Source organism: Lucilia cuprina, chromosome 5 (genome assembly GCF_022045245.1).
Source record: "Lucilia cuprina isolate Lc7/37 chromosome 5, ASM2204524v1, whole genome shotgun sequence".
Classification (NCBI taxonomy): Eukaryota; Metazoa; Arthropoda; class Insecta; order Diptera; family Calliphoridae; genus Lucilia; species Lucilia cuprina.
In genome coordinates this window covers 69,593,114-69,737,292 of record NC_060953.1, presented here as the reverse complement: position 1 = coordinate 69,737,292, position 144,179 = coordinate 69,593,114, and the positions used below count along the sequence as shown (strand labels likewise).

At 28.8% G+C, this 144,179-nt stretch overlaps 14 protein-coding genes across 36 annotated transcripts in view; 6 read left to right on the top strand and 8 right to left on the bottom strand.

Moving 5' to 3' along the window:
* The window catches only part of LOC111684613 (probable chitinase 2), a 5,355-nt gene extending 5,340 nt beyond the window's left edge, over positions 1-15 (top strand). For all 3 annotated transcript variants that reach the window (XM_023446824.2, XM_046952005.1, XM_046952004.1), the window contains exon 5: positions 1-15. This exon is cut by the window's left edge and continues 1,742 nt beyond it. The gene's annotated coding sequence lies outside the window, so the exon portion shown is untranslated.
* A 1,033-nt stretch (positions 16-1,048) lies between these two features.
* On the bottom strand, positions 1,049-6,948 carry LOC111684616. 4 transcript variants are annotated; one of them, XM_046952101.1, is made up of 7 exons: positions 5,344-6,948; positions 5,070-5,281; positions 4,169-4,341; positions 4,032-4,094; positions 3,779-3,962; positions 3,568-3,712; positions 1,049-3,502 (listed from the first exon to the last, which is right to left on the bottom strand). In XM_046952101.1, the coding sequence occupies exons 1-7, from the start codon at positions 6,240-6,242 to the stop codon at positions 1,585-1,587; spliced, it is 3,594 nt and encodes a 1,197-aa protein (XP_046808057.1). In that variant the 5' UTR covers positions 6,243-6,948; the 3' UTR covers positions 1,049-1,584. The 4 variants fall into 4 exon arrangements, with proteins under 4 accessions (XP_046808057.1, XP_046808056.1, XP_046808059.1 ...); XM_046952100.1 differs by having other exon boundaries at positions 1,051-3,502; positions 3,568-3,715; XM_046952103.1 differs by lacking the exons at positions 5,070-5,281; positions 5,344-6,948 and adding an exon at positions 4,425-5,002 and having other exon boundaries at positions 1,051-3,502.
* Positions 6,949-11,537: 4,589 nt separating this feature from the next.
* Positions 11,538-33,902, bottom strand: LOC111684611 (sporulation-specific protein 15). Of its 7 annotated transcripts, none has more exons than XM_046951583.1 (9): positions 33,775-33,902; positions 16,606-18,757; positions 16,346-16,529; positions 14,875-15,316; positions 14,519-14,795; positions 14,251-14,448; positions 14,016-14,187; positions 11,997-12,230; positions 11,538-11,903 (listed from the first exon to the last, which is right to left on the bottom strand). In XM_046951583.1, the coding sequence occupies exons 2-9, from the start codon at positions 18,702-18,704 to the stop codon at positions 11,658-11,660; spliced, it is 3,852 nt and encodes a 1,283-aa protein (XP_046807539.1). In that variant the 5' UTR covers positions 18,705-18,757; positions 33,775-33,902; the 3' UTR covers positions 11,538-11,657. The 7 variants fall into 7 exon arrangements, with proteins under 7 accessions (XP_046807539.1, XP_046807538.1, XP_023302590.2 ...); XM_046951582.1 differs by having other exon boundaries at positions 33,436-33,896; XM_023446822.2 differs by having other exon boundaries at positions 33,465-33,896.
* A 6,573-nt stretch (positions 33,903-40,475) lies between these two features.
* Positions 40,476-44,676, bottom strand: LOC111684609 (E3 ubiquitin-protein ligase Bre1). Its single transcript, XM_023446821.2, has 4 exons — positions 44,544-44,676; positions 43,185-44,298; positions 42,154-43,055; positions 40,476-42,079 (listed from the first exon to the last, which is right to left on the bottom strand). Exons 2-4 carry the CDS (start codon positions 44,292-44,294, stop codon positions 40,993-40,995), a joined length of 3,099 nt encoding a protein of 1,032 aa, XP_023302589.2. The 5' UTR covers positions 44,295-44,298; positions 44,544-44,676; the 3' UTR covers positions 40,476-40,992.
* A 509-nt stretch (positions 44,677-45,185) lies between these two features.
* Positions 45,186-47,231, bottom strand: LOC111684617 (tektin-1). Its single transcript, XM_023446828.2, has 3 exons — positions 46,905-47,231; positions 46,336-46,842; positions 45,186-45,970 (listed from the first exon to the last, which is right to left on the bottom strand). Exons 1-3 carry the CDS (start codon positions 47,075-47,077, stop codon positions 45,391-45,393), a joined length of 1,260 nt encoding a protein of 419 aa, XP_023302596.1. The 5' UTR covers positions 47,078-47,231; the 3' UTR covers positions 45,186-45,390.
* Positions 47,232-52,308: 5,077 nt separating this feature from the next.
* On the bottom strand, positions 52,309-71,994 carry LOC111684608 (ribosomal protein S6 kinase beta-2). The gene is made up of 9 exons (XM_023446820.2): positions 71,199-71,994; positions 66,747-66,787; positions 63,791-63,917; positions 63,446-63,711; positions 63,180-63,371; positions 63,025-63,115; positions 62,712-62,960; positions 62,535-62,642; positions 52,309-53,054 (listed from the first exon to the last, which is right to left on the bottom strand). Exons 1-9 carry the CDS (start codon positions 71,295-71,297, stop codon positions 52,818-52,820), a joined length of 1,410 nt encoding a protein of 469 aa, XP_023302588.1. The 5' UTR covers positions 71,298-71,994; the 3' UTR covers positions 52,309-52,817.
* Positions 53,934-61,345, top strand: LOC111684607. 2 transcript variants are annotated; one of them, XM_046952215.1, is made up of 6 exons: positions 53,934-54,933; positions 54,967-55,425; positions 59,245-59,430; positions 59,764-60,776; positions 60,840-60,978; positions 61,041-61,345. In XM_046952215.1, the coding sequence occupies exons 2-6, from the start codon at positions 55,020-55,022 to the stop codon at positions 61,211-61,213; spliced, it is 1,917 nt and encodes a 638-aa protein (XP_046808171.1). In that variant the 5' UTR covers positions 53,934-54,933; positions 54,967-55,019; the 3' UTR covers positions 61,214-61,345. The 2 variants fall into 2 exon arrangements, with proteins under 2 accessions (XP_046808171.1, XP_023302587.2); XM_023446819.2 differs by lacking the exon at positions 53,934-54,933 and having other exon boundaries at positions 55,289-55,421.
* A 246-nt stretch (positions 71,995-72,240) lies between the features above and the next one.
* Positions 72,241-73,999, top strand: LOC111684615 (CRAL-TRIO domain-containing protein C3H8.02). 2 transcript variants are annotated; one of them, XM_046952216.1, is made up of 3 exons: positions 72,241-72,394; positions 72,453-72,765; positions 72,829-73,999. In XM_046952216.1, the coding sequence occupies exons 2-3, from the start codon at positions 72,607-72,609 to the stop codon at positions 73,342-73,344; spliced, it is 675 nt and encodes a 224-aa protein (XP_046808172.1). In that variant the 5' UTR covers positions 72,241-72,394; positions 72,453-72,606; the 3' UTR covers positions 73,345-73,999. The 2 variants fall into 2 exon arrangements, with proteins under 2 accessions (XP_046808172.1, XP_023302594.1); XM_023446826.2 differs by lacking the exon at positions 72,241-72,394 and having other exon boundaries at positions 72,401-72,765.
* A 351-nt stretch (positions 74,000-74,350) lies between these two features.
* Positions 74,351-82,905, bottom strand: LOC111684620 (TBC1 domain family member 8B). Of its 3 annotated transcripts, none has more exons than XM_023446830.2 (11): positions 81,894-82,132; positions 80,731-80,897; positions 79,075-79,333; positions 78,735-78,996; positions 78,514-78,685; positions 78,182-78,458; positions 77,419-78,010; positions 76,570-77,355; positions 75,626-76,499; positions 75,406-75,497; positions 74,351-75,105 (listed from the first exon to the last, which is right to left on the bottom strand). In XM_023446830.2, the coding sequence occupies exons 1-11, from the start codon at positions 81,935-81,937 to the stop codon at positions 74,773-74,775; spliced, it is 3,858 nt and encodes a 1,285-aa protein (XP_023302598.1). In that variant the 5' UTR covers positions 81,938-82,132; the 3' UTR covers positions 74,351-74,772. The 3 variants fall into 3 exon arrangements, with proteins under 3 accessions (XP_023302598.1, XP_046808169.1, XP_046808168.1); XM_046952213.1 differs by lacking the exon at positions 81,894-82,132 and adding an exon at positions 82,780-82,905 and having other exon boundaries at positions 74,352-75,105; XM_046952212.1 differs by lacking the exon at positions 81,894-82,132 and adding an exon at positions 82,763-82,899 and having other exon boundaries at positions 74,352-75,105.
* A 731-nt stretch (positions 82,906-83,636) lies between these two features.
* LOC111687908 lies at positions 83,637-112,997 on the top strand. 3 transcript variants are annotated; one of them, XM_046950997.1, is made up of 5 exons: positions 83,637-84,258; positions 104,193-104,448; positions 104,546-104,666; positions 104,766-109,102; positions 109,190-109,357. In XM_046950997.1, exons 1-4 carry the CDS (start codon positions 83,719-83,721, stop codon positions 109,075-109,077), a joined length of 5,229 nt encoding a protein of 1,742 aa, XP_046806953.1. In that variant the 5' UTR covers positions 83,637-83,718; the 3' UTR covers positions 109,078-109,102; positions 109,190-109,357. The 3 variants fall into 3 exon arrangements, with proteins under 3 accessions (XP_046806953.1, XP_046806952.1, XP_046806951.1); XM_046950996.1 differs by lacking the exon at positions 109,190-109,357 and adding an exon at positions 112,868-112,997 and having other exon boundaries at positions 83,638-84,258; XM_046950995.1 differs by having other exon boundaries at positions 83,638-84,258; positions 104,766-109,214.
* Positions 84,672-91,145, bottom strand: LOC111684614. 5 transcript variants are annotated; one of them, XM_046951005.1, is made up of 3 exons: positions 90,284-91,145; positions 89,788-89,848; positions 84,672-85,985 (listed from the first exon to the last, which is right to left on the bottom strand). In XM_046951005.1, the coding sequence occupies exons 1-3, from the start codon at positions 90,292-90,294 to the stop codon at positions 84,861-84,863; spliced, it is 1,197 nt and encodes a 398-aa protein (XP_046806961.1). In that variant the 5' UTR covers positions 90,295-91,145; the 3' UTR covers positions 84,672-84,860. The 5 variants fall into 5 exon arrangements, with proteins under 5 accessions (XP_046806961.1, XP_046806962.1, XP_046806959.1 ...); XM_046951006.1 differs by having other exon boundaries at positions 84,672-85,987; positions 89,789-89,848; positions 90,300-91,145; XM_046951003.1 differs by having other exon boundaries at positions 84,673-85,985; positions 89,788-89,977; positions 90,284-91,141.
* LOC111687858 (cell wall transcription factor ACE2) lies at positions 109,318-110,879 on the bottom strand. The gene is made up of 2 exons (XM_023450337.2): positions 110,777-110,879; positions 109,318-110,359 (listed from the first exon to the last, which is right to left on the bottom strand). The coding sequence occupies exons 1-2, from the start codon at positions 110,777-110,779 to the stop codon at positions 109,391-109,393; spliced, it is 972 nt and encodes a 323-aa protein (XP_023306105.2). The 5' UTR covers positions 110,780-110,879; the 3' UTR covers positions 109,318-109,390.
* On the top strand, positions 112,732-116,221 carry LOC111687916. 2 transcript variants are annotated; one of them, XM_046951000.1, is made up of 4 exons: positions 112,732-113,105; positions 113,203-113,402; positions 113,488-115,951; positions 116,020-116,221. In XM_046951000.1, exons 1-3 carry the CDS (start codon positions 112,901-112,903, stop codon positions 114,970-114,972), a joined length of 1,890 nt encoding a protein of 629 aa, XP_046806956.1. In that variant the 5' UTR covers positions 112,732-112,900; the 3' UTR covers positions 114,973-115,951; positions 116,020-116,221. The 2 variants fall into 2 exon arrangements, with proteins under 2 accessions (XP_046806956.1, XP_046806958.1); XM_046951002.1 differs by having other exon boundaries at positions 112,974-113,105; positions 113,190-113,402.
* Positions 116,222-141,739: 25,518 nt separating this feature from the next.
* LOC124419925 (putative transmembrane ascorbate-dependent reductase CYB561 homolog) lies at positions 141,740-143,182 on the top strand. Its single transcript, XM_046951007.1, has 4 exons — positions 141,740-142,126; positions 142,219-142,418; positions 142,557-142,802; positions 142,867-143,182. Exons 1-4 carry the CDS (start codon positions 141,871-141,873, stop codon positions 142,879-142,881), a joined length of 717 nt encoding a protein of 238 aa, XP_046806963.1. The 5' UTR covers positions 141,740-141,870; the 3' UTR covers positions 142,882-143,182.
* The last annotated feature ends 997 nt before the right edge of the window (positions 143,183-144,179 follow it).

The following is a 144,179-nucleotide window of genomic DNA, read 5'->3' as shown; positions in this document are numbered from 1 at the left end:
TGTATGAAAAATTGATTAAAAATGTTTCTTCTAACGAAATTTAGTTCAAGAATTGTTTTTGACAGCCACTTTAAAAGTGTTAAACAGAAGTTTCAATGATCTTGCACTAAATGAGCGATATGTGTGATATATTTACTATTTATTTTATAATACATAAAGGGTCTTATTCATAGACTTTTATCAAAGGTTTAAAAATCAAATTTTCATACAAAATTTGTTCTATAAACCATTGATAAATGTTTATGAATAAAGCAGTAATAATACTCTATTGTTATTATTTCTGTGGTCACAAGCAATAACAACCAAAGTCGAAAATTATAGATTTACATATAACATATGCAGAATTCATTATATTCATATTGAATTATTTCAGAAATTATTTTTGAAAATAATGAGAATTTTTAGCTTTTTTAAATCAACTTAGAGCGAGTTTTTGAGCTGGCAATCAAATGCCAATTAATAATCAGATTAGTTAATCTAAACATAATTTGATTCTGATGTTAACAACAGAAAACGTCACTGTTTGTTATCAAAATAATGCAAATGTAATATGAAAATTAATGAAAACTTTAATTTAAAACAAAAATATATATTGTGAAGTCTCCATAATTAATACTAATCGATAAATCAAACATTTTAATGTTTATTTAAAAAAAAATTGTAATTATTTTTTTTTGCATCAGTTGTTTACATTTTTGCATTTCTTGCTCAAGTTTGAACTACCACAATTGGCACTTAAACTAGCAAACAAAATTAGCTGATTGAGAATTCAAAAAAAAAACATTCGAAGATTAATTTTAATTTAATCCCTAATCCTTCACTTAAAGATTGGCCCTTAGTGGTTATCGATTATGATCACAGATATATTGTATAGATTGTTTAACTACATTACAGTTAAATACAAATGCTATACATTAATTATTGAATATATGTAATAAGTAAATATTTTAATTTATATGTATGTATCTATGTAGATGTAACATTTATATAACTAAATGAATAAATAAAAGAAAATATAAGTATGTATGTAAATATATAAATTTATGAATACAAATATACATATGTATATATATAATAAAAACTATATAAATAGGATAAGTGCATTTTAATTTTTTTTTTGTATCATTTTGGACTTTTCTTTCACATGCAAATATTTAATTGTTGTGAGTTCATAAAATAAACGTAATTTTTTTTTAATACTTTAATAATACATACATACGTATGTAATTAAATATTTAATATAAAAATGATTTCGAATGGCAGTAAAGTTGAAGTTAAGTTAGCTACGCTAGATAACAAAAATACAAAGTAAATTATAACGTAATAATTAAATAGTAAATAAACGTAAAATATCGTTATTAATTATAAAATTTTTAACAAAAAATGTACATTTGACCTAAACAAAAACATTTTTTTCTTAAATTCAACTAAATATGAAATGTAACCAAAAGAATTTCTCCAAGTTTACCACAAATACGTTATCCAACGTTTACCAGTGATACGTTATCTAACATAGCTCCATCTAATTTTCATTTAAAGTGATTGAATTAAAAGCTACAAATAATTTTAAACGAAAACCTCATTTCATAACTTATGACGTTCTCCGTTGCTATTATCTGATGACCATTCCCTGTCGCTATTGTCTTTGCGTTCTCTGGCCGCGTGCTTAATGTTGGACTTGGGTTTGTTGGTTGTGCGACCAATGTTGCGGCCAACTTGATGTCCAGTTTGTTGGTCATCTATCACCTCATAGTGAGCTTCTGTTAGATTTTTGGTTGATCGGCGGTGGGCTTCTAAACTTTGCGATTCTGACGAAAATGGATACGAGGCAACAAAATTCGTTGGAGTAGTGGCACCCTGAGAGCTGGCTTCAACAAAATCTTGTAGTTGGCTGATCTTATTGCTGCATGGCGTTAATGGTGAGAGATCAGTAAATTCAGTCTTGGCCTCTGAATCCACAGAACACATACTTTGTCGCGATGTATCCTTGGGAATTTGAGCATGATTCAGTTGCTGATTATCCTTATTAGCAGTAGTTGTTAACATTTTCAGATTTTCTACGAAACCGTCATTAACGACATTGGGATTTTGTGGGAATGGAAGACGACTACGTATAGAATTTTCACGCTGACCAAAGCGTTGGGCCAAATAGTCTTCATTATTGCTGCTGCTACAGTTATTGAGCTGATGTTGAGCATTGACGGCGTGTGTATGATGATGATGATGGGTGTGTGAGTGTCCATGAACGTGATGTTGTTGATTTGGTGGTATCAAAGTTCTTTGCGATGCTCTGGTGTCCTCATAGTAGTGATCATTTTTTACCGACATGTTGCAGCAACTACTTACATCCGCAAAATAAACTTCAGATTCAGCGGGATCACTGGAAGAATGTATTTGTTGATCTGCATTCTGTGCCGCATTCGTTGATTCACAACTATTTTGGAAGCCATTATTCTCAACTCCACACTTATTACGTTGAACAGATGTTAAAGAGTCTTCTCCTAAACTTTGTGGTTCATGATATTCCTGTTCGTCTTCCCCCTGATCAACATTTGCAAAAACTTGTTGAACATTAATACGCTGAGAACTCTGTGAATTGGGTCCAATACTTTTGTTTCCAGGTTCTAAACGTTTCTTTATTTTGCGTGTGGGCAAAGTATTTGAAAATCGGTCCCTCTCTCTTACATTTGCACCACAATCGCTGTCAGATGGAGTATTTTCATATTCTCCTTTAGACTTAAAATTACCTACACTACCCATCACAGAATTAGTAGATCGCGGCATTGAAGATTGTTGGCAACAGTTTGATGCTGCTGGTTGTTCCATAAACTGACCATGAGCTAGGTCAGTGGTATTTGAGTTAATTATATTATTTACATTTGGTGGACCAGTGGCAGTGTTCAAATGATGAGTCGGTTGAATATATTGGTAGTAACCACGTCTAGCTGGACTATTGGGATCACTGTAGGGTGGTGGAGGACCCCATACACCGTACGGTAAATTGTTTGGAATAATATTAAATTGACCTGGATTGGCATTTACCACTTCCTCTGTTATGTTATTTACTGGCATGTTGGTGCTATTAGAGAACCCATATTGTGAGTCGGGACTTGAGGGAGTCTGTCGAAAGCGTGAATTGGGATCTGGTGAGTTTCGTTGCCACCAACGATTCCAACTCCAACCAGTCCCCCTACTGCGAGAAGTGGAAAGTTCATGACTACGACAATTGGTTGCCATAGCTGTCAGATCGTCCCCTCCTGGATTAGGAGAATAAAAGTTACCCGGAGGTTGAGTAGACCAAAATCGTGGTTCTGTACTCTCATCCCAGGGATAAGCAGATGTCTGCAAAGGAGCCTGTCGGTGAGCGTGGCATTGTTCACAGCATCTACAGCCATGAGGAGCTGCAACAGCAGCCATGTTTTGTGGCGGCATTTGTGGACGAGTATACAATGATCGACAACGCAGTTCCAACTGTTCCCAATACATTTTTTTGCGTTCATGGCTACAATACAAATTATGTCTGAATTAAAAAAATACTTTTGACTATGTAGAGCATCCTAAACATACCTTAACAATTGATAGACCAGCATACAACTGAAAACCGCCACTAATACACCCGCTACAGACAAACCAAATATTGCTCTGAGACAGGAGTACAATGAGCCATGTACCACTCCACAGTCCGATAAAGAGTCGAAAACCAAACGAACTCCTTCTGAAAAATATATAAACAGTGAGAGACGTTTAAATTAAATACATACAAAACTTAAGTTCTCACCTTTATCCACTCGATCCACTTGCGACTCTATTAAATCCGAGTAACATGTACACGTACGAGTCTTTTGAGCATATTCGCATTCTCGTAGAGCCTGCAAGCGGCTCATGTGTAATACTGTCGTTGTAACCGTCACCAAAGCACATGTTAAAGCCGAAATTAATCCACAAGCACCAGACAATTTTATCTAAATATAAAGATTAAATAAAGTTCATTATATTCTGCCTAGGTAACGTTATCGGTTTTAACTACTAACCAAATAACTATAACGATTACGCCTTCTTGCCAAACTCATGACGCATAACCCAGTAAGAATAAGCTAAACACAATTTAAATGAATATTAAAAAATATTGATCTATCAATGGAGACTTTTTTTAACGATAGAAACTTACCAAGGTGGCGGGAACAAATGTCGGAACGGTCTCAAAATTACCCACAGTAATGGTATAGGAATGCAGTAGAAAATATACTCCTAAAAATAAAAGTCCCAAAATGCAGGAAAATCCTCCACATACCAAGCACCAGATTACATATTTTTTTATAACCATTCCAGGACGGGCTCGTGCTGTAGATCATATATAAACAAGAAAATAAGTTGAATTACAAAATGTTACGAGATAAATGAATAAATAATATGTTGATGCTAACTTAGTGGATAACCACCATGTCCCTCTCGTACTAGTCCCCTGTGAGGATTTTGTTGTGGCATCCAGTTGCAAGTTGATGGTGGCATACTGTATTGCATAAATTGCATTACAGGATAACCGTGCATTTTGAATTATATTTTTTATCAACTTCAATATGTTTATTTGGCACTTAGATTTCACTAAAATCCATAGATGTTTTCTTTAAATTTTGTATATTCTAAGAATTGCAATTCCGTGTTTCTCTTCTAATTTTTCATCTTTGTAATTCGCTATTGACTTTGTATCTATCCCCATACGCTTTTGTTTCAAAAATTCCTTTACAATTATTTGCAAATCTCTATCTCTTGACTTCAAAAGCTTTTTGATATCCTTATTCAACTACCCACATCTTTAGGAAAAGCTTTTTAAAAATTTATTTTGTGTACATAAAACAAAGTTTCCCTTTATAGCTAATATTATGGCTAATTAAAGGAAGCTTTCGAAAGGACACATCTGTTTCAACTAAAATGCTTAGTGCGCATGTTTTGTGTTTTTCAAAACGGATTATCATTATTCAAAGTAAATATTAAAATTAGTTTTATTTTAATAATAATATTACTTTTTTTAAGGGTATAAAAATTTTCAGTATGAGTTATGCATATCTTACCATTTAAAGAGCCCGCTACCGTTTTTGGTCTAGGCGGCGGTCTCGGTGGTAAAGGAGGTCTTAGATCCGAAGAACCTCCATTAGGTATTCCGTTTGTCTCTTTTAGACATGCCTCCGTTATGGCTTCCGCATCACCATCACTATAGATATCAATGTTATTAGCATTGTGGTAGTTTAATTCATCAGTGTTGGAATTTTTCCCAGGTGATTTTCTACAGAGAAAGCAAGGAGTAACTATCGAAACAAATTAATAAAATCCCAATGTAAGACTTACGATTTATTACTTTGATTACGTTCACAACGTTTTACCGTCGTACTATTGTTATCTGATTCACTAACTGTGATTTCATCTGCGGTCAACATGGCTTCCGATAAAACAAATTGTTGCTTGTGCGACAGATGTGTGTTGTGGTGGTGATTGTCTCTACGTTTATTGCGTTTATTGGGTCCGTTCTCTTCTGTCCCCTCCCCCAGCTTCTCGTCATCAACATCGTCATTGTCATTTTCAACACACGTACATTCTAAATCACAATCGCAACTAGAGGTTCTTTTTAACTTTTTTTTTCCGCCCGAAGCACAATCAAATATATTTTCGGTTAGGGATTCGGACATCTTTAAGGCCTGATAGGAATGATTTAGTAAAGAAGTTTCCGATTGTGATTTTTTTGGTAAATCTGGATTGTGAGTCAGAGCTTGTGAAGTGATAGAGGAAGAATTAGTTTTGGTGTTCGTAGAGGTATTTTCATTGCTACTACTGCTATTGCTGCCACTAGCCTGTCGATGTACAATAACATTAACCATTTGCGAATCCACACTACTCTGATGAGAATGATGTGCAGCATGATGTTTCTGCTGCTGTTGTTGTTGCTGCTGTTGTTGCAGCTGTAATTGTTGGGCTTGGTTACCACAGGAACAGCTGCATTGGCATGATGTTGTTGCGGACATAAGAGCGGCAGAAGGATTTACATACTGATGTTGTTGTTGCAACTGAAATTGTTGCTGTTGCTGTGGAGGCAACTGTTGATAATACTGTATATAATGATACTGATGTGACGGTGGGTAAATAACATTGTCTATAGAACTGGTTAGGGAAGGATTCATTGAAGTTCTTTTTATAGAATTTGGCACATTAATAGGTTTCCTCTCCGCCACACTAACATTATCCAATTCCATTTTGTGTAAATTTTTATTATTTATTTGTTATTCAGCTGTTCTTTCCACTTCGTATTCGATCTCAAAAAAAATAGTTATTCCTGATTCTTTAAATTGATCTAAAGAATTACAGTTCAACACGCACCTCCACGCATAATAAATGCTCATACATAAATTAAATATGTATGTTGTATGTATGTGCATAAATATTCATTTATTCCATATATTTTCTTAAATAATAATACATTTCCTGGAGTTTAATGTTAATACATATGGCTTGTTAGTTAATAAATTAAATATTAGATGAGTGAGTATGAGAACTCTTTTTTCCTTCTTTCGATCTTTCTTTGGTACATAAAGGGGCACTAAAATATCTATAGTATAAACCAATTTACACGAGTATCTCAACCTTAACAAGATGTGTGTATTTAAGTGAAGCAGTTATTGCTTGTAGTAGAGTAGATTGAGTTTGGAGTTACTCGTATTATTATAGAGTTTGGGTTCTTTTAAATTTTATGTTTTTCTTTTTTCAATTTTATGTCCAAGAGGCTGTTAAACCGGTTTCTCCTTTTTTATACGACTTGTTGTTTATAAATCCATACATTTTTTGGTCGGTTTTTGTTTTACTTCTTAAAAATACAAGTTATTACTTTTTGTTTTAAAATTCTTTCAATAAATCAAATTTGTATATTTCTTTTACTTAAATTATATTTTATTGCAAATTTTTATTTTTTAGTAATTATCTTTATTTATGTAAACTTTTTAATTTAATTTTGTATCCGTGAAATACTTGCAGAATACCAACAACAACAAATAACATTACAAAACAAAACTTCAGCATAAAAATATAGTATTTAAATATGAATTAATGATACAAGTATTTCCGCTTATTCCACAATGTCAACTTATGCACAACTCTTAAACAACTAATTTCCACACGAACAGATACAAAGATCCCTCAAAACAACTCAGATATCCCGAGTTAAATTTCTTAAATTGAAAACTCTCTTCAGTATCTTTTAGATATTATTCTTGAAACGCTCATTCTCATTTAGATGTACATTCTTCAAACTCTCACAAGATCAAAAATCAATGTCAATTTGGCGTTTTTTATTAATAAATTGCAAAAGGAAAACTCTCGAAATTTTTCTGCCTTCTTCGATATTGAATCTGCAATAGAGGCATTTTCGCTGTTTTTAGAAAGCGGCATACTTTGTGCTTCAAAATATTTTGTAACAATATGCTTAATTTAAAATAACTTCCAGTACTTTTAGCGTTTTTTAAAACATCAAGTTGTTAACACCTAATTTTTCCTCTCTCTCTCTCTAGTTTTATAAATATGTATATGTAAACTCACCTTTATTACCTTCAGGTCGATCGGGTGACTCTTTCAGTTTTGTTTTCAGCAATAAAAATAATTTAATTTGTGTTTCGAGTTTCTTTCATTTCAAACTCCAGTCTCATTCATAGTCACCAACATCAAACAGTTTTCTCACAATGTGGCGGTTTTTCTCTGTACATCTTTTGGATATCTTTGATACTACAATTATTTGTGTTTAAGTAATTTTGTTTTTAAAGGAAACCTTTTAAAATTCAATCTTTTGTTTTGATTTTACACGTAACAGCTCTTTAGTTTTAGTACAGGTGCCAGGTACTAATTTTATTTAAGGAATTAAAGGTTGGTCTCTTGGTTGTAAAACAACCTGTGTATTTTTGTAAAACATACGTACATACATACCTATGTATGTATACAACTTTAGGCTCATCCTCCTTCAGATTCCACGAACGTGAATGCATTAGGATTTTTGTTTACTTACCTGCACAAATTTTACATTTTTTATTTGGCCATATTTTAAAATATTTTAAAAAGTCTGACTTTTTAAAATCAAAAATAATTCAGTAAATTTGTACTATATAACATCATACACATGTACATATGTACTTGGTATATGTATGCATGTAAATACAAATAAAACGTTTAGTTAATTTTAATTAAGTTCCAGTTTTAATAAGTTAAATTTAAAATGTATGGTACGTACATTAGGATGGCACCGTTTGTAAGGAGTTAAAAATTAGGTACTTATGTTGCCAACGAAAATAACAGTTTTGTTGATTTTAAAATAAAGCTTCTTTGTTTGTCGTGGAGACAATATTTGCTAAGATGGGCCAAAGGATTAAATGGTTATTATACATATAGTGTTTTATTATACATTTATCAGTATAATTATAAAAAATTATCAGTATAATTTTAAAAATTATAAAATTACGCATATACTGAGATATAGGTGCCCCGTGTGGTCTTAAGGTCACTTTTCAGATTATATAATTTATAATATAATTTTGCATGATTTAATTGAATAGTATATTTAAGGCATATTTCGAGTTTATAAAGAATATTATTTGTTTTTAGTGCTTATTTTTAATTTTTTAAAAATATATTTTTAGAGACTGTTTCCCAGTTTTCTTCTCCAAACAATGAAACATTATATTGTTTATTTGAGAATATAATTTTACGTATAATTAAATATTATAAATAATATTGAGAACTAAATTTACAACATTTTCGTTCTCCATATTGGGGCCACCCTAATGTATGTAGGTGGTATACATACATATGTACATTTATTATTCATATCAGTTGATTTACATAGATCCTTTTTAGTAGACCTATAATGTTTTGTACGGGTTTTAATTATATTTTGGTGGGGAATATTTATTAGTGCATTCAAAGTTTAGTTTTAAGGTGTTAAATGTACAGTGTCGGACAAAACTAAAGCACGAACTTTTGCTTATTAGAAAAAAGCTTAAACTTTGTAATCAAAGTTATTAATTAAGAAAGAATATAGTCTATAGTAAGAAGTTATAATCGGGCGAGGCCGACCATATAATACCCTACACCTGTATACGAATAAAATGTGATTTAGTTTTCATAATAAAGCTTTTAAGTTGAATTGTACCTTGCCTCAGATATACTAAAGCCATTTACTGTTTAATAAAACTGTTGATATTTAAGTAAAATTTTGATGAGGGCTTTATAGAGGGTCTAGGGTCAAATGAGGCCCTATAATTATAAAGTTCATCAGGGTCAACAAGACTAGTATAGAACTTGGTTTTGCAGCTTTTTGTCGAGAAACGAGTATATTAAACATAATTATGAACTTAAAAGTCCTATTTGGCGGGTTCAGTTCTACGGGGCCTAGGTGAGAGTACCATAGAGATCAGGTGCCAAATTTCATTGAATTATCTCCAAAATTTCGGCCTGTAGTTTGATTATAATGTTTACAAGCCCTATTCGGGGGTACAGTTGTATGAGGCCTAGGTGAAATAATGGACCGATCTTAACCATTTTCGTTCGTTCCTGGGACAATAGAAGATCATGTACCAAATTTCATTCAAGTATCTTCAAAATTGCGGCCTATAGTTTGATTACAAGGTTTACATGAAGGGACAGGCGGAAGGACATAGCTAAATCGACTCAGAAAATGATTCTTAGTCGATTGGTATACTTTAAGGTGGGTATAGGACCAATATTATTGTGCGTTACAAACATCAGCACAAACACAATATACCCTCCCCACTAAAGTGGAGTAGGGTATAATAATGTTGTTTAAAACTAAAAAAATTATCGGTATACTGTAGTAAAAAAAACACGGAGGGGGTAATATTGTGTTCTTGGGATGTTTTCCCTGTAATGTAATCGCAGAATATTATGAATATAAAGTAAATAAATGGAATAAAGTATCGCTTTATGTATGAAAATTGCTTGTACAATATAAAGCTGTGGAGATAATCCCTCTAAAATCGAGAAATCAACAGGAAATCGTTTTTCTCAGCGGTTTATAATTTGCAAAATTCGATATATTTTTTTTTAAGAAATTTTGTTACTCTTATTTACAAAGTATTTTCATTCTAAACAACTTTATATTTCATTGTTTTTATAATTTTTAGACTATATTCTATATAAACTAATAAAATTATTAGTTGCAAAATAATCGATTTTAATAATTTTATTAAGTTTTTTTCTAACAAGTAAAAGTTCGTGCTTTAGTTTTGTCCGCCACTGTATGTATTTAATGCAACCAAATGTTCAGATTTGTTATCTTTAGCTATACAGGTGATATAATTTTATTACTTCCCTTAGTTCAACACAAAATAAAATATTCTTACTTTAACAGTTCGATCGATTTTGTTCGATCGAAAAGTTGTAAAAATGTTTTCTTTTGCGACAAAATTTAACGAATCCTTGACCAAAATGTGGTTCCGAGTATATGTTTAAAACTATGATTATTATAGTTGGTTATTATAGTTCCTTAAAATAAAACTCATTTTAAATTAATCAATCATAAAAATACATTATATTTATTATTTATTTAAACAACAAAATTCATTATTCTTTTTCATTATTTTATTTAACTACATAATTTATGTTTTTGGTTTTTTTTTCAATAAAATTAAACGGCTACAATTCAAAATCGGCTAAATAAAAGCTTTGATTCTTTTTTTATTTCGCATTTTGTCAAAATGAATAACTTTAATAGTATAAACAGAGTTTTTTGGAACGCTTTATTGACATTTAAGTATATTTTTGTTTCCAAATAAAAAGATAAAATTGAGTTGTTAATAAACTTGTTGAAATTTTAATTAATACATAAAATATTGTTATTGAGCTTTTTGCTTTAAATTATAACTATAGCTCTAGTTTTAGTAGATTCAATCTAATTTTTACGTGCTGACAATTTAATAAATTTGCAATAGTTTAAGATAAGTTTAGTTATTGAAAAATACATTTTTACACAAAAAAATATTGAAATTTTGTAAAACAATTTCTACATGATTTTTGTTATTTTCTGCTTCTTAACTATCTGTTGTTAGGGTCAAAATTCTGAATTCTATTTTTGAATTGTTGTTGAAAGTTGTTTTAATAATATCCAAATTATTTGAATTTCTAAAAGTGTTAGAATATTTCAAAGTTGTATATTTATTTGATACAATTTTTTAAAATTTTTCAGTTACTTAAAACTTAAATTTTAACATAATGTTTAATTTGTTTCACAAGAAGAATTTGTGTTAATACGTAGATGTAATGAATGGTTAAGAATATTTGATTTCAATATTTCAAAGAGCTTTCATGTTTTCTTTAATAACTTTTTTTTGGCATTTTTTAAAAATTCTGGCAAAATATTTTAATATAAAATTAAACTTTATTTTTTGTTTTAGTTTAATACTTAGCTAAATATCATTTTGTGTGTTTTATTTTTAATAAAATAATTGAATATAATTTATAATTAAATTTTAAAAGCTAAAAATACTGTAAATTTTGAATAATTGTTAGGTAATTTTTGTTTTGTTTTTTTTTTCAGTTTCATAAATTCTTGGACGTAAATTTTGTAAATAAATTTGGATTTTTTGTTTGTTTTTTATAATAAAAATGTTCATTTAATTGGCATTTATATCTTCATTACAATTATGAGGCGTCTCGGTCTCGTTTAACAGTTGTGACCAATTTGCATTAAGCTTAACAATTTCTAAGTCCTTGTGTAACTGTTGTAAAGCTGGATTTTCAATAATTAACTGCGGACTAGCGGTATTTAATACCGTTAATATGTTTTCCAATTGATTGGCATAGATGCGTAAACGTTCATTTAAGGGATGTATTACATTGTTGTGATTTTTATGGGAGGACTGAAATTAAAATATAAAAAATATAAATAAATACGTACATTAAAAGAGTTTTTGGTTAAGTTTATAGGTTTAAAGATAAGTTCAGTTACATACATTTAATTCTAAAATGTTTGCCATACATTGTTGTATTCTATTGTCTTTTAGTTGTCCATCTGCTTGCCACATTTTGAGCAAATTTATAATGCCACCAATCTCATCCTGATTATCAACAATTTCCGTTTGTAACGATAAATTTAAATTGGGGAATTGGGGCAATTCAGTGCTGGGTGATAGTTTGCGATAGTTACTACACAACGTGCTCAAATTACAGATGTCCTCGGTTAAACGCTAATGTGTATGAAGGTATGTGTTTATTTTATTTAAATATTAACTTTTTTATGTTCTTTTAATTAACGAAATAGGGATTTCTTCTGTGTGTTTATAGTTTTAATGAATTATTTAATACATACGATTACGACAATTTATAGAATTATTATTTATTGATTTGTTTTCATTAATGATGGTGAGACAGACATTGGTGACACACACGATGATTGGTGATAAGTTGTTGATGATTATGAATTTTGTTTATGATTTATACATACATACATATTCATAATGGAATGATTGAATGATTGCATTACAAAGATTTTTAAGATTTATTGAATGATTGGTTTAATGGTTTATTGTACAGAAAAAAGAGGTTGCATTCATTTTAATTTCAGTAACAAGTTATTAATGAAGCAGATTTTTAGGTGGTAAGTAAGTATGTAATACTACTACTACTACTACTGCGTTATAAAGTTTTTAAGTAATTTCAGCTAAAACATTAATAATAAAACACATACTACAACATTTTACAATATTATTTTATTTTATTACTAGTTAATATGTAATTATTTAAATGAAAATATTTTTAACAAAGTAAGAAAAACCAAAAAATAAATTATACAAAAGTAATAAATATTAACAAAAGCCTAAAATCTTAATAGGTGTCTGTAATTTAGTTTAAAATGAAATTAAGTGTCGTATAATAAATTTCATTATCGCTCTTATTTTTGAATACTTAGAAATGATAAAATCTCAACTCTTTTTTGGAAAAATACTTACATGTTCACAATGCAATTTTTTTCAGGACTTAACAATTTTCTGTTTAATTTACAATTCTTTTATGTTCAAAATGGAGGAAAATCTCAAAATTATTGCAAATATTATAACTTTTCCTCTAATTAAGGTGTATTTTTATGAAAAAATGAACAAAATGTAGAAACAATTTGAACCTAGTTTAAAACCATAGTGCATGTAAGGGTTGTTTATAGAGTAGTATCAATTCTTAAAATTGAATGTTTTTATAAATTTTAATATAATTATGTATTTTAATTTATTGCCAAATAAAACTTAAATTCTTGTTTAATAAACGGGAATAAAAATTAAGTTTTCTTTTGTATTTTATTCGTAAAATTCTAACAAAAATAAAATATTTAGACCCGGTAATTTTTATAGCAACTCATAAAATTCTACATTCTAAAAAAGTAACAAAAATAAAAACAATAAGACAAAGTTTGTAATAAAAAGAAATTTGTATTTTGTTTTTATTAAAAATCAAAAATAATGATTAAAATATGGTATATAAGTGCATAGAGTATAAAAAAATGTACAATAAAAATTTTAAATTACAATGGAAAAATACAATAGTTTTAAATAACAAAATTTTAATTATAAAAAATTAAATAATAAATAATCGTATAAAACAAAGTTATTAGAGATAATTAAGAAGTGAATAAAAATATGAGACCAAATAGTTGAAATCAAATAAACGAGGATACAAAAATATGCAAAAAATATTTTATTTGTAAATATATAATTTTAAATACATTTTCAAGAACATATAGTTAACGGCAATAATAATGATAATAAAAATTTTTATAGCGTAAAAATCGTATTAACGAAAGGAACAAAGGTATGGTGTGTGAGTGCATTTAACTTAAGATTAAATATATGTATGTATGTCTATGTTTTTTATATTATGCATTTATATGTTTGGATATGGATAAAGTATTATTTGTTTTATTCAATAATTGCAAAGAAGTCTAATACTACTTGTAATTTCTAATAAAATGTTTAAAATCTTACATCAATTTCATTACGATGACGTTGGATTTCTGCTTTGGTATTCGATAAATCGTTATTCTTTAACATTAACTCTTGGGTGGCATCCATTAGCTCATCTTGTAGTTTAACATTAACGTCTTGTAAGTCTTTAATTTTTTCCAACATGTCTTCTTTGTTTTGTTGTAATTTATTTCTAAAAAAATAATTGAGCTCTTAGCCGGATGACTTACACACATTTTATAATTTATCAACTTACTTATCCATGATTAACTGTTGAATACAGTTGTCATTGTCTAATTGTATGAGACGCAAAACCTTTAATAATTTAGTTACTAAACTGTCCACCTCTATGACCTGGTCAACTACAGCTTGAGTAGCCGAATATTCAACTAAGGAGGGCATTTCAGCCACCGAATCATGGCAACTCATTTCTTCTGTACAACTTGGTTGATCACTATTATTCAAAAGGAAATAAGAAAAATATTCTCAATTCTGAAATCTATTGAGATGGATCCACTACTTACTTCAACTGAAAATTCATTTTGTGCACACCTAATACATTTACTTGTGATTCCATATTCTGTCGATTGACAATGGCTTGGGAAAGGTTTTGCAAAGATTCATCAGCTGTTGTTACATTAAGAATTTCCGAGGGTATTTCTATTTGTGATATCATGCCCGTACATGATGATACCATGTTATGGGAGTGTGAATCTGGCATGGGCACATCCTCTAATACGTTGTCCATCATTAGACAAGGTTCGGTTTCAGAGTCCAACATTTCTGTAGAATCTGAATCGTCTGTTGATTGAAGAAAAATAGTTATCGGTAAACGGGGTAATTGTTATTAATGTATTGTTTTGTTTACGTCGTTACTCACCTCCATTATTCTCATTAATATTTTGTTGGTGATTATTATTGTGACTATTCATATTTAATTGATTATGCTGATGCGGTTGATGATGATGATGTAGACCACCGTTGCCTCCACCAGCACTATGTCGTTTATTATGTCTTACTAGCAGTCGTTTGCCCGAGTGAGTTGTGGCGTTTCGTATGGCACTAATAACAGCCGCTATAAATGATTGATTTCTTTGTGGTGACAAAGAACCATCACTGGCCGAATTTAATTGGAACTGTGTGTGATGATGATGATGGTTATGATTTTGAGCCTGTGCAAAATTAAGTGTTTGTGGATGTTGCTGCGTTTGAGTAACTTCATGACCATTGAGGGTTAATTTCACAGATGATGTTTCACAATCCAATGAATTTTCACCACTGGCACTGACATTTGTTTGTGTATCATTTTGAAAACCGATGTCCTAAAAAAACAAGGATTACATATTAATAAACGATATTTTGTAAGATATTTGTTCACAAGTAATTTATAAAAGTAACAAGCCAAAAATTTTAGTTTTTTGTTTTCTGTTAATAATCTTTTTTGCTTAACAAACTACACCAATTGATTGTCTGAATTGATTATTAAATATATTTATACATATTTTATGGGAATAATATTATGAAGATATTAAGTATATTGCCTTCTACGCTTATTCATGAATAAATGCATGCTTTTTGATTTGAATACTTTTTGGTTTTACTTTATTAATTTTTGTTGTTTTCTAATTTCAAGCTTAAAAGTCCTTTAAAGAAAATGATCAAATTGTTAAAAGCCAACCCACCCTACTTAATTTTAAGAGACAGTGTCAGTGTAAGACTTGTTCATCTTCACTGCTGCTTTGCTGTGGAAAATGTAATGGAACAAACAGAGATTTCATTATTTTAAACACAATTAATTTCAAGACTTTAATAATTTTTATCACTACTACAATGAAAGCATTATGTATATGAATCGGATGATCTGATTTATAATATGATAGACTCTGTTATATAGAAAAATGTATCTAGCTTCCTGTTTAATCATATTTAAATTAATAATATTGGGCAAGATATCACAGATGATGTATGTCTGTTGCTTATAACTTTTAAGTTGTTTTGTAAATCAATAATAATTTATTCTTATTTTATTAGAAATTAATATAATGAAAAAGCTTTAGACATACATAATTATTATAACTATTAGCTTTTCGGAACAATTAATAAAATGTTTAAAAACTTTTACAAAAAAAATATTTTAATATTTTTAAATGATTGATCAATGAATAGTAAACAAAATTAACTCCTAAAAAATTTCTCTGTTATATGGAAATACCGTATATACCGTAATGAATTCATACAAAATAAACGGTATTCTACCAATAATTGAGAGATTTAAATGTTTATCGAAACATTTTTTAATTTTACCTTAGAAAAATAATTTAGAGCATAAATATTTTAGATTTCCAACATACCTCCAAATCTTGTTCGGATATATTGTATGAGAACACTAACTGTTCTACCAAATTATCCAAACGTGCATGTAAACCAGATAAAGCAGCTGTAGCTCCTGAAACTGAGGCATTTTGTTGCATAATCAGTTCCTTTGATTTTGATTCCAAGGCAGCATATTTAGTTTGTAACAATCGATTCTCTTGTCTAAAGAAGAAGTAAAATACGATTAAATTAATTATACTGTAGATAATTAAAAAAATTTTATGCGTAATACACTCACCTTCTCTGTTCATTTAACCGCACCAAATGTCTGCATTCGTCTCTTAACACCTTTACTTCCTCATCTTTGCTGGATAGTTGCTGTTGACATTGTTGATATTCCGTTTCCAGATCCTTGAGAGCATCACACATGGCAGCTTTTTCGTGTTGCAAGAAATCTTGCAACTCACTAGATTCTTGTTCAATAGCAGCCTTTTCCTGCATTAAGCATTCTTGTTGCATGAGTGATCTCTCCATTTCCGCCTGAAGAGATCGACATAATTTTCTCAGCTGACCAACTTCCTGCTGTCGTTCAATTAGCTCATGACCTGACATTTGAATCTGTGATTCTAACATAAGAAGACTATCTTGATTTGATTCTCCCTCATCGGAAGTGGGAGTTCCGGCGTCCAACATTTTGCCATTGCCGGCTATACGTGCTAGGTTCAAAAGACCCATAACCTTTTCGGTATTCATGTGTAATTCCCTTTGCATAGCTAATTTTTCTTCTCGCTCCCTCTTGAGTTTTACCGTAAGATCTTGTTCACGCTGGGCTAAGTGTCGCACTTCATCTCGTAAACGTTCCATTTCTTGATCTCTTATCTCAGCATGGGTTTCTTGATCCTTCTGTTCCACCGATTCTACAGAGCGGGCCGAGAGTGCTACACCAGCAAAAGCTTTTTCAATGTCGTTGTTAGTTAATGCAGTTTGAGAGCCCGTTTCATGATAGATTCTAGTTTTGCAAGAAGGCGTTTGAGGCTTTCTTAAGGAAGATGTTTTGGATAAGCTTAATGATGAGGTTATGGTTTTATGTTGTGTAGGTGTGTTATTGGAACTGGTGGCATAGGAAGTAGCCAAACTTTTGCGTGAAGTCATGATGACCGATGAAGTCATTCGCGATTCTCTAGTAATGGAACTACTTCTTGAACTTCGTCCTGTAAGATCTTCCACTGATTTTTGTTTACGTCTGCGGGGTAAAGTACCATACGGACTGGATGATGATGACTTAATTTCCATGCTTGCCATCATGCTAGAACGCATTTTCGCAGAAGACAAATCCGGAGTTACAGATAAACCTCTTCTAGCCGTCGTAGATCTAGAGTTAGTAACTCCGGGCCACCGTCCATCATCGGGAGTTGATGGTGTACGAGCCCTGCTTAAGGAAGGTGTACGCTGTATTAAGCGTTGCATACTCATCGAAGTCGTACGACTCAATTGGCTAGGTAAAGTTTCAGGTTTTTGGGGTTTTCCTTGTGGAGTACGAGGTTGGCTACTGCGATAAGGAGTCAAGCAATTGTTGTTGATCTTCGAATTATTGTGCATTTTATCACTTAAACGTTCTCGTACCTGTTGAGCTGTACCCTGAGTGGGTCGAGGCAAAGAAACAGCTCGTTTTAAGCCACTTAAACGTGGCCTGTTCTGTTGTTGGGCTGGAATTGAAACAACCGTTACATCCTTCGATGAACTCTTACTCTTCATAATGAGACTTTCGTGCATTGACGGTTCAAACATTGCCACTTTTTTCTTAACATTATTGTGATTATTAACTCTACGCACGGCCATGGTAGTATGCCCAGCTATGGAACTACTTTCACTACCATTCTCACTGCAACATTCATAATTGTTCGAAGAACGACAACCATTTATATTGGTACCCGCCAAACTGTGAGGTTGTTTCAAATCATATACATCCGAACTGCAGCTAATCATGCTCGAATTACAAGATAAATTTATACCCTGGGTGGTGTCATCCATGCCACCTTGTGTACTGCTCGCATAACCACCACTCTGGTTACTTAATGCCCGCTGTAATGTAACATTGACGTTGTTTGTAATTTCAACGCCACTATCGCTGCCATCACAATAGTTTTGACCATTGCTAACATTGAGGGTGGGTTCTACTTCATCTTCGGCATCTGCATGGATTTTTAGACCATTCATTTTTGAGTCTAAAATATCCTCGTAAATAGCGGAGCAGGGTCGATCCAGTTTTTGTTTCTTTTGGGATTCATTATCGTGATAAGTAGAAGACAAGTTGTTGTCTATGGAAGTGTTCGAATCGTTGTGTGTTGATGATGTTGAGTTTAAATCCTGCTCCGAATTAAATAGAATAGCAGACATATTTAAGATGTTTTCCTTTTTTCTCCACAATTAATTCAAATCATTTTTTAGATCTACAAAAAATTAAAATTTAAAAATATTATGAAAAGGAAATGGTTTAATTTTATTCTTAAACATAAGAAAATACGAAATTAACATTTGGTGAAATAATATAATTCTGGAATTGTTGTTGTAGGTCAGTTTTTTATACAAATGTAATTATTTATTCTGCGTCAAATACTTGCAAAACTTGCCGATTGTATACTAAGTACATTGTCTGTGTGTGTAATATTTAAAATAAAAATGAGAAAAATTCAAAATAAACAAAAATTGTCTGTTTTTATAACAGTAAGAATGAAAACAAAAAAAACTCACGCACTTTCTACTTAAGTCAAACATATTCAGATGTGTTTTTTTATAGATTTTTATTCATAGAAATTATTTTTTCGCAATCTTCTAAATCTCCGTCAACATATAGACGTGATCAACAAAAATGTAAACTAGGAAGACCTCAAAAATTTTGGCAGGAATATGAATTTGTTTGTCTCTGTTTTTCATTTTGATCGTGTTAATGCATTTATGCAGAACAAATATGTAAGTTTTGGTTTTACGGTCAAGTTACATACATATGTAGATGATTGAGCCAATATTGTTTAACACATTTTGTATCTATTAGAAAAACTATTACAAACAGCAACAATCGCAAAACAGGGCCTTAAGTACACAAATGCAAAAAAACATTAACAACAACTAATGAACTACATTCACTTTAACACCCTATCACAATTATGTAGCAGCAGTAGCAATGGTCATTTTTTAATAGATTTACATATAAAATTCTAGTAATTAAATAAGAGAATGCAAAGTATCAGTCTGTTCAATAACAATAATGTTATTTACTGACTAGTCCTTAGTTATACTGAAATCAATTTTTAAACATTTACCCATATATTCATAAATGCTTTATAATCTTAGCATATTATATTGCTATAGAGTGTTAAAAGGTCGATATTGTTTAATACAAATGGACACTTTGATGTCTGTAGTTTTTCATCATTTAATTGTTGTTTGTTGTTGTATATGTATTCGAATGACATGAGGTATAAATTCATACATGTTAAACTTAAAACATTTGTAGGTTATTTTATATAGGTATATCGTACCATGTATGTATGTTTGTAGTTTTTTAAATTATTTTATTTTTTGGTGTGACTATTGCCATTTTACTGGCGTGATTTTTTAGTTTTTTTATAACAATTATGTACATAAATACATACATATGTATGACTACAAAAAATGAAAACGTGAAAAGAAACAAAAACAAATTAAATCAGGTTGTTTAATGAATTGAGTTCATGAAAAGCTTATTATTTATTTTGTCTTTTTATGCGATCTGAACAAAGACATTAAATGCATACAATAGAATTGGATTTTTAAAATATTAATGTTTTTATTTATACGTACAAGTGTTATTTGTCAATAATATGAAGTTAAAATTAACGGGGACACTTGTTACAATTATAATTTGTTATATCAAATCAATACTACGGAATTGGGTACCTTGGCCACCGTGGCGGAAAATGCGTCAAGTGTACAGTATTCCATTGGCAAAAACATAGGGGTGAAGGAGAAAGATGTACTCGGAAAGAGCTCTAAGCTACCTCAGCCTTTAAATATAGGATTTTGTCTTTACATCTTCAGATGGTAATATCAACACTACCTATTACTAAGAAAAGACTTTCTGGAGCACAGAGGAGAGAGTTGAAAAATCAATTAATTAGTCAATCAAGTCAGAGACTTCAAAGGAAAAATCGGATTCCCTCACAAGATCTGAGGCAACGTGGATCAGGTCTCCCGAGGAGTTGACAACTGAGAATAAACCTAAGAAAAAAAAAAGAATTCACAACTGAGAATAAACCTAAGAAGAAAAAGGGATCACCGTTTTCTAATACATAGTCGATGTCATGATATACTTCACTTGAAGGAACCTCAAGTCAGAATCCTCCGAATAAGTGTAAAAATGCCAAGCCAGATATTCCGAAGAAGGCCATGTCGGCGAAATCAACCTCGAAGATAATTGTATCACAAAGAAAGCCCCGAAAACCGAGAAAGGCCCTGGGAAATGGGACTTTTTTAAAAGAAAGTACAACATGAGGGAACTTTATATGTAATAGGTATCGACCAGAACTCTATGGCTATTCTTGCCAAGAACAAGCTGTCATATTCTAAGGCGCCAATTGGAAGGACTGTTACAAGAAGCCTCGAAAAATACAGTAAAATACATAAGAACACAGCATCAGTAGCCACTACTGATAATATTGAGCAGTTAAATTCTAAAATCGAGGAGGCAAGGTCGTGGTACCATATACCTTGCATCTGTTTATCTGCCTTTCGATTCTCCGAAACTACCACCAACGTCGATTCAGATGAAATTGGTTGAAGAGGCACAAAGTAGTGCCTCTGAAACACCACCAATCGTAAAGGACTAGTTCTCATGGATTTCCTTTCAACGTGCGCATTACGGGGGAAAGGAAATGTCACAAATCAGGAATGACCTGATTTGTGACATTAAAATTCTGTTCTAAACGGATAAAGTTTGGCTAAAGACATACATTTAATGTATGAATACCTCTCAATCGATGAGTATTAATGTACTAATATGAGAGAACCCTTTTCAAAATTTTTTTTTTTATTATTTTGTTATTAATACACATTGATTAAAAGGTATTCCTACAAAAAGTGGTACATGGGGCATCCTAATGAACAATATTTCAAACGAAGTTTAAACTTCATATTGCGTTATAACAAATAACAAAATATAGTTATAGTTTATTTAAATAAAAATCAATTGTTTAATTTTTTTTAACAAATTCTCACGACCATATGCCATAACATCTTTTTTAAATTCTCATTATAACAATATTAAAAAAAAAACAAATATTTTTTTTTAAGTCAACAAAATAAAGTATTACAAAAACAAAAATAAAAAAACTTCAATTTGTATAAAACAATTTTTAAGAGGACTTTCAAAATAGTTTTCGTATTTAAGAACTAAAGCAACTTGTTGCATGTGTTGCACAAACTACCCACATAATAAACATACGTACATGTATACAAAGATTAAACTAAATAAATTGTAATTAAATTGAAAAATCTACGACTGCAATATCAACTACATACATATATACATTGATACTAGCTACATATATGTACATACATATTTTTTATATCGTCACCTGAAATACAAACGTTCATAAAAAACAAACGTTCCTAAAATCAAAATCGTCTTTCATTTATTTTGATGTATTTAGTGTTTTAAAAAGCCGACTTTTGTAGAAAACGGTTTGTCGGTTAACTGAAAATTAGCCATTCCTAGAAATTCGGTTTGTCTTAAATGGCCCAAACCAAACCCCAAACTATATTTTTTAGATATTGTTCTGTATAACCTAAAAATTTTGACAACTATTTCGAGAAAAACGAAAATACAATGCCTCTCCAAACCATAAAAATTTTAAAATAATCTGTTTATAAACACGAAAGAAAAAAATATTTAAAATTTTCTATCTAAAATTTTTAAAAATGTGATTTTTTATAAAAAAAAAACATTCATTTTTGTACTAAAAATTAAAATTTTTTGAAACTGAATAACAGTTTTAACCGAAACCGGTTAATCGGGTAACTGGTTTATAAACACTAGATGTATCGCATTAAAATTAATTTCCAAAAAATTTATTCTGCCTATCTACAACGTACAACCATATAAACAACTGATAGATTTTCGTTAAACAATTTATCTTTTGAAGACGAAGTAATCGAACTGAAGGAGTGGCGTGTCATAATGTCCAGTTATGACATGCCACTGAAAATACAAATGTTTCTGTATACTAGTTAGTGCCATTTGCCTTTTAGGTGACGATATGCGCATATTAAAGTAAAAACAAGTAATAAAACAACATGGAATGAAATAAAACGAAATAATCAACCAAACTATATGTATGCAACACGCCTATTATTAAAAGCGGCCTCTCTAAAAATTTAAACAAATAACAAGATTTCCAACATAAAAAGAATCAAGGGGAAAATGCCAAAGTGCAACATTTAAATGGCAAATCGACTACAAAAACAAAAAAGTAGAAAAAAAGAAGTTGTTTTTAATGTTTGCTGTTCCCCAAATTGAGGCAAATTTCTGTATGTGCAGAAAATTAAACAGCATAAAAACAATATAAAAACATATACTCGTACTACACATTTCGTAAAGCACTTTGTAAATCTAATGATTTTCCGCCCAACCGCCAAAATTTATAGAGATTTATTTATACTACTTAGAACTATGAATATTAGGGTAGTTCTCAAACCATTTTTAGTTTTCATTGGTAATAAAAGTAAATGTTTACTTTATTTACTTCTAGGTTTTTAATATTTATAAATATGTATCTTCAAATAATAATAATAATACATATGTACATACATACATATGTTTGCATATAGACAAGCATAAAACAAAAGTGGGATTTTTAGTAAAATATCTTTAACGTCACTTTTCTAAAAAATATAAATAAAATTAAACAACCATATTCTAACAAAATTATAAAATTTTTTACTTGTGACTACATAATTTTCATAAAAAATCTAAATTTATGAGGAGTACGATTCAAATTGTAAAATACGTACATTTTACAATTTGAATCGTACTCCTCATATTTTATTTTATGAATCCAATAAACTGACATCCATGAATTTTGTTTTTTTTTTCGTATGTATGAATTTAGAACTGAAGTTGTACGTATTTCCGCCTTGTGGTTGTTGATGTATGAGAACAAATACTACAATATAATAATACTACAGACACACATTGTAATTTATACATTCCGTCTAGTACATTTGTGCTATGTAATATACATATGTAGTATGTTGGACTTTTACGCCCTTTTGCCACACATTTACCCCATCTTGGCGGTTTAAACCTCCAGTTGTGTGTAGGTCTTTGCGTTGTTTTTGTTATTTCTATTATTACTTTTGCGGTTATTTATTATTTCAATTTCTGCACACAAAATTTAATAAATAAAAAAGCCTGATAAATACAAACTAAACATATAAAGCTATAAACTCGAAAAGGCTTAACCATAAAAAATACATACATACATACATACATACATACATACATACATACATACATACATACATACATACATACATACATACATACATACATACATACATACATACATACATACATACATACATACATACAAAATTAATTTAAAATTAATAATTTTAGTTTTAAAACTGCATTCTAGAAACTAAAAACTTTTTTAATTTAATAAATACATATGTATCAAACGAAAGCGAACAATTTTGGGCATAAATGTGAATTCATATACATAAGTAAGTATAATAAATCACAAAATCAATTTCGGCCACATGTTGAATTTAAGACTTAAATTTTAAGTCGTTAAACAAAAGAAAGAATAACTTCAAAATGAAACATTTTCAAAGTAGTCTCCCATTGCACCCATATGTTTAATAAATATTTGGTGCAATACTTGTAACTATGCAGACTAATTGGTGCATGTGTGACTAACTGACTGACTGACTGACTACGACATCAGTAATAATTACAACTACAACATAAATTGTTAATTTTAAAGAATAAACCCAGACTTTTCCACTTCAGAGTTTTTGAGAGGTAAAGAAGCAAATTAATGAATTTCCATTTATTTTCATGAATGAAAACTAACCAAATGTGTTTGTTATATCTTATGGCTATTTTTGTTATTTGTGATCAGTCAAAATGCTAAAAACTAATACAATTTCAGATAATACAGATATTTCCCCAAAACTAATCGATTAAAGCTTTAAGTTTCTATTATTAATTACAAGCTCTAAGTTTTTGCATATCTTTAAATACATTTTTCAAAAACGACAAAAGCGGAGTTCGCCGCATTTGCCTCTCATACCTTTTATTTCAGATAAAAAAACTTGCATGCGTATAAAGCACTTACTCACAAATAAGTTAAAAAGTTGTCGTGAATATGCTATGAACGTCAGTCGTATTGTTTGTGACAATAACTGGGCTTAAGATTTAAAACAATTGTTGTTTTCTTTATGTATAAATATGTATATTTACGTATATGTATATATGTAGTTTGTATGCTATTTCATGCATGGCAATTACTTTATTTATGTTTAAGATTTACTTAAAGTAACATTCGTGGCTGCATATACATACACACATACATATGTATGTATATGTACATGCTAGCTAGATAGACATGAAATGATCGGACATATGAACGGACTTACATACTGGCATAGAATTCAAAGTGGGTCGGTTGTTTTGGTACCGGCTTTATTTTACTTGTATCTAAATATTTACATACTGTTGCCATTGTAAATTAACCGAAATTTATGAAACAGCAACAAAAATAACAAAAAAACAAAATATCATACTGTTTGTGATGCAGAAAAACAAGTCTCCAGCAATGACTTTCAAGTTCATGAATACAACGTTTCTTTATGAAAAGAAAAACTTTTCACAAAAAAGAGAGAGTGTAGGTCTAAATACACTGTTGCCAAATTTGACGATTTATCGTCATTTTGACTATTTTTATTGTCAAAGATAGCCTTTTGACGATTTTACTCCTAAATTTAACGATTTTTTAAAAATTATCGTATTTTTTATAAGAAATCAATATAATCAATTGAAAACTCACTAAAGAACAGAAATATCATCAATTTATTATCTATAACAATAACAAATAGTTTTGACAATTTAATGGCGATTTTCAAAAATCAATTTTTTTCGAAATTTGACGATTTTTCACCAAAATTATCTAGCAACTATGTTTGAAAAAATATAGTCGGGCGAGGCCGACCACATAATAAATCATTTAAATTGAATTGCACCTTGCCTCAGATATTCTTAAGATATTTTTTGTTGAATAAAATTGTGGACATTCAAGTCAAATTTTGAAGGCGTCTTTTTATAGCGGTTAGGGTCAAATGAGACCCCATAATTATAAAGTTGTGAAGGATATAAATAAACGTACATATGCATGTTTTTACATACTTATTTTAAAGTGAACAAAGCAGACTTAATAAAAAATAATTTGTTATTTAATAAAAAAGTTTAAGTTCTTTGTCTACGCCATTGAATGGAGTTACTTACATATATGGAAAGGATGTTAAATTATCTAAATGTTAATGAAACAAACATGGGTTGATTCAAATATGTATATATACATATGTATGTATTAAAGTGTAAGGTGTCAATTTTATTTCCCACGTCACTTGTGTAGATATGTGTGGGATAATTTTTTGTCTAAATGTTTAAAACATAAAGAGTGAGAATAATTTGGTCTTCAAATTTATTTATATAAGTTTTACCAACAAAATAACAATATTAATATTCGCTGAATATACGTTTAAAATATTTAAAATAAATTAGTTTTAAAAAATATTCGTCCTATATCCACCTTAAAGTATACCAATCGGCTTGAAATCGTTTTCTGAGTCACCTAGCCCCCATAGAACAGAACCCCTCGAAATGGGCTTCTGAGCTCATAATTATGTACATCGATAAAATGCGGCACAACTAAGTTTTATAGAAGTCTTGATGACCTTGCCAAATTTCATAAAGATCGGGCTCCAATTCACCCTAGCTCCCATACAAAGTCACCTTCAGAAAATTTCTTGAATGTCCAAAATAACTTATAAACACAAATATCGCGATGAAATTCAGCACAATGAAATATTATGTAAATATAAATATATTCACAAAATTTTATCGGGCATAGTCCAATATAAAGCTCCTTTCAAAAAATTAGTCTTTCATCCATAAATTGCTTAAATGTATCGGAACAATTTAATATTAAAGATAAATGCTTTGTTATGAATAATAAATCACATTTAATATTCATAACTAGTGTAGGGTATCATATAGTCGGCCACGCCCGACTATACTTTCTTAATTGTTTTAAAATAAAAAAAGTCTTAAATTATATAAATAAATCAAAGAGTTGCAACCCATATTCATTGCATTAAACAATTTATTTAAAAAATGTAATAATTTTAAACAAACAATAAAAGAAGCGATACATAACTATTAATGTATATATGTATATACATTGTATGTAGGTAGGTATAGGTACAAGTATTTTTACCATTTTATGGTCTATTAGTTTTCATTGATTACCTTTTTACCAATTTTCGGTTTAATTTTACAAACAATAACGTTTTTCTTTAATTGTTAATGATTTAATATATGAATATTGGATTTTTTAATTTCCTGCTTTACATTTAGTGGACAAATGTCAAAATGCCATTTAAAATAAATTTAAAACATAATTTAGTTCTGTTTTTAACAATTTCAACAATTTTTGTTAATAACTAGTCCCGCTAAAGCTAAAGAACTTAACGCTTCATTACCAGCCAACACTGGTATTTGAAACGAACAAAATATAAACAATCAAAAGAAAAGGTATGATCAGTGATTACCAACCGACAATCAACAGACAGTTGTATTTCGAAGTTATGAAAAAACACATACAAAGTCCATAATATAATTAACGAAATTGTTGTTTTAATACGTATTCATCACAATGGGACGAGCTAGCAGTAGTAATAATAAAATTAACTTAAAAAAAACTACTTGCTCAAATATTTTCAGCATATTTTGTGATTTTTTTATTTTCGTAATGTAACTAACAAGTTAACGAAGTAAAAATAGGTAAATAAATTTATTCCAACAATTTAATAAAATAAAATAATATATTAGAAACCTAAAACCCGCGCCACATGCAACTACACACTCGAACATGAATTGTGTTGTGAAAGCCAATATTTAACGTTAAATGATGATGATGACGAGTAAAACAAAAAAAAAACAACAAATCAACTTCTTTTGTGTGGTTTCCTTTAAGTTCTTTTTAACGTATGCCCGCCCTCACCTCATTTTTATAAACACCTTAAAAAAGATAGAAGATATATTGATTTTGGCATTCCTTTTGTAACACACTGAAATATTGATTATTATGGGTCCTTTATTAATTCAAAAACGATATTGCAATATCTGTCCGTCAGTCTGTCGGTTGATGGCACGAATCCGGAACGACAAGAGCTAAAGGATTGAAATTTTAAATATATATTCCCTATAGGTATGGTTTGTTCAAGGTCTTATCTAAAAAATTACCTTTACCCTCATTACTGGCTTAAAAATACGAGTTTAGTGCTGCAATTCGATATAAGTGTTTCTTACAAGTAAAAATCCATTTATGAGGATCGGTCCATAATTAACCCCTTCAGAAAAATTAAATTAATGTACATTAAAGGATTAAAAATTCGAGTATAGCTATGAAATTCGATATACAAAAGTAAGTTTCTTACAAACTTCAAACATAAATTCTAATTTTTGAAACATTGATACATATGTATGTAATTAAAATAGAAAATACATACATACATACATACATACATACATACATACATACATACATACATACATACATACATACATACATAAATACATACATGTACATTACAAAATTGTCACTTAATTGTTCATACGAAAATTGGTAAAAAAAATTGATATAATTGGTTACCCTGCTAATAATTTAAGTGTTTTTATTTTTACCATTTCATGCTCCAAAGAATTGTGGTGTATCGCTAGATATTTATTCCTTTAAAAAGTTTTAGGTAACTGACTATTAACGTAAACATCTCGATATATTTTGCGCTTTTTGTGTAAATGGATTTTTATTTTTTGTTCATTTGAAACACTTTGTTTTTGTTGCTGTCTCTTTAACTTTTTCTCTGTGTATTTATGCTAAGAAAATATACATATTTTTTATGGACTTGGTTGGAGAACAGCGACCAAATACAAATTTAAATTAGACTTGTCTTTAATTAAAAACTGAACACATACATACGTACTTACACAATAAAATACACAACAACAACATTAAAAAACAATAATAATAATAATAAAAAAATATAATGCTGACAGAGCTTCTTCTTTGGACAATCTCAAATTCATTGTCATTTTGATATTGTTGTGTTTTAGTTTATTGTTTAAATTTATTATGTTGGTAAAGAAGACACACATATACACATAGATACACACGTATACACACAAATCTAAATAAGTATGTAAATACAAATTCAAATATCGTACTTAAATGTTGACACTTCTTATAGATAGATATATGTATTTAGACGTACATACGTCTAAATTTCCAAGGCAATTTAAGAGAAAATTAATACAACAATATTTATTTTTTAAATTTAGCTACAAACTTTTTTGTATAAAAGTTTAAAAGTGTTTATTCAATATATAAAAAAAGTTTACCTTAAATTTTAATAAAATCTTTTAAAAACATCTTTTAAATTAACAAAGTGCAGTCTGCAGAATTCGTTGAAAATGTGTGTTGGGTAGACAAACTTCCGGATGACAGGAAAAATTAAGTTCATTTGGCTCTTAAAAAGCAAAGTGTTAGATTTGAATTGTACGTGCTTATTTTAGATATTTTTGTCTTCCATTTTGTGGTTCATTGATATTTGACAACTTCAGTTTGTCTAGCCAATTTTATAAAATTAATAATCCAATAATAAATATTTTATTTAAACATGTGTTAAATTTTAAGTTGACGTTATAATCTATTGGAATTTCTAAAGAATTTTTTTAAACTATAATTTAGTTCATTTGTAGTAAATATTAGTTTAACTTTTAGATATGTATTATTTTAAATTTGGTTAAACAGAAAATTTTGATTGCAAAAGCTCAGCAATTATATTAGGTTTTTGAAAAGAATTAGGTTCATTAAATTTTCCTTAAAACATAAAATTTTTCAAATACGCATAAGCATCAAATTTTCATGACAATTGAATATTTGTCAATTTATAGTATTTTTTTTTTGGGAAACCTAATAGTTCAATTTGTTTTAATCTTTTTTTATTGTTATCAGTTGTTTGACTTCAGTTATTAGGGTTATGATAATTTTTTTTAAATTGCAATCCTAAATTAATACAAACCCGATAAAAATGTTATTACCCTAATGTACTATAACAACATACATGTTCATTTTTTAATTTTTTTCTAACCAACATTTCAAATAACATGGTATATTTCAAACCATAACAACATATTTTCTTTCATATATTAAGTATTTCATACTTACGTACAAATAAAAAAAGTTTGTGTTAATCTTTAATAACTGTTAAATAATAGAAATTCAATCCTTAAACAACTGTACGAGTAACATGATCACGCAAACCTTTGACGTTAATAGTCATACTGACGTTTTCAATTGTATATTTTTTTTTTTATTTCTTTAAATATGTAAGTTATAGACAATAGACAACACGACGCGACGTCTTAATATAAGCAAAGAAAAATAAATTTTATCAGTGTTAACTTAATGTAAAGTTTTAAAACAAATTGCTTTCTGATTAAAATAATTTTAGTGAAAGCAATTAGACAAAGTCCATAAGTCCCTAAAAATTTCCTAATATGGCAAAATTATGATTATCTATGGAATTTTTAAAACTTTCAATTTTGTAAAATCCAAAAATTAACGACTTTTTAGCTTAGTTCTAATATTGTTTTCTTGAATAGTCAGATCCCATTATACATATATAAACAGTTCAAAATTTACCAGAGTCTGCTACCAAATAACTAACATCTTTATCTACTCAAGATCTAATTTTTGCATGGTTTGACTTTAGTAGCATATTTCTATTTTTAGAGCATATTTTACTCTTTTAGGATATAATTTAATATTCTATGCTTATTTGTTAATCTTCATATAACATTGTAAAATGTTTTTATTTTTGGTTTTATGTAAATGCAAAATTAGTTTTTTTTTGGTAAAATTTGTAGATGTGTTTATGTGATATGCTTAAGATGGCGTATAGAGCAAACGCCATTTATTTTACAGTTAAAAAATATACTGATGTTGATTATATCGGGGTATAAAAAATTTCCTCAAAATCTTCATTTCAAAACAAATAATATATGGTAAAAAAATCACAAAATATTATCGAGCATGTTTTGAGAAAAATTATGTTAAACTTCAACAACGACTCGAAATGCATGTTTGGCGTATAGAGCATTTAAATCCCAGGGCGACGATGTGTCTAATTTTGTTGTTTAAAATTTTGTTTAATAAATTTTAATTAAAACTTTTTTTGTATAATATATATTTATCTATTTTTTTTTAATTTAAAAAATAGACCTTTTTACACAATTGCAAAGTTATTGATCTAAATTTATTATTTGTTATTAACCACTTACATTCTCATTTACATGGTAAACATGACATCTATTCATCAAGTTTTTAGATTATTTTTAATATTTTTGTGGTAAGAAACCATTGACAGAGTGCTGTGAGGAAGACTACTAAATTTTTATTTTAGATTAGATTAGATTTTACATGTTTCCTCCTAATTTAACTAATATAGTATTTTTTACGTAGAAAATCTTTAAAGAAAATTCCGATTACATACAGATCGAGGATTTATTCTCATTTAACAATTTAAGAGAAACAAATCCCTAAATTTATTTATTAGTTGTATATGAATAATTTAAGTTTTATAACAAAAAAAGTAAATATGTATATATACAAACGTTGATTAATATTTTGTCTAATAAATAAATAAATTGTATTGATCTATGTAAATATATGGTTATGTGTTCAAATACGGACATATTAAGATACACATCAAACGTGTTTTAATTTTTTGCAATTTAGTAAACTTTTTGATTAGCAGTTATTTCGGTTTTTATTGTGTGTTTTATTTATATTTTCGCGTTAAACTCAGACAAAAGATAAGCGAAAAGTATATTGGTGTTTATTTTTTATTTAAGCAAATATGTATACATACATATATACATATGAACCTATCAAAAATATAAAAATGGGGTAAAAAACCATGCCAGTTTTATCACTGTTATTGTATATAATTTTAAAATGACTCGGAATTGCAATCAAAACCTAACTACTCTTACGTTTTAGGTGATTGATATGTATGAAAAATTACTTTTAAAGAGAAAATGAATGAGCTGTTTGCCATTACTTATAAGTAGACAATATGACATCTATTGATAAGATATATGCATGTACTACATAGCTAAGCTATCAAATAAAATCTAAACAAAATGTTGAGGGATAAATAAAAAAAAAAAAAACAAGTAAGAGTTCTATATTCAACTGTGCCGAATCTTATATACACTTCACCATGATGTGTTAAATAGAATAGCCAGTAAAAAAAAATTATTACAAAAAAAGTAACAGAAAGTTCCTTTTTATAGATTTTCGATTAATCAGGTTGTTGCGTATGTGCATAAAAACCAAAGAGTGTACCATTCATAAAACAAAAATGTTAAAATGTATAAATGTACTAACTTAAAAGTACCAAAAAGTCCCTTATTACACTATAAATACTTAATATCATGTTCAATATTATAGAAAATTCAAAAAGTACTTCTTTTAGAACGAAAAAAATTTTCCCTTTTATGTGTTCTCACCTAATAAGGGCTCTACATACATAATTTCATGTTCCTAGGTACAACTTAGAAAAGTACCTTTTGAAAAACGAAAAAGTACCCAAAAATACCCTTTTACGGGTTCTAATTTAATACAGTTTAATACAAATACATTCTTGGATTGAAAGTTGGTGTCCTTATTTTTTCAACTTATGGATCTTACATTACTTCAAAAATTAAATTTATTAATATAAAATGGCACAAGTAAAACAAGTTTTTTTAATTTGATTTAAAAAAGGTAAAAATTGAAATTCTATGCAGATATATTTTTAAGAACATATTTTTTTACTTCCAACAACGAGAATATAAATACATACCTCTATGGCGTCACAAAAGTGCCAGTTTGGCTTTGCAAAAACAAATGTACAAAAGGGATTTTTTTGTTGTGAACAAGTTGCTTAGAATTGTTTTAATAATTTTGCAACTAAAAATGTTGATAGGTGAACTACTGTATTTTATCACAAATGCACTTTTTCCAAAAAAATGTTAATCGATTTTTCTTTCTGTATATTTTATTTCTACATCAACTAGATATAATTATAATTCCAATTAATTGCAACTCACCCTAAATATTGGGATAAAATTCTTACTTTTTGCGAGTTTTTATTCCGTATTTCTACTTGCTCTGTGACACGTTTGTTATTAAATGTATTCCCCTAAGGACTAAAAATCTTTGATGCTGAATATTGCATGAGGGTCGTCCGATGTTTAAAACGAAAATGTGCGAACATTTTTAACAATAGAGAAGAACCGCTATTTAAAAAGTAAACAACTATAAAATACATACACAATACAATAAATAATCAGTACATACATATACATATGTATTAAACAATTAAAACACATACACACAGTCACTGTTACTTAAAACAAAACAAGAACAAAAAAGAAAACGAGAGAGAGAGGAAAGAAGGAAGAAAGGAAAAATGACAGCTGGCGTAAAATATGTATGTATGTAGTATGTATTAATAAAAGGACCTAAAACTGAAAGACTGTTGCTGATCCTGAACTTGATCCTGTTTTTGTTAATCTAACACAAATTCGCATAAAACACATACAAAAACACTCTTTTAAAATAGCTACTCACACATTGGAAAGGAATAAACAGATACACAATCATATGTACGTACAAAGATAAATAGTCAATAATTTTTTAGTTACACACATTCGTAAATATGTACATTAATATGTAGTAAATACATATGTACATACATGCATTAATTTTATGGCGAATATCTTACATCTTCTCTTTTGTATTATTAATTTGTTTGTTATTCCTTTTATTGATGTTGTTGTTTCGCTTTCTTCCAAAGCTTGAAAATGCTTCTTAACTTTTATGTTGTTGTACTTATAAAAAAAATTTGATGGGAAAAATCAATTTTATTTGCCTTTGGACAAAATTTAACTTTAAATCTATTCACTTGTTCTCTTGCTTTTTTTTTTTTGCAAAATTTAACATTTACATTTAATTAATTTTTTCGCTTGGTTAAAGCATAAATGCACACTAAAACACATTGATGATTATAAATAAAATATTTAGTTAAACAACACCTTTATGCACTTCCGCAAAACTAAGAAAATATTTATACATAAAAATAATTAAGACAATTATATACTGTTATTGCCTTTCCGTCGTTTATGTATTTTCACATGTCTAACGCAACGGCCAACTTAAAACTGAAAATTACTAAAAAAAGAAGTAACAGAAAGAAGAAAACAGAAGTTGAAATCTATCTCATCCACTTTGCAATACAAAATAAATGTGGTGAATTTACATACAAACATCCTAAAGATTTTTTTATAATATTTATTAAAAAAATTTATAACAATTACCATCCAAAGATAAATATTATCACAACTAATAAACAAAACACTCTATAAACAGATTATATATTGTTTTCTAGTTAGTTAATTTTAATAAAATCTTGTATATTTTAAAACAACTAATAAAAGTATTGTACTAAGTGTGGTGAACTAGTTGTTAAAAATTCAACACTTTGAACATGTTGCCAGAAAGGTAATTTATATTTCATTAATTTATTTGTTTGAAACTTATCAATGATGAAGATTCATTTATATATGTATATATTAAAAATAGTTGTAATTCAAAAAAAGTTTTCGGTAATAAATTCTCTAACCACGAAATACATGGTACAAAACAACTTTTACCTACTTTTTAAAAAGTGTACACAGTCTGGCAATGTTACTAAATTCACCACTTTTGGTGAAGTACAGGAGATACACACCACAATTTACTTTTAGTTTTGCGTATAAACCCAACAGATACAAGATACTTTATATTTTCGAATGTTGAGTATGTGTAGGTTATATTAATAGTTACGTTAATAGTATCTCGACTGGAAGGTTGGCATCTTCTGTAATCACGCTTCTGTGAGGTCGGAATGTGGAATGGTCTGAGGCTGGGGGTTCTGTGTGGTGGAATTCCTCATGTTGACGGAACGTCCGCACTAAGCTTGCCGTCAATATGGGTACCATGGAGGAGTCCAAGGTATTCAGGTTGGCTAAGGAGGGGTGTACCGGGCCAGGGGTGAAAACCAGCAGCCAAGAGTCCCCGCGGTAAGCAGTAGTGGGATAGCGTACCGGAGTGTGGAGCCATCGCCAGCCCAGCCAATATGATTGGACGACATTCTTTTTAAAAAAAATAATTATTAATTCATAATATATGTGATATTTACCGGTTCGATTCCCAGCCAGATAATACTAAACAACTACAAATTTCAACAGACTGCAAATACAAGTAATTTTTAAAAATGTGTGATTTTTTTTAAATTAATGCTGAAATATTGTAAAACTGTTTTTGTTAACTTGTGATGGCTTCGCGCTGTTATAACTTCTCCAAAATTATCAAAAACAGATTTTAAGGTAATTTTGTAGCCAGATTCGGTTTGGCGCAGTTCATTCCTTTATATAAGTATATCTCTAGGTTAAAAATTTGTTGACCTATGTTATAGATATTTTTGAAATATCTGAATAAAATGCACAACCATACATACATATTTATTTATTTTTTAAACAACATTTTTATTTAACAACAATTTGTTTATCACATTTAATAACACGATTTATCAGGATCACACGGAGCTTCTGTCACTGTGGGCTGACACGAGAAAATATAGTTTAAAGGACATTTTGGCGCTGGTGTTTGTTCATCACTACTTTCTCCAAATGAACGTCCACGGAAACCACCAAAAGATTGTGGACCACCAAAACCATGATGTGAATGATGATGATGGGGCGAAGAGAATGGATGCTTAAAACCGCCGAAACCAAATGAAGGGAGGCCGCCACTAAATGCGGTATTTTGATTAATAGTCACCTGTTGCACCACTGCTGATTGTTGCTGACGGGTCGGTCGTTTGACGTCAACCTGATGTGGTTGTTGCTGAGTAACTGATAACGGTCGTATAAAGTGATGTATTCCATTTGAATATAAAGCGGCTGGTATTAAGTGGAAAGTAGGCTGTGGGCTTCGTCCACATCTTGTTACTTGTAATGTCGCTAGTGGATTTGCAGGTATTGTTGGAACAGAGGAATAGCAGCTGCAGTACACTTGGATGTCAATTAAAGAAATTAAAAAAATACTGACTAATATTGAAAGCCAAATAAATGACATTTTTCTTTAACTTATTTTTAGTTTGCTAAATGAAACTCAAGAAATTACTAAATTGCAAGCACTAAAACCCGTTCTTTATTAAGTTTTTGGTTAAAGTGCTTCGTAATGAAATTCAATAAAAAGAAACCTTCAGTTAAAAATTGTTGTAATGAAAACAGTCAAAATAGACAAAATTAAAGTTATACTTTTACATCCGCATTGACCCAATTTTGCGGCATCAAGTTCAATTCGGTTTTGTTTATCATTATAATCGTCAATTGCACAAATCAACATACATTATGTAATTCAAAAATAAATACTGCTTGCATTTGCAAAAGTCATACATACACATATGTATGTATGTACAGACTGTCGATAGGTTTAACGTGAGCACCTGCCGTGTCGGCCTAATCTCACGGTGGTCTTTTTCATCCACTGGGTAGACTTGAGAACGGTCTACCATCGCCCCTTTGTCTTCAATGAAGACGCAGGTGGCAATTTTTGCACATTGGCTATGACCGGTACCATGCGCAAGTACTTTGCTGGAGTACTCGAGCTATCTAATCTCTTGCCAAAGTAGTCACGTTGTAAAACAACCACACTACGATAGCTCTGTTGAGTCGGCAACAGCACCTAGAGACGTAACCGGTGGACCGAAGCACGATCCGTCAATAAGCCGTAGACATCGTTCTTACTCACAGTGACACGCTGTGGCAAGTCGTATATGAACAGAGTAAACTCTGAACATATGTGGACAAGGAAGGAAAATTAATCGGTATCTCTTGTATATGATATCTTTCATTCATATTCATTCAACCCAGCACACATCTCATTCATTCGACACATTCATAGAGAAAAACATACGACACACTCATTTAGGTATACGGGTGGGGTAAGGCCCGTATACCTCTACATTCATTCTTTATCATATACAATTGACACCAACTCATTTCCAACGCTTAGTCCCACAGTCACTCCTCTGTGGGGTATCTGTTGATTTTCGGCAACAGCACCGAACCTTATCCCGAAATATTGACCAGTATCATGCATCAGTCTTTTAACCGCCACATATTCTCTTCCCGCGAATTTGGGTGCAACCAACAGCCACTACGTGGATCCCGAAGGAACCTCAACCAACTGACCAGCCAGGACATAGTCCTGCGGGCAACTGGCCACCCGTAGTACCAGATTCTGCGGTGCTCTGGTCGGACCTCTGGCAATCTATGCAAGGCCTAAGCCAAGCGGTAGACTGAAACTCCAATTTTTCAATCCCGGTCAGATTGGAGGTATTGGGCCCTCATTTACCCCGGGATTGCAATAACACCAAGGCGGAGGTCTTCGCCAAGGTAACATGCCCCCGGGGGGAATGTATGTATGTACAATGTACATTAGAGAAACCCCAAAAAATAGATTTTGTTTCGATCGGTATTATTTTCTTCAATACTGTCTAAATAACGAAATCCCATGCCGAAAATCGATTGTGTTATATGCAGAAGTGATGTAAACAGAAACATACACAAAAAACGAGGAAAATATAAATTTAGTTTTTATTTGGCGCTCGAAATTTAATATTTTATACCATGTAAGAAATACTATTTTCTCTGAAGATATAGATTTGAAGAATAAGATTTGAACGAAGTGTTAAGAAAGTAGAAGTTTAATGGCACAATTTTTGAAGAAATTTAAAAAAATCTTTTTATTTAACTAATATTACACTTTTTAATCGATATCCTGCACGGGTTCCAGTTATCAGAATTCGATAAAATGTTACATCAGTAAGCTTTATTTATTTTTTTATAATTAAAATTAGCAGCCTATATACATACATAAAACTAAAATATAATGTTTTCAATATTATAAAATAATGTTCGCATATGAAAGCTATGTACATATATGCTTTGCTTGGTCAGGATTTGAACCTAGACATATGAAGTATTGTTTATTGTTAAACAATACATTAAATATGCATACATAGTACATATCTCTTTATAAAAAATTTTAACAAATTTATAAAAATACTAAAAAAGATTGTCGTCCAATCATATTAGCTGGGCTGGCGATGGCTCCACACTCCGGTACGCTATCCCACTACTGCTTACCGCGGGGACTCTTGGCTGCTGGTTTTCACCCCTGGCCCGGTACACCCCTCCTTAGCCAACCTGAATACCTTGGACTCCTCCATGGTACCCATATTGACGGCAAGCTTAGTGCGGACGTTCCGTCAACATGAGGAAATCCACCACACAGAACTCCCAGCCTCAGACCATTCCACAATCCGACTTCACAGAAGCGTGATTACAGAAGATGCCAACCTTCCAGTCGAAAAACCATCATTCAAAGTTTAATATTAAAAAGATAAATTTAATACTACATTCACACATATATGTTTCTAACGTGTTTTTTGTTTAATAAAGACGTTGAATGAAATACTTTTTAATAACAAAAATTATTTAAAAAACTAATATTCGAGGTGGTTTTTTTTATTAAGCGTTGGGATTCGTAAAATGCAGTACAGTTATTGAAAATAAATGAATTACTATACGCGCTTAAATATTATATATGTATATGTACATACAAACATTAATTTACATGCATACAAATGTATTTTACAAGTACTTTTTACCATACTCCTAACATACCTTAAATACAATCTTATGTTTGTTTTTTATATACATCACTTCGACTGGAAGGTTGGCATCTTCTGTAATCACGCTTCTGTGAGGTCGGAATGTGGAATGGTCTGAGGCTGGGGGTTCTGAGTGGTGGAATTCCTCATGTTGACGGAACGTCCGCACTAAGCTTGCCGTCAATATGGGTACCATGGAGGAGTCCAAGGTATTCAGGTTGGCTAAGGAGGGGTGTACCGGGCCAGGGGTGAAAACCAGCAGCCAAGAGTCCCCGCGGTAAGCAGTAGTGGGATAGCGTACCGGAGTGTAGAGCCATCGCCAGCCCAGCCAACATGATTGGACTTCATTCTTTTGCACAAAAATATTTTTATTTGCATATGTATGTGTAATGTTTTAAAAAGTATGTAAGAGTGAATGTTTTATCCCGGGTTCGATTCCCAATTGATACTTAGTTTGTACATAATGTATGTACATATGTAACACACATATTATGTATATTTACATTTTTTTTTAATAATATACTTGTTTTAATTTATATGATACTTATATAAATATAGTTTGGGAAAACAACATACATACATAGTATATATGGACGTAGATGCGTACAGGTTAATACGAACATACATACTATGTATGTATACACCTTACACTGTTGTATTAAATGTAAGCTTTTTTTAACAAAAATTAAAATTATTTTTATACAAAAAGAATGTCGTCCAATCATATTAGCTGGGCTGGCGATGGCTCCACACTCCGGTACGCTATCCCACTACTGCTTACCGCGGGGACTCTTGGCTGCTGGTTTTCACCCCTGGCCCGGTACACCCCTCCTTAGCCAACCTGAATACCTTGGACTCCTCCATGGTACCCATATTGACGGCAAGCTTAGTGCGGACGTTCCGTCAACATGAGGAATTCCACCACACAGAACCCCCAGCCTCAGACCATTCCACATTCCGACCTCACAGAAGCGTGATTACAGAAGATGCCAACCTTCCAGTGGAAGTGACGCTTACAAAAAACAAACATAAGATTGTATTTAAGGTATGTTAGGAGTATGTTAAAAAGTACATACTTGTAAAATACATTTGTATGCATGTAAATTAATGTATATATGTATATTTAATATTTAAGCGCGTTTAGTAATTCGTTTATTTTCAATAACTGTACTGCATTTTACGAATCCCTACGCTTAATAAAAAAACACCTCGAATATTAGTTTTTTAAATATTTTTTTTTTTATTAAAAAGTATTTCATTCGACGTCTTTATTAAACAAAAAACACGTTAGAAACATAAATGTGTGAATGAAGTATTAAATTTATCTTTTTAATATTAAACTTTGAATGATAGTTTTTCCACTGGAAGGTTGGCATCTTCTGTAATCACGCCTCTGTGAAGTCGGATTGTGGAATGGTCTGAGGCTGGGGGTTCTGTGTGGTGGAATTCCTCATGTTGACGGAACGTCCGCACTAAGCTTGCCGTCAATATGGGTACCATGGAGGAGTCCAAGGTATTCAGGTTGGCTAAGGAGGGGTGTACTGGGCCAGGGGTGAAAACCAGCAGCCAAGAGTCCCCGCGGTAAGCAGTAGTGGGATAGCGTACCGGAGTGTGGAGCCATCGCCAGCCCAGCTAATATGATTGGACTTCAATCTATTTTATGAATTTGTTTTTTTTTTGTACACCTAATAAATTTCAAAACGTAAAATAAAATTTCACTTTTTACTGTTTCCAGGTTCGATTCCCACTCGGACCAAAAATGTTTTATTCTTCTTTTGTTTTAAAATTTATTTTTTATTTACAAAATTATTTAATATCATAGGTAGACAATACGTAACTAAATCTTTTGAGCTTCCAACAAAATATGCATCGTTCATAAGTTGGTTATAAAGTTTTATTTTTAAAAAAACGTTTGAATATTTGAGTTGATTTTTTTATTAAAACGATGCGTAAGCAAAATTCGGAATTATTCCTAAAATTTTAACCATTCCCTTAAGAAATAAAAATGCCCGATTTAAAACTAAATATTTTTATATATTTATTATTTCGCTTTTTGCTTCATGTCCACCTAAAGCATTAATATTATATTAAATTTAAAAATAAAATCCTTTAGGATCGTATGTATATTTTGTTTCATTTAAAATTAAAAGAACATAATGTTAAATAAACACAATATGTAAACAAAAATGGAAGTGTATGAATGTTTAAAAGTGAGTATGTTTTTGTTTTGTGTGTAGGTGCATAGAGCAAGGCAACGAGGAAAAACCAAGAAATAGAATGTCAAATATCACACTTATTGAGGTTATTCCAAAACAGAAGGTCCATGAAACGATCAGTACAGAAAAATGATCAACTTTGTACGATTTGCAGTTTAACATCATTTTTACCATATTTACAGACAAACCTCGTAGACTCGTAGGATTTGCCAGAATAGGTTTCTCTCTACGCCTTGTTCTATGGGTATGGGTGTTTTATGGGTGTATATATTAAATATTCTTCTAAGCGTTAACTGAAATTTAACTATACTAACTTAAGTTAAATACAAACGATGATAATCATTGGCACCAAAGGCACAATTACACTTGGGACATTTACGCTGCCTTGTCTCGTAACGCGTACGCAAACAGTCATAACAAAATACATGGAAACATTTGGATAGAACGGCATCTTTGCGCTTAACTTTGCAGGAGGGGCATGTGAGAGTCTCCTTATATTCACGGATCTCTTCCAGCATAACTTCATCAATGGTCGTACCAGCCATCTCGATTTTCTTCATTCGTTCTGCCTTGCGTTTGAATTGCGCCAACTCTTCTTGCAACCGTTTGGTTTTATAAGCTTCGGCTTCCAAGGAACTGGTCTTCTCTGCAACCACCTGTTGAGCCTCTTTCATTTGGGCGTGATATTTTTCCAAATGTAATTTAAGATCGGCTGCAGATTGAGCAGATTCAATTGCTTTGCGCTTATGCATTTCCATTGCTTGTTGCCGCAGCGCAAGTTCTTTTTCTATAGCTGCCACCGTGGCCTGTAAACTCCTCTCCTTCTCTTCGAGTTTACGCAAAACAATATGCATTGCTTCAATTTGCGTATCACGAGTAGCCATTTGATCTTCTAAGATTTGTTTCTCCTCTCTTAGTAGTTTGTGCATTTGATTAGCTTTGATACGTTCAGACATCAACTTGAAATTGGCGTCGTCTTTTTCGCGCAACTGTTGTATAAGCCTTGAATTTTGCTCCTGCATGTCTTCGAATGCTTGACCTGTAACTTCCATTTCATTAAGCAAGGCCTCTTCCTCATGAGAACCTACAAAAGGTCGTGCATAATTCGGGCCACCAGGTCCCCAGTTATCAGGTGGCTTTTGGGTAGCTACTTGCTTTTGTAATTCATATTTTTGTTCTTCCAATTGTTTAATTTTACGAAGGGCTTCTTCGTCGGCAAGTTTTTTACGCTCTTCTCTTTTACTTTCTTGAAGTTTCTTCAACTGTTGACGAAGTTCTTCGATTTCTGATCGTAATTTCTTTTCTGTGGCCATCAACTGGACCTTGTCCCTTTGGTCTTTGGATACACCTTTATACATGTCCAACAGCAGTTTCATTTCTTTTTGATCATTGAGTGCTTTCCTATAATGTAATATTAAGTTTATGTTATTTTAAGAAGTTACGAAATACTTTACATATTTTTTTGAATTACTTACTTTAATTGTGCTTTCAAGTCGCGAACTATTTCAGACTCTTGAACTTTAACATCCTTTGATTTCTGGGCATCTTTAGCGTCTTTTTCTTGTTTAACTGTCGTTGTAGTTGTGGAAGCTGCACCAGTTGGTGTAGAACCAGCAGTATTACAACCAGATTGATTTTCTTTTTTATCAGGTCCTCCCGGCGACGTGTGTTCTTTTTTGATACCATCTTTTTGATCTTTATTAAAATCATCATCCATTGCCTCATCTTCTGATTTAATAGCCGCCCCTTCTTCTTTTATAACGGCACTTCCTTCTGTACCAGCACCACTTGCACTCGCAGAATTGCCCGAATTTCCTGGAAATTCTTCTTTAATGTTACCTCCACCTTCCTGCTTAATATCTTCACCATTTCCTCCCTGGCCTGGTATATTTTGTAATTTGGTACCCTCCAGTTTGGCTGTTGCTTCCTCTAATTCTCGGCGCAATTTAACGTTATCTGCTGAGGCATCTTTGTATTTACGCTTATAACGCTGTACCTCTCCCTTCAGTTGTCCGTTATGGTTTTGCAGAGAAGTTATCAAATGCCTCATTTCTCTATTTATGGGAGCCGTCTGCTCGTTTGCCGCCATATTTTGCTCAAACTCAATCCGTAAAGCCTCGTACTCTTTACGTATTTGAGCTAGCACATCCTCCATTTGAATCATTTCACTTCGCACCTTCTTCTGAGCAATCAATTCTTCACTTTCCATTACTTCGATTTGGCGCAAATGTTGATTCTTGCTGGTTTGCAATTGATTTCTTGTTTCGTCCAACATTGTTTTAATTTGCATTGATTCGTTATACAAAACTGAAAACTGCGATTGCAAACATTTATACTCAGTTGTTTCAACAATTACAGACTCTGGAAGTTGACGAATCTGCAAAAAAAGTACAAATATATATTAAAATTTCAGTAAAAATCTCTTATTGAATGAAACTTTTCTAAAGAAGAAATGTTATAACAATTATTTTTTAAAATATGTTTGTAATTTAAGGGTTCAACTTACGTCCATTTTAAGTTTTTCTACTTCTTTTAAGGTTTCTCTATGCGTTGCATGTAGTTTATCTAGTTCTTGTAAACGATTGTTGGCCAAATCTCGGTTTTCTTCAAGTTCTTTTTGCAGATCTTCCACCTGATGGCTACTTACATGAGCGTGTCCCGAGCCCTTGGAACTTGATGAACTTTTATTGGGGTCGCCATGCATTTGATGATATGCCTTTAATTTTTCTATTGCTTCAGCCAAATGATTTTCAAGTTTGTCATTTCGACAATGGATTTTTTCCAAGTCGTATTGCAGCTCATCAATTTGATTCTTAAGTTCAGCATTTTCTGTCTCTTTTGCAGTCAATGCATCCTGATATTCTTTCATTTTTAGTGACATTGTATGGAATTTTTCATGAAGCGATGTATTAAGATTTTGTAAATTACAATTTTCGGTCATAATTTCAATGTGAGTTTGTTTTAGGGTCTCTTCTATATTAGGAATATTATTAGCAGTAGTAGAATCTGTTTGCGATTCATCACCCGCTTCCGATGTAGATGAGGAAGTGCCCGTAGTTGCCGGTTCACCCTTCAAAGACATTGTAATTTTTTCATTTCTTTGCATTATTCTGTCAATAACTTGTACAATTTTGGCTACTGCCCTCTTAGATACTTGTACTCGGTTAGCTAGTTTATCGTCTAATTCTTCTTTGTCCCATGTGGACAATTGTGTTAGAAAAGAGGTCGTTACTTCATTCTCGTTACGATTCTCTAATTCATCCGCAGTCTCTGCATCGAACCTTTGCAGAAGCACACGTATATCTTCATTTAATTGGTTCCAGTATCGATTAACCACATTCAGAACTGCATCGTCTTGAGTTTGACGTTTCTCCAATTGTTCTATACGATGCCTCAACTCGGCCTCTGTGCGCATTCTCTGCTCAATGCGTTGAGCTAATTTTTTATTTTGAAATTCTAATACTTTGATGTCCATTTCTTCCAAAGTAGAGACGGGTCCAATTAGATGAGGCTCAAAGTGAACTTTTTTAATGGGTGGTTGCCCAAGATTAGTGTTGGCAGTGGTGCTACCCGAACTGCCAACACCGCTGTTGTCGTCAGCAGCACGTTTCGACATTCTTCTGAAATTTAATTAAAAAAAGCAATCGCGATTTATTCATTTCAAATGTAACAAGTGTGTACAGCCTAAAAATCGAATATGTATATTCAAGTTCCGAATAAAAATTCTAATCTGGTAGCAAAATTTGTCAAGTTGGAAAAGGCATTGCTGGGAAATTATGTTTTTTTCCGATATCGAATCAAATATATAATATTTTTATGAAAAATATATTATGTTTGTAATATGTTACCAAACAATGATACTTACATCCTATTTTGTAATTATTTTCCTTAAAAATATATTAAAAAGACTTCACAAAAATATTCTCCACGAATATCAGAAAAAATGCCGTAAAAAATATGTATGTGTGCGTTGTTTTGACAACTACCAGTAGTGCTAACTTTACCTAAAAATACTAGCTAAATGTGAGGCAATAAATAAGTGTCATCTTTCCAGCGATTAATCGATAATTTGAAAATGTGTAAATTTGTGTGTGATAAACTTACTAGCAATGCCTTGTATTACATAGATCATGTTTACATGACCAGTTTAATAATTCAATGCGGCCTCTGAATTACAATAGCCAGTTAACCTGATTCTTCAAAACATTCGTATTGGCCATCTCAAGAAACAAAACTTTTTAAATAACGTACAATTTTTCAATTTTGCGAACAAAAATAATTAAAATATTCTGTGTTACCCTGTTGTTCATATTCGTTGTTTAATTTACAAAATGTCAACTGTTACTTCCGCAAAAATCGCTAGATTTTCGTCTCTTTTATACTTATTTATCAAAGGTTTACAGAACAAGTTTTGTATGAAAATTTCAATAACCGTGGCTTTTTGGCAACGGTTGGTTTTTTGAAATTTAATATAAATCCGCTAACATCATGAAGAAAACAATGCTTGTATTGTAAGTGATTACCAAATCTTGAAGTTTATTTTAAAATTGAAAAAGTTTCTACATATACATAAACATTTTGCAAAATTCCAAAATAATTAAAATGGTAGTAGTATAATATATGTGGTGATAAAACCTTTTAATATGCTGTTTCTTTGAAGTGCAGTGATTGAAAAATTTGTGATGTTGATGAGTAAATTTCGACTATTCTGTTTAAAATGATGAATATTTCAATGCTTGACGTATAGTCATGCAATCGACCTCATCAATTTTTATGGAATTCGATTTGATATTTATTTCCTCTTCTTGCATTACTTGGACGTGTAACAAATAACGCAAAGAAGCCTTATTCTCTTGTATCTTCTGATTTAATTTACACATCGAAGCTTTCAAAGCGTTAAGTTCGTGATAAAGAGCGTCTTGAACTTCATCACATGTTAATTCTAGTCCAGGACGTGTTGCACGGTTGCTTAAACGTGTCAAGCACAGTTGTTGAGCTCGTTGTTTATCAGCCAAACCTTTTTCCAAAGCATTTATGTTAGATTGTACCTCGTTGATATGATTCATAGTGTCACTGTGTTTATTTTCCAAACATTTTTTAACATGTCGCAATTCGGAAATTCGATGTTTGAAAGCTTCATTCGTGCGATCTGTTTGGTTCTCCATATCTTCGCATACTTGTTTTAGTAATAGATCAATATAGGCTCTAAGTTGAGCGGCGGAGTTTAATTCCTTTGCATTACACTCTATATTTTTGTAAGTTGTATGTTGCCATTCACCTAATGAATATTGGCTAAAAAGAAAAATATGTAGATATGTATGCATGCATGTTTATATTGTCATATGAAATACAAAAGGCCCTAAGTTACAAAAAATCAAAATCGATTTTTTTTAATAATTATGATGTACGATATCAAAATACATGTTCTTGCTTAATTTTAAACACCTACTATTAAAATCAACGTCTTTATCAATAAAATTCCTACCCTTTATTCATAAACAGCACTTTATTTTATAAAAGGTTTATAAAACAAAATTTCCATATAAAACTTGATTTATAAATCGTTTATAAAATTAAAATTTTTTTATGAATATGGGCTAAAGTTTAAGCAAACGTCATAATAGCAAGATAAAAAACTAATCTAAAAATATCCTTACCAATGATGGTGAGCTAAATCGCCTCCCCGTAAATTTTGTGATTCTCTTAGAGTCAAGTTCTTTTCGTCGATCAGGAGAGATTTATCTTTTTGTGCCAAATCTTTATCTAACAAATACATTGTTGCACGTAATTTACGCAACTGTTCATTTGTTTCCTTCAAAGCTTTATCCATTAGGCATTGACATCCTTTGATAACTTTTAGTTCACGTCGTAAATTGCGATCTACTTCATCTTCACATAGATCTACTCCTAATCGACTCTCTCGCATAACTAAACAACGTTGGCAAATTGCTAAGGATTTTTCTTTTAGGAATCCAATGGCATTGATGACACGACAACGATATGTGTTGAGAGCTTCATCCTCCAACAATGCAGTTTTCTTCTGTTTATTTAGTTCATCGCAGAGAAAACGTATTTCGCTGGCTCTCTCACGTAAATGATGTTCAACTTCACGTTGCCAATTGCGAGTTGTGTCGTTAACATCGTCCACTACACGGCGAGATTCCCTTTAAATTAAATTTGAATTATTTGACAATATGCATAATTTTGAAATTCTTGATAAGTTTACTCAACAATACGTTCGGCCATCCTTTCTTGATCACAGGTTATTCGAAATTTCATTTTATTATTATAATCCCAATCTTCATCAGAATATTTTGGTGGTAATCTGGACATTGGACCCATGTTTTTTCCACACAGATGTAGGCCAGTAATACGCTTACTTCTCATATTGGATAACATAATTGTCAAATATAAATTTCTCCTTTAATTAAGTAAAATTTTCGATTATATATTGCGTTCTTTTTTTTTAACGTCTTGCTGTCTGTATTGAAAATTCATAACTTAATATTTTATTACTGTTACAATTTTTATTTATTTTTTTAATATGTATTACCATAACTACAGTAGAAGTCGTAGGTGTTTAGCACCATACATAAATATTGTAATTTACATACAATATTTAACCTCTTACTTGAGGAACACAAAACTTCTTCTTGTTAATTATAATTTTTGTATCTATGGCACATTTCCTGTTTTAATGTAAACAGATAAAATTGCGTAAATTTTCTTTTTATGATATTTATTATACATACATTCATAAAAAGGCCTGCACAAGACAGCAATAATGCGACAATTTGCTAAAAAATGTCGTGTATTAGGATGGCGAACACGATAATTTTTTAACAAATTGTAGCATTATCGTTGTCTTGTACAGGCCTTTAATACATAAGTATGTTAAAGTTATGTATGTCAAATGTATTGTTTTTGTCTGCAATGGGTTATTGTATCGATCATACATACATATGTATGTAATAATAAGACATTCGTTGCCTAGATGGATTATTCGTTTTTTATATGTACCAAACCTTGGAAAGAATGAATTCTCTTTGGAATTAATTTCCTTTAATTTTGAATTCGCCTTAAAATATTTAAATGCATCATTCAAATTTTAAATTTGGCTTAACAATTTCGAATATACTATTCATTAAAACATACATACATATATACATACCTAGGTATATATATGAAATCAATATAAAATTATTTTCTGTCTTTTATATATGTATTAAAGAGTGCTGCATTTTGCCCTTCCCATCTCTAGAATTGAACTCTGGATTGTAAAACTATTAAAAAAAATTATGCTGGGTTAAGAGGTGCGGCAACGGCTCTAAAGTTTCCAAGTGCATTTAAAAAGGAAACAATAGTTTTTTTTCAGTTTTTGCTCAAATTTGAACATTTAGTAATTAATTTTGAACTTTATTGAAAAAGAATCGCAATATGCACAGAGGCATTTCAGAAAGATATAAAACACAAAAATTGCTTGAAAACTTTAAAAGTTATTGCAAATTCCTCAGGTCATTGACGTGTCTCACAGCACATGAATTTGAAATGTGACAAAACAAATTTACTATATTCTAAAAAACATTTTCTTAATTTAAAGATATTAATTATCACTCGAATAATAGTTTTTGTCCGTATATGATAACGTGAACTTGTTGTCAGCTATGGTTAAAAAAGTTTGATATATTGCGTTAATACCGATTAATAACAACTTTGAGTCCATTCTTTTGTTCTTCAACTCCATTTAGACAGTTAATTAATATTTTGAACAAAAAATAAGAAAATGGTATATTATGAAAATCAACTGTGGTAAAAGCTATTATTTTAGTATTTTTGTTTTACAATGAAAATTCAATTAATTATTGTTAATTAAAAGTCATATCGATTTCCATAGCATACCCAAATAATTTTTTCAATTTTAGTGATTTCAACATGGTGTATATCTTGTTATTATTATTAAATATCGTTATATTAAATTAAACTTACAATTATACTGAAACTTACAAACCTTAATTAAATATTTGTTAAATTTTACATACATACATATTTTTTCTTCTTTTAATAATTTTTAAACAAAGAAATATATTGTGATGTAGCATTATAAAAGCCACATGTTATCGTTAAGTTTTGTTTAATCAAAGTCTCAGACAAATACCAGGATCTAAATTAATATGGATTATAATTCGTTTTGAGAGTGGTCATACATACATACATATGTATTTACTAATATAAAACAATAATGCATTTATATTTCATATATATAAATATTATTTCAGTTGTGGACATAACGCATTAAGTTGATAATTGTATTTTGATAATAAAAATTGGGGGATTTATGGTGGTATCCATTTTAAATTTGACCCATAACACACATTAAACATTATTGGTTAATACATTAATTAATTAATGAATATTTCTTTTTTAAATTTGATAGAAAAATTAAGTTATACTTGTTATAATAATTATTATTATCTATATATTTTATTTGCGAAATACAATATTTATGTAATTTTTATTTTTTAATGTGGAAGAATTTAATTTTGTGATTTTTGAGTGTGTTGAACATTTTATGTATTTATTTATTTTTTTTTTTCTTTTAAATAATAACAGTTTTTTTAGTTTGTTGATTTGCTATGCGTTTTGTTCGCTTGTAATTAATTCATTATCTAAACTTTTTGGTTTTTATAAATTGGTGTTTCTAGAATAGAGTTTATGTTTTGCTTTTGTAGTTATTTTTCCATTTTCATATACATATATTATCAGGCAGTGTAAATTATATTTTCAATTTCTATTTCAGTTGTTTTAATATGTTTGTTAAGTTTTATTATTATTATTATCAGTTTTATGTTACTTTGTCAGTTCCTTTTTATATGATTTTCAAAAATTATATGTAGATTGAAACTTAAGTTTAGCATACAAGAAAATAAAAATATATTTATTTTATTTTTTATTAAAATAATAAATTTAAAAATAAAAATAATGTTTATATTTTTCATTTTATTCTAAATTCAGCTATTTACTTTTTATTTTTATCTGAGGTAATTTTTTTATATTTTTTTAGTTATGGTTCGTTTCCTTAAGGTTTTTGTTTTCAAGTCCCGGGCTTTATTTATTTCTTATTTTATTTTGAGTTTTAATAGGTTTTAAACTTTTATAAAAATAAACTTAGTTTTCAGTCGTTTGAAACATAAATACATATATTTATTTTAAGTAATGTGGTATTTTTATTTGCTGAAAAAATAATAAAAAAAAATAAATTTATATATTTTTTTACAAAAGCTTCCTTTATAAGAACTTTCGAAAGAAGTTTACCCAGAAAATACATTATGGAAGCATACAAACCAAAATTCGTAACTGTTCAAAAATAGCATAACATTCTTATATGATTTTGCCATTCAGTTTGTAATTTACACAATATAATATTTTGACCCTACAACATATAAGTACAAATATACTCTGGATCTTTAGAGTAAACTATTTATTTCTGTTGAAATCAATTTTATGAAGATGTCGTAGGTATGCAAACCTTCAATAATTCTCCAAGTCATACTTTGATAAGTTTTCTATTCCATAAATAATGGAGATATGAGCAAAAATCCGAGACAACCCCTGAAAAAATCGTCAAAACACAATTTATGTACAAAAGTTTATGTATAACCAAAAATTTTACGACTTAGTTTGCTGTTTTTTTGTTTTTTCAGGGACATAAGCAATTAATGAATAAATAAAATAATGTTAATTTTTTAAATATTTGTTTAATTTTTTTCTGGTAAATTTTCGATACAGCCGATTATAGGACTCTTGATTATTTTTATCATTGATTTTATTTTGTGGCGAATGGCTAATTATTTATTTATCTCCTTTTTTTATTTACACTCTTTTTAAATTTTGTTAAACATTCCTTGCATATGTATGTATAAATTTTGAAAGATTGTGTGTCTTACCCCCATTTACAACAATGTCTAGTTATTTTATAACTTTAAGATATATTGAAAGTTATCATACAAAAATTGTATTAACTGGAAGAATAACTACTATAACGTTAACTGGAGGTGGTGGAAATGGGGGTTATTGTATCTTAAGTTTATAAATTAAATTTTAATACATTTGTTCGATTAATCTTTGATAAATATTTATGAATAACTTTCTTGTTAAACATACATTCTTATAAATAAGTTTGTAAAGGAATATATAGGAAATATTATTTAATTCAGTTATGGCAACATTTAGCAGAACACGTTTAAACAATAAAATAATTTCAAGAACTTTGATCTCAGGTGGATATATGTGAATAAACAAATTAAAGCCCGAAATTCACTTTCCTTGCTTGTTTAGGAATGTGATAATTTTACGACAGCAAATTCTACAACGATAAAAGTTATAAAATGATCTTTCCAAATTAACTAATTGACTAATAGAAGGCATACAACATCGCAACACATAACTGACAGATTTGCAGCTGTATTGCAATGTACTATAAGCATTATTAGATTATATTATAAGATCATAAATGGGAAGATGAATATAAAATCACCCATGTGTAAGATGCCTGAGTCCTTATTCCGTTTATAGATTCGGAAATAATTTTGAATTTTTATGTTAAATAAATGGAATATTGAAAATCCTTGTCTTTCAAATTGAAATACGGATAAAGCCCACACTGATTTCATAATTTTCAAATAAAAAGTCAATTCTCAATTTTTTCTGTTTTTAATAATAACAAACAATAATAAGTAAAGTAATTATATTTTTCATAAAAAAATAAACTAAATGTAAATTAAGAAAAGAAAAAAGAAAATCTTGAAACAATTTTCGATTTTTAACATTTTAGAACACAGGTTTCATTAATTTTGAACAATAATTTTGTTTAATAATATTATCTTATATTTTTTTTCTTTTTATGTTTTATGACTTAAGATTTAATTGAAAATGTAAAAATAATAATAAACAAAATATTTGAATTGTTTTATTATTTTGTTTTTTTTTTTGTTTTTTTTTTTGCTATAAATATTCACTTAACATACATTGATGAAATATTACGGCTGTTCTTTACTTTCTTTAGAATATTATAAGTTTAATTTGTTTTGTTTCTTGTGGTTTTAAGTTATGAAATTTTACTATAGGTTTTTATTATTTGTTATATTATATGTAGGATATATGTATGTATATGCAGTTTATAATGAATTTATTTTATTATACAAATGTGGTATTTATTTATTTACTTGATTTTTTATATATTTTTTTAAACAGCAGTTTAGGAGCTTTAAATATTTCTTCTATAATATAAAATGTCATAGGTGTTTTATGGGAATTTTCAATTAAATTTATTTTTTTCTATGCTATTATTTTTTATTTCGTATAAATAATTTTATGTATGTTTACTTAAAAGGCGCAAGCACCTTTTTAATTTATTTTTAAACTTGGTCTATTTCTTTTTATTTTAATTACACCATTTTCCATTTCAAGAATACAAACGACAGACAAACATATTCTCGAAAATTCTACTTGAAATTCAGCACAAGGTAACAATTTTATTTCCAAATTTTCTACTAAAAATGTGAAATGATTTCATTTTGTAGGTATTAAAAACTGTACATTTATGATCTTTTATATTAAAGTTTGTTGTAATGTTTTTAACAAAATCAAATAGATTTTTCTTTGGCATTGTAAAAATTAGCATAAATTGAATTGATGTCCAATTTGAATATATTTTTTTTGCAATAGAAAATGGTGTAAGTTCAATTTTTTATTTTTGTATTTCTTTATCAACACACCGCCGCATTACATTTACCATAACCAATTTCGGTTTACATATTTTATTTTTTAATTTCTACTTCATTAAAAAACAAAAATAACATTAACATTAGTTTTTGTATTATTAAATGTAATCAATCAATCATCAATTATCATTATCTTATAAGTTTTTAATATGTTTTTCTTCATTTTTTCCTTTTGTTTCATTCTGTTTTTATTTTATAATCATCCGATTTAATGTTGTTTGTTTGTTTGTTTAATATATGTGTAGTTAACATTACTTTTAGTATTTATATAGTCAGCATTTCAAACGCCTTTAACCGTTGCCTTTGATAACATTTTGATGGCTTTTGGAGGTGCAGTTACAGCTGCTTTTATGTACGCACTACGACATAGGTAAACCTTGCACGTCCATCATTTCGTCCTGGGGCGAGGGACGTGGTGGGAAAGCTTGCAAATGTGGCGGCGTGGCTCGTGCGTAAATGCCTCTCGGAGCTAAGGGATATTGTAATCGATAGGAACCATCGTGTGCTTGTCTTGGTGTACGTCTAGGTGAACGGGCTGGCATACGGTTAGCTCTTTGCATTTCTTCTAAAATTGATGGCGCTACATATGTGAAACCCTGAAAGTAAATCATATTAAGCATGTTTTAAACTTTCTCTTAACTCTTCAAAATTTTCTCTTGAAATTGTTAATATATTCTCTTCAAATGAGTACACTCTCTAACTTTTCTCATCGACGAGCATGCCCACTTTTTCACCTTGAAGACTTTAAACTCAATTTGTTTTTTTACATTAATAATACAAGGTTTAACGCATGAATAAAATAGTATGATGGTGTGTAAAAGCTATTAACAAAATTTAATGAACTTCGGATTATAGGAAAATAATAAAACCAATTTTGTTATAATTATAAAAGAACACTTCAACAATTTAACACTATGTATCTGTCAAAGCAGTAGTTTGCTTCTTCAGAAAAAGGTAAAACTTTAATAAAGTAATTTACTAAAAATAATTCTGTTCTCGATTGAAATTTTATTAGAATTATTTTATAACCCTTTTTGAAAAAGGAAATATGTCAAAGATTTATAAATATTAAGGTGTTTGTATTTATGTATGCATATTTTCGTAATATAGATACATTTAAAACACAATGTTATTGGTTGTAAACTACTGCAACATCTTCTATAAAAATAAAAACATTACAGAGTTTAAGGTAAAAAGAAAAACAAAATAAAGAATCTTTTAGTTGCTCATGTAAAGAGAAAATGAATATTGAACTCAAAATTAATACCTATATACATTCATAGTATTATATATTTGTTTTTATCTGTTTATTTTAAGCTACACAATTTTATCAAATAGATAGCACGAGTTAAAAGAAAACTACGAAAAATCTCTTTCTTTAATATTTTTTTAACTTAAAGACAAGGTAATGTAGTTGGTTTGTCGGTTCATGGTTAATAAGGCTGATCCAAAAGTTTAGTCAGGCGTATGTATTCAAGGTGGTCGGCACGCAAGCGCACAAAATTTACAAATAACTGATTAATTTATTAACACAAACAGAAAAGAGCAAAGAAAGTCAAAAAAAGTTTATGACAAGTGTAAAAACTCGATTAAAAATTATTTTGTATTTTGTTATGTGCGGTATGCAAACGAATACATACTGGAAAGGCCTATAATAAATAGAAAATATAGTTAACGAAGCATGCGCTTTGAAATAAAAGAGTAATAATTCTAAAGAGAAGAGAGTTTAGTTAAAAAGTTCCTACGGTTATTTCTTATAAGAAAGTACTAACGCTTTATGCTAGATTGAAAACGAAGCGAAAACAAAGCAACACTGAATTGTATTTTTTTTAAATATACATATATATATAAAAAGAGGTCGCGCCGTCTTAAACGTGAGTTTAAGAACACGTTATAATTAACAAAGAAATAATACAAAGCTATCGATGTAACTTTCCAAAAAATGGAACGCGTTTTTTAGAATTTTAACAACATAAAAATGCAACATACAACTACTGCACGACGAACAAACGTGTTGGGATGAAAGTGCAATTTCTTGAAAACATATTAAAAATAAATAATAAAAGAAAAAAGAAAAAGATAATCAAATTAACACATGAAATATAAACGGGCTTTACCACTTTGCAAGACTCGCGCGGCGACTGATATCAAATTGAATTAAACCACTTAAACTAAATTAATGAATGAGTGACTTTCGTAAATTGAAAATAAACAAAAGCTTCGCGACATAACGAAATTTCTTGGCTAAAGTAAACATTATTAAACTATATACATACAGTGAATGAATAACAACATTATTACAGTGTTATGTAATAGAAGCAATACGAGTTATAACAATAAAAACCTAAACTGATCACAATCTTCTTCATAAAAAGCAGCAAGAAAATTGTAAAATAGAAACTAATAAACAATCCATTAAAAACACACATACACGTGAAAAAAACCCTCTAGAAGTAGTAGTTTGTATTGGTCAATTAAACGTATTTTATATGTTTACCGTTGTTAACGTAAACTAAATGTAATACATACATCTGCCTCAAATACAATCATTATTTACTAGGATGTCAAATAAAACTATAAAAAAATATAATAATAAATTTCAACTGCAGCACTTTCTAGTACTTTCATATGAACAGCAAAAGCAACACAAAAAACAATCTCCTCCTAAATATCGTTACAATCATGGAATAAATGGTAAAAGTAGAGGCAGTAATAGCTGTGGCATTTGTTGGATTTTATGCAGTGTACTTGTTCAATTACTTTATGCCACTGAAAGTGTGGCTCAAAATGTTGCTGCTGTTGCACCACTAGCAAACCACATTCCATCTGCAGATTTAGTTGTAACATCTTCAATAGATGCCACTGAAGTTGTTGCTACTGTTACTGCTAAAACCTTTACTGAAAATAATTCAAGAGTTAATAAACGTAGCCACCATTCAACATTCTCAGACTTGGACAAAGAAGTAGGTATGACTGGTATCTAACTTATTTATTGTACACTTATATCAGTCGACGACTACTACTTACTATATTCTATATTTTTTTTTTAAAGAAAAACGTTCCCCTTTACGCCAGTGACTGACTGACTAATAATAACACACAGCAGCTACTCACACTACCACAAATATAACCATCACCTTATGAAAAAAAACAACAAACAACAAGTAACCAAATGTTAATACCAAGACATACTAGTCGTTGTCTGTGTGAAAGTGAAATTTGTAGTATTTTTTATATGTAAACAATTTTTATTATTTCGGGTTTTTAATATACGATTTAGTAGGTATACATATGTGTATGTGTTCATAAGTGCATACATATATTAAATATGTTATAGTTTTAAGCCTAAAAGATTGTAAAAAACTATTTAATATGGTTTGTCCTTAATTTTTATGACAAATAAGGACAAACCATATTGATTTCTAACAAGCGACACTTATCCAATAAATACAAAACTTAATTAAACAAGCTGTACAAATCGAAGTATTTGATTTACCTTTTTACCTTTTTTTAAATTAAATAAATGAGAAGCCTGTGTTAAAATCATAATTTTTTCAGTACTTCCATGGAGTAAATTCTACTTCTATTTCGCCTCTTTGGAAGTTCTTTTTTTGCTGAGAATAAGAAATGTTTTAATCCATATAGCGCTAGCTTTATTTATCTATTATCTAAATTAAAAAATATGTAAATTGCAGTCCTAATAACAAAAACATTTTTTAGACAAATTGGTGAAAAAAAACATTCTAAAAAGTTTTCTTTCGTTATTTATACTAAAATTATCATCTCAAATATACAATGTTATCGCGATTTATTGAAAATTTCTAACATTTTGTTATACTTGTTTTGTGAAGATGCTTTAATCTAGACTAAATTTTAAAAAGCAGAGAAAACCATTGAGTATTATTATACATACATATTTCAATTTCTAAACATTATATTGAATAAATCGATGTTAAAATATAAAACATCTGAAAAATTTTTTTAATTATACATTTTTTATGATATCAAAATTTCATATTTCTTTCAAAGGAAAGATATGAAAACTTTTTTATCCCTTATATAGTTTACCAAATATTGACCTCAGGACAAAAATGTTGATAAATTTATCTTTGTTCTCCCTTGGCAATGAAAGCAAAACAGAAATCTCAAAGGATTTTTGTTGAAATTTTTTTCAATAATAAAGTCTGATTAGGTGTTTCAAGTAATCCCACATTTCCATATGATTTGACGATGATTTTGTATGGCCGTTAATTATACTGCCGATTTGTATAAATAATATTACCTGATTTGTACCTGACCCCTATACCCCAAACTAACTTATAAACACTAGTTGAAATTAAGCACAAGTAAGTTTTATATAAACGCTAATGCTACCAAATTTCATTAGGATCGATCTGTATTTTATCTTAGTTTCCATATTACAGCACTTTTTTATTTTTATCAATAATTTTGCTAAATTACATCTTTTGCATTTGCTTATTTTCAAAGGAACGACATAAATATCATGAAAAACTTGTGCTGTTCAAACATAATTAAATAAAATGTTTGTGTAAATTATAATCTTTTTAAATAGACGTCAGTTAATAACATTGTAAAATTTGTCTGAAATACGACCTAAGGTTTCGCTCGACGTTTGAATTGTTGACGAAAAACAAAAAGGAATAATAAAATGAAATCTAACATATTATTTCATACTCGTAATTTCGAGTTATGACGGTCATCTATAAAGTCCACGAAATATAAATTTAAATCTTATTTTCAAACATATATTTTTTTAATTTGGGTTTTTTCATTTATGTAAAGTAATAGTTATGCAAAACATAAAAAATACAGGTTTTTAGCAAAGCTACCACTTCATTTTGGTATAATAAAGCTTTTCATTCACAATTTTAGCTTGAATAAATAATGTAACTTTACGAAATTAAATATTTACTGACTCAACACTTGTTTCATAAGTATTAAAATAAACATTAAGAAACATTTTTTTATTTTGAAGAAGAAACAAATAGATTGTTAATGGTCACCCAATTATTATCTACACAATATAAAACAAATTAAAATTATATTGTTCCAATTTCATGTAAAATCATACATATCTTATGTCAAACCCATCATCAATTTATGCGTGGAATACTTAATGCAATTGAGTTCAAAGCGAAGTAAACGACGTTTATATTAATTATATGTGAATACAATTTTAATGAAATAAATATGTCTGTAACTCCCTAAAATGTATATTCACTGATTGTAGATAAATAGCTAACTCCATAATTCATTAACAGAATTTAGACGAAAAACTTGTTGAATTTGGAAACTAACAGAAACAAGACTAGGACTAATAATTATTATACATATATATGTATGGATGTAAGTAAATAACGGTGCGTTGTGGTTCCAAATCAAAATCTAGGTGGACAAAATTATTTGATGCGCCTTTTTATCTGAATCCTAGGAACAAGCTTAAAAAAATCTATATAAGCTAATTTTGATGTCATAGATATAAAAAATTATGTTGTATATAATTAAAAACAATTAACAAATTTTCTATCGAATCTATCTGGTTTTGGTATCTCTGAATCGTTTGTTCCTGTGACAATACGTACGTTTATTATTGTACCAATTTAATTTAGAAAACTATCATACACAAATATATTCTTGGTCTCCAAAGACCGCAGTTAAGTAGGCTGATATCGATAATCACTGACCACTGTAAATTTGGGAACCATGCTAGACGCATTGGTCTCCCGTTCAACGATTACTGTAGAAGTTGTCAAAACAAGGATGAAGAAGAGACTATTACTCATCTTCTCTGCGATTGTCCTGCTTTAGCGGAGGCCCATTTTCGGACGCTTGGATCGACCTATCCGAATTGTCAAACGTTCAATTGGAACGTCTTCTAGAGTTCATTTGTCCTATTACTCACACTATTCATCCACGGCATCTGCCCTGGCTTTCTCTTTCTCATCATCTCCTTCTCTTTACAACTGTCTCTGCTCCTCCACTCTTCCCTATCTCTCCTTCTCTTTTTCTTACAGGTATTTGTACAAAGGGATCAATATGAACCGAAAAGTAAAGCCGAAATTGGCTACCTGTGAAAACCTAACCTATCATACACAAATATATTTTACGTAAAATTTCTTAAATAAGAAATGCAGCACTTTTTCCCGGTGCCATCCAACTTGGAATCTCTTTAATATCTTACAGTTTAGTGTGGTAGGAATTTATAAATATACAACTAGTTTAAAAAAAAAACAAGTTCCTATTTTGAAGTATTTAAGAACTACAATAATATTTCGAAGAACGGGATACACTAAAAAGTTGAAATCTGTTGTTTAAGAATCTGAAGTGGTTCCGTTTGCACTCGTTCTAAAACCAGTCATTTTTAGAACAAGTTCTAAACGTTATTAACAAAACGAACCGAATACATTGCATTAATACAACATTTACAGCAAAATAAATTATCACAACATGCCACAATTATTCCAATTATTGATTCTCAAGTTCAGTTTTTTTAAAGAGTTTAATTTTATCTTTAAGATTGAATTTGAATCTAACAAATAAAATTAAGTTAAGAAAATAGCAGGCAATTGGATAATATATAAGAGAAGTCAATAATATTATTCAAATACGTGGTAACATAAAGAATTTTGTAAAAAGTCCTAATAACTGATAAAATTTAGTAATTTTCGCTAGTATTCGGTGAAATTTTTTTAGAAAATTAAAAAAAAAAAACTCTATAATAATAATTCCCACACTAAATATCATTTATGCATTTAATATTTTCAGTGGAACGTTTAATCAAACAATGGGCCCCCGTCGTATGGTTGGCTCCAGAAGAGAAATTCATGCCCCTTGGTGTGGAAGAATTTTTAGCACATGTCCATCCTGAAAGTAAAGACAATTCTTTCACGCCTGGAATGCCATTCGGAGATAATTCTGAAAAATCATTCTTAGTAACGAACACAGAAATAGGTAAGAGAGATACATAAAAACAGGGTGTAATAAATAATAAATAAATTCGAAACAAAAAACTAATATCAAAGATGTGATTGATTGTGATGAATTTAATGTTGATTCTCTTAACCAATTCTTTGCCACTATAAAAAATGTAATTTATATAAAAACTAATCAAAAAATAAATTATTTTATTTTTTATTATTTTTATATTTTAAATTATTACTATTTCCTTTTGATGACGTAGTTTCGCTAATAAATTATACCTTTGTTCAATTTTTATGTCGTATTGTTATAAATATTAATTCAAACGATAAAATATTCCATTATTTAATTAAAAATATTGTGTAGATAAACTGTTAGAGAATGAAACATCATTTATACACGGACGCAATCCTAATATAACTCCCGTGCCTATATACGCTGTAGTGACATTATGTAATCAAGATAAAATTCATCCTGCAAAACAGCAACAAATAGAAATTTTGCCGTCCGTACAGTCATTGCCGTCAATACCTTCATCTTTCCAAACTAATTATTCGCCACAATTATCAAAACCGGTATTGCAGCATGGTTTTATGCCAACATCATTAGAATTAACTAAACCGACTAGAGGACCTTATATTCCAGTTACTTTGGGACCCCAAAATGACGGTGAAAATACTATAAGGCGTTCTTCACGGTTATATCCCATGTTTCATAAAGCTAAAAGGAGTTTATCAAATACCCCCATTCCACCATCAGATTCTGTACCACCATATGAATTGGTAATGGGAGAATCTATGCAGAATATTCATATCGATCGAAGAATTTCAAACCCTACTTCGACTCCTATCAAATCAGATGTGGAAGAATCGGAAAAAATCAATAATTTTATAGCAAATTTAGCTGATAATGTTAAATTTAGTATACCGCTTAATGAACAGGAAAATGTACTGGAACATGAAAATGGTCAACAAATAAACGGATTGGGTAACACTCCAGGCACAATCGTTCCTTCATTTCATGTAACTTATTGGATGTTTTATCCATACAGTCAGGGTAAAAATATGTGTACCTTAAGCTTAGGCCCTTTTGGTCGTATACCATTTCCAGCCGTATATGGATATTGTTTAGGACGTAAGAAAGATATTGGTAGCCATATAGGAGATTGGGAACACATGACTTTATATTTCACTGGAGCTGCTGAGCCTGAAGCAATGTATGTTTCGGCCCATGATGCTGGAGCCTATTATGCCTACAATCGTTTGACAGGGTCATTTGAATTTAAAAGACAAGAGACGCGTAAGGGAATTTTACAAAGGCCTAATTTTCCAAAAACAGTAACTACATTTAACGATCACCCGGTGCTATTTGCAGCTAAAGTATGTATAATAATATTTGATATAATTAGTTTATTGTTTATTGTAATGATTTAATAATTTAAGGGTTCTCATGGCTTATGGACAGCACCAGGTAAACATCGTTTTGTTAAAGTTGCAAGATTGTATGATATTAACGGTTTCGGTACACCGTGGAATACATGGAAACATGTCGAAATAACATATGAAAACATAAAATCATACGGTAATGATTCTATAATAATATTTTTCAAACCATAAACCTTTCAATATTTTCTTTTATTTAAGGTCGCGCTTTGTCACCTTCTTGGCTTTCATTTAAGGGTAAATGGGGAAATCCCAAAAGTAAATGTCATCCTTTAAGACGAATTGGACTAAATTTTTGTGAATTTTCGGATGGCCCTACTGGTATTCCGCTTAAGGAGCCACATTTTCAATGTGGTTCTACATATAGACGTTGATAAAGAATAACAATTTTACATGATTTAGACAACACACATTATGCAGTATTCTATGTTTATTATTTTATGGTGGTAATACATACATATTTATTTTAGAAACATTTTGTTGAATAAATTGTTTTATATAAAATATATTTTTTTTTTTTTCAAAATATTTGGTTATAAGAAATAAAAAACCTTGGACTTTTAAATATATTAATTTATAAAATTTGCAAAAATCTTTATTTTATCAGTCGAATCGTAAAATCTGAACTGCGGAATAGGTCGAATTTTGGAAGACATTCATAATGAGATGCATTGGCACGTTATTAAAGAATTCATTTATATACATATGTCATGATTTAAAATATTACTTATGTATATCAATATAGTATCGAAATTGGAACATTACTTCAAATTTTCCTTTTTGATTGTGTGTCAATAAAAAATATATAATTATTGAAATTTTAAGTGGAGATGGGAACTCTTACACACTATAAGTTTGCAAAAATAACTCAGAAAATCGCCGATACACGTTAACTTTATTTTGGGTAGTAGAACCTACTCAGCAAAAAAACGAAGTAATTCCAAAAGAATTACATTTAATTAATTAAGTGATTTTTTTACCTTCTGTTTATTCTGATGTTTATTGGCTCCCAAAGAAGCGAAAATAATCCAAATGTTTTTAAAATCGAAGGTAGATCTTTTTGTACCGAAATTTTTTGAATTAAATCCATTTTATTTTAGAGTTAATTTATAATTGCGTGTAATTTATTTATGTTTATAATATTTGAGTGAAATTAGTTATTTTCTATAATACTACGATTTCAGTCCCTAATAACTTAAAAAAGAACATAAAAATTACTTCTTGAGAATGACTTCAGATGTAGTGAATTTGGAATGAAAATCCATCCATAAACAATTTCTTGTAAATTTTTTCTAATTTTGGAATTATTTTTGAATTTTCCAACATAATCATACAATATGTTTTTAATCTTTCAATATAACAACAATGAAACAAAATTTGTTTAAAATTCGTTTGCTTACTTTTTGTTTTTATAGAACCTATTATTTATTGCATTGTCAGAAAACTGGTTAAACATGACACTATCAGAATGAATAAAACAAAAATTCAAAAACATGTTGATAATAACGAATTTGCGCCACATAGTGGAGGTACTCATTGTTCATTTAGTGCATTAATAAATACAAATTTGTATCTACACCGAAATCTAGTTATAGATGATAACGTTTTAACGGTTTTTTTTCGAAACCGTTTAAATTTATTTTTATAAGAAGAGAATTATCTTTTATATTTAAAAGAAAAAAGTGTATTACTCACTTGGAAAATTAAATTGACACTTTCGCTGAGAGTTGTTTCATCTGGTGAATCTACAGGAATTTGTCTAGTAAATCTAGTATCAAATTGAGATACATCATCTTCACTGCGCTATAGAAATCGTTTCAAATCAAATAATTAGAATTTATAACAAAATTGAATGCGTGTAAAGTTATTTACCAATAGAGGTTTTATTGGTGGATCCAAACGTCTAGCAAGGACATCGTCCCAATTTACATGCTTAAAGAAGGGATGAGCCTGAACTGCTGCAGCATCTTCAGGGCCGCTACCTAAACGTTGGGATTCTTGGCGTTTCATTAAACGACGTACCAAATCTCTAGCTTCAGGTGTTAAATAAGCAGGCAAATTAAGTTTAGCTTTTAAAATAGTCTCTATTGTTTTTTTACGATCTTCTGCAGTAAAGGGTGGCTAGAATTTAAAAGAACAACTTATTATTTTCTTCAATACATTTTATACGTACAACATTACTTACCACACCAGTTAACATGTCAAACATTAAAGCACCCAACGACCACCAATCCACCGCTTTACCATGACCACGGCGTGTAAGAATTTCTGGAGCCCTAATAAAAATAAAAAATTGTGTTTTATTGATGTTGCACCACAGATTCAATAAGTTTGTCTTACATATATTCTATGGTGCCACAGAAAGTATGTGTAACTATGCCTTCCTGTATATGTTCTTTGCACAAACCAAAATCTGTTAGTTTTACATGACCTTGAGCATCTAACAAAATATTTTCTGGTTTTAAGTCACGATATATGATGCCCAGTTTATGTAAATGACCCAGAGCCATTATAATTTCACTTAGATAAAAGCTAAATTTATATCAAAAATAAATAAATTAATTAAATCAGTTATATTATTATCTTAAATTTTAAGTTGATCTTACCATGTTGTATCTTCTAGGAAAATACCTTCGCGTTCTAAATGCATAAATAATTCGCCTCCACTTAAATATTCTAAAATCAAATATAATTTACCGTCCGTTTGAAAGGCATAAACTAATTCTACAATGAATGGATGTTTAACAGCTTCTAATATATTACGTTCAGCACGAGTGTGTGCTGTATCTTTTTGATTTGTGACTATTGAGGCTTTTTTCAAAACTTTCATGGCAAAATATTTATTAGCATCACGACCAGAAGTTTTGCGCACCTTAAATAATAAAACAAATAAAAAAACATTTGTAATTAAATTCATATTTCTTATTACGTAAATTTGCAGCAACACATACCTGAAATACTTTGCCATAACCTCCTTTGCCCAAAACTTTCTTTAATTCAAAATCTTTTGGACCCAACTTTATTTTGCCAGGATTTACATTTTCTTCTGATAACTGTATAGTTTCTTGACCTTCCGCCCTAAAAGAAAGAAATTATTTTAAAATTGATGTTAAATTTACAATAAATTAGGACAGCAACAGGTTTCTACTCAAAGTTGGCGTTCCCACGACAATTGGATCTTCGCTCAAGAACGACCCAAGTCATACTCGGCCAAAGATTGTCAACCCAGCGACAGCTGTATCAACCGAAAGTTTTTTCCCCAGGAAAGAACTATCGGCCACAGTCGAGCTGTTACAACAACAACTCAAAGTTGGAAAATAATATATATTTTTTTTTACATCAAAAATATTTCATTTGCAAAAATTAAGATAAACATTTTTCTAGAATGATTAAGTTTTTCATTCCTACATTACATTATGTTTAGAAATCTTGGTAGATTTCACAATTTCGATAAAATGTTCTACATACTTTCATAATTTCTTTACTATGAGATGATTAAATACATATGTTCAATTTAAAGGCAGTTATTTGTTATATATATTTCAATATTTCGGGTCATAATGAAAATCAGGCTACTTGACCCTTTACAAGGATGAATTTATAAATACACCTACCTTAACGAGCTACAAATGTTAGAATCAATTAAAAATTTGTTTAAAGTCAATAAACCGCGTTAATTGTATTACATTAAAATTTAACGTATGTAGGTGTCTTTTTTTAAAAATATCGATTCTGACGATTACAACGATTTTGTTTATTATATTGAATCTATCTGTAGTTCTATATTTAAGTCGTCTAATTAAAAAACCTAATCTGTTCGCGTACTCGATAATTTTTAACAACTTGCAATAACTGTTAATGGATTCCGTTCACGTACTTTTGAAAACTTGTAACGAGAAAGTAAGAGAGCGATAAAAATGACAGTTCGTTGATAGAGAATTTTTTGATTTTACTGGATATACTTAAGCAATTTATAGTTTAATAAAACTGTGGATATTTAAGTAAAATTTTTATAGGGGCTTTTTATAGGAGCTAGGGTCAAATGAGGCCCTATAATTATAAAGTTAATGAGGGTCATCAAGGGTTGTACAGAACTTGGCTTTGTAGCTTTTTGTCGAGATACGAGTATATTAAACATGAACTTAAAAACCTTATTTGGCGGGTTCAGTTGTATGGGGCCTAGATGAAATAATGGATCAATAGGCTTCGTACCATAAAAGATTATGTGCCTCTAGTTTTTTTAAAAGAAATCATAAAAAATATTCTCAATCTAATGGCTTTAAAAATATTTAGTATGGGTTTCTTTTAGCGATTTCCTTTAAATTATTATTTGAATATTACATTTGTAACGTGAAGTTTAAAACAATAATATATGTATATGTAATGATATTACATGTTTTGTTAACTTTAAATATCCATTTATTTATAAGAAAAATACTATTTTCAATATTTTGTTTTAAAATGATTTGTTAGAGATTCAGATTTCAGCAAAAGGGCATTACTAATATTTGTTTATAAACAAATACTTGTATATTTTTGGCAAATTAGCGTTCTTGTACTTTTTAGAATATTTTTTTTTTTTTTTTGAGAACAAATTAAAAATTAAGATCTATCATAAAGTTACTGGATATATTTTACTGGAAAGACCTAATGACAATTATGAGTTTTATATATAGTATGCCCACCATCAAACCGTATGCCGTAAATGAAATGCTCCTCAATTAACATTAGGTTGATATTTGAAATAGGGCTTACATCAATTATAGACACATTCCTTTCGGCGCTAAACTAGTATTTTTAAGTCAGTAATAGCCGTTAAAGTAATTTTTTGAGGGGAGGATTTGACTCATATAATATCGAATTTCATCGCTATACTTGCATTTTTATGGGGGCTATGCAAAAACTTGAACCGATATTGTCCATTTTCAATACCAAACAAGCCCTTAGAAATATTTGAGGAACTTCAACTCTCTAGCTCTTTTCGTTCGGGCTCTATCGTGCTTTTAACTGAAAGAGAGACATGGCTAGATCGTCTTAAAATTTAATAAGGATCCAGAATATAAACATATACTTTTGTGGGTATATGATCAATATTTTGATGTGTTACAAACGGGATGACAAAATCAACATAACCCCATCATTTTCGATGGTAGGTATAAAAATGGAAAAAAATATTTGTAAGAAAAAATTAAATATTTAAAGCATTTTTCGGAAATGATTTAAACGAGAATGTAGGAAATTATCGGGGATAAATCGGATACGTAAGTTTATAAATATGGAATAAAATGTCAATAATTTTTTCGAAATTCATTTTTTAAAAAATAAACTTAAAAAAAAATTACGCAAAATCATGTAAGAATAGAAAGAGTTGGTAAAACGTGGGTTAGAAAAGCACTCAATTTAATATTCTTAATTTTTTTCTGAGTTTATTGTTAGGTTTACAATAATGTCCAAGCACCCAAAAACGGTACACATTTTCAAAAATATAATCAGCACTCCTGAAGGATGGTGCAAAATTAAAACTCCTGAATTAATTTTATGAAGATCAATCCGTAATTAACTTTACCAAAGTCTACATAAATTCCCCTTTTTTCTTTTGCATTTGTCAATAAATCATTTTCAAATACATACAATTTGACTAAATTAATTCTCTCAGCCTATTTAAAGTAATAAAAATGTGTACTTTTAATTTGAATTATAATTAGGGCAATTCTTAAAGATAATTTCATTAAAAAAAGGATTTTAGAACGCTACTAAAATAAAACATATTTTCAGCGATTGAAGCGAAACCTTACATCGTATTTCAATGAGACTAATTTTTAAATTGTTTAGTATTTTGCACTTGGTTTCGATTGTGGACATATAGAATTTTGCAATAACTGAAGAACAAAACGTTTTATTACTTACTCTTGCTGTAAATTTATGCTTAACTCTGGTTCCAAGTCAACCTAAAAAGACACAACAAAATATTTATTAGCAATTATATATCATTATAATGAAAATTAAATATGCAGAATTTTTAATTATCTTCTAATGTACCACAAAAAAATAGACTCTAAATAGCAACAAAACGCACTATGTATGTGCAAATACATTTAATTATTAAAAATAAAAAGTCCAATTTATCAATTTTTATACACATGAGAAGCTTTCTAAAACACGCTCAAGTTAAAACTAAGTAAAGGAAGTCGGTCAACAATTGGTCAGACCATAACCACGTGAACGTTACTAAACGAAGATATCGGTATAAAGTTTGTCATAATTGTGTTTGAAGTACATATAAATTAACGTTAGACATTTTTCGTCGCGGGAAGTTTTTTCGCCTAATTCTACAGTGGTATTTTGACGTCAAAAAAGTTATATCCCTAATGTACAGTTAGGTCAAGAAGGGTTATAAATCATATAAACGGTGCTTAAGAGCTCGAAAACCTTAAGGTCCACTGTGATTTTCTTCAAGGAGTGATTATACAATATTATAATACTACAATTAAAAACCAGAAAAACGAAGGTTAAAGGATAGATTTAATTATCAAGTCAGTACCCCAAAGAATAGATAAAAGAGAGATGATCTTTGCCCCCTATGAAACCAAGTAAACTGGGTGGGTCAAGTTTCCCCAGCCATTTCAACCTAAGATTATGAATCCGCGAACAGTTGCAAATTATATGCTCGATCGACTCCACTTTCTTCTCATCCTCGCATATCCGGTGTATTGCTGTCCCACTTACTGACAAAGGCCCTAACTGAGAAGTTAGCATCCCTATCAAAATTCTTAGACTGCGTCTATCCTGTCCTATAAGTATTTCGGAAGTTCCTATATTTAGTTTTGGCCATAGGGCCTTTGATACATTGCAATACAAGCTCTATGGCCTCAATCTTTTTGATATTTAAAGCTCTCAATATCCAAAACGCGGTAAAATTAAAGTCCCTACAACAGATTTACCTTTAAGGTAGGCATTAAAAATAATTTAATTGATTATTAATCTTAATCGAAATTTTACAGCTATGGTCGTGATCTCAAGGACATGTGTTACGCATAAAAACGATTTTTTTAAAAAGGTACGAATTATAGTAAACATTTGATGTTATAGGTAACATATATCAAGTGTGCAAACTTCACGGTCACAACCTTAAAACCTCAATATTTAAAATTTAGAAGTGTTGCAATGCCCTTTTGTATAGTAGGTGATGATAAAGAACAAATAACGGTTTTTTTTAATATATTCTATTTATAAACTTAAACCTAGACGTGTTTTTATTCATAACTTTATTTTGCTGGAATATTAGAGAGTAATTATAAACCGATAACAAATTTATATGTTTTACCTTTTGAAATAATTACTTTTTAATGATTTACAACAGGTATTATTTCGTAATATTGATAAATTAAGTAAAAAATAACTGAAATCTTGTTGGTTATATTGCATTACGAAATGTTCAGTATATTTAAATACATATACATATTTATGTGTAAATAATATACATATATGTATGTACATATGTATATAAAAAGATAAACAAAAACTTAATTAACATATTGATCATAATTTATAGCGTTCGTAATCCAAATACGATTACCCTACAAACTAATAACATCGACAATAGTCCCTATTAAAAAGGCCAACAATAATTTCAATGATGCAAATCAATATGATACATAAGTGGTACATATTAATAACATAACGTCGGTAGCATTTATAAATCTGCGTCCATATGAGTTCGCATATACCAAATTGATCAGAACTAACAACATGTTGAAAATATTAATATAAAAAACATCAACTTTGATAATATCTTAATGAAAAGTGTAATCATATATTAATAGAATACACTTGGAGCTACTAAAGCCAGTTCAAAACTACGTACATAGATTTTTTATATAATCTTTATTACAGACCATATGTTAATATTACGACGTGATTTATTGTCTTATTACAATATACATTCTAATTAATATCAATTATATATTGAAAGTTGTATAAAGTTTATATCAAATACACTTTATGCTGATATATTTATAATGTTATATATTATTAATAATTTAAATATTAATAATACTAACATACATATTTCTAATAAATTCTTTTTTAAATAATTACTTTTAATCGGACACATACTTTTTCCAGTTTTTTAAACCTTTTAAGATTTAGACTATCATATTCTTTTTCAATTTATAAGTTTTAAAACAAAAAACTGTATTCTTTATGTTTGTTGCAAATCACTCCAATTGTTGAGTTGAGTTTAGTCGTTGTAAAACCAATCAAACTATTTTTTGTGTTTTATTTAATACTACAGAAGCTGAAAAAAGTGAAAAGACAGAGAGTTTCAAAGTCGACCCACAAATGACCGGATTTTACAAGTTTCAAAAATAAAAAACCCAGTGTCTTGTATTAGGAAACATTAATTAAAATAGTTAAACATTATTCTTAATTGTTAAGAATATTTTTGCTTAACAATATTTAATATATCGAAGGACTGTATGTAAGCTTTCGGGAGAGCAAAACAAATATTATACGTAATGCATAAATTGCATTATTTGTAAAATAATTTAGTACATAGAAATATAAATGCAAATAAAGTTAAACTAATTTGTAATAAGTAAGCGATGTCTCGAATCCATAAAGGCGATTTTATATATTTGTGTTCAACAATCTTGTTTTGTATAAAAAATATCAAAAATTATATGTTAAACATTTTTAGAACAGATTTTCGTTAAAATTTGTTTATGGTAGGTAAATTTTAAAATGCTGTAGACTTTTTTAAATTAATTTTAATGAAAATACATATACGTAGTTATTATTAAGAGATACAGCATGATAAATATCAATACCTTTAAAAAGTATGTAGAAAAAGTATTTATGTTTATAATTAAAATTCATGAAGGTTGTTATGAAAATGACTTACTAAACAATAAAATATTTCACAATGGAAAGAGAAGAGTATAAATAATTTTAAAAAAATATTCTTATCATTTGCTTAACAAAATTTAGACATGTTTGTATATGTATTTGATAAGATTTTTAGTTGTACTTACTATATTGGTTTATGTTAAAAACAAAATAAACTGAAATTTCATTCTAATTCTGGGTAAATTGTAAATTAAACAAAAAAAGTAATAGAAGCATAGTAAAAAAAACAGTCTATGTTTTTTAATAAAAATTGAATGCATTAATACTATAATCGTAATAAGTCTGACGGGTTTATAACGTATCGGTGGGAACTGATGACAGCGAATGCTTTTGGTATTGGTAGTTGAAACAAAAACTAACACATTAATCAAATTTAATTTTTTATTTTTATTCTAACATACCTATAACTCTTCTATTGATAGAATAACAATACTAAAATGTTTTTGCTGATAGCCAATCGTCTTATCAACTAAAAGGATTCAAACGAATGTTAAAACGTGTATTTACAAATGTTTTTATGGAAAATTTCTATGTCAGCAGATAAATAGTTCGTGGGAAAATAAAGTTTAATTATAAATAATTAGTAGGCATATTTCTATATACGTCAAAATCAGATAATAAGAATTATTTGGAGGAATAATCTTAAGTTGTATAAAAAGATGAAGTCTTCTATTTTTGAAAGATTTTAGTTTATGAAAAAAGGATAGTTTGAAAATATATAAACCGATAAATGTGTCAAAAACTATTGTTGCACTAAATACGAAAATAACAATTATAAGTGAGAAGCTAGTATTGTACGGGCATACAATACTTTATGCCCGGTCCGGACAAACCCATTTGAAACAATACCCCATATTAGATATTTTGTTTTAAAACAAAAATAAAAAAATATAGTTACAAAATAGATATTAATATATCTTTTTAAATATTTATAGTATCAAATTTACAAACTTTCATTTAACTTTTGTTCTATAAACACTTTATAAAACAAATTGTTTATAGAACACAAAAATGATTATGGATAAGACCGAAGACTAATATGGGTAAATTGGTTAAGAAATTTTTGGTTCAAACAAATTTTAAATTAAAAAAATATACGTATCTTCTATGTGTACGATATGTGTATGTATTTTGAAATATTTGTTATAGTAATAGAAAAAAGTGCATGGCATTCAGAATTTGATCAAGTTTTGTTTCTCCTTCTTTTTGTCATTTTATTTGTATTTCCGTCTGTCAATTAATTTACTCATGATTCTCGATGCTTTCTTTTGTCTGCTGCTGCTCTTGTTCTGTTCAAATGTATATGTGTATTAATACGCAATAAAACGACAGCAACAGCATGTTTTTAATGTCTTATTTTGGTTTTCCTTAAGGAAAATTTTTACTAAGAATATTTTGTTTATTTTCTTTGGAAAAATCTTTATTTAAATTTCTTTAGTATTTAATACTTACATCGTCCAATTCGATTTTGTCATCATCTGAATCACGAGGATTTTCATCCTCATGTAACTCAAGAACAAAGAGTTCATTGGGGTCACTCACGTCAGCCATTTGTTGCAGCAGATAAAGAGAATAATGTGGAGTGAAGGGGATAACAGACGGTGAAGCAATCACCTCAACAAAGAAGTCGCTGTGACAATTTTCTGTTTCTTCGTTTGCTTTTGTTTTTTTTTTATTTTTCTGGTTTTGCTTCTTGTCTCCGTTTATAGCAGCAGCGGAGATCCAAAAACAAATTAAATCACTTTTTTTATATTTCTAAATGCGTGCGCAGCTAAAAAGCTGCTTCTGTCTGCGCCTTTAAAGACCTTGAAGTATCTCTTCGGAAATACTATTTGACAAGACAAAGCTCTAAATAGATTAGTTGTTTGATTGCCCCAGCCAGCAAAGTCAGTCACAAAGTCTGATCGACAATGAAATCAATCAATGAGACAGACTGACTGATAGACAGAAGAATTGAGATGTCCAGAGCAAGCAAATCAAAGCAAGCTCGTGGCAGCACACCACACACAATACACACAAAAAATGTTAGACAAAAAGCACACCAACCAAACTCCCGTCCGTATGCAGAACTTTGCACAATTAATTTCCGTATGCAATGTTTAATATGTTTGTTACAATTATCAATAGAGTAGAACAAATATTTTTCTTTATCGAGACAATGCGTTTATTTTTCACTTAAATATTTTTTCTTCTGTTGTTATAAATAAAAATTTCACACCACACTGATGATGACGAACGAGCGAACGAAACACGAGGAAATTTGGTATTACCAGACATGAAATTTATTGAAAGTGTTGCCATTAAAACTTGTCACTATAGAGTTGCCGCTTTCCATGGAATTAAACTATTAAAACAAGTGAATTGAACTATGGAAAATGTTCACATAAAAAAAAACAAGTATGTATACATTTTCATTATAGCAAAATTATTAACATTAATGAAAGTTTCATACTACTTTTGTATGTTTTTAGCTGTAGAATAATCAATGAATTAAAGAAAAATATTATATTGTGAAATTGTGTTTGTTGGGTAAGAAATATAGTGCTGCCGTACTAGATTTTTGCTTCTATAACTTGGCATCACTATTTAGTTAACGAAAAACTGTGTATATGACAAAGAATACAGTAAAAGTCAAACAAAACGAAGACGTAAGGAAAAGAAGAAAATAGAACGAAAATATCAATTATTAATTATTATTTTCCACAGAAAAGGAAGTTTGACATTCATTACTAAATAAAACATCTTTTATATGTTTTTTGTTGCTTTTATGCGATAACATACAGATAAGAGAACAATATTATTTGAAACTACGTAAAAAATAATCGTATATTAACAAATCTACCAGGTTAATCAAATCAATATGTCACAGGAAGAGGCTACACCTGTTAATCCCAATGATTTGAAAGATTTAAAGGAGCGTATGAAACTTATAGTGGATGCCGATCCCAAGCAATACCATAATGAATATTCATTAAAGCGCTATTTAAGAGCGTTTAAAACAACTGATGAAGCTTTCCAAGTGGGTACATATTCTTTATTATCCTTTACAGATTATTGCATTTATCTTCCGTTTCCTTTTTAGGCTATACTTAAAACCAACAGATGGCGCGAACAATATGGAGTTGAGAATTTGGAAAATTTAACTGAATTACAAAAACACAGTAATAAAGCCCGAGTTTTAAGACATCGTGACTGCATTGGTCGGCCTGTTATTTATATTCCAGCCAAAAACCACAACTCTAGTGACCGCGACATTGATGAATTGACGAAATTCATTGTCAAATGTTTGGAAGAGGCATGTAAGAAATGTTTCGAAGAAGTCACCGACAATCTGTGCATTGTTTTCGATTTGGCGGAATTCAATACCTCCTGCTTAGATATGCAATTGGTAAAGAATATGATATGGCTATTGAGTAAACATTACCCAGAACGTTTGGGTGTTTGTTTAATAGTCAACTCTCCGGGGCTGTTTTCTACAGTCTGGCCACTAATTCGTCAATTAATTGATGATAATACAGCAAAGAAAGTTGTATTTGTAAATGACGAAATAGATTTGTGTAAATATTTAATACCTGATATTTTGCCTACAGATATGTAAACGAGGTCTTAAAAAATATTCTTATTAAGAACAGAGCTTTTAAAGATTAAAGAAATTGAACGTAATAGCTGACAAAAGCTAAAGTAAATATATATATATGATTCGGCATGGCTTGTTTTGATTTATCTAAATCAATTTTTTTAATCGGTAATATCATTTCTATTATTTTTCTTATTTATTTAAAAAATTGCATTCTTTACAAGTTCTAACTTACACGAAAGTACAATATGCTACAATATTGTTTTCTAACACAAGAAATTTGTACCTTAAATTAACATTATAAACCTACATTCCCATATTTGATATAGAGATTATGTATAAAATAAGCTAATAGGAAACTAAGTAACAGCAAAATATCCCGTCTAATAAATAAACCAAATAGAACTGATTCACTCAGTAAAAAACATGTCTGTAATCTAATCTATATACTGCATATGAATCTACATATTATATTATTGTACTTGTTTGTATGTATGTTTGTGGATATATTTATGTATAAATATAAAAAATATATGTATTTGTTATCTATATAAAGTATATAATGTAACAACTATTGATGTTTATTTGTGTAATATTGAGTTTGAAAATACTTGTCCAATAAATGCTTTTAATGAGTGCAATAATAATGTTTAAAAATAAATATAAAATGTTAAAATAAATTATTAAAATTTGAATTTTTACTTAAAAAAAGTAAACACTCTATGCTCGCTATCACATGCCCATTAAATAATTCTAGTTTAAAAATGAATTATGAAATTACGAATCGAAAATATAATCTTTTGCATTATATTTGTCAGATAATGCAGAATTATTACTGTTACTTTGTCTTTTTAGAAATTTTGCTACAGTTTTTATTATAGATTTGCAATCATTTTCTTTATGTTTACAAATTTGATAAATTGTGGTAAATTCACGTTAAATTTTATTAAATTGAAACCGATTCGATTTACAGAACACACATGATTGTTTCAATTTAAAAGATTTTAGATTTTGTTTATATTTCAACATTTATTGATTTATATGCATTATTAATAATAGTATATTTTATTTTGAATTATGTTACGTTATAATAAATATAATATTGTATGTAATTACTCATTTTAAAAAAAGAAATAAATTTTTTTCCCATTTTTGCTTTAACATCTAAATAGAAACATTGCAAATATTTTTTTTGTATTTTCAATAAATTACAATTTCATTGAATATTAAAAATACATTTAACAATTTTAATTTTTCAAATCAAAGAATAGTTTTTAATATTTTATAAAATGTTAAGCGAAAAACAATTTGAAAAAATTTAAGCTAAATTTTATTTACTTAAAACAAATGATCAAAAAATCTATTTAGCCTGCAGAGGAGCAATCTTTCTGTATTTATTTATTTATTTATTTCTATTTTTAGTATACACTATGTGTTTGTGTTCAATAGCTAATAATTCGATGAAATACATTTACGTCTATTCTTTTGCATTTTTTCGATATTTTCTTTAATGGGTGTACGGTTATAGAAACCTTTAACGATAGTTGTCACTGCTAAAACTGTGGCAATAAATTGATTGATGGATATTTCCCAATCATCAAACTCTAAAGAACTATTGCTGCAGCTACTTGTATTTTTACTGGATTTCTGATTATTTGATGTTAAAGTCCCATCTCCACCACCATTACAACGGGCTTGTTTTAATTCTTCTTCTAAGTCCACAAATAGTTTTGTAGTTGTTAGAGGTTCACATGGGGTAGTTGGATTTCCGTTCGAATCAGGCTGTGTATTATAAAATTGATAAACAAATTAATTTGTAATGGAAAATTTAATTTAATAATCTATTGTGATGATATTTAAAACAAACAAGTTTTACGTGACTATAAATTGAACTGTTGAAGCTTTCGTTCTTTCGTTTTATGGAAATATGTAATGTGAAAATAATGATTTTGTAAAATTTATGATTATATTTCCGATATTTAAAATTTTAGTGATATTCAATTTAATTGTTTAACATAATACAGTCATTTCTCTTACTATAATTAAAAATCAATTTATTAAATAGTATGTATATATACTTGCCTCTTCATTCCCACCCAAATTCAGCTGCGTAAAACTTTCTAAACTAGAGTCTTTCCTTATATTATCCTTTCCCAATTCCAAGAGATTTTCATCTAAAAAAATATCAAAAGCAATAAAATTAATAAATAATAACATAGAAATAAAAACATAAAAATTATTTAATTAATACTAAACTTAAAAATATTTATTACATAGTACTTAAAACTAAACTTCGACTTACAGGCTTGGTTCATGTCTGCATCAGGTTTTCCCAAAATTTCTATTAAACTTCTCCATAATATTTGGAAATTAGTCTTTTTCATATTCGGTATATTTTTATTTGGTGAACTAGCATCATCTGGCTGATCCAGAAGATAGCGTAGACTGCCCAAACTTTTCGTATCTGTATTCGAGTCAGTGCGTTCCCTTTTGGCATTTGTGTTCATTACCAAATCGCTGATTTGTGAAAAGTTTGATATCGTTTCGACATTTAATTGGGGGGGTGTAACTTTAGCAGCTCCTAAATCGGAAATATCGGAAAAGGTATCAATGGATTCAAAACGTCCCTGCTGTTTAAGGGGCGCTATGGTTGACGAACCATTTTGAGAACGAGAAACCCCACTAATGATCGCAGAGGCTCCGCCGCCTCCTGGTGTGCTATTTTCGTCTTCCGATAGATCTACATAAAATGTTGATGTTCTAGCATTGACAGCCATTGACGAAGCATTTGAAGCCGTAGATAAATTTGGTGTCCTTAATATGTCCATAAAAGTATTGCTTGTTATGCCTGCTAATGAATGTAGTTTTTGTGTGGCCGTTATTAAGGCGTAATCATTTTCATCGAAATTATTGTCGGTTGGAGATGGTAATGCCTCGATTGATTCGGAAGGATCATCACCAAAAAAATCTTCAGCTTCGATGGCTTCTTCGGCATCATCTTTAGTTTTTGTTTTTGGATTTCTTACTTGTTCGATTTCAACTTTTGACAGTAAAGGTGGCAAATGCAAAATATACAAAAGTTTAAGTTTCTCAGTATATTTACTGGAACATACTAAGCCTAAGGCATTTAGGATTTGAGAAAAATCCAACATGCCAGTACTCTTTTTGTCGGTAAGCTGTAATTATAGCAGTGAAAAATATTAACTTAAATGTGAATATTTTTCTAAAATTAAATTTTTTACTTACGCGGAATAATTTTTCAGACAAATCAATTGTCACACATGTGCGCCATGGCGTGAGTTCATAAAAAAGCACTCGGAATGTATCAAAATCAACACTGTAAGCCTCTGCGCGACTACAGTTGTTGTCGGGAAACCCGAATCGATGGTGTGTAGGTGAAGGAGATGGCACTAAAATGGGAGATTCTCCAATATGAGCATGTAACTTCTGAAAATGAGCTTTGCGAAACGCCATCTTCTCCTCACGAATAATTCCCAACAGCAAACGTAACTCCTCGTTGCTAAAATACATATTGTCCGAATGGAACTTAACTATGGTCTCTTCATTGTCTAAATCAAATTTTCGCATGGTCAAGCGACGATGTTTATTTCGCAGTTCCTCTATTCTTTGTAGCGATATATCGCCAAATTTCGTGTAGGCTTCATGGATTAACGTTTGCACCGATTGTGTGCGTTTGCGTTTGTCATTAGCAACTGGCAAATCATAATCAGGATTATAAATGCCTTCTAAGAATTTGGAAAGTACCAACATGGCCTCACCATCATCGTTACAACGTAATAATTCATCTTTGTTCCACTCCAAAATTTGTAAAGCCACAACAAATATTATTTTGGCTCCATCATAAAAGAAACAATCGATTATTTGCAATGAACTTTCGTATGATATAACACTGATAAAAATCGTCAGGAACCACGATAAAGATATCATTTTAATAGTGCCCAATTCATCTAAATGATGATGCAGTTCGGGTAAATAATGTTTAACTAATTCATTCAAAACGCCCTGATCAATCTAAACAAAACGAACAATTAAATACACATGGATTAGATTAACATAGTAACTATATGTATGTACCTGGGCTCCAACCACTTTATCTTTGTAATAATCGGGTAAAAGATTTTCACACAAACTGGCCAAAAGCCAAAAAGCATTCTCTTCATCACAAAATAATAAAAATACTGAAGTTACAATATTCATAGCCTGTGTGTATCCAACTTGTGGATTTCTTAAAGCATACGCCTGTAACACGCGTTTAAGAGCAAACAAACCCTCATCGCTTTGGAAAGCTGGATGCTCCGGCAATGACCGGTGCAAATCTCGTTCGATTTCATCGTGTGTTGATGACTGTTTAATAGATGCGGCCTTTTCCACTAAATCCTCATATAAACCAGGATGCATTTCTTTTTCATGTATAGCACCAGAAAATATCATCCATATTTCTTGTCGTAACTTTTCAGGAATACCTTCCACAATAAGATTGATTACTGCTGTAGTACGAAACATTGATATACCACGACCATAATCGCGAAAATGCGATTCCCAGCGGGAAAGTTTTTCATCCTGTATACGTTGCATTTCCGGGGTAAATCGTGTTTTGAAGGTATTGATTAAGGCCGATTGCTTACTCCAAGATATATCATATTTTGGACGTTCACGGCTGACGGGACTGAAAGTTGAGTATAAAATTTTACTTTAATGATGTATTAAAGCTGAGTTTGAATAGTTAAAAATATACATTTTTTATTTATGAAAAAAAAAAAAAAAATAATAATTATTTTTTTGTTAAATTAGAATTATTTTCATCTTATGTACTATGTATTAATAAATATTTACGTACACGTGAAATTTTGATAGTAAATCAGTAATTTTTGTTATTAGGACATCTCGAGCGACAATTTGAGCAAATACGAATGGAACATTTTCTGAAGTTATAATAACAATTTGATTTTCATAACGATGGTTACCATCGTCTTTTTTCTCTACACTTTTAATAACTTTCAGAGGAATGACCACGCTAACGAAATCTTTTATGTCACTAGTAAAACAAAAGAAATTGGTAGATAAATAAATATTTCCGCCGATATATCGTTTTGAATATGGTGTCCATAAGTTAGCTGGAATGTTAAAAATTAAAATTAAGAAAACAAACTAATCTTTTGTTTAAATCACCCTTAATAGTTCCATCTATAATCTCCGATTGTGGTAAACGGAAATATACACGATATTCTTCCGATTTTTGACGAGCTGTTAAATCACGACACAAAACCGGTTTCTTAGAGGACTTGCGACCAAAACGCAACAACAAAGATTTATCATGGTTAATGATGGGACTGTCGGGATCCTAAAAAATACATGTATATTTAATGTAACAATTGTGTATATCCACCCACCTGTATAATTCTTTGTATAGCCATTTTATTTAGTTGTTCTATAAATTCATATGCCTCTACATGATCAAACAATATTGTAAAATTATATTGCATTTTATTGTTCGTTTTTAAATAGATGGTATTGGCATGTCTAGATAGCTCTTCCAGCTCTGTGAAACGTATACTTATCTTTGTCTCCTGACCCAACATGTACGAATAAAAACTAACATGATTAAGTGAAATATAAAGATGTCCTTGTCGAGGTATTTTATTTTTAATATATCTGTAATAAATTGCCCAATACATTCAATTTAATAATTAAATAAAGCTGTCATTAATTTAATCGAATAACAAAACTTACGTGCATGAGTAGTAATTTACTAATTGCTCCTCTTCGGGCATATTGAAAAATTGTCGAAATTTCGATTGCATCACTTTAAAATCTGCTGAATCCCCAGATTCATCTTGATTATTTTGTGTATACAACGATTTTATTTTACAAATTGTAAAATTTGTAATCTCATCTTCACTCTCCATTTCATTTAATACTCTAAAAAGGTTTTGTGACAGCCATTCCCAATCTTTGTATATTTCTTCTTCCGTTATACCAATTGCTATTTCTGTTAATGTAAATAAAAATATTAATATCAAAACTTTAAATTACATACATTATATTGATCGTAAATATCAAAAGGTTCAGATTTTGTTTTAATAATCATCGACGAGCAAAACCAAACTTATACTATTTACCAGAAAGTATAAGATTGACTCTTTTAGACTACCTCATCTAAATGGAGTTGAACTCCCACTTTCAGGCTGTGCTAAATATCTAGGGGTTACTCTTGATAGTAAACTATCCCAACCCAACATCGTAGCAATGCACATTTGCAAGAAGGCTATAGGAGCAAAATGGGGGATAAGACCCGAATAAGTGAAGTGGATTTTTGAAGCGGTTATCAAGCCAATTAATTCTGTTCTATGGATCTACCTTTTGGTAGAAAGTACTAAATGTAAAAATTGTAAAATCCTTTAGCCCAGGATTACTTACAACGACTACTGTAGAAACTGTAAAGATGAGAAATAATTGTACATCTTCTCTGTTAGAATTTCTGGAGTACACCCCAAATTTATCAGGAGTTAAGAGATAACCTGAACGCCTTTATTGGGCATTGCTGTTGGTTTGACGAAACAAACTCCAGCAGCTCTGATTAGTTGCTCTTTCGATTCCAAGACTTTTCCCCCTCAATCTCTCTTTCTCTCGGTCTATCATAATCTCTGCCTTTCAGCATCTGCTACTACTAATATTAATACCTCTAATCCATCTTCACTATTATCTCTTGCTACAACTATGCCTTCTTCTTTTTTTTTGTTTTTTTTTTGTTTTTACTGGTATCACAAAGGGATCGAAAGTACCCACGTGTGCATCTATCGTAGCCTGTACTACTAACTAGCCTAAGATAGATTTTTGATGATAAGTATGTTTTCAAATTTAAAAAAATACTATTTTTACGTGTTAAAAAATAATTTGTTTTAACAGTTTTGTTATACAGTTTTGAAACACTTGCTCTTTAAATTTTTTAAATCTTTTTTTTTTTTGTTCATTAAGAAGAACAGTGCAAATAAGTCTTTGTTTTAAATTCCATAGTATTGTTTTTGTATAAAACTAATTTTTTATAACAGACGTCATAAATTATTTAAAAAAATCAATGCAATGACATGAGTCTTATCAAACTGGAACATTTGAAAGGGAGAATGAATATAAAGTTTTATTTTAGTAAAAATTACATACATATGAAGAAAACATTTTATAGTTTATATTTTAAAGATGATTTATTAAAGGAGATTTGCATATGTATATACATACATAAGTACATATATTTTTTTATTTTGTGAAAATTTAAAATAATGATTCATAGCAAATCAAGTGTCTTGTTTAAAATAACTATTTGTATTTCTTTATTTAATTTAAAATGTTTCAAAATGCAATAAGTTAATAAGCAGTTTAATATGAACTTACCATATGATACTTCTGAGTTCGGAGTTTGATGTAATATTCGATAAGGAGGTGGTTTAGTATCAAAGACGCTATCAAATGTGCCCACCAACAATGATCCCAAGCCTCGTGATTCTCCATGACCACGTCGTTTTTGCAAAACAAAATAATTTGAACGTTTTTCAACTAGCCTGTTGATAATTCAGTTAGATTGAATAAAATGAAATATATAAATATTTAGGTATTTTTTAAAGTTTAAGTTGCTTACATTTTATAATTTATTTATTTTAATTAACAATATGATCAAATAATTTATTTTTGATGTAAAAAAAATTATTTTATTAAAAATTTTATATTTTTAATTAGGGAAGATTGCTTGTATCCGAAAGACTTTATGATTTTTGGAAAGTATTCACCGATCGTACTAATTCAATTGTTCTTCAAATTATCTAATTTATGAAGTGTTATATTATACTAGAGCCTCTGCCAATAATTGGGACGGTAGTATACCGCATAGGAACAATGGACTAAGATCGAGCATGTATGCCACTGTCACCTCAGGGTGATATGACTTGGAAATAACGTATGTGCTAGGCTTCTGCCAATAATTGGGACGGTAGTACACCGTATAGGAACGATGGACTTAGATCGAGCATGTATGCCTCTGTCACCTCAGGGTAATACGACTTGGAAATAACGTATGAGCTAGGAAAACTGCAAGACAGCTCTATCAGCCAACTAGGTTTTATATGGGGAATTATAGTTTTTTTTTCGACTGAGTTTTTAGGGATACTTAAAACATCTCACTGTTCTTCCTTAAGAGAAAGTTACCATTCCTCTATTCTTTTTATTCATGCTGTTTTCATTTCTTTCATATAGTGTATCTTCAATACACTATATGAAGGGGATCGCAGTAGACATTTTGGTCTCTTATTATGGTGCATAAATTTTCTTAACAAAAAATATAAACTTCTTTTTGTCCAAAATATCCACACAAATTATAAAAGTTCTTCATTCTTTAAAATACAATCTCTACCTAAAACATACATACAAAAAATTGTTTCATTTAAAACAACTTGGTAACTCTACTTTAAAAATAAAAACACCCAAAATTCAATGAATTCTGATTAGAAAGAAATCTGATCATCTTATTGGAAAAAAAACAATTGTAAACGAAAGTAACTTACCAAAACGCCGATGGCAAAAGAATTTCTTTAGGCTCTATCCACATTTTGCATAAATATTTTTTCTTTAATTAAGATGTATGAAAAAAATATGGAAACAATTTTACACAAAGAAAAGATTCCCATAAACGATGTATTGAAAATTATTATGAATTATCTCCAATTAATGATAATTATTTTTTTTTTGGGTTTTGATTAGGATGGCGGTGCATCAAGCACTCATATTGCCAGGTTATCACACGTTTGTCCAGAGAAAACCCCACCAACCGACCTATACCTTCATATAGGAAGTTGGAGCATCCGGACTTGATTTCATCAAAAGTATTAATGGTCTCCACCAGTATATATTTGAGTTTAAATGGTCTCCACCAGGTTATATCGTGAGTATTTTATGGTCTCCACCAGTTAAAAACGTTTGAGTATTCTATGGTCTCCACCAATAAAACATAACCTCACTTGAGGTAAAACGAAAGCACGAGGTTAATGTAGACAACATGTAACTTTGAACAGTTACATGAAGTAATACATTACACCAGTGCGAGCGAGACGCAAAACTGTCGAAAGCCAGGCAACAAACACAAGCCTGAACGCGTTTAAGAAATAATCGCGATGACGCGAGAGTTGTTCCCCAACTCAGACCTGAATTACGACTCTAATGATAATTAACTTATATTTTCTGCAATCGTTTTGACAGTTTTAACTTTATACTATGCACTCGGAAAATAGTATGTTGCAAGTTTCGATTCTTTTTGCTTTTTCTCTCAATAATGGACAAAATACATAAGTCCTATTTTTGTGTTATTTAGAATTATAATTGCCACTTCTTTGTTGGCAATATTACATGTTTTTATAGTTATTGTATAATACTTCACTTTTACAAGATATTAACTTTTTGTATAGTTTTGCTATAAGTTTATTGCGTATTTATAATTTATAAGATTTATTTTTTTCTTCTTTCAACTCCACCGCTTTCAAGTAAATGTCACAGAAAATATGTGTAAATCGAAAATAATGAAAAGAAAAGCACACAAAAACAACAGTCATAAAATTCTTTAACTTTATTTATACTCTTTCTTTCTTTTTGCTGTATTATGTTTTATTTACAGTTTTTGTTTATGTTTTATCTCTCTTTGTTTAGCTATTAGCTAAGTGAGAGCAACAAAGAAAACAAAACAACAAAAGGAAACAGCTGTTAGGAATGTCAACATGTGTGGAAGATTTGTGGATGATATACACTTTTAGAGGTGCCATGTTTTAAAATTTTATAAAAAAAATCGAAAAAGCCTTTGCGTAACTGAATTTTTTATTGTCCTTCTTAAAAACGAAAATGGATCAAGAAATTGGAATATTGTTTGTTATATTTTAATGTGGTAGGTATTGAAATTAATCGTATCTGCTAAAAATTGTTCAATATGCTTGTGTTATGTAACTGTCAATTCGACTAAAAATGTCGAAAATTAAACAGGATGAATATACGTAATTCAAATATATATTTTTTGTTTAATATAAAAATTATTCGAATCACACACATAAAAAGTGGAAGACTCTTATATTTAATATTTTTTCTCAACTTGGAACATACAAAACAGGGTGTACTGTATACCGTGATTTAGAACACAGGCACTGGATTAAAAATACTGAGCACAGACACAGTTTTATTAACTGAAATCATACTCTCATTGATTTTATTATAAATTAATTGTATATAAATAAAATTAAAAGGAAATAATAAAAATAATTCTTGTGTTTTCAAAATTTTAAATTAAATAAAGTTTTTTATAAAAAATAATTTCTTCTAAATTTATAGTAAATAACAAAATAAAGCAAAATGTATAAAAAATTTGTATCACTTACTTCAAATCAAAGCCCTTCTAAAAATCCGTATGAGATTCGCACATACATGGGTGAAAGCCTTAAAACGCCACAACCGGAATGGTACGCCGGAAACTGCATTTATCAGCGTGATTGTGATGTTCCGCAAAATTCGACTTTAGCTAAAGTTTTAACACTACATGACGAAATTCGTAAAATTCACCAAAGAACTCAAGACAACATTTTTTTAAGGCCATTTTGTAAGAAGTGCAAATATGAGGATTGTTTCACGACCTGTGTTATTCCGCAGAGAAGACCCGATCAGTTAAAGCAGCACGCCATAATGTGTGAAAATTGTCTTAAAATTAAACATGAAATGAGCGAACGTGCTCGCAATATCGACTATATGTATTCCGATCATAAAAGTTTAATTCGATTAAAAGATCCGGAAGTACAAGAAGAAGACGAAGAAGTTGTTGAATCTGAAGGCGTTCTACCCGAGCTTGCTAGTCCAGAGTGTAGTAGAGAATATATTTATGTGCCACCGACTAATTTGGTAAGTTTAATTCCTAATCTTGTCAATTCCCATGTTAAATCTTCTGTCAGCACAAATGCAATCTAGTTGTGTAGGTTGTGAAAACTAATGCTTATATTTTTAAACATATTTGGGATACAATATATAAATCATTCAACAACGATTAAATTATTATATGAATGCATTTTTGAATAAATGGTTTTACTTTTTATGCATTTAATTTGTGAACTAGTTTTATAAAATGTTAAGGACGTAAAATTTAATTTGATTTTAGATAAAGAACTAACAATTTCGAATCTCTAACTCATTTATGAAATCAAGTTTAGCATTTGGTCAACTAATAAGATTTTTATCAAGATTCAAAAAGATAGCGTGTTTAGTTTTAGATATAAATTAAATTTATTATCCTTTTTTTTAATTTAATTATTAAATTCATTTCAATAATATACTGAAAAACTTAAATGATACAATGAAATAATAAAATAAAAAATTGAATTCATAAATACATCTTAAAAGTACTTAAAACTATTTAAATACAGAAATTCATGCTCGATATTTATATGAGAACGTATTTTAAGTACATTTGCTTTAATTGATAAAATAAAAATTCAGTTCAAACAAGGTTATTCAATCAAAACAATATCATCAATATCCGGATATATATTATCATTATTTGGGTCAAATTCTGACGTGTTCACATCATTGGTAACGGATGTCGCCAGCGACAACTGTTTATAGGCACCTTCGTCGGCTTGGGTTTTCATATGAACCCCCAATTGGGAGATTAATTCCAAAGCTTTAACATCCGAATTAAGTAAGGCAAATTGGTGTATAACGGCAAGATGTGGAAAGATGCTGTGCAGCAAGGCAGCTGAACCAGCATTCATACGATAGTCTTGCGGAACTGCGAGATCTGCTTTTTTTAAATCGTTTGCCATCGGAGATGGTTTTACAGGTATTGGTAGAATAGTTTCCTTAGTTTTAATTTCGATCACTTGAACATCATCATCTTCGTTGTTAGCCGAACTCTTTGTATTCTCCTTGCTGTCATTCATGTCGTCATCATCGTTGTCATCGTCATCCGATATTTCAAAATCATCATTGCTATTGTCATCGTTTATGATGACCGGAACTTCGGTTCGTTTCACTTCACTAACAATTGCAGTTGAGGTATTTTCATCCACCTTAGCCGATGAAGTAATTGCAGAAATTTCCTTTTGCATAAAACTTGGCAGGGAGTCCTTAAATTCGATGATTATATCCTCAACTGCCAATTCACCATCATTGGTATTTGGTCCCTGGCCCGAACCTAAATCTTCATCGTTGTATTTATATTTACCGCGAAAACGATTCAACCAACGGTACGAAGGACGGAAAGCGGGCAGATTTAGTATAGCGGCCATTTTAACGGCAGTCTCTTTAAGTGTTTCATTTGTAATACTTTTGCGAAGACGCATTTGACGACATCTCTCCACCCACTGATGTAGTATAAAACTAATGGCACTCATTTCAAATTTACGCCTTTTGCGTGTCATCTCTTCGATTATAATTGAGGCATCTGCCTCACTCAGAGTGGCCAGTTGTTGTAATAGTTCCTGCTTACGCTCTAATATGCGACGAATTTGAGTAGCACAACAGTGAAACATTTTAGCTAAACTGTTGCGTGATATATTGGTCTCATCGTAGTAACGTATAACGGCAATTTTTTCGTAAAATGTAAGAATATTCCGTTCATTGCGTCTTTTAGGCTGCAAATAAAAATTGAAAATACAAATTAATATGTATATCATTTGTACAATTGTTTTCTAAAATATATGGTTGTAAATTTAAAATATGGAACACCAAATTAGTAAATATTGTGAACCATAAAAGGGCAATATTTTAATATTACATCAAATAATTAAATTTGAAAAAAATTATAAATGTTATTTTTCTCTCAGTGTAAATCCCAATGATTTACTACCATTATTTTACAACTTTGAAGGGATACTATAATAAAACTAACGAGTAAACTGCTAACTTTGTTTGCCTCCATATACTTAGAAATAAGTAGTTATCGCTCACTCGTCATTTAGAAGCCTATTTTGCGTTTGTGCTGATCTTTTACACACACTTTAAAGTTCCAGTCGATTTAACCACCTTATGTGCTTTTCATACCTACTTTTTATACCCTACACCACTTTAGTGGGGAGGGTATATTGGATTTATGCTGATGTTTGTAACGCACAATAATATTGGTAATATTTCTGAGTCGATTTAGCTACTTATGTCCGTCCGTCTGTCCGTCCATGTAATTTTGAAGATAATTGAATGAAATTTGGTACATGATCTTCTATTGTCCCAGGGACGAACCCTATTGAAAATGGTTAAGATCGGTCCATTATTTCACCTAGCCCCCATACAACTGTACCCTCGAATAGGGCTTGTAAACATTGTAATCAAACTACAGGTCGCAATTTTGAAGATAATTGAATGAAATTTGGTACATGATCTTCTATTGTCCCAGGGACCCTATTGAAAATGGTTAAGATCGGTCCATTATTTCACATAGCCCCTATACAACTGTATCCCCGAATAGGGCTTGTAAACATTATAATCAAACTACAGGTCGCAATTTTGGAGATAATTCAATGAAATTTGGCAAATGATCATGTATTATACTGTAGACAAAGCCTATTGAAAATGATTAACATCATTTCATTATTTCACCTAGGCCCCATAGAACTGAACCCGCCAAATAGGACTTTTAAGTTCATAATTATGTTTAATATACTCGTATCTAGACAAAAAGCTGCAAAACCAAGTTCTATACTAGTCTTTATGACCCTGATGAACTTTATAATTATAGGGCCTCATTTAACCCTAGCCCCTCTAAAAAATAAATATGTATGTCGTTTTAGACATACATATTTATTGGTATCTTGGATTGGGACAGTTATTGGCGAGGTCTACTCTATTAATAAACAAAAAATTTTTTTTTCATTTAATATTACCGTAAATTTCGGTACACACTTTACACATACATACATACATATAAAGTTATTTAAGATCGTTGTTGGCTTTCGTGTTACCTTACAACAAATACATCATGCTAGTCACTATAAATGTCTACAGAAATACATGTCAACATGCGAAAGCATGTGTTTTCGATTGTTATTGCGTTTGTAGCATATAGTACAGCCGCGGAACCAGCTCGAAATTTTGGAGGGTTAAATTTTTGATTCTTTTACTTACATATTTATTATCTTTTTACTCATTTTTATATTTTGTATGCAACATTTTCGTTTTTGATTTGCAATTTCTTTTTCCCCCGTGGATCCGCTTGATATAGTACATATATGTATTTAGTACACACAGTCACGACTTTACCAGCCTTAACTAATCTAGAGTGTGGTCGCTTTAATTTTCCAATTCAAATTAATTTTGGTCTTCACTTCTTTCTATAACAGCTAATACGGTCATCTGAATAGTCACTCAAATCTACAGGGTATTATAAAATGACTTGAATAAATTATTGTTATAAAGATGCATACATGTGTGATGGAACTTATGATTTGTGTGAATACAAGTGTAAACTGTATATGTACATCATAGATTTGCGCCACTGCAGGTGCTAACTTTAATTTTTTCTAAATCTTTTATAAAAAATCTGCTTTATTTGTACCAGTGATGCCGTATTTTTGTGGTCTAAGTGTATATTCATACATGTGTACCGAAAAGTAATTTTGCCTTTAAAAGAGATATTTATATCAACATAGGTATTTTTACTAGATTCAAAAACTTGTATGTACATTGATTTTTAAAAGAACTTTTTAAATTGACCTCGTGTGTTTTATACAAGCTTATATTGAGAAGTCAAGTAATATTCTATAGATGCCAATTGTGTGACGACGATGACTTTATTATTTCTATATTTTATATTTATTTTCCCTCAGGCTAAAGGAATATTTGTCGTTTGTTGCATGCTCCTAGAAAAAAATAAAAAGCAAAAGAAATGTATATGTACATATGTAGGTATATCGTCACTTAAAACACAAACGACCAAATCTAACAGAAGAAGCAAAAATTTATATAAATTGAAATTTTGTTTGTTTCTATCATCTCGATTTATTTTTATTAAATAAACAAATTGTTTAATATAGAAACCTATTCCAAAGATAGTGGAACAATGGCGGATATCAAAGATAGTGGACAATGGCGGATATCAAAATTGATAAACTATACTTTTTACGTTTAATATTTAAATGTTTTCGTAGATAGGGCCTTTTGTTCTTTGCCAATAAAATCAATTTTGGTCGGAATGGTTCAATTTTTTTATGAACATTTGTTTTGATGCAATACATTAGGCCCGTTAGTTGGGGCCATTTGCGTTTCAGGTGACGGTATGTAAATGTGAATTCATGCTTTAAAATAGTATTTGTTGTTCTTATAGTTTTTCGTAGATTAGTTTGCTTACTTTACAATACTTATTATTATTTTTAAACATTTTTCTTCTGTGGATATGTATGTATTTATGCGTGTTTAATAACGAGTTTGTATGGGTGTATTTGAGTCAACTACAACTATGGTATTATGTCTGGTTTATACACTTGTTTTTTATTGATTTGTGTGTTCTTTATTCTAAGGGTTAATAATTACGCATTAAAGTTAATAATAAACACATACATACACATTTATATTGATGTTGTTATGTATACAGCAAATGACCTTTCCGTTGAAGCATAAAGGGGTTTTAATGGTTGACGTATGGTTCTTAATTTCCTTTATACCAAATAGATAAGTAGATCTTTATACAATTACAGATACCACTTCAAATAGAACACAATATGTATTTGAACAAAATTAACAAATTCAAAATCTTTTTTTTAATTCAAATTGCCAACCAAATACTTACATGAATACCTATTTTCTACCTATCAAATCAAACATTAATTGTTAAGAAATGATCATGGTATGGAAAGTACAATTTTTAAGGACCAAAACCATTTATTTGTAATAAAAATTTCAAATTTAATAGTATTTTCCTCCAAAAAGCTAAAAGCAAAATATTTATTTATAGGTCAAAAATTGGGAATCAATACAAAACATTTAAGAATAACCTTAATTCGCCAAATTGCAATATGTAATTGAATTAATTTTTGATACTACGATTCAATTCCTCTTTGCTTTACATACCTACATATGTATTTTATAATAAAAATATTGATTAGGCAATAGTCGTTATAAAATTATTTGATTCGGTCCACAATGGACAGAAAATAAGTTCAATGTTGAAAAATAATTAAAACATTATTGTATTGAGTTAAAATTCGTCAACATTACATTTCAGCCCATAAACGACCCAATCCCTTTCCTAATATCATTTCGAAATTTTATAGTAAAATACATAGTAAAATTATGCAAAAATAAAAAAATAATAAATAAATGTCGACAAGATCGATCTATAAAGACCTGCCTTCAGCAGGGAAATCACTCAATATTGTTTCTACAACCACATTAATTAAATTAAAAACACATTTAAAAACACAGTATCAAGAATATTTTTCTTACCTTTTTTGTGGGTGATAGTACAGGATCTGTTGACCCATTCGAATTTGCACCTGATGATCGTCTTGATAATGTTGCCATTTTCATAATAATAGAAACAAAACTTGTCAAAAATTATAGCACTCCACTCCAAATACACTTATTGGTTAAGTTTTCAACACTTCTTAATATGTCTTTTTATTATTGCCTTATTCTTATTTAAAGGTTCAAAAATTCACACATATGTATGTACGATGAATGAATGAATGTATTGGTTGCGTGAGTGAGTGTATTATTGCAATAATAAAAATATTAATATACAATTTGAGGTTATGTGTTAGTAAGTATAAGTAAGAGATGTGTTGTTGATGCCATAACAACAAAGCACTTGAGTTGGTTTGTTGTTGTGTTATTGCGTTGTTTGTTTCTATTATTTTTGCACATAAAATTGGTATTGTTTTTGAAATTGTTTTAAAATGCCAATTAATTATTTAGGATTTCAAGAATAATAAGTAATTACTTAATAAACATAATACATGTAAGTTTGTTGGTTTCGTTTAGTAAAATTTCCTCAATGTCTCTATTTTGCGACTTTGTTTTCTATTGATGAATTTTCTTGTTTTTTTATTTTTTTCTTTTCTTTCGGTTTGTTTTACTTTTGAATTTCTCGTGTGTGGTGTTTATATGTTGAGTAACACTTTAATACTAATGCTCTGTTAGTACACGTACGTTTGCCATATGAAATAAAAACGGTATAATACGAGTACATATTTAAGTGTGAGTGTGTTGTTGCTGTAGTAGCATTCGTCGTTGTTGTTTTTATTTTTATTTCAATTCGCCTTGTTGTTTTTGCTATTGCTGTAAGACTATACAATTTGCGTGTTAGTGAGTCTATATCTGTATATAGAAAAGTGTCTGTTTGTTATTGTTGTTTTTTGTATAGAATATGTACTTAATATGAAACATACCCACCATCATCGACATTAATAACAACAGAAGAAAAAATAAACATTTATACATGTATACATATTCTCACATGTATACGAAAAGAACACAGCACAAGGTATCAATTGTATTCTATCCAAACGTAAATATCTCTGTGAATGTATTTGTGTTTTTTCTGTTTGTTTTTATTTTTCTTACTTGCTGGTTATTCTGACTGACATACCGTATGGCTAACAGTCAATCCATCCAAACAACCAACCATCCATCCATATAGAGGGCATAATACTACTTTTGCAACTAACACCACCACAATCGACAACAACTACACATTAGTGTGTTAGCTTCATCATCTATATTTTACTATGGCTTATATGTATGTAGTTAGAACAGAATACTAACTACAGCCGCTGTTAGCTTGTTTCTATAGTTGCTGTAATGGTTTGCGCTAATAGCTAGCTAATGTACACAAATACATCCAAACGACCATAGACACAAGAGCAACATCAACAACAATTATTTTTATTAGAAGCACAAATAAGCTCGATACAAAGAGGATTACGAGGGTAAATCATAAAGTCCTTTACAATAAAAATATGATTTAATAATATTAAAACCAGTTTCGTGACAAGTGACTCAACTTTTCGTAACAAGTGATCCTTTGACAAGTAACTTTTAAAACAACAAAATAGAGGCTCTTATCATGTGATTAAACACCAACAGATTATTTGTATTTTAGTGTGGATATACCTATTAAAGATAGGATCAATCGAATTGATTATAATCTTTAAACTTTCGAAAAATCGTGATTGAAAATTTTAATCAAATAATCTACATCTGTATTTGGGCTGTGGTAGTTATCTGTACGATGACATTTTTAATTTATAATAATAGCAAAACCTTACACTTTCCAATACAATAAGATGATAGGTAAAACTTTTCAATTTATCCTCGCATAATAGACTTTATTCTTATGTGAGCTTTTTTACTCTTGTTGCAGTTGGTTTTATTGACTATTGTATGTACATTGTATTTATATTTGTTGTTTGTCTCAGTATACCTACTACATCCAGTTCATTATTCATGTAGTTTTTGCTTTTTCTCTGTTTTTATCATCCGTTCACATCCACCTTGTTTTTGCTCGATAAAATTATGAAATGTACTCCAATCGTTTACGAACAGCAACAACATTTATATTATTTTTGGTACAAGTACTATTGACGTTGTTGCTATTGTTGTTGATTCTTTACTAACCAATATTTGAAGTACTAAATAATACTATTTAACGCACACATGTACGATAGGTTATGAATAATGTGTGTACTTATTAAACTAATATCACAGATCGTTTACTATGATTGTAGTAAAAATTATATTTATGGTAAAATATTTTTTTTCATTAGAATTTATAAAAAATAATAAAACATATATGTACATCAACTTTTTGCAAATGCATATCTAAAATACTATATCAAGATCTTATAGAGTGAGAAGAAATTTTAAGGAATATGTATGTTAATAATTTTCGCTATCGTGAAATATACATATTTCCTAGATAAAGTTTAGGATAAATATTACTTTTTCTAAATGAGTTTTTTTAATTTTTCTTATACAACAATGTTACGAAATTAGGCACTGAAAAATGCTGATACAAGTAACTTAATGTTGAAAAGTATAAACCTAGTGGCGGAATAAGGAGATATTGAATTTTGAAGTTTGCATTCTACATCCCAAAATATAGTTCACACCAAAATAAAGTTTCGCATCATTTCTTCTTTCTTTCTTTCTTATAAAACTACAAATTAAATAATAACGAAAAAGGTATGTTGTAAAAATAATTATCCTATTTGTATGAGTGTACTTTCCCTTACCCTCCAAGCTCCAATAATAAAGAGAAAAATTACAGCAAATTATAAAAAAGCAGTAAAACCAAAATTCAAATCAAAACAAAAAACGTAATAAATAGCAAAAAGAAAAGTAAAATAGTTCAATGCAATAAACATCATCAGCATTTTCTGTTGTTTCAACGCAATTCAATGTAAAGAAAGAAACAACAAAAATAATAAGTACTATTTTTGTTTTTGCGGCATTTGCTAGAGTGCAAACAATAACAATACAAAAATGTATTGCATTTTTACTACCGTATTCATAAATTTATCAATGACTTATAAATGCTTTATTACATACATTTTCTATACAATATTCCTATAATAAACCATCTGGGTTTAAAAATATTTTAATATGAAGCACTGCAAGAATTAAAACAAAGTGCAAAAATAACACAATGTAGCAAATAAATAAAACAAAAACAATGAACGATTTAATAATAAAATAAAAAACACATTCATATAATAAATAAATAAGTAAACAAATAACAAATACATTGTACAAAAAATATGTAGTATGTAGTCACATTTTAAATATAATAGAAGTCGTCATAAAAACAGCAGTTAAGTAGTCAAGTCATTCTTCAAACTGAAAAAAAAAATATTTTTTATTTTGTACGAACATTTTGCAATGTTGTCATATATTGTGATTATAAATAATAACAATATTATCACTGCACAAACTGTTTTAGAGATCTCGGTGTGCTTTCTAATACTTATTCTAGGGATTTCTGAAAAAAAAAATTAATTGATATTTATAAACTTTTTGGCAACACTGGTGCGTAGCCAGTACTTTTTTATATGGGGAATTTCATATTAAGTGACACAACTTCCGATGCTTTGGGATATACCAATGTTAGTCCTATTGGATAGTAGTTTAAATTAAAACAATTGGACTTTTTTGGTGAAATTCTATTTTTTTTGACTTTCAAAATGGGACCTTTTTATTTTTTGCTCAAATGAAAGATCAGTTACAAAATATATTAAAAACTCCCTCAAAGAAAGATCAAGGCCAAAAAAAAAAAGATAATAAAAAATTGTTTAATTTATTTTTAATATTTTTTCACAAAAAAATCATGAAAGTGCTATATATTTTTGAAACAATTATAATATAAACAATCTGTAATAGGTTAAATAGATGAGAAGACCTACTAACATTAGTACAAATTTCAAACCGATCGATTGTACTCAAACGATTAATCGTTGATCCGTTAATCGATTAACTTTTGACCATTATTCGCTCGAATATATGAAAATTGTCGAATTTGAAATAAAGAAAATACCTATAATTTTTATTAATTAACCAATTGATCGGGACCGATATAATAATAATATTTTTATAATAAATTTTCTTTATTAATTTCATAATTTTTTTCTAAAATGAAATGTTCTTCATTATAGATAAATGATGATTTTTATGATAGTTTAGAGACATTGTTGTTTTTTTTAAGTTCATCAAAACGTATAAATTCTGGAACTCGTTGAAAAATAATAAAAATATAAAATTAATAATCTTAATTTTTTTATATAGAAAAGGATTTCACATGAAATAAATAATTTCTAATTTTTGAGAAAAGATTTAATAAAAACTGTACATAGAATTGAATTTAAAGAAGTGAAACTTGGTTTATTATAGGAAGAAATATATAGTGAAAAAAGCAATAAAAACATCAAGTTTCCTTATTCGATCAACCGACTAATTTTGAATTATCCGATTGTTAATCAAATAATATAAAACCTCAAATAATTAATTGTCAAATAAACAAAATGAAGCAAAAACTCGCATAATTTAATACCCTAATCACTTATTATGAAACACCTCATACATATGTGTACGCATACAATAGAGAATAACAAGACAATTAATAGACCTAATTCCCCAAAGGGTTTTAAGAAGTTAGCTCGTAATGTTAATTTATAGGCATTTTAAACATAGCTTTTTCAGTAAAATTTTCTCATATGTATTATTAACAAATTTTAAGCATGATCCTTCCTGATTTTTATGAAATTCGGTACACACATTATTTTAATACATACAAAAATGTAAAGTTCTCCAAAATTTCCAAATTCTTTACGATTATGTTTTTACAGAGGTACAAAGTTCATATTTCTAAGAGTTTTTCTAAAAGGTATTAATTGTATATATTCTAACATATTTATCCGATTATAATCATTTTAGACTGTAATTAATGCCTATGTGTTGTAGTTTAAAAATACTTTATTAGAAATATTATGGTTTTAAAATAAGGATAATTATATCAAAAAATCTCTATGAGTCAAGGATATCATAAGAACCGTATCTCCCATTTTCATTACTCCTTTACAAAAATGTGTTTATAATATCAACAACAACATATAAAAAAATCAGAGTTGGACCATGAAAATATTCAAAGAAGTGTCATCTCTAAATTTTAACGAGTATTTATCAAAATCAGCTGTTTGTTTTCATTGGTTGGATAAAAATAAAAAAAAAATAAAATTACAAAAATGCAATGTGTATTTTTGTATGATACACAAACACTTATATTCCAAAAACTGACAAAATAATGAAAAAAAAAAACAACATGGCTATAAACTATCAAAAGGAATTACGAATGTGTCGTAGAAACGGGTTTATTGGCTATCGTCATTCAGAGGCCGAATTAAGTAATTTATCTGATCGTGACTTATTTCATTTGAGTATTTACATATAAAATACAAATTTTTCACAAAATTGCATAACTTTAAATGTATGGATTATTTTCAGTGTAGAAAAACACCAAATTAATTTTTTAGATGACTGGCATTTGGCAAAGTTAGGAATATATATTAATAATTACGTAAAATCAATCCTTGTTAAGTCCATAAAAAAGTACAGCGATGATATATAACATACACATTTTATGAGAATCAGTACACTACGCCTCCAAATAAGAATCCATTAATTACTTAAACATACAAGTAAAGCGACGAACAATACTAACTTGTTTTATAACAATCAGAATCTCCTTAACAAGATCAATTTATAATTGTCGCTTACATAAGGTCCCCAAATCCCATGTATCCCCTTTGGGAGAAAATACGTATATTGTCAATAAATAATTTAATAATAATGAAATGATGATATAATGCAATAAATATTACTTTTTGGTTGATATTGTGCACAGAATTAAACTCTATAGAGCTCCCTCGATAATTTACTTAAGCCCTCTTAAACTCCTAAGACATTGTTATTTACTTTAGATATACTAACGTCTTACATATTTTAGTTTCCATGTTCGGTTTCACTAAAAATGGACAAGTAAGAGTGTTATATTTGACTATGCCAAACTTTATCAATTAAGGACTTTCAAAATATTAATTTTTAAAACAAAATATTTTTATCTAACTTTAACCATGAACATAAGAGATTTTTAAACCAGCTATGTGCGTTAAAGTAGTTTTCTTAAGCGGCCTGAAGCGACTCTCTTAAAACTCGGTAGAGAGAAACTTACTTATGTCTTATACGTAAGTATACTCGTATTTTAAGCCAGTAGTAAGGTTAATTATGGACCGATCATTATAAAATTATGTAGATTTTTACTTATATCGAATTTATGGACCGATCTTCACAGAATTTGACTCATAAAAGACTTATGTGGAATTTCACCGCTTTACTCACATTTTTAAACAAGTTATGAGTGTTAAAGCTGTTTTTTCGGGGGCCATTTTCAATACCAAACAAACCTTACCTATAAGTAATATTTGTTGAAAATTTCAACTCTCTAGCTTTTTTGTTCTGACTTTATCGTGCTTTCAACAGACAGGAAGACAGACAGACAGACAGATGGCTAGATCGTCTTAGAATGTCATAAGGACCCATAATATGTATACTTTTGTGGGATCAATATTTCGATGTGTTACAAACGGAAAATTGCGGAAGAGAAAGGAATATTTCCACTAAAGCGGTGGTGTCCAAAATTGGAATTAATCTAATTGTTTTTTATTAATTTAGATTTAACTTTAGTTTATATAGATAACGGAAACACATAAAATTGTCCCGATAATAAATTTGAAAGGACTCGTTTCAGTATGTAAATTTGTATAAGAAACCCCAACAGACAGGTGGTTATGTTACTCACATATAGTACAGTGTGCGGACGTAATATTAGTGGACATTTATATCTCAAATAAGTTTTGGACATAGTTTGTATGTAAAAATAAGAACACGTATACATAAATTACAATTTTTTGGGTTACTATAGTGATTTTTAAAACCAACTAAAATAACACTAAATTTATCTATGAAATATAGTAAGTAATACTACATATCTACAAACATATTTATGTATGTATATGTGCATACATGTGTATATATATATGCATATATACATAATTGCAAACAATACCTCGTACATACACATGTATTTTGGTATTTGTTTTTACACACAGGCACAACTATACAAATACAGTTAACATATGACATAAAGTACAGCACTTATGCTACATGTTCGTATTATAACATTTTCTTTTCACCTTTTTACTTGTCTCTCCTTAATCTATTATGTGTTTATTTTTACGAATATTGAGAAATAAACAAAATATAAAAAAATAAATGAGAAACAAAAAAATTCAATATGTTTTATATGGATGCATGTTGCATGTTTATACGTTTGTTTGTAGTTGTTCTCGCAATCAATTTTATGCTTTTAAGCATTAATACTCGAACATATGTATGTATGTATGTATGTATGTATGTATGTATGTATGTATGTATGTATGTATGTATTTACAATGTACATACATTAGGACGTCTTCAATGAAATTAGTTGTTGAAGTACTAAAGGACATAGTACTTAGTTTATGAAAGGACATAATATTATATTGTAAGCTTTGTCTTATTTATTATATAAATTGTGTTTTTTATATGTTGGTGTTTTACAAATACATATAAAGAGAATTTAAATTTAATTATAATGGTGCTATACTAATTTACAAACTTACATACATATGTACATATGTGCTCACATAGATAAATACTACCATAATATACTATATGTATGTATATGTGTATGTAGATCTGTGTGTACGTAGATACAAACGTGTAAGGTGATTAAATATGTATATATTTGTGCATGTGTACAATAAGTGTATACCGTCCCTGCAGTTCGTGGGTGCGGTACAGAACTAAATATTTAACCTACCCTTTCGGGTTATCCCTAGTCCCCAACTACTTCGTTGACTAGCTATTATAATTACACTAAAGTGAAAACTGTCTTCTGACGAAAAACGTGTTAGAGCAAACAAAGTGGTTACATTTTAATGGAAATGACTGATTGAGATGCATTGGCACTTTGTCGAACTGTTGGGATGATATTTACAATGTTAGTCTAATTTTTTGTATTTCATGCACATAAAATCGTGGGTTGTTTAGTTTTCGTGCACTTTTATGTAGGAAGATTAAAATGTGAAGGTACAGTGGGTCGAAAGAAATTAAACATAAAATTAACTTAATGTGTCCTTAGCAACTAAAGTCTTTTATATGAATTTATAAAATTTCAAATATGTATGTTATGTATGGATATGGGATCGCTTTGTACACGTAAATTCTTAAACTTATGTTTTCACGAATAATATATCAATTAAAATTATATTTCAACCTGTACTATAACTCATAACTGAATTATATATGTATATGTGTGTCCCGACTAACGACCTTTTTATGAATTTCATATATGAATACCTCTCAATTGATGACTACTTTTTCGAATGGTTAAAAAACAAAACGTTTCCCGCTTATCAGATATCACAACTTTTTAGAAGGCTTTGCTATGCTGTAATTTTTTTCAAATCCCAACTCCTTTCTCTACATATCTGAGGCGGGAACTACTGATTTTGAGCGATTTTTTTTACAAAACAAAAACTGCAGAATGTATTTATAGAAAAAGTCAATGATCAAAGTACGCTTTTTGCGTACTCCAAATGGTGCAAAATCTTTTAGATACATGGAACATTAATTGGGTGGAGTTTTATTAAATTTGGAGGTGATAATGAAAAACAACATAAAATGTTTCATTAAACAAGTTATACATGGAACATTAATTGGGTGGAGTTTTATTAAATTCGGAGGTGATGATGAAAAACACAGTTTTGATTTTGTTTTACATATTATATGGTTTTAAGGCGATTGTAAATGTCATATTTAAATTAACAAAAAATGTGCTTAGTACCTATATAGTTAACTACTGTGCAATAAATATCACATGTATTTAGATGTTACTAAACATGGATAGCGGTTATGGCGTGTGTATACATATATTTTTTAAGTTAAATGTCAAAGTTGACATAGTTTTGTACAGATTTAAAGTAATTTGCTCGTTGTTTCACAAACTCAAACAAAGTAGATAAACATACATACATACATACATATGTACATATAACAAGAAATTTAAATAAATTTATAACAGCTAAATAAATTGACAAAATGACGAATCCATTTAAAAATTTAGATAAATTGTTAAGAGTATGTTAGTATTTTTATTTTATAGAAACAGGTGTTTTTTATCTTGTATGAACTTACTACCATGTACATATGTATGTATGCTATAAATACATATGTATGTACTTTTATACAAACGTACATGTGTTGTTCTAGATACAGATAATTTTATACACAAAAACAATAACAATTATAAAAAAGAAGATATTTTTATTAAAATGTGACACTTGTTTCCAATGAAGACCTATTATAAACAAATCCACAATAAAAAATAAATAGAATAAATGAATATTGCTAATAGAATATGCTGGCTGATATTGTATGTACATACAACTACAATTTTATATAGCGAAAGATAGAACCTATGGTTATTATTCGTATGGATGTGTGTATGTGGTTTGTATTCATAAGGTTTTAAGTTTATTATACGCCACAGTTAGCAAAAAATAAATATTTAGAATAAAACCCAGCTAACAAGCCGAACAGAAATACAACAGAAAATAAACATGTAGAGTGAGAGTGTTTGTGCATATGTCGTGCAACAACAATAAAATATCCAACAACACAAGTTATTCATAGCAAATGCTGGTTTTTCTGTCAGTTTGTCAAATGGTATATTTGTCTGTCACTCAGTCCAGAACATATCGAATGTATCTGTGTTTGTGTGTATGTTTTATTTTTTTATTTCGTATATGAGTAATACGATGACTATTCCACAGAGCTATGGCATATACAAATGAGAGCTGGTTTTATTTATACAAGAACTGGGTTCATACTGGCAAATAAACGCTTTTTATTTCACATCCACACTTACACACCCGAATGCTTGTATCGAAACATGAACATTTGCGTTCGCTAATACACTCACTTCCCGATTCCAGAGTCTTATAAGCACGTCTAGTACACGTTTGGTTGTACATACTCATATGCATGTATAGTATGTATTTATGTATTACATACATATGTACTCAAATACTTGTCTGGCCTTATTATTAAAACTACGAAAAATAAACTCCCTCCACAACCTGTACCCACATTCGATGGTGGTGGGGTAAACGTAATTTCATGCTCTACCTATGTATGTACAATAAAATATTCTATTTAAGAATTTTTTTAAGGATCTTGCAATGGTTACAGATCAGGTTTTATGTAATAAATATTGAATAACTTTTTTAACTTCTAGGCCCATGCGAAAACTAATGTTTAGTAACTAAACTTTAGTGGTAATTTTCGATAGTAAATGTGCTTTTACGAATTTACTTTTTTCTCCATCTAATGCATTATTTAACAAAGTATCTTTTACGAGAATAGTGTGCATATGACTATATACACTAAAAAAGATACATACATCTACAAAATATTCATACACGTACTCATTCAAGTACATTTAGCTGTACTGACTATAGATTGCGGAGAATATACACTACGAGTACGTTTGTTAAATACACGCGATTGATAAGATTATAAAATGAAAAATGAAACATAAAGATAAACATTCTTATTCTGAAATGTATGATTTTATATACACCTTTTGTTATTCTGTAGCGTGCAATTCTGTTAGCAGGCAGTGGGACGTTTAAAATAATAATAATAACATAAGTATTTGGAATAAAGTTTAAATAATATTGCTATTTGTTTATTAGTTTTCTCATATCTTATGGTTCTAAATCTTATACATATTTATAAAAAAATAAAATTGTGATACCTATGTATTTCCAACCAGAGAGTAGAGTTCAAAAATTGCTATGAAAATTTCCAGTTAGCTCTAGTTTCAAGATATTGTGGTTTTTGTAAAAACGTTATTTAAGACATTTTTTGGTATTTTAACTTAATTTCTCAAAATCAGACCAATATTCATAGAGTTATTTAACAACATCATAATCTACATAAAATTATGTGTTATTAGAGTATAATTATACTGACATTTTTACAAGATTTTATTGTTTTATCCTTACAACTTTAATTTAGGGTTAACGAGTTTGATTTCATTTTACAATATAATACATAACAATAACAACATTTTTAAATAACAATTGGAAATTCGTTTAAAATTTAGTGAAATATTTTGAAATAATTTCGTGATCATGACATGCAGTTACAAACATCAACAACTATATTTTCTAAAAAGCGAAGTCTTTTTAGAAAATATATGTATATTATTCAGTTTCGGTATGGTATTGTTGTATCTTCATAACACAAAAACAAACGTTACCGATTGTGAATTGTGTACTATGTAATGAGTATGTTAAATATTTCATTGCGTTTTTAATGAATTTACAATTTTTGTAGTACTTTATGGAAAAATTCAAATGCATTTAGTCCAAAGTATTGTTATAAGGATAAAACATAAAATGCTCAATTTTCAACTTATATGCAAAATTATATTTAGAAATATAATTTTGTGTAGATTTCCATGTTGTTAAAAAACTTTGGAAATTAATTCCAGTTCTGCAAAATTAAATAAAAACTTCCAAAAAGCCAATAAATAAAAGGGAATCGAGTAAAAATCGGAAACAATATCTGAAATTTTCATAAAAAGTGATAATTTTTATGCACATGCTTTGAAAAATTATAAAACAACCACAACATACACGACAAATTTTGTTGTTGTACATAGTTTGCTGGTTTATAATAAAAAGACAGAGTAAGAACAACATGTTACGAATGATTAAGCATGTAGAGCCCGAATCGAATGAGAACCTATAAAAGGAAAATTTTTGGTACTATTTTAGTTTTCTGTTGTACGGCCCTGGTACTTTTTCGTTCTTCATAATTCATAGAATGAAACACGCATCGCCCTGAATGAATGTATATGTCTAAAAAAGGATTTCTTGATACTCTTTCGTTTTACAATTGGTAGTTTTAAATCTTGTGCGATAATTTTGTACACACAATGGTAAATAAGATCCGCACAAACAAATATAGAACAATTTTTTTTTTAATTTTTAAGAAATAGTTAATTTTTTACATAATTTTACTACATATTTTGTCATATAGAGTTTGGAATTTGTTTTCTGGGAACAAATGTAGCATTTATTCCTTGTTATATAATTTTCTTAAAAATGTGTACAAATGTGTGTTGCTTTAAATTTTTCGGCATTTTTTTTTACTAGTTTAGGAATTAAATACTAATTATTTTTGTAAATCATGTGCTCCACTGTACATTGTATATTTTGGTTTAACACTGGCATCTGAACACTTGTACACAAATTTATTTCAGTTGAGTTTTATACAACATACATCTACATCAAACAAGTGTATGTATGAGTTTTTTATTTGTAAAATATACCAGCAGTTTGTTCAGACAATTCCGACTGAATATTTAACGTACCACTTAGGCTTACCTCTAGCCAACGACTGTCCAGATGACTTGCTATTTTAACATGTGTTTGTCCTACGTGGATGTCAATCGTCAGCCAATAGATTACAAGGAGACAGTCAAAAAGCTTAAGCTTGTTATTAAGTGTCTACTCTCTCGCTTACAAAGACTATATCCGTGAGAATGTTAGTGGAAATCACTGTATTTTTCGGATGCGTTGACACTTTGTTGAACTACTGGGATACTATTATGGCATGTTTGCAAATGAGTATTATAATGATGCTTATAAAAGTAGTCAAAAATATAAAATACATAATTTTTTTATTTAAATAAAAAGGTGAATTGTTTTTGGTACTTTTCATTTTACAGTGAAATTTCGATATTTAAGAATTTATAGGGTTATAGATAAATACTGAAATATGTACCCGAACTGTTAGAGTATTATAAAATAAACAAAATTTAAATGGAATAATTTATTGTTAACAAACAAATGATACTATCCTAATGGTTGTGTGTCTGTTTGTACTTAATATTTGTATGAAATTTGTTGTAGTTTTCGTATCATGACAATTATACATTGTTTAACTGACTGAGATATTTTTGTACGATGTTACTATGAAAAAATTTGTTGTTGCTAAAAAAATATAAAGAGCGAGTTTAGTAACCTTTTTTATCTTATTGTATTATGTGTTCATTCATACACACATAAGACAGAAATATCATCAGCATTATTTCATACAAATGACTAACTTGTACACGACTCTGTACTCTACACGATTAACACACGAAAGAGTAAATTTTACCATGTTTGATGTATGTATGCATATTATATATAGTATTTGGCACATAAGTGAAGTAAATAAAGAGTGAAACAATGTGGTCTTTGATAACTCACTAATACACATGAAACTAAATATGAGAATAAAATGTGGCCGTTGTGCTATAGAGAAAAAGAATTACGAATATAAGTTAAGAATGTGAAAATGCAGCTATGAAACTTAATGAATATATGTACATACAATAGACCGACTCGCTCTGTATGGAAAGCAAAAACGCGTTTTAAAAAAAGGTATTTTGAATTATTTTTTATAATTTGAGTTTTATATATATATTCAATATCGTTTGAAAGGAATTTTAAATTTGAAATGATGTATTTATCATATATAAAAAAAATTTCATTAATACAAAAAAAATTTATGCACAATTTTGCAAAATTATTAAAATATTTTGTTTAAGAAAAAACTTTAAAATTTTAAAAACTATCTGAAAAGGAACTTTTTTGTAACCGGTCCAGCTTACGAATGGCCATTTTTAGACTTAAAATATTTTGGGAGCAATCATAAACATAAAAATAATTTTTTGAAGCTGAGAAGAATATTGAATTGAAAACAAAAAATCGTGTCTCCCAAAGAAAATTTTCTTGAAAACTGTTCAGCTGACGAACAAACAACATACATACGTATAATTCTACTTAATTTTTTTAGTAGGTCATTAATCGATGAATATTCCAGTGAATACAATAGGCCACAGATTATTCATTATACAAGCCCATAGATAAGACAAGTCAATAAAAGTCTAGGTCAGGTGATATTAAATAGAACTAGTACATAGAATAATTCAGAGACTAGCAAATAGAAAGGTCAGTAGACTAGTCCACAGAGTTTTACATTTATTTTGCAATTTCAAAGTACTTTAAACTTCATTATCTATATCTTAAATAAAAAGCCAAAAAATAAATAAATTTCCTAAAAAAGTGTTATTATGTAGTATTATTCCAAATTTTTTCATCATCTTTTCGCTTACACGCAATCTACTTTTTTTGCAGCTAGAAATTAAACGTCCTAAAAGCGGTTTATTTATCAATGAAACTGAACGACCACCATTTTCACCCAGTGATGGCATACCCTACAGTACTTACAATCCGAGAGTATTACAGGAACAATTCGACGCTCAAGGTCTTAACAAAATTGATTTGATTCCTGGCAAGAATGTCGAAGATTTATGGACTTGGAATGTTGGTTTACAAAAGAATGAAAGTGAATTGGATCGAATTTTTATTGAGGCAGCTGTGCCAAAATTTGGTAAGTTAATTTTTACAATAAATAATAAAAAGTTTTGCATTTAATACAAAATGATAATATAAAAAAAATTATAATTTGTTGTATTTTTAATTTATAGAATGTAACAATCAAGAATTATATGCTTACCGAATACCCAAGGATTTAGATAAAACATTTTCGGCTCGTATAATATTAGGCACGAAAGCTGTACAACCGCAACCATTACCGCGAAAGAAACCGTAAGTATAAAAACAAGTTTTCGCTATTCTATCTTGCCTTTATCGTAATTACATATGGTAATTAAAATATAATATCCATATGAAATTATTACTTTTTAGTCGCTACCAGAGACCCCTAGAAATGGCTTGCCTTTACATTGCATTTGTTGAGGGTTTTCGTTTGAATGTTGACTTTTGGAATGCCGAAACTATGGATAATATTATAAAAATGTCTGAAAAACTTATAGAAAAATGTGTTAAAATGAATTACAAATCTCCAGACAATGACTACGATATAATTCCTCAAGTTTTGGAAAGACAGGCGTCTTTAAATATAAAAACACATTTTGCAGGACCTTTGAAAAGTGAACCTAATATCTATAAAGCTCTGAGTATATACTTCTCGAAATATAACACCTGCCTATTGTGTTCCAGCAAATTGTATTTATTGATATGGAAGAGATGCAAGAATTTATTTTACGTTTATGATCCTAATGGAAGAAGTGAGAATTGTACTCGCGACTTTGAAAATGGCAAAAGTGCTTTATTGTCCACAAACTTTATCGAGCATTTAGTTCATTTTATAGTGAATATAAGCCAGACCAATTTGGAGGATGATTTCAAACTATATGAGATTTTCCTGATGAGTTATGGCAAAATTATAGATCCTTTGCCCAATAAACCTTTTCCCAAAACGAGTCATAAACAGTGGGCAGTGGTAAATGAGTCGTATGCTGTAATACCGGGCTGTAATAATGGTTTAAGTCAGCCCACTACAGCGGCACTAGATAACCCCTCCATGTTGATATCGGTAATGGCCATTCTTTATAATCATATAGAACATGCTAATAGCTGGAAACCAGATCAAGTAGATGAACTCATAAGACTAGGTACCGCCTACTACAAAAGCCTTAGAAGAAAATTAAAGTTAAAGGATGCCCAACATGTTACCATAAGTGATTTACCAGATAAATATGTCTTAGGTACTTTTAAGGCTTCTCTCAAAAAGTTCCCGTTTATGTACACTGGTACCGTGACAGATTTTTGCACGAAATTTGTGGATTCCCTATTGACCAGCAGCATTCAGGAATTGTTCGACAATAATTGGGAAGCAGCTCTACTGCAAATCGATAATTCTGTTTTGGGTTTATGGCGAGATAGTGAATTGTTTTACGTCTACGATCCCTTTAGGAGAGGTAAAGCTGGTCAAGTGTTAGATCCAGAAGATTATAGAACTCAGGGAGCTGCTATACTACAAATTCATGCAAATATTGAGTCCTTCTTAAGGATCGTGTATGGAAAAACTTTACAAATGCGTAGAGGTGGTAAATTTTTCATTCATGCTATCAGTGTGGGCTGCATTAAACCCATTATGGATGGTAAGCCAAGAAAGCTAAGATATCCCAAGTTAAAGCTAACTCCAGAGACATATGCACAATTAATCGAAAAACTGCCGGAGCAAGGACAAGGCGATATACCAGATGAAGGTGTTCAATCCAAAAAAGAGAAGAACAAGAAAAATAAAAAGGACAAAAAATATAAAGACAAGAAAAATAAAATTGAAAAGGTGTGCAGCATTGAGTCTTTAAACGAAAAGGAACGTGTAATTTTCATTACAAATTCGGAAATAGTTGAACCCATGTTACAAGACATAATATGCGATATAATTGATCAATTTTCTGAAACCATACTAGGTCGTCCTAAATTATACAAATCAGCTGGTCGTGTTCTATTGCGTTCTGATAAAGAATATTTGGAAAATCTGAAGTATCTCGTTACACACGATCAAGATTGTGATAATATGGAAATGTCTTTTAAAACGGAACAAGAACCTAATACTCCACTCATTTCATTGGAAGAAGAACTGCAATTGCCTAGTAATTTCCAGTCTTTGCCTGATGGTACTTGGATTATTTTCGGCAGCCAACTTCTGCATCGAATGGATGACGAGCAATTTAAACTTAAGGGTCTTCTGTCAAGCATCGTATGTGCTGCGCTTTCGGCCAAATATAAAATTTCAACATGGTCTACCAAACTAATAGATTACGCTATTGAATCAGTAGATGACTTTGGTGAGGAGTTTCAATCATACCAATATGTTTTGGGAGCTTTATTACATAGAAACATACCTCAACTATTGCTGGGTGATAGAACCTATACAGTGAATGTTCAAAAAATCCTAAGATCAGATATACAAAAATCTCTAAGGCAAGTGCTCATAGAGACGTTGATTGATTTTAATCGCCTGTTGGTGGTTTGTCAACGATATTGTTGTCTGATTGTCAAGAGATACAATTTTCTCTACATGTTTTCTGGTTTTCCCGTAAATGCTGTTGGTTATAGAAAACATTCCACAGGACCTGGTTGTATAATGCGTTTCGTTGAATTGGATTCTTTAATTAGACGCATAGAATTTGGTTGCAATCCTCAAGGCTGTGGTATTACTAATTATGTAGTTATACCAGTGAAGGTATGGGATATAACTCCAGAACCTATGGGCCGCTATAGAACGTGGCCGACTAAAATTGAAGAACAAATGTATAACAAAGCATTAGAGGAGAAATCAAGGATTGAAGAGAGTAAGAAATCAAAAATGCGTTTTCTCAATGACGAGTTGAACAAAGAAAATCGGCGTATTAAAGACTTCCAGGCAGAACGAGATCGAGAATTAAGACACAAAAATATATCTTTAAAAATAAAGAGTTCTGAAGGAACAAAAATAAGCGAATGGAGAGCTATGGACAATATCGATTCAGAAGAAGAAGAAGAATTCCTCGACGAAGAAGATGCTGAGGAGGAATGTATAGTTGAAATCAAACACGAATTTGGCACAGAGTTGGACACCGCACGAGATGAAGAATATCAAAAACTGCGACCCATACTCTACGGCTACAGACTGCGGGAAAAGGATTTGTTGTATAAAATACAAGGAAGTAAAGCTTTAGAGAATAGATCGAATTGTATATATCATGAAATAAAAGCCTGCTTATTTTCGAGTGCTTTGGCCATTTTGTATGCCATTCTAAAGCCTCTGCATGAATGGACTTCTTATCGGATTGACCAAGTTATTGATTCTACTTTAATACTTAGCGATACAATAGTTGATATGTCGAATGCCCAAGAGAAAATTATGAAAAATATATCTGTTGATGACTATATTTTTGATATATTGTTAAAAGTTTATGAACCCCTTGGTTTAATCGGAAATCTGGAAAAACAACTGGAGCGGGCGTTGTGTCAGAATAAATATTTACTCTTTCAGACTGCTAACTGTTCTTATGCATTAAGCAAAGATGAATATTATCATTTATTTGATTCTTATCCAAGCATGGAAATAATGAACAGTGCAGAAGAAGATCTAGCAGATGAAGAAGAGACAAATGATCAGAAACGAAAATATTCTAAATCTATTAAACGTTACGGAGAACGAAACACTGCCTCTTGGGTCCTGTTTGCCGATATAAAGTCTCTTATGAAGTACATGGACCAAAGAGCCTGCAATATGACGTGGAAGGAAGACCTAGAATATAAATTCATAGCAATGGAAATAATTTCTTTCAAAAAAGCCCCACAAAGTACATTTGTCCTGCAATTACTCACAGGTATGCAGTCTTGTAATATGCAGGATGAACAAGAAACGTCCATCTGTGCTCATAATGAGTCCATAGCTTGGTTAGAGCACTGTATACCTATTTGGAGTAGATTAAATCGAAGAAACGCTGCTGGACGTTACCGTGGTATGACTGTAACGAAATTGAAAAAATACGACATCGAAATTGATCAACGTCTTTGGTCCTTATGGGGTAATTTACATCCTCAGGCTCCTGTTTTCGAGGTTTCCACAAGAGGCAAACAATATCTGGCATGCTGTGTCATGTCCTTGTGTGCCGCCTACCTTTACCGGCTGGTCGATTGGAGTCCCCAACTTTTAGACTCGATAATCGTCAATGGTGATTGTTATATGCACCAGAGTATACAAGATATTAAATGTGAAGATTATCAGTTTGCTTTGGAAAATCTTGAGGTTGAATGCCTGCTGGACAGTGTAAAATTTGACGTTCACATTGAAATGGTAGCATACGGCAAGCTTTACAGTCGGCCCAATTATAACCGTATGAATTTAGCCGAAGCTCTAATATATTTCTTTAAACATTTCCAATTTGGCATACTGCAGTCTTTTAAGAAATGCTTAGCTATTGGCTATATGTCTGGTCGTGATGGTGGTTATTTTATGTTTGATTGTCAAAGTCATGATCATCCACTGTTTCCCAAGGGTCAAGGTGCCTCGTACATATTACGAACAAAGTATTTGCAAATTTTACTGTATTGTATCGTCGTTACCCTTAATATTCCCTACTATAATGTTCAATTCACTTTGCACAAAGTTGACTTGGTAGTTAAGGATCAGGAAGACGATCAAGGAGATGAATAAATGTTTGCTTTTATAAGTTTTAAAGGTAATATATTAAGAGGTTTATCGTAGTGTTTCTTATTCCGAGTATAATTATAAATGTTGTTTTGGTTTGTTGTATAATTTCAAATAGATTTGAATAAACATTTAATTAAAAATTCGAAAGCATTGTAAATCTGAAGAAAAGTTCTTGCTGATTTCGAATTGGAGTTATTATTGAGAACTCTACTTATGGTTTAGAATTAAAAATAAATCATTGAATCTGAATTTTAACAATTTAAAATAACAAGTTTTATTTAAACAACAAGTGCATTTCTATCTCTCTAAATATTTTCTAATGGCGATACCGATAACGTCTCAAATTATCATCAGATGTTTTATAATGATAACCATCTTCGCGTAGAACATGTGCAGGCTCTACCGGAGCAATTGGCTGCTGGTGTGGGTCTAAAGCAATCATTTGCTGTTGCTCCATTTCGGAAATTGCATCCATCATTTCTTGCATTTCTTGTTGGCGATACATCTGTTCTTTGTGCTGTTCTTGCATTAATTGTTCCTGATACTCCTGATATGTAAGCTGGGGCATGGGTTCCGGAGGTGGTAACATCATGCCTAAAGGAGGAAGATATTGATTTTGTGGCATAATTTGCATGGGTGGTAGATAGCGATTTTCAGGCACTGTTACGGATTCGGGTGGAGAAGTGGATGTTTCGAAAGATTCTTGTTCTTGGGTTGGCATTTCAGTGGTAGTCATGGAATAATAATTTATATTTTGTTCGGTTGTGTATTGCTGTTCAGTAGTTGTTTCTTCTTCCAATGAAGGGCTGTTGGTAGTGGTGGGTGGCAAAGTTGTTGTTGTTGGTGGCACATCTGTAGTAGTTATTTCTTTCACAACAGGTGGCAAATATGTTCGCATGGGCATTTCGTAAGGAACTTGAGGTGCCTGTAGGTTTTCAATTTCTTGTGCTGGTGACAAATAATGGGATCTTACTTCGGGTACATGTTTGTCGTTTTTAGAAGACATTTTTAGATCCATGGATTTTGAATGTACACCATAGATGGGTTGTCCCTCTTTGATGATTTCAATTTGTGTTGGTAATTCAATCACTTCATGTTTTTCTATTGTTGTTTCAACACGTTCATTAGAAGGTCTATTATTATGATGTATTGAAATTTGTAGACCTTCAGGATGGTGGTGATGATGATATTGTTGATAATTTGGCGGCAAATAGTGATTGGTCAAATGGGACACATCTGCTGATACAACAGCCACCAGAATGGCTAATGTTACTAGAGAGGATTTCTTAAAGAAAAGTAAATTTTATTACAGAGATTATTGTTTTGTTAAAGTAATATAAAAATAAAACATAATTTAGGTTTAGATTATTAATATGGACAGAGTGTTACGATTGGTATAATGCGATTTTATTGCAGAAAAACGAAGCATTAAATCGTTTAACTCTAATACAGATTTGTATATGCAAACATATGTTTGTATCTATGTCTTCGTATATTTGCCAGATTATCAAATCAAAATTATACATAAGTTAAAATATGCTTTAACTCAAAGTTGACCAATTTGAAATAAAAATGGTTTCCTGAATTTATTAAGAGGTATTGGTAGAACGAAGTTTAAATTAATTAGAAAAAATCCAATGCATGTATACGTTAATTGATTGCAAAATTTTTATCTTTCGGAACATTAATTTTACACACTTACCATTTTTATTAACTAAATAATTAAAAGAGTGTTATAAATAGATGAATTGTGCGTTTAGGATGATTTGACTACTTAAGACTATGAACTGTAAAACGAAACTGATAAATGACCAAGAACCTCAAAACTTATTTATACCAAGTTATAATCAAATATGTATTTAAGTAAAAAAGTAAATAAAAAATAAATGAATTGAAAAAGCAACAAATAACTGGTCGACAGACAATTAGAAAAAATTAAGACCTTCAAACTTAAAGCATCCAGCCCATCTAAAGAAAATAACGATCTTAATACATATATACAAAATCTTGAAAAAATCTACTTAAACTTCTTAAGTATTGCAATACGAAACTTTTGTACTGTATAAATATTTATTAATCTTTTTTTTACCTGAAAGAATTAAATAAAACTTTGCAGTGCGAATAGTAAATTTATTTGTTATTTTTTATTAAAAAGTATTAAAAAAACTAACAATAATTGTGTAATTAATTTTAATGTCAAGTTGTATTATGATGTTTAGGCCAAAATATCCCCCCACAATTTATTTTTATTATTTGCTGTGTCATCCGTATAATAAACCATTATCATCATATTTATCATTTAATTTTTTTCGCTCTACCAAACCTCACACTACTGATCTCGATTTGAGGTTCATTCATCCATGATAATGATGATACAAACATACGTTTGTATGTATGTATGTAAAATATTGTCTGATTTTAACCACATACATATGTAAATCTATTGTCAATTAGTTTTTTATCTTTCTACCAGTAGGTCGAAATTAAAAATAATTTTTTTAACTTTTTAAATGATGCGTTAATTACACGCATACTTTATTTTGTGGTACATATTGAAAATGGCTTGTGGCATTTGTAATTTGTATCTGTGATCATTATTTGCATTTATGTTTATAACTTTAAAGTTATTTTAAGTTTTAGGCAATTTTTGCAACAATTTTATAAATATAAAAATAAATGAATTTTTTATTAATGTTTGTTACTTCCAGTAAGTTGAGGTATCTAATTAAAATAAAAATATCTGGGATAGGTATTATCGATAACAATAATCTGTTTTTGAAATTTGTCAAACAAACCCAAAATTTTGAGATACGAGAAAAACAGCTTTGACGTGACTTTAAGTTAGTATAAGTTCACCCATAGATCATCTAGAAAACTGCTGCCCAAAAAATCGATCAATCCCCATAGTTGTCACAAAATCAAGTTCTGATAAATTCTAAAAATTTTATTTTAATTGATGATATGTTTTATAAGGTATATATACAATTCGGCATAACCTTACTTACTCTAACATCTTAAGTTTTATTTTCATGACAATTTTAAGCATCACTCTTCACAATTGACAAGGTACAAACAGATTTAATTTTGTAGGCTCTGATTTGATTTGAGGTGGTTTATTTAACGATCATTGTTAAATACCAAACTTCTTAAAATTAGAGCATTTATGCATGCTTAAGGCAAGGCTATTTTCGAATGACTTTAAGCCATAATTTTCAGTAAATATTTATTAACGAAGGCTACACTTTTGAGTGCTTTAAGTATACTTCAATGTATACTTTATTTAAAAAACCATTAAATTTATTTAATAGTTTTGTTATGTTGCTTGGAAAACAAAAGTTTAACAAAATGCTCCTAATTGAATTAAAATTGTATAAAATGGAGAAACGCTTTATTAAAAAAGTAACAGTTGGTGACAACGTGTCTAGTGCTAAAGACACCTCCGAATGAATAGCTAAATTATGTACCTCTTATAAAAAATAATAAATTATTTTATTAATAAAAATTAGATTAAATATATTATAAACTATGAATCATTCGTAAATAATATATCAACACTGAAACCCTAAAAATTTTCTAACAATTGAAGAAAAATGTCAAAACTTTCATCGAAATATTTGAAATCATTAAAGCAATATTTTATAATTATTACAAAATTTTTTCATATCATTTCAAATAAATTCAAATATTTCAAATTATTTTGGGAAATTAAAGCTTACACGTTTTCAACAACAAGCAAATAATTTTAACACCATTTATTTTTGTTAAATTTGTATAATTTTTTTGGGAAAATTAGTTTGAAGGAAGAAAATACAACTTGCAAATAAACATGGATTGTTCAACTTGTAAAATAAATAAAATTTCACCTGAAATAAATCCATTTGGTGGCTACTTCTGCAGCAATGAACATCTGCAGTGCAATGAATGTAATACCTTATCGAAAGGACATTGTGGTCTTTGCAATGCCAGTACAAAGTTTGTACAAATGAATTTTAAGTCCTCAGATGAAGCACAACATAATACATCACAGTTAAGTAAGTATATTTTCGAAGAATAGACCTATGTTTATGTAGTGCTTTGTTAAAGCAAATGATCAATAAAATAGAAATAGATAACAGTAAATTTTAAAAGATTCCAGAGAAACCATTAAAAAGAATGTCATGGCAAACGACTCGAAACAGATGAATGAAATGGAAACATTATTTGTAGGTTTTCCAACAGAAAATTCAGTTTCTTTTATTGACAACTCGAATCATCAAGATGTCGGAAAGAACTTTAATGATTTAAAAAATAAAAATTTATTAAATGAAAATATATTTTGTTTTGAAGACGTAAGTTTAAATTTAAATATTTTTATAATCATCTTTTTTTATTAAATTTCCTTTCGTTCTAATGATTACTTAAATATTTTTCCAGGATCCTAATGAAACTTATATACCAACATCTGAAATTCGTTTTATGGATTCCACTGAAAGTTTTCAAAATTTCTATGCCAAACCAAAAACCGACGAACTGGCTTGTGTATTAAACAACAATGACCAACAACAGAATTCTCTATCATTGAAAGTTTTAAGTAATTTTGAAACTCAGAACTCTGTTGATAAAACAGAAATTGTTAAGAATTATTTAGAAAGTTGTTGTACAACATCATACCACCAGTCACCAGAGTACAACTGTCAACATTCCCATTATCAGTTTGGTTGTCCAACAAACAATTCAAAAATGGAAACAGCAATGAAAACCGTAAGTGTATCAACCGATTCAAATCCAAGCCTAAAATCAACATGTTTAGACACAACAGAAGCTAAATTGGTCGCTAAATTTAAAACACGAGATTATTTAATTATGCAAGCAGTGAGTGTTCCTCCTCCCATTCCGAGTACAGCCAATTTGCCATTAGAAAAATATGGTAAACCAAGTATGGATACAGTACGAATGCAAAAAATTCTGGAAACTTTTAAGGAGGATCTATATGCAACAAAATTTCCCGAAATGTCAAATTTTATTAAACTTTCAGGACAAGTTCCAATAAAGCAACAACAAGGGAAGAATGAAACTGAAACACGAAGTTTAAAAAAGGAAGATAAAAATTATTTTTTAATTACAAAATTAGTTAATGCACATAGGGCTGTTTATAGTCCTCCAAATCCACCAATAGCTCCAGTTAATAATTTACACTTGCTACCGCAACCGCAATCACCTCAACAAGAACCGCCTTTGCCACAGTTTCAAACAGTGCCCTGTTCCTCCGTTTATGCGCAAGAACTTCTCCAAAATCAAAAAAGGCGTTTAAGTCTTAAAGCAGTTCCAGCTTGTGAACTTAATATACCACGACAACCGATACAGTGTCCTGAATCAAATTGTCATAAAATTATATTTGTATCGGATTTCAATAAACATTTGGTCGTTGATCACAACCATCTGCCCATGGAACGCATAATTCCCTATCAGTGCAAAAATTTCTTTTTAGATGCACGTTTAGCCCACTGTGGTACTAGTAAATGCCATTTATTGTATTTAATGCAAAATAAAATTACCGATTTGGGAAGCAGTGAATATAAGGACTTTCTTCCCGTACTGGTCATGACCACACGAATTTCCCTTAATGAAATGTGTGGTTTAAAAGATCGACCATCCACCATGGAATTTTTTCTCGTATGGATTACGGGAATTGCTCCTGAAGAATTTCCCGTATTTGTATCATTAACTATTTGGTGTAGATCAGGCAGGGTGCCCTCATACCATACTGTGTATTCCGGAGAAATGTATTCTATTCGGGAATCTCAACGGGCCTTAGATGTTTGGCAAAGTGGCCGTATGATTTTATTATCCAGCCATGAAATTGATAAATTAACTAATGGTGGCCAGGAAATGTTAAATTTACAACTGAGTGTTCACTGATTTGAAAAGTAAAGGAGAGCTGCTGTAACAAAAAAACTAGTAAAAATTGGAATTTTTTATCCTTAATGTTTATATTTTATAATTTATACCAATACATATTATGATGGCTTACAAAAAATCATGTTTGATTATAAAATCTGTTATTGGTCGCTTTTTATTAAAAGTATTGGGCAAAGGAACTTAAGTTTACTTCTCTACACTAAATCGAATCCAAATCCAATAAGAACATTTCCATCACATCAGACTTTTCAGATATCTTAGCTCAAAGTTTGAAAAACTTAGTTGTTTATGAAACGTTGCAATAGGGTTAACGATACATCCAAAAAATTGGATTCAACATAAAAGTTTAACAAATTTTGAGATATCTTAATCTAAAGCTTGAAATAACTACTGAATTAAAAAAATATTTGTTTATCTTTAAAGAGCGATATTTAAAAAAAAGAAAGGATATCTCAACAAATTAATAAGTGTAAGCAAACTATATCTACTATCTCTGGTTTAAAATTTTGAACTTACAAATTTGTTTGTAAATGAACACTGTGTGGTGAAATTGTATTTTTACTAATCCCTAAAAGTATGCACTAGAAATTATGGGAGTATATTATATATATTATTTTTTAAAAACCAATTAATTACCTTTATTATTTATACAATTTATTTTTTCTCATTGTATCTTCTAACACAAATGTGAAAGAAATATTTGACTTTTACGTTATACTTTGACTTTTACAATATAATTTTGTTAGAAATTTTTTCATAAACAAAATTTAAAGTTTTTTTTAAATAATTATCCAATTTTTTTTTTTTGAATTTGTTACAAAATGTCAAACGGTGCTTTACCCAAACAACAAGCATCATGTTCATCATTAAGCGGTCATTTGAATACACACAATTCGAGTAGTGAGCTGTTTGAATTGAAACCCAAACCAAAATTATTTTGTATTCCAGAAAATTGCACCAGATTTTTTAATGATTTAAGGTAAATTACAATTAGCTTAAAAAGAAAAGATTTTTTTAAATAATTTTAATATTCTTATTTGCTTTAAGGAAAACACAATCTTTAAATGTTCACAAAAAAGTGGACCATCCTGAGAAATCATGGTCAGTCTTATATGTTGGCTCTAAAAGTTATGATGATGAGAAAAAAAGGTTTATGATGTGATAAAGAAATCAATCAAACATTGACATAAAATTAATTATTATTGTTTTAAATTTACAATTTATTCATTTTTATTAAATATTTATAAAATGTAAAATATTTGTTAAATTTTTCAATCTGTATCTCTAGAGGTAACATTGTATACCACCGAGGCAGCCACATACAAAACTATTACCTTTAAGAATGTTCTTTTAAAGAAACCCAAATGAAATTTTTTCATAGGTTTCAATTTTAAATTTGAGAAATTAAAGGATTTCCTGACAAAAAATATAATGTTTTATAAGATAATTAAAAATTATTTATGATTTTTACCTCCATTTTTTCAATAAATTAAATTCCATAATATATTATTTGCAAAAAAAGTTTGTCTCGATAAATTAGTATTATTATTTATCTTTTTTTAATTTTATATAATTTTGTGTCACAATGACAGTATTAAGAACTATTGAAATTAGATCAGGGGTTTCGTGAAATGACAACACTGAGGTAAGTGTTGAAAAATTTTAATTATAGAACAACAAATAGGGGCATTTATTGTTGCTTAAGTTTCATCAACTTTTTATTTTACTATTTTTGAAATAAATTAATTAAAAGGAAATTCATCATGAATTCTTAATTAATTTTTGGATAAATTATATACAATTATATTTTTATACAAAATTAAATGTTATGAATTTATGGCACCATTTGTTTAATTAATCAACTCAATAAATAATTAAGAGATTTTTTTTATCGATTTGCTTTGAAAAATTCAAAACAATTTCTAAGAAATTGAGGCAGTCATTTCAACACTGGTCACCCACTAATGGCGAGTACTGGACGCAGCTGTATGTTCTTGTAAATTGTTTAGAAAATTCGAACATTGAACATTAATATAGAACACAATCTTAAAAATAAATAAGAATAAAATAAATTTGTAGCAATTTAATAAATTGTGTAAATCATAAAAAAATTTAAATATTGACAACAGTGGAATATAAAAACCACCACAAGTGTTATTAATAAAAATCTAGAGAGAAAAAAATAAAACTATTGCTAACAAAAAGGCGAATAAGGCGTATGAGTAATTAAAACCCGCAACATATTATATGTAGATTCCACCAATAATACATAAATACTTAGTAATAAAATTTACATATAGAAATATCTACTTGTACTTACATGGCAATGATGATGATGCTGTCGAGGCTGATGATGTAGTCAATGGGTGTTCTGTGGTCATTGTTTGCTTCAATGAAAACTATAAAGAATGCAAATAAAATATAAATTAGAGGGAGTGTAACAAATTAATAATTAGTTTAAACAAATTGATTTTCTCTCTATATGACTGTGTGTGTCATCATTTAAAAATAGGCTTTTTTAATAACTGATTTTTAAAGCGAAAAATTTAAAAACTGTTCAACAAATCATGTTAATAAAAATCATATAAATTATAACAGTTGTCAATATACAATTAAAAGTAAATTCTATTCTATGTAGTCGATTGTTAATAATAGTTTAGACTGCCCAACAAAATCTTACATTGAAAAGTAAAATTTTAATTTAAGAATGGACAGTGCTGTGTTCTTTAACTCTCGAATCAAAAAAAATTTTTTGAAAAATTTATAATCGTCTTGTTGAAAACAGGGTGAAAACATACGAAATTTAATTATTTTTTGATTAATCTGAATTAAGCAATTAAAAAGTGGAAGAATCTAATATTTCAATATTATTTTTCTCGATTCGAAAGTTACAGAACACGGGCACAGATAATTCCAAACACATACAAGTCTTAAAAATTTCAAATAAAAAAAAATAGTTTTTTAATAAATACTTATAAATTTTTAAATTTGTATTGAGTAATTTTTCTAAAAGATGATTTTCTTAAGATTCCCTCATTGTCCCACTTATATTTTTTTATATTTTGCTAAAGAAGGAAAGGAAGCTAACTTTTTTAAGATATACTTCACTCAAGGACATTTTTTTAAATAATTGTCCTTGTATTAAAACAATAATAACAAGATATAAGCTTTCATTAGGGACTAAAACGGTTGAAATCGGATAGATTGTTTGGAAAAAATACGTTGTCAAATTTTATGCCTGTTAAAAAAAAGTCCTAACACGTATGAATTTAATGAATTTAATCTTGATAAAATCTAAAGCGTAACGAATTTACACAAAGAATGTATGTACAAAATTTCATCGAAATCGGAGAACCTTTTATTTAAAAACCACTGTTGTTCGCCATATTCGAGATGTTGTAACAGCGAAAAGTAATCATAACCTGCCGTTTGAAGGTTTTAACCATTGGCTTCAAAATTAATATTTAACCTCTCATATATCCTGATATAATGGAGGTTTACCCTTTATGATGGTTTTTGTAATCTTTGTTATTGATGACATTTGACATTGTTCTTTAAAATATCGAAGAGTTCAAGTATTTTCTGTTACTATATATAGCCGGATAATATGTTTCATTAAACGAAACAATAATTTGGTTTCTATATTTTCAAAAATTGGACGAAATCCGTCCTCTAAAAAGCATGAAACTAATAAGTATGTAAGTCATATTAAGCCCGGAGGTATTTGTTTAAATTTGTAAAAATAAAAAAAATATAAGTATAAAACTGCCTAATTTTTACACAAGTTTAATTTTAATTTTCTTAAAAAACACCAAATAATTGTTTTCAAAAGATAAATTAACTAAAGACTTTACTAAAAAAATAACCAAACAAAATGTTCAAACAAATTTCAAATACAAAACCAACGCAATAGATCAAAGTGGAAAATACTGCAGCCATATGTACAAATTGCCTTTTAAGACAAAATTCACTTTAGAATAAGAGACTCCCTCTTGACGTCATGGGTGGTCAAACAAAACAAAAATATCTAGAAATATAACGAGCAGATATATATTTTCGCCATAGAAACTATTGAAATAAATAAACTACAAATCGAATATTCTTATACTTATTGGTAAATTTAGCATAAAGAAAAATCATTTATAATAATTCAAATAAATATTGATTGGTAGATTGCTGATCAAATTGGCTGGCCGGCTGGTCAAACAGTCTCTCGGTGTACATGATAGAGTTAATACATCAATACATATGTGATTTAAAATTTTTGTTTTAGAGTCAAATTTTAGTTAATTGTGTTTTAGTTAAAAAACTTTGGCTTATTGACGAGACGTTGTTAACCACTTTTCACTCATCATCTTTACTTCAAATTCAAATTTTGTGATGCAAATTGTATTTTGCCGTTTTTCTTTTTTTAATGATGAATCATTTTAACTAAGAGTAGGAAGGATTGATTATATTATTTATTTGTGAATAAATATTTTTAACATTTTGTACACATTTACAAAATAATAATACAAGCAATAAAACCAAATGTTTATTTAGAAGAATGTGAATCAGTAGTGACTGACAAAGTGAGTAAAAATTCCATTAAACTGTATAGAAATTATCAGAATTTTAAAATTCTTTTCTCGTAGTCATATCACACTCGTAGTTGTCATCACATCAAAAGTATTGTGCTGTCATTTTTTTTTCAAAATACTGGAGGTTTGTGTGTTTGTGACAACAGCTTTAACTACTGCTATTAAGTTTTATAATTATTTATGTGGGAAGTGATTTTAACAGTAGCTATATATTTTTCAGATTAATTGCATTTTTTACTTTAAAAAAACAAATATATATTGGAAATGTATATGTTTTATACTAAAGAAATATTAGGAACGTTAGATAGAAGAATTTAGATAAAAATGCTTAAACATAAACTACTGTTATTTTTGAAATTTAAAGGTTTCATATTACTTTAAAACTTATTTATAATATGTACATTTCATTTACAATTGTGTATATGAAATTATCTCAAAAAGAACTTAACATTTTTGTCTTACACCACAAAGTGTCATGTAATTTAAGAAGCCCATTATATACAAGTACATATGTACGTTTTTAAGTAAGTTAAATATTAATTAAATCAGTCATTGATTTTTGTAAATGGCTAACAGCTTGAGGTTTTATTCATTTTAATACAAAAATCAGATAATTAATAAAAAACAAAAGACAATATTGAGGCTGCCAGTTAGTTAATGTGTGGTCAAAAAGTAAATGAAGTGTAAACAATATGTGGCTGGCCGGTGGTAACAAATTAAAGAAAACATTTTAACAACAAAATTCAATTAAATAACGATAAAAATATGTTTATAAGTACATACATACATGTACATAAATATTGTGTTGATTTTTTTTTTTTTTAATTTATTTACAATGTTTTTATATATTAGTTTATGTACAACAGAAAATGCGTTACGCATTTTTAATTTGTTTAAAATTATTCATTATTTTTATGCAATATTTAATGCAATCTAAATAGTTTGATATCAGATTTTATTGAATTTCAATCTGCATTTTCGCCAATAATTGCGAAATTATTATTATTTTTGTTTAATTGAAAGATAATAATCTTAACAATTAAACAAACTAATAAAAACACTATTTAGCATATTTCGATAAAAAAAAGATCCTTATCATTTGGCAAGCGTGTAATAGAAAAAATGTTTGAATTTAAATTTGCATAAGAGCCATGAGCATGATTTGTGTTTAATGTTATTTCCGTTATTAATAACATTTTATTGCAATTGCAGTTGTTGTTGGCAATTCAAACGTGTATCAAAGTGGGAGACAGTATTTTAAAATAATAAAAACTTTATGTTTTTTCTCATTGATTTTGAGAGAAAAAATTTATTATGCAAATGGTTTTTCAAATGCAAATATTATTGCTATTTTTGCAAATGAAAGGAAAAAGACAATGTAAAATAAAAATTAATTTTCTGTAATCTCTCTAATTTTTCTCATATTTACGATAGTATAATTGTAATTGTTTATACCGTTACAAGTATAATTCTAAAAAAAACACATACAGTCGAAATACAGTCAAAAATGGACTTGTCCGACCTTGTGATGCCCTACATCAGCTTTGCACTTATTCTCTTAGAACTTATTACAACGTTTTGTAGGTCAATATTTTTAAGAAATTAATGAGTTTTTAAATAAGTCATGTTAATAGATCGACCAAAGCTCAAGAAGTTTATTTTTCATTTATTTAGATCTATTAACTTTATAAAAATGTAATTAATTTTTTATTATTGGCCGCCAGATAAAATAAAAATTTCCTAATTATTCCCTAATAAAATTTATCAAGATTAAAATAAGCTTTCATAAAAGAAATTTTTGTCACTATTGCAGTAAAACCAAATAATAAATAATATTTGAAATATTTTCAACATGCTTCACATCATATAGTCACCCAATTGACAAACTAATAATGCCATCAATATTAATAGTAACAAGAAAAACAATGAGAAACAAATACGAATTTAGCACATGAAATCATACACATATACATACAAACATCTTTCGTTCAATTCAATTGTTTGCTTAAAATGTTGTTTGCTTAAAATGTTATTATTTTTGCTGTATTCCCTTAAAAATTATGAATGTAATTTTATTAATCATCATCATGATCATCACCCATATTCGGCTAAAAATTAATGACGAAATATTAATCGCCTGATGTATGCAATCAATTCTTTGTTTGTTAAAAGAATTTTCGCGTGTAAAAACCCTGCAGTACGGGATGTATGTCCTAAGCAAGGTTACCGTTAATGTTATTCTATTAAGAACCGTTAGCACCACCACCGGCTATTGTTTAACCTGTAGAAATTTTGAATGTTAAAATATTTTTTTGTATGAAAACTTTTAATTTAATCTTACAATCAAATAAAATAAAAATATAAATGTTTAAAAACTTTACCAGGATTACTCTAAAATACCAATACCGCAAAAAGCTAAAAAACACAAAAGTTGCGTTCCCGCTAACGAAATAAGTTATACAATACTGATACAGCTATCTTTGGTCTTTCTATATTATAACCAATTGTCCCTACCATAGATTACTAGTAGTGAGTAAAATTGCTTCAGACTAAGGAATAGTGTAGAGAAAAGTAAGTAGGTTTCTTACTGCAAAATAGCACTTTAGTGTCCCTATGAGTCTAGAAAATTATATTTCAGGAAAATAATGCCCACAAACTACTGGGAACTGAGTTAAATTCTTTGTATAAATAACTTTTTAGTGTGAATTACATGTACTTACAATAAAATAAATAAATGGATTTTAAGTGTATTTTTTATTTCATAAAGATACTGTTGACAAATTAGAGTGTAATCATTTCCACTATTAACGGTATTCGTATTTTATAAAATCTTAAAAATTGTTTGTTGTCTATTCTTTGTATGAAAAAAGAAAGTGTTACAATTTAATAATATTTTCTTTTCAAAGTGTTAAATTGTACTTAATAGTTTCAAATTAACTATAAACTAACACCTTTTAAAGTTTAATATATATTAAATATTTTTAACTTTACTCTACTTCCGCTTTTCCAAAAAAAAGTTTTTCTGATTATTTAGCATGTTTCATTGATAAAAACGAGGTCATTTGTCAATAAACTACTTTGTGATGATCGTTGTTGTTGCATTCAATATTTTTATTTATTTAATTATTTGTTTATTTTTCCAGCAATCCAACAATGTTGTATGTCACACTTCAATTATTGCTTGACTGTTTGGTTGTGGTCTTGGATCTTTAGATTGTTTCATAAATATTTTGTGTGTTTATGTAAATGTATTAAATTAAACATAAAATAAATGCCAATAACAACAAAAGCATTAACCATATTTTGGTGGTCCATTAGCAGCAACATTGTTTACATTGCATGTTCGCCTAGAGCTTTAAAGGAATGTAATTATTTTGAAAAATTTAACTCTTGAATAATTTGTTCACAGAAAAATGATGTGAACTTTTTTCTAGATTCTTTCACTTTCACATCTTTTTTCTAGATTGCCTGATTAGCTATAGCTTATGGTTATTATTCTTATATGTTTTATTTCTTTTAAAAACCTGCAAGTACACTCGCAGTTATATATTTTTTGTGTTTAGGTTTTATTTTTTAAATTTATGGAAGTTATTTGCTTTTTAGTTTCATTTGTATTAATTTTTTTGAGTGCATATTAATTAAGATTTGTTAATTTTCAGTCAAATTTCTGTTGACTATTAAAAATTTATGAGAACGTGTGTGTCTGTATATGCAATTTAAAATAATGTTTTTTATTCTAAATTTACAATAATTCTGGATGCTTGTTTTTCTGAATATAAATGCATCATCAGTGATATAGATTTAATAAAAAATAAACATGTGTCATGAATCAGAATTTTCTTAAAAATATGAATATTTAAATAGAAAATAAAACATTGGATTATAATATAGTTAATGCTATTGAAATTTTCGTAAAAACACATATATGCACACACACATTAAAAATAAATCAACATGTTGCTGAAACTAAAGCAACATGTTTAGGCTACATTGTTTACAGTTGTATTTAAGCGATAAAATTTCCTAAATTAATTATTTAAATTTGAGTGTATTTTGTTTTTGTAATAGTTAATTGCTCTATTTAACTTGAACTTTATTTTAATAAACTTGAACTTTTTTAACAAAATGTATTAAGAATTTTATTGAAAATTCTTAACAAAAACACAAGGCCCTGAACTTTTGTATTGTTAAAAATTTCTTTTTTTTATCAAGCGTGTTTGGGGTTGTCAGCGTATCCATCCATCTATCTATCTGTACATATAAAATCAAATTAGCTCCATTATTATGATATATTTCTTTCATTTTTACTTTTTGATTAAATAAAATAATAAAAAAACTACAGCATAAATAAATAAAATTAAAAACAATTTAAGGAGTGAAGTTCATTCATTTTGTTTTAATTTTAACAATTGACACAATGACAGAATAGACATTTGATACGATCATGTTGAATTAAATAGAGAAAAAATTACTCTTGATTGAATTATTTGTTCTATAAATTTCAAGAGAAAGACATTTATTGTTTTTCTATCTTTTGACCAAACAAAACTCAACTGAACTAAATAAATGAATGAATTTTTCTAAAACAAATACAAATTTCGTAATATGAATGATTGAATGAATTACTGAGTGAATGAGTAAGTGCTTCGCTGTAGAGAATTTAAAGTGATAGATTTGAAATGTTAAAAAAAAATGAATACAACATGTTGCCATAATGTGACAGGCCGAACGGATTGGTCAATTGACAGTCGTTTGAAATATGAAACGTTTTAGGCGCCAAACAATTCATAAAAATAAATATCACTTGAAAATATAATTTAGTTAATGACTAAGTTCTTATAACCAGTGAATTTACTTTATATTTCAAGAATAATAAATGGATTAGTATTTCAGCAGAAACTATATAATTTGATTTAATTGTTTCCGAAAAATCTGATTCGGAATAAATTAAAAAATCAATTAAATACGATTTTACTTAAACTTTTTTGTTTATTATTTTTATGAGGACTTTTATTTATTTCTGCACAAGAAATTAAATAATTTATTATTTTTAACTAAAACATTCTGTTTGAAGTGAAACAAGTGTTTTTTTGCTTTTATTTATATTGCGGCAAACATCAAGAATAATTTTGTTGTTTTAATTCGAAATAAATTGTTTTAATTGAAACAAAAGCAAACAAATTGTTTTGAATCTAATTGAAAGGTATTAAAAGTATTCTTTTAATTAGCTCATGCACACTTCTGCTAAATATGCAAGTACAGTAAAATCTCAATTTGTGACATTTTAAAAACTCTGATCTGAATTTTGATTTCAAATTAAAGTTAATATTCGGAGTTGAAAGGTTAAAAAGGGATTTTTTTTTTTGCAATAATGCCAGCAAAAATGTTTAACATACTTTTCAATGACTACTACATGTCGTTCTGATTATATTGATGTACCTTTATTAAGTCTTATTAATAATGTGTTATATAAAAACTTTCTAATTCATTATTCAGACTCCAATGACATCACCATGTTAAAACAATGACTTAAAAAGCTATTGGGTAAGCAATTTTTAGTCTTTTAACAAGTTAACTAACTTTTAATAAAAGTTTTTGCTGGGTATGTTTTAATTTTAAATTGCTAAAAATATGCCACGTTTCTAAAAGTATTCCAAAATCCAACGCCATTGAATATCCGAAGGCTGATGTTTTTAACACTAATAAAATATTCTCTAAGTGGCTGTGAAAAGACTTTGTTTAAACAATTTTATCTAAAAAACTAATCGATTTTTTTCCTTTTTTTTAATCACAATAATTAATATTAATCTCTCAGTTAATACTAGCAATAACAGTAGTGAATTGTATATTAAAAACAGTTCCTTTATTAAAAAAACACGGTGTGAGATTCTCAAAAACAATCTTTTTTTTTAATTTGATTAATAAAAATCTAGAAAAATATTTTAACAAATTAACAAAACACTCAAATTTAATGCATCAAACTTTCGACAAGAATAAATTGTAATAATTTTTCTAATATACATTAGTATGTATGTATTGAACAACTCAAAAGATATAAACAGGATGATGAGGAATGAGATCATTGTTTAAATTTGTTTTCCTTAAATATTGAATGAAATAGTTTATAAATAAAATTTTATGAAAAAAAATCGTGTATGAGAACATAAAAATATCGATTGAACAAGTCAACTTTATTAAATTCATTCACACATTTTTCTAACGATCATTCATTAAGATCGTTGCTAGTGATCACTTCTCGTACACTTTGCATTTTTATTGTAGCACAAGAGTAAGTCAGTCCGTCAATTCAGTCATCAATAACAATAATGTTTTGATCTTTCGTATTTTCAATGGATCAGTTTTATAGTTTTTTTTCTGGTTGCTGGGTCGTGTTTTTTTTTGCTTTCTTTCTCTGCAGTGCGCCAAAAAAATAAATTGCAATTTTTATTAATGAATTTATTTATTCTTAATTTTTGTTTGTATTTAATGTTTTTATTTATTTTTTACACACTGACACTAGCAGCTAAATGTTGACATCATGTCTAATTAAATGAAATGAGAAAACTATTAAATAGCCAGACATAATTGTGTGGTATTTTTTTTTTGTTTATTTTCAATGAAATTACTCTGATGTTAAAAACATAAAAAATATTATAAAATAATTCAAAGTAAATATAACAAATGAGTAAATTACAGTGTGAAAACTCTACAGTTCCCCCTAGTGATATAAGCATGATCATGTTAACAGATTTTGACAATTTGCATTATTAACATACAGCAAAATCGACCCCATGAACTCTAGACTAACTTAACTGAACAACTAACCAATCAATTGAAACTATCAAATCCTTACTTATTTGATTCGGGTTGTGTCTATCATTACTTTCAGTTTAGAACATTAAAAAATAAAACGTATTTCTTTTTTCTAAAACCTAACATACATACAACCGAAATCAAACAAGTCGATGTTTATTTAACTTTCAAACAATCTGTTCAAACATCTGGAAACCTTACTCCCGTATAAATAAAGATGTTAATCGCTTATTTTAGTTTTATTGCGCATCCTAATATAAACCATCAATAACTTTATTAAGCATTTATAAATAAGGGGGGTTAGTATTTAACATATTTTAATTGTTTAATCTCATAACATTAAAAAGCCTAAAATATTCATATAAACAAAACATAAATTGAGGTGATAAATTCTCACAAAGAAAGTGTTAAAATTAGAAATGATCAAATGAAATAAAAGGGAAAGAGATTAACATTTAAATGTTCTCAGTTAATCAAAAAAAAAAAAAAAATAAAAAAATAAAAAAAAAAAATCTAAAGGTGTTTATTAAAAAAATAATTAAAAATTTTTATTTTGCTTTCATGTTGTGGATGTTTTTATGAGATTGTCGATGATTTATTAACAAACAAAAACAATCATCATTATCATAACAGAACACACTACTTATTTATTATGATACATACTTATATTATCAGTATCAGCAACACTTTAGTTCAATTTCACTTTCTATTGGATACATTTACTTTCATTCAATTTAATTTGATTGATAAAATATTATTATTGGCTTCTTCTTTATCATCTTAGATGATGATGTTTTTTTCGTGTAAGTGACAGGGCGTAAAAGGCAGTGTGTTGTGTAAATTCTATTTTTGGTTTTATTAACGGCGGAACATCATCGCATCATCATTACAATCATCGTCAACACCATCATCTTTCTTGTCTATAAAATGACAAATTAATTTAATTTCCTTTCGTTTTGTCTCGTTGACATTCTGCATGTTTTAATACACAACAGTGAGTGAGTGCATAGTACAACAGCACAGCATCCGTTTTACTGAGAAATTTTCTCAACATTTCTTTATTTGTTGTTTATTTGCAAGAAATTTGTTGTTTATTTTTCTTTTTATTTACATTTGTTTTTCTTAGCACGAATTTTTCTTTACTTGTTTTATTAATGTTTCATTTTTAGTCACCGAATTTAGGTGTTTATTTCATAGGATTAGATGGCGTCATTTGCAAAATTAGTCTGTCTTAAAATGACAAATGCATTGTACAGTAATCGGAGAGAGAGGGGAAATGGGAGTGAAACGAGAAATGAAACACTTGTTGGCAATTTGAAATGTCAATTGTTTTTTCTTTTCTATTTCTATTTATTATAGCAAATATTAGTATTTGCTTAAAATAGAAGAAAAAATAACATTTTAATTATAGAACATTCACAATTTGTTTAAAAATTTATTCCTAACAATAAAGAATATTGTGGTAAATTTCCAAGGAAAAAACAATATTCAATGCAAATATAAATGTTTGGCAACAATGCATGCCAAAATAAGTAAATATTTTAATAGACTTTAAATATTTTGAAATACATTTGATACATAATGAACACAAAAGTCATTAAAAAAATAAAAATTTAAAAAAAGTAAATAGTTTTTCTAATATTTAAAAACATTTATGCTGCAACAAATTCCAAAAAATGCATTTTCAAATATTTACAAAAAAAGGAAACAACACAATGAATTTAAATAATTATACATGTATGTACAATGTACATATTTACGAATCTGTTTGACAAACATTTGTACATATTTTAATCGAAACCTTTAAATAAGTGTCCGTAAGGAGAATTCTTGTTAAGTTTTAAAACTATCCGTTAGAACTTGACATAATTTTAAATTATAATCAATTACAGTTCAAACACAGAACAGATTATTTTAAAATTATATATAGTAATGTGGAGATGTGGGTATCACGAGTACAGTAGACCGGGCACCACTAGTATAGTAATCAATCAACCAAATCGATAAATTTTCTCCTTTCATATTCAAATTAAATTTCTTATAAACTCCATTTTGTGGTAAATATGGAACAAAATTTTCTGGATCAAAGTTGTATAGGTTATGAAAATCAAGGTATAAAATTTAATTCATTCTGAAATAAGTTTATTGGTATTAATAACGATATACAAAATTTCAATATCTACAAATACCGTTATTCATTTCGGTGTCTAACCATCGTTTTTTATACTTTTACTGGCTGTTTCGAATTTTTTTGGTTATAAATAGCAAAATTTTTGTATATTCGTCTGATCAATAATAGAGGATTGGGCGGCCTTTAAAAAATTAATTTCAACAAACAAACAGCAATGCTTATATAGCTCAATCAACTTCGCCCGTAATTACTTCAATAAATTTATTTCACAAAAGTGTAGGGTATAAATAGGGTCCTATTTTGTTCATTTTTGCCTTAAACAAAACTTAAAACCTCTATTTCTATCTCTTTTAGTTCCTACAAAATCGATATTTAATCGTTGTTTTAATCGAATATAATAAAATAATTAATATAATTAAATTATTGAAACATACATACAAAATGTTGTTACTAATTTTATTGAATTAGTTTTTAAGTTTTAAAAATACCCAGAGCTTTGGCATTGACAGACAACAATTGTTTAGTTTTTGTAGAGTTTATTTAAATAAATAAGTCACAAACGCATTGACAACGGAAATTCTTTGTCATACTGAGTTTGTCGAAACAAGTGTTTTAACACGAAATGTGTTAATTATTTTAATGTTACTCATTAATAAATATATGACATTGTTTATAATATAATATAGTAATACACATAAAAAACATTTTTCAGAAAAATAAACTTTTTTAGCAAAATAATAAATTGTTATTCAACAAATCATACGCACGCCTTGTCATTTATTTTGACATCCACTTAAGCAACAACAAATTGAGAATATAATGTGACCTAGTGCCATGGATATGAATGAAAGAATCAACAAATTAATGACAAAACTAAGATGGTATTCAATATGACAATGAGTGATAACAAATAGAGATAAACCCTACATGTCAGAGTCTAAATGAAATCGAAGGATTTTTTATCGTCAATTTTAGAACAATTATAGTATTTAGACAAGTTCTAAGAAAAGTTCTTTTACGTTTTATATTAAAAATCATTATATCACAGTATGTCGCCAACTGTTTATTGAATTTGGCATATTGCCCATTGTATTGTAGGGCTTGCACTACAACAACAATCAACTAATCCATTGACAATGTCAAATATTTAAATGTTGAATGAATGAATGAATGAATGAATAAAAAAAATACAAAAATAAAATTGACACTTGTTGATTTATACTATAATAGAATAACGAAAAAACACTTTTAAAATTACATTTTTATTGCAAGTTTTTAATTTTTATACAATTTTATTTATTTGTAATGTTAAAAGAACTTTGTTCTTAAAAAAATAAATAACTTCCTAAATATTCGTTCTTGATGGTAAACTATTTACAATAAGTTATCGCAAGAAAAATAGCTAAATATCTAATGCGTTTTCAATTTTAAATTCATTTTTAAATTAATAAAAAAATATTTAAATTTTAATATTTTTTTAACAATCTACAATTTTTTTATTTATTAAAAGCTTGTTAAATACATTTAATATCCCATTTTTATTTTTTAATGAATATCATAAATTAATTAATTTATTAATTAATAAATATAATATTTCTGAAGGACAAAAACAAAGTATTTTTATTAATGAAATTCTCATAAAACTTAGTTTCCATTAATTAATTTATGGACAATTAACACAATTTATTTATTTTTTTTTCAAATATCTGTCTATGATTTTGCAGTGAAATTCATTTGAATTCTTAAATACTAGATTTTGTTTTATTTGTTTGAAATTTTTTTCTGTGTTACGAAAAATATTAACAAATAATCCATATAAATAAGTATGTACCAAGCAAGAACTTTCATTAGCAGGTAAAGGGGTTAAAATGCCAAGATTAACTTACAATAGTATTTTATGTCGTTACTTTATCATAATCATGTCAATAGAGGAAAGTATAAAGCTTCAATTTTTCACGCAGAAGCTGATAAATGAATTAGCAAGTATTTATATAACACATGATTAATAAGACAAGAACGATATGTAATAGCCATTGAAAAGAACATTAATAGATAAGTGTTAACAATTGCAAGTCATTACCAAGTGTTTGCTGGGTATGTACATATGGGGGAAAATCATTAAATACATTTTTAAAACATTAAATCATGGACAACAGGGAACTAAGAACCTTCCAGACATTTATAACTAAAATTTATTTTTAGTTGTACTTGTTGTTGTAGTAGTTTATTTTTTTACTTTTTCATTTTGCTTCATAATAATCAACATTAAATATGCATAAATTTTCCTTAGAGTTCAGTTTAGATTCCATACAAGTACACACATGGGCCACATGTGTTTGCCTTGTTTTAAATGTTTATAAATTGCCTCTCTCGTTATTTATTAAAAATTTTGTTTTTTATAAAGACTTTACAATAAGTAATCAAAGTTTTTCATTGTTTTTGATCATGAAATTTTAAGTTCAGTTCAAAAGTTGTTATAATATTCGTTTACACTAGGGGAAACATTTTTCCTAATCTAATCAACTCTAATCTACTACAGTATTAACATATATAGTAGTCTAATCAATAGTCTAGTCTATAGTCTAGTCTATAGTCTAGTCTATAGTCTAGTCTATAGTCTAGTCTATAGTCTAGTCTATAGTCTAGTCTATAGTCTAGTCTATAGTCTATAGTCTAGTCTATAGTCTAGTCTATAGTCTATAGTCTAGTCTATAGTCTAGTCTATAGTCTAGTCTATAGTCTAGTCTATAGTCTAGTCTATAGCATAATCTATACTCATAACTGCTGTAGGGTGTCATATGTCGACCAACTGTTGTTTAATTGATTCATTTATAAAAGTGATCTATGCCGTTTTATTATTTTGATTCGATTATTAGGGCAGATTCTACAACCTGTAGGGTGTAATTGGCCAATTTGATATTATTTAATTTTGTTAATATTTTTAAGTATATTTTCTAGATTGTTTGCTTTAAAACAATTTTCAATTCTATTCAGAATCTTGTATTTCTTGTATGCAGAAACTGAAAATAAAAATAACATAAACCGAAAGAGAGCAACAAATGCTAACGAAAAAAACTGATACAACAATTTGGAATTCTGTGTTAAAATGTAAATATTTTTTTATTATGATTTTTTCGTGCTTTTTTTCTAATATTTTTCGCAAAAAAAAAAAAAAAAATAACACCAGAAACAGCAACATGAAGAAAAATATTGCCTAAATGTGTAAATTTTTTTGGGTCAAGCTACAATGGAAGCATAAAATGTGGTTGTTGGTAAATAAATGTTTATTAATAAAAAAAACAAAAATAAAGTAAAACATTCAATAGAAATGTTGAAAAAAAAACTCAGAACAAAAACTATACAAATTTTAAGAAACATTGGCTGAGGGTGCTAAAATTTACAATTTTTTTGTATAAAAGTGGTTTTTAAACGTAAAAATATAAAATGGAAATTCTTTAGTTTTATAGTTTTCAGTTTGTGTTTTCTTCCATAGACGTTTATTTTGAAACAGGTGTAGTTTTTATTCTACATGAGTAATTAAAAAAAATATTTCAATTTTAATTGAATTAAATATTTTTTTTAATTTTTCAATTATTTAAATATTATGCAAATTAATTTATAATATGATCAGTTGAATATGTCAGCTTAATTTTCAAAACGTTAATAAATCAATTTGTAACGCCTCAATTACAAAAACAACAAAATAAATCTTTTAAAATTACAAGTTAAAAAATATAATGACAACATTTTCAGTGGCGTTTATATATAAAAATGTATTAAAGTACACATTAGAACATGTGTCTATTAGGGGAAGTGCAAACGTTAAATTAGTTTTGTATTGAAGAGATTTTAGATATCACATTTTTTATGGCATAAAGAACTGATTTTTAACCGATTTTAACTTTATATACTGACGATTACATGTTAATATTTAATAATAACTAAATCATTGTACACAACGTTCTCATGATATTTGATCAGAAAACATCTTTACACTATAAATGTCAAATTTAAATACTTTAAGATAATGAGATTAAAAAAATCTTTATATTCTTTTAACTTAAATGTGTTTCGTTTTTTTATATAGAACAAATGCCACCCTAATATTACAACCAACAACAAAGGTTATGCACATATGCACACACACACACTTTAGAGGAGGGTCTATTAATTATTTTTTAAACTATTTCAAATTGTATGTCATTATCGAATCCAGTCACACTTAATTAAAAATAAAACTAATTAATTATTTATTCTTCACAAAATTTCACTAAAATTGATATTTACATTTTTAATTTATTTTCTGAAATTATGAGCTTTTCAAATAAGGAAAAAAACGTTGTTATAAAGTTAATGACCTGATATCTGGAAAATGATGTGATGAATATGTTCTTAGGCCAAATTCGGATACATCACTTCTCAATCCTATTGAAATGTATAACGTTGTCTTTGTTTTAGATACATTTTTCTATAAGATAAATCACTTGGTCAACTGTTCATAAATATTAAAGGAAATATGAAAGATTTATTTTAAATACGCTTTTTTAATTATTTTGAATAAATCACACTTGTTTTATTTACTCATAAACTTAATAAAACTATTTGTGAAAATTAAGGATATTCATACAAGGTGGAAAACTCAACACCGTTGATATGATTCAAGGGCCCTACAGACGATCACACTTTACGTACGTCAAGTCTAATGAAAAAGTAAAATGAAATTCCATCCGTATAACAAAAAAAAAAAAAAAAAAAAGTCTGATTTTTTTAATAATTAAAAAATCTGATGAAAACAGCTGTTTCACTTTTTTATACGTATTTACATAAAAACACATCCCTGATCTAATAAGATCGGCTTGTTTTTTGAATCATTTCAAAAAATAAAGAGAGCCATACGACTGTCAAATTTTCCCTCAATGTGTGATGGTTCCATTACATATTACGTTTAGACGATCCCATCCGTACTCTTTTCGTATACATATTTCATTATTAAGTGATTATCCTCAATTGAGACAAGTCACAGACTACAAATAAACTTAAAAGATCTTCTGAATATGTGTCTGCCAGACCCGGAAAACAAATCTGTTTTTGTTGTCTATTTTGGACAATGACCGACCGACAATCGTTTGGTGTTTGTTACGGCTCCTTATTATCGCTATTTTTGAATTTTTTCTTTCTTTTTTTACCCTTTTGTTTGTTGGTTCATTTATAGAGACAGAGTCCAAAAAAAAAGAAAAAATAAACAGTATGTTTTCATTGAATGACATGGACGACGCTGTTGTGTTCTATTCAAGTGGCCTAAAAGAATTTCAAATTGCAGTCGAGGCATTAGGTGTTGTCCAAAAAAATCTGAGAATATAAACAAATAAGAAATTAAAAAAAAGATAACAATGTGAAAAAGCCACAAGACACACACTGAAGTCATTAGACTCCGAAAAAGAATCTAGTGAGTCAAATTGAAAATAAATAATATTGCAAATTAGATTTTTTAAATACATAATTTGGATATCAGTTGGTGGTTGCACGTTTCGTTCTTGATGTTATTGTTTTTGTTGTTTCTTTTTTTGTTTGTATTTTGACATGAAGGAATTTGGCATAAATCTATGATGTACAAATTCGGTGAATAACTGGTAGTATGCAAAAAAATGCAAAATAGCGAAAATACATATATGTTTATATTATGTAAATATATGTACCTACATAAGTTTACACATGGATAAATTTATAAGCATGTATAAATAAAATAAAATTGTGTCTATGTGATTGCAAATTTGTTAAATAATTCAAAGCAGCTCACATCATTTAATCAAAATATTTTATTGATACTTCAATTACATAAAATAAGACACAACGCATTTACAATTATTTATAAAAGAATTATTTCATTGAAAAAATATTCATTAATTTTTATATTATACACCACTTTCGTGTAACGCACAGAAATATTGGTCCTATATCGGTTCAGAATTATTTTCGGAAAATATTTGGAATGTTCTTCCATTTGTCCGTCCTTGTCTATAGGTCATCATGTTAATAATTTTGTCTAAACATGCACCAAAAATTTAAATTTCATATGAAATTTTTAAAGTTTGTCTCCGTTATTTATGGACTGATTTTGTTGAAAATTCTTTGACAGATTTGGGTTCCCAAGATAATTCATAAAACATACATAAGGACAGACATGTATACAGACGGACATAGCTTACTAGAGTCCGATACCTATAAGGACTCGATATATAAAAATATATACTTTATAGAGTAAAGAATAGAATAGGTAAGGAATATACCTATTTATTTAAAATAAAAACGCATTATGAAGGACGAAGTAAGAAATGTATATAGGTTTGCTTTTTTCAATAAAAAATAAAAGCGACAATCAATATCAAAAATATGTATATTTTAATAAGATTTTCGATTTGAAATTTGTAAAGATTTTTTTATATAAATCTATAAGGATTCGGAATATTTATGTACATATGCAATTTATTTTAAATAAAAATACATTATGAGTCACCAAGAAATAGGTTTTTATTTTGTAGCGACCAGGTTCTTTCCAATAAAAGTGGCAGTTTATATAATATATATTAGCTTATTTTAATGAGATTTTTCATTTGAGACTTTTGAAGATTTCATATATTTAAATAATTTGTATTTCATTCTCACAAGTACTGTTATTACAACATGGAACATGTTTGTTATGACATCATTTTATAATAAAAATGAAACTGAAATCTATAATTAAAATTTACAACAGCCACAAGTTACAAACAAAAAATTTTAAATAAATATATTTTTACGAATTGGCATTGATAGAATTTTATTAAACTTATTTAAGTCTGTATGAGTGTAATGAATGAATGAGTAAATGAATTAATGACTAAATTACTAACTGCCAGTAATTTTATGTTTAATGATTAATTTAATATAATACTTTTGCTACCAACACCACCATTACTGCTAAATTAATATGAAATAAATTATTTTAACACCATGATAAATAATTCCATCAAATAACGTCAGTTCTGGAACTCAATACTTTACATTAATATCCTATTAAATATTTCATTTAAAATATTCATAAATTTATTAATATTTTTTACAGCTACACTTATTAATAATTATATTATTTCTAGTGATGCAACCGGTAAAAGTGACGTGATACGTACGCTGCTGCTGCAGCAGTAATGCACCACCCACCCCCATCTTTAGTTGGTTGGAGTTGTGTCGGCATTTGTGGTGATGCCGTCATGTTGCCATCATTAAGTTGTTCAGCAGTCGGCCAACCCACCTGCTGTTTGATGTTGAACTTTATAAATTAAATTGTTTCCAACAAGATGATCTTAATCAAACAACTTGTAACTAAATTAAATTAAACAAATTGCAAAAAACACTTGCAAAATGATATCATTTGTTTAATTTTTTTATATAAATTGTAATAAAAATACTTTTGTTTATTTTATTTATACAGAACCATAGTTATTATATTGTTTAAATTTGAGATTAAATAAAATTGTTATTATATTCTTAATAATACACAATTATTGTAAATATTTTTGTAATTTACACCTCAATTGTGGATTGTCATCACTTGAAATGTGTGAAAAATGGTAATATTTTTTATATGAATTACATGAATTAATTTAAATTGAAAATAAATCATTTTGAAACAATTACAAGGTTGTAAACATTTAAAAAACTAGTAGGATAAATTTAAATTTAATAGACTTTAATAGATTGTCAGAATAATATTTTGGAAGCAAGATCCAAATATGCCCATCGTTTCAACAAAGGTATTCGTCAGATATACCAACTTGTATGATCCTGTGATTTGTTAATTATTTCCATATAAATTGCTGCGAATTTTTTACCGTATGCAATATTTATATTTTAATTAATTACTGTTTAGTTTCCAATAAAAGTATTGTAAATATTTTAGTAATATTACTTTTCTTATTTATTTTAAATGTATACGATTAAAAATCTATAAATGTCTAATTATTTTTAAATTGCTGATAAATCGCATTATTAAAGTAACAATGACATTTTTATAACTAAAATTTTATAGACAATTTGATTGTGTGACGCCAGATTACACGGCCCAACCCAATTTCTATTGTAATCTAGGAAATTACAATCAATTTTAGCGTATCTAACAAAATCATTATTATTTTTTCTACCCTACACCATTTTAAAGTGGAAGGTATTATGTGTTTTTTATACTTTATTTTATTTACCAAATTTTAGAAGGATTTGAATATATACGACAATAGCCCCCATTTCATTTAGAAATTTAATTTTTTAACAAAAAATCATTTGAATATATCGTAGCCAAGGTAAAATTGGAAGAAAATGGAAGAGGTTTTGCAATTGTTATACATACTTATTACTTAGACAATTGCTAATACTCTTGTATTTTACTCCAAATTTATATTATTTACCTGATGTCAATAAATAAATATTTACATAAAAAAACTTGTTTGATTTTGCAATATTTTTCTTAAAACTGAAAAAAACTAAAAACCATGACTAATACGATTAATTTTCTTAGATGTTATTTTGTTTATTTTTCTAACAAACAGCAATAAAAATTTGTTGGAGGAAAAGTTCAACAAATCCTACAGATGGCTAAAAATAATGATGAAAAAACAATGATAATGATTAGTAGTGATGTGAATTTAGATGATGATTATGACAATCATGATTGTAGGCTGAACTGTTTACACAACATAAAGTAGCAAGCAGCAAAAAAGAATAAAATCAACTCGAAAACAGACAATCAGACAGTACGCCGGTCTATTGTAGACAGATTTGAAGGGAAATATTTTTGCAAATCATATAATCGAACAAGTAGTGTTGAAATTAAATATATTTTTGTGGTATTTTTTAAAAAAAGAATTATCATTTAGATTTTGTGATATTTATGGTGTTGATTGATTAAAAATAAACTTGTTATTTATAAAAAGAAAATAAAAATAAAAATATGCCATAATTATGTATGTATATGTATGTAATTAAGCATCAACATGCGTGAGATTTTTATAGTCGTATGTTCTTCAATTGCAAGACTAGAATGAATTGTTTATATGGATATACATTTTTAACGCCTCATGAATTTTAGTCGGTTGGAAAAAATTTTATAAGAATATAATAGTTTTCATCAAATTTTCTTTGCATGTGTGTATTTTTTTATTTCGTATTAATTGTACAAAATTGTATAGATTTTTGATTATGTTTACTGACTTAATTTAAAAAGGTCTCAAATTTGAATTTTCAAGCTAAAACTAATTTTTGAAGTCGAAGGTAGATAGATAGATAGATAGATAGATAGATAGATAGAGATACATAGATAGATAGATAGATAGATAGATAGATAGATAGATAGTTAGAATATTTGGAATGTCTTCCGGTATCTGAATAATTGAATAACAATTCCATTAGGTCATTTTTAAATTATCTAAAATTGTATATAATCACAGGGTGTACATATTCTTCAAAACTAAACAATTTTGGTTGTTATTCCATTGGCTGTTTGCTGTTGCTCATGTGCTATAAACATAAGATCAAAATCTCAAATTATTTTAATAAAAATAATATAAATGTTTTAATAAATAAACGCACACACTCTAAATGTTCGAACGTGATTAATGCTGGCCAGCAGGAAAGATTAAATTAATTTTCAAAACAAAAAAAATATAATCATTTACAAACTTGCGAGGTCATTATAATACAAAAAACATATTGAACACATGATATAAGACGATATTAATACTCCTTTTATTGTTACATTTAGAAAAAATTTAAATAAAATTTTCAAGGTCTTTAACAGGGTGTAAAATGATGTTTGTTGTAAAAAGCAGAGAAATTAATTTTACAAGTCAAAAAACTTTAAAGAAACCACTTGATGATTCTATTTACAAAATGTCTAAAAATGTATGTACTTGACCTATTGAACTACAGGCAATGGGTGCATGGGGAAAATCATAAAATGTATAATGTAAATTTAAAAATAAAATTTATATATTTTTTTAATATTAACTTTCATTCAATATTTTTTTAATAGACTTTATAATAAAGTCTTAATAAAGGGCTGAAAAGGAATTACTACCAATTAGTTTTACTTTTTTATTATTTTAAATTATTTTTTATGCCGGAACACAATTTCAACTTTTTTAATTTTCATTTTATTAATTATTGTTATTTCATGCCCTCTTCATTCATCATAATTTTATTCTCAATCAGGAAAATTGTGTCGATCATTATATTTTTTATGCTCGCTATTGCAAACTTAAAACAATGAGTAAATATGTACGTACGTACATATATTCTGATCATCTACATATTTGTTTTTAGGATTACAACTCATCACACTTCATTTCAACTCTTCTTTCAAATACCCAAAGATCTTGACAATTTTTGAAAATGGCATTATCATTATTTATATTTATATTAGAAATGAAACCATTAAGAAACCATTAAGAATTAAAATGACAGACAAAAAGAGACAACAACTTCAAGTTTGGTATATTGACATTTATACGAAATTTACATATTATATATATAAATATTTATATATATATATACATTTATTGTATACGTTACAATGCAATTGTATATAAAATTCACACAAGGAAGTTTTATTTAAATATAAAACGATTTTTTGTTTTCTTCATGTTTGGAAGATTGTGTCATTTAATAGGCTCGAATAAACATATTGAATTAAATACAAATATTTTTATTTAATATTTAAACTTATTTATGCTAAATAAATGTTATTACGATTACATGTTGAAAGTTTACTTTCCAATATACATACATATTGGAAATATAAACTTTATAATAAACACCATATGACTACTGCACTCGTGTTTATGGTTGTTACAATCAAAAATAATGTTTAAATAAACATGTATGTGGTTGTGGTAATCATATACATATGCATAAGATTGTTGTCGTATATTACACAATATGATTGCAACAACAAAAAATTAAATTTAAACTATAATATTGTAAAACTTTGATAACTGTTACCATTTACACCATATATTTTTTCTTTTCGATTAATATTGGTTTACTAAATATAATTTTAGCAAAACTAACAAACATCAATAATACATACATAGATATTACAATAAATTTTGATTGATGACTATATCCTTATATCCTTAAAATATTTACTATTTTATACAATCCTAGAAAATCTGAGTTCATTTTAATGGCATGAGACGTGTCAAAAGTTTAATACTAGAGATTGAACAAAAAATTCCATTCAATGCTAATGGAGTATTAACTTCATTTTAATGTGATCAAAATTTCAATGGTAAATTACACAAATCATTTAGATTAACTATCATTTAAAAGAAAAATATTTATTCAAATTAATCAGCCATTTAAAAATAACCACCATAGAGAAATTAATACTTTAAAACGTAATTTGAAAATAAATGCCTTTTATGGATGGGCCAAGAACTACAAACGAAATAATTGTTTTTTACTGTTTTGAGAAAAGAAAATTAAAACTATTTGTTTTAAGTGAAATTGTATACTTAATTGTAAAATAAATCTACTACTTGGTAACATTCAACTAAGTTTTAAACAGATATTATGAAACTATATTTGACAAATACAAACAAACTTCTTTCTCTAACAAATACAATATTGACCAGGTACATATACACATACATATGTATGTATATACATTATGTATGAAATTCTAGAGTTAGAAAAGTTAGCTAGAAAAGCTTTTTTCTTAGTTACTAGCAACATGTTTACAACTAAATATAGGGAAACTCTCACGAGAAGCAACAACAGTGAATGAGATGAAAAGTACAAAAGCCAACAAGAGTAAAAGCCCGAGTATTAAAAAGCTTTTAAATGAGGTGTATGAATTGAAAGTGCAAATCCAGTGGACAAAAAACATCAATTTACGTCTCTGTTTACAAAATAAATCAAATGAGATACAAATTTACCGGTGTTTTTTTCTATAAATGTAAAGTGTAAGTGTGTGTTAAATGTGCTCTACTCACCTTAATTCTCATTAAAAGGAAACGTCATCTGTATAATATACGGCGCCAAAATCTGCAATTAAAGAAAACATTTATTTTTAATTGTTGTAATCAAATTAACAGCGAAGAATTCAATTGAGTTTTAAATTCAAATATGTAATCATAAATTGTTTTGTTAACCAAATGCTTATGTTTATATGGTTTATTATAAACCTAAAATAAACGATTAATATCTTAATGAATACGGGATTAATTAACACTAGACTATAGACTAGACTATATACTAGACTATAGATTAGACCATAGACTAGACCATAGGATAAACCATAGACTAGACCATAGACTAGACCTTAAACTAGACCATAGACTAGACTAGAGACTAAACCATAGACTAACCATAGACTAGACCATACACTAGACCATAGACTATAGACTAGACTGTAAATTAGACTATATACTAAATGTTGACTAGAATATAGACTATAAAATTGTCTCCTGATTAGATTATAAACTATACAATAGATTAGTCTAAAGAGGTCTTATTCATCAACAAAATTTTAATTTATAATCGATTTATAAATTAAAATTTGTAAGGAAATTTTGTTTTATAAACGTTTTGTAAAATATTGTAAATATATACTTCATTTTACATGTAAAATATGTAATGTTAATTACAAATCAAAATCGTTAAACCGCATATTTACCATCAATTTAATTTAAATAGTATTTTACTTATCCTGTAAAATTTAAAAAAATATTAAACCAGTTGCGTTTTAGATGACGATATATTTTTTTTCTTATCATTTTCATTTGCTTGTTTTCAGTGGCGCTTAGAATTGCATTTTATTGATTTAGAATTGATATTTAAAATTAAAAAATAAAAAAACAAAAAATTATTGTTTTTAATATATTATAACCAGGAAGTATATTTTTTACAATGGGTATTAAGAATTTTTTGATAAAGTGCAACAATGTCAATTAATTATTTTATTAATAAATTAATATTTTAGAGATTTCATGTCAAGTTACCCAAGTTTACCGATTGGGATTGGATAGTAGTTTGGACAAATTTTTTATCATTTTTTATCATTATTTTTTATCAAAATTGGTTATGAACTGTTTGAGTTACAGTGAGTCAAAGTTTGACATTTTTGCCAAACATGTCGCTCATTTACTATTACATTGACATAATATAAAATTTTGGATTGCATGCTGATAATCATCAGCTATGTGGACGAGGCACCATATTTAATGAACCTTGCTTGCCTGATATAAAACAAATAAAATTTTCATTCAAACCTGAAATTTCCTTCAAAATACAAAAAGTCAACAAACTTCTTTAAAATATCAATCCTCAATATAATAAAAAAAAATGAAAATTAAACCGGCTCAAGTTGCTGCTTTTGCATTTATGATGGGCTACACTATTTTTGGACTCATGTGCCTAAAATTAGTATACAATCGCCAAAGTTGCAATGGTTCCTTTTACCTCACTAAAGGCTATCAATGGTTTACGACTGGAATTATTGGCCCACATATACAAGTAGATGTGCTTTTTGACAATCGTTTTTGTGCTGGCAGTTTACATGGCTTTTTAAGTTGCGCTTCAACGTATGTTTTAGGTTATGGTAAGTTCTTTTGGAAGAAAGAATAAAAAATTGCGTATTGATCTACAAACATACATATGTATGTATATATATTTTTTTGATTAAATTCACAGCCGTTGCTGTTTATCGCCTTTTTAATGGTTTTCGCACGCGATTTGTCAAACTTTTGCATGTTGGTTTACACGCAATTTCCCTTGCATTTTTTGCCTGTGGATATTTTATTCTATACTTTGCGGAATATAACGTGGAATATGATTATAATAAATTTCATGCCTACACCTCAATATTTGTTTGTTGTATGTATCTGTTGCAGGTAAGATCAATTTTGATTTTTAAATTTGTGTAATCGATCGAACGCAATTCGAAGTTCCGACGAAGCCTTCTATAAATGTTCGGCCAAAAGTTGGCGCCTATAAACTTTCAAGTACTTAATTTTTTAATCCATTTCCAGATTATTGTTGGCTTATCCACATTTTTCCTTCAAAGAAATATACAACTTCGTTTAAAATTTGCTCCATTTCATGATGTTTTCGGTATTTGGTTGATTATTGCTTTGGTGGCTTGCTGCATATCGGGAAAACATTACGCCCTGATAGACTACACCAAAATGAATCAAAATGCTTTCTATAGTCTAACATTTGTTTCGTATTCTTTTCTTTTGATAGTGGTTTTAAATCCATTTTTTGAATGGGATTTGGTAGGCAACATTCATTAAACAATTTGTATTATTTTATTATTTAAAATTTCTTTCTATTTTCTAGGTGGGTCATATATAAATATGTATTTTTTTAAAAAAATAATTCATTTGACTAAAGATTAAAACCATATTACCTGCATAAATGCTTATGTGAACTTCTTAGATATATTGTTTGGGATCATTAAGTTCTTAAATATTGTCATATATCTCTATCGATTTATAAATAATCACAAGGTATCTTGTGTAAGTTTATGTTTTTTAGGGTAGTACTTTTCACTATTGACATATATTTCATTTTATAACTGATACTATATAATGCTGTTCGCACAAATTACTATTATTTTAATTTTTTTAATAAACATTGCTACAATTGTTCGTTATTTACTATGATTATCTATAAAAATGATTTAGTAAAAAACTAAATAAAAATTGTTTCCTTGAAAACATGTGTGTATGTGACAAAATAAAATTATTTAGCATTTCGATTGAAAAGATCTTATTTAAAGTCATAAATTTATTTAGACACTCCTCGACAAAGTGTATAAAATCTGTAAAATTTATTTTTGAAAACAGCTTAAAAATATGAATAAGAAAAAAAATCATTCAACGATAAATTATTAAATGATCTCAGCTTAGGAAACGAATAAAAATGTGTTGTTAATGGAATCATAATTTAATATAGAAATTAATTTTTATAATTTTAGAATACTGGTATCCTGTCTCAGACATGTGTTAATAAATATACCCAGTAGTTCTAATAACAACATGGTTTCTCTTTGGGCTAAAATTTCTTATAAGAGAATTGTCAAACATTTGTTAAAAAACCTTTTTTCAACAAAGTTGATGATTTTAATTTTAGGTTCGGTGGAACAAAATAACACTTTCTGTAGTCCAGTCTATAGGCTTGTCCATAGTCTAGTCTATAGTCTAGTCTAAAGGCATGTATAAAATCTAATTTATAGTCTAGTCTATATTCTATAGTCTAGTTTATTGTCAATAGTCTAGTATGTAGTCAAGTATATAATCTAGTCCGTAGTGAAGTATAAAGTATAGTCTATATTCTATAGTCTAGTCTATATTTTAGTCTATAATCTAGCCTTTAGTCTAGCCTATAGTTTATATTCAAGCTTATCTCTAGCCTTTTTGAAATAAAAAATTTTGAATAAAAATATGCATTAATTTTTCATTTGAAAACAAAAATTTAAATAAGTTTTCAAATGCATATTTACATCATTTAAAAGGTTTTTGGTTATTGGAAATACTTTAATTTTATTTTAGTTATCTTTCCAAATTTTACAAATGTCTCGTGATAAATATTACAAAATATGCTACATGTTAAATATTTATCAAGTAATCCGCTATAAATATTGATATTGG

Bases quoted from the DNA above. Each gene is read 5' to 3' on its own strand.
- LOC111684614 (XM_046951003.1), bottom strand. From the start codon at position 89,871: ATGAAAATGGCAACATTATCAAGACGATCATCAGGTGCAAATTCGAAT. The intron at 85,986-89,787 runs GTAAGAAAAATA...TTTTATTTGCAG, and splicing joins TACTATCACCCACAAAAAAG to CCTAAAAGACGCAATGAACG.
- LOC111684615 (XM_046952216.1), top strand. From the start codon at position 72,607: ATGTCACAGGAAGAGGCTACACCTGTTAATCCCAATGATTTGAAAGAT. The intron at 72,766-72,828 runs GTGGGTACATAT...TTTCCTTTTTAG, and splicing joins CAACTGATGAAGCTTTCCAA to GCTATACTTAAAACCAACAG.
- LOC111684607 (XM_046952215.1), top strand. From the start codon at position 55,020: ATGTCAAATAAAACTATAAAAAAATATAATAATAAATTTCAACTGCAG. The intron at 59,431-59,763 runs GTAAGAGAGATA...AATATTGTGTAG, and splicing joins AGTAACGAACACAGAAATAG to ATAAACTGTTAGAGAATGAA. The intron at 60,979-61,040 runs GTAATGATTCTA...CTTTTATTTAAG, and splicing joins TGAAAACATAAAATCATACG to GTCGCGCTTTGTCACCTTCT.
- LOC111684609 (XM_023446821.2), bottom strand. From the start codon at position 44,294: ATGTCGAAACGTGCTGCTGACGACAACAGCGGTGTTGGCAGTTCGGGT. The intron at 43,056-43,184 runs GTAAGTTGAACC...CTTTTTTTGCAG, and splicing joins TAGAAAAACTTAAAATGGAC to ATTCGTCAACTTCCAGAGTC. The intron at 42,080-42,153 runs GTAAGTAATTCA...ATTACATTATAG, and splicing joins GACTTGAAAGCACAATTAAA to GAAAGCACTCAATGATCAAA.
- LOC111684608 (XM_023446820.2), bottom strand. From the start codon at position 71,297: ATGGCTGACGTGAGTGACCCCAATGAACTCTTTGTTCTTGAGTTACAT. The intron at 66,788-71,198 runs GTAAGTATTAAA...GTGTCTTTTTAG, and splicing joins ACAAAATCGAATTGGACGAT to GTTGACTTGGAACCAGAGTT. The intron at 62,961-63,024 runs GTAAGTAATGTT...TTTAAATTCTAG, and splicing joins TTGACATGTTAACTGGTGTG to CCACCCTTTACTGCAGAAGA.
- LOC111684620 (XM_023446830.2), bottom strand. From the start codon at position 81,937: ATGTGGATAGAGCCTAAAGAAATTCTTTTGCCATCGGCGTTTTG. The intron at 78,011-78,181 runs GTACGTAAATAT...CTCAACTTTCAG, and splicing joins TTACTATCAAAATTTCACGT to TCCCGTCAGCCGTGAACGTC. The intron at 77,356-77,418 runs GTACATACATAT...CGTTTTGTTTAG, and splicing joins ATAAAGTGGTTGGAGCCCAG to ATTGATCAGGGCGTTTTGAA.
- LOC111687916 (XM_046951000.1), top strand. From the start codon at position 112,901: ATGGATTGTTCAACTTGTAAAATAAATAAAATTTCACCTGAAATAAAT. The intron at 113,106-113,202 runs GTAAGTATATTT...AAATTTTAAAAG, and splicing joins ACATAATACATCACAGTTAA to ATTCCAGAGAAACCATTAAA. The intron at 113,403-113,487 runs GTAAGTTTAAAT...ATATTTTTCCAG, and splicing joins ATATATTTTGTTTTGAAGAC to GATCCTAATGAAACTTATAT.
- LOC111684616 (XM_046952100.1), bottom strand. From the start codon at position 6,242: ATGGAATTGGATAATGTTAGTGTGGCGGAGAGGAAACCTATTAATGTG. The intron at 5,282-5,343 runs GTAAGTCTTACA...CTTTCTCTGTAG, and splicing joins CGTAATCAAAGTAATAAATC to AAAATCACCTGGGAAAAATT. The intron at 3,503-3,567 runs GTATGTTTAGGA...TTTGTATTGTAG, and splicing joins CTGGTCTATCAATTGTTAAG to CCATGAACGCAAAAAAATGT.
- LOC111687908 (XM_046950996.1), top strand. From the start codon at position 83,719: ATGTATAAAAAATTTGTATCACTTACTTCAAATCAAAGCCCTTCTAAA. The intron at 84,259-104,192 runs GTAAGTTTAATT...CTTTTTTTGCAG, and splicing joins ATGTGCCACCGACTAATTTG to CTAGAAATTAAACGTCCTAA. The intron at 104,667-104,765 runs GTAAGTATAAAA...ATTACTTTTTAG, and splicing joins CCATTACCGCGAAAGAAACC to TCGCTACCAGAGACCCCTAG.
- LOC124419925 (XM_046951007.1), top strand. From the start codon at position 141,871: ATGAAAATTAAACCGGCTCAAGTTGCTGCTTTTGCATTTATGATGGGC. The intron at 142,127-142,218 runs GTAAGTTCTTTT...TTAAATTCACAG, and splicing joins AACGTATGTTTTAGGTTATG to CCGTTGCTGTTTATCGCCTT. The intron at 142,419-142,556 runs GTAAGATCAATT...ATCCATTTCCAG, and splicing joins GTTGTATGTATCTGTTGCAG to ATTATTGTTGGCTTATCCAC.
- LOC111684617 (XM_023446828.2), bottom strand. From the start codon at position 47,077: ATGTTATCCAATATGAGAAGTAAGCGTATTACTGGCCTACATCTGTGT. The intron at 46,843-46,904 runs GTAAACTTATCA...TTTAATTTAAAG, and splicing joins ATGGCCGAACGTATTGTTGA to GGAATCTCGCCGTGTAGTGG. The intron at 45,971-46,335 runs GTAAGGATATTT...TTTTCTTTTTAG, and splicing joins GATTTAGCTCACCATCATTG to CCAATATTCATTAGGTGAAT.
- LOC111684611 (XM_046951583.1), bottom strand. From the start codon at position 18,704: ATGTCTGCTATTCTATTTAATTCGGAGCAGGATTTAAACTCAACATCA. The intron at 16,530-16,605 runs GTGAGTGTATTA...CTTCTTCTTTAG, and splicing joins CGGTTAAATGAACAGAGAAG to ACAAGAGAATCGATTGTTAC. The intron at 14,188-14,250 runs GTAAGTTGATAA...TTATTTTTTTAG, and splicing joins CAACAGTTAATCATGGATAA to AAATAAATTACAACAAAACA.